Source organism: Scardinius erythrophthalmus (genome assembly GCF_964197995.2).
Source record: "Scardinius erythrophthalmus genome assembly, chromosome: 11".
Classification (NCBI taxonomy): Eukaryota; Metazoa; Chordata; class Actinopteri; order Cypriniformes; family Leuciscidae; genus Scardinius; species Scardinius erythrophthalmus.
In genome coordinates this window covers 6,338,773-6,482,951 of record NC_138231.1, presented here as the reverse complement: position 1 = coordinate 6,482,951, position 144,179 = coordinate 6,338,773, and the positions used below count along the sequence as shown (strand labels likewise).

The following is a 144,179-nucleotide window of genomic DNA, read 5'->3' as shown; positions in this document are numbered from 1 at the left end:
TTGATTGTGTACAACAGGATTTTCAGCAAAGTTTTGGTCATGTTCATAATTTAGATGCCTAGAAATGTGTGCATCAAATATACATTAGCTTTAAGGTTAAGGCTTGGACGATCCCATGGGCAAGCGCCAACTGGGGCTCAAACCCCACTCCTGGTAGGGGCAATTACTTAAAGGGGTACTTCACCTCTGGAAAGATGAATGTGTATTTAAAATAGGTCATTTATATATAAGAAATGTGAAATTATTTTTTAATTTGGAGCTTTCTAGACTGAGAAAATCCAGAAAATGTATTTTTGGCTCATGTGGATGAAAGACAACAACTCCCAGAATGCACTTGCTTCGCTGCCCTACGAGGCCACTTCCAAGCCACGCCTACCGGTAAGAGCGCGCAGTTGAAAACAACAAGGCTAGGCTACTAGTGAGACTCCGTGACGAGTTTGCCCGGGATTTCGAGATCGCCCAAAATGTCCGGGATTCGGCTTTTGCGTTCTACAGTCGCATTCATCATGTTTACTGTGGCGAGCAGGACGAGGCTGACGGCCGCGGGAGAACGGCGCGAGGCCGGTGGCGTCATTACTGAGACGCGACGGTCTCGTATCTCTCACGGAGGAGCGGGAATTTTCTTAGCAATGTTAAAACGCACATCAACCGATCACTTTTTTAGCGTTCATGTAAACACTACATTCAGATTCACCAATCGGAATGAATTCAGTTAGATTGAAACAAAAGGTGTGCATGTAAACAATGAATGGCGACTGCAGAAAGCAAAAGCCGAATCCCATTTTCGACGGCCGGACATGTCCGGGAAAAAGAGGATGGTAACCTCTACTACTCAGCTTTCTCTTACTAACGTTACTTAGCTTTCACCACAGAACAAGAGCCTGCAAGCTTAGCTTCCACAGAAAGACGGCTGACACTGTGTGTACATTCTGTGAGTGAGATCGCACCCTCTATGGGCGGGTTGAACACATGCGGGACAGCTCCTCCTACTGGCTGTAGTCTTTAGCCTCTGGCCAGAATATCCTCCGATGACGCAAAATGACGATTTTTGCGCCATTGGAGGATTTTTTCCAGACAAAAAATACATAAATCTCTCGTCTCAGGGGGATATGAGGGTGGAAAGCACGGTAATTCGAAAATACTACAGGTTTTCTACTAATACAAAGCTTAATGCTAAATCCTGAAGTATCCCTTTAAGGCATCTAAAAGAGAGACTTATTCATGTATTCATACATATTTGTTTGATTTACAAAGCTCTGGTATCGTTGTGTTTGATTGGATTACCAATGAAATTAGAGTATAGGAGGATGGCTAAGATCCAATGGACAAATGTCCTTGTGGGTTCGAACCCCATTCCTGGTGGGGCTAATCTTTAAGCATCTGATAGACTGACTTGAGAAAGTTGTAAACATTGATTAGCTTAAAGTAATTGTCTATATAAATGCAAAACAGGTTGTATCATTACAAAAAAAAAACTGGAGAAGGTTTACCTCATGAACTTTCATACAGCAAACACTGAGATGGAAACTTAAAAATTTTAAATGCATGAAGCAATAAACCCTTTATTTAGTATAGCAATATTCAACTTGAATTTTATTTATGTTATGCACAAATGATTTAGCTTTGATAATAGTCATTTATGTGCTGCATTGACCTGGAAATATATAAAAAAAGATTTTGGATTCTGGATGTCCAGAAATTGTTAAATAACAACATTAATGGCACAGTAAGTTGCTATTTTAAACATTACTGTTCAAAAGTTTGTGGTCAGTAAGCTTTTTAATGTTTTTGAATGTAGTCTCTTCTGCTTACCAAGGCTGCATTTATTTGATCAAAAATACAGCAAAAACAGTAATATTGTGAAATATTTTTACAATTTAAAATAACTGTTTTCTATTTGAATATATTTTATTGTATAATTTATTCATGTGATGCAATGCTGAATTTTCAGCATTTCAGTCTTTAGTGTCACATAAACCTTTTAGAATTCACTTGAATTTGCTAATTTGCTGTTCAAGACAAAACAGTTAATATTTTTGTGGAATCTGCAATACATTTTTTTCCCCAAGACTGTTTGAAATAGAAAGCTTTTGTAACATTAAACAAGTTTTTTTTTTTTTTTTTTACTGTCACTTTTGATCAATTTATTGCTAGATCAATTTTATTGCTAGATAAATTTTACTGACCTCAATCTTTTGAATTACTCAGTCATTTGACAGAGAAATAGTTATTGACCAACTCAAGTGCTCATGGGTTCTAACATGCCTTAAAGTAACCTTTTATTTTAATGAAACCAAAAGAGCTGTATATCAGTGGATGGACCGTACAGTATATATCAAGAATAGGGGACATTTGTTTTGTGATTTTGCTGGAATAGATATCGAGCACTTTAATCAATGTCTTAGCTTATTAAAAAGCATAAAGCAAACAAGCCATATATGTTGTGGGTTAATCTTAATTTACTCATTGTGGATTTCAGCGTACATTGACATTGAGTCACTGTTCATCCTTCTCACATGGATTTTCTGAATACATTTGAATGTAATCACTCCAGGGCTCACATCAGGTCTGATGCTGAACTGCTTACCATGCATTCTCTCTGGGAAGGAAGTCTCGTCCCACCGGAATAGCGATCAGCTACATTGCACCTGTTGTCTATGCTGAGACATCATTTAATGGCTGATTAGAGTGGTGATTACTTCCTGATAGGTTGGACCGTTGGGTTTGCTGGGGCTGGTTCTACTGCAGCTCATTAGAAGAAGGCCAGTGAAGTCTTACTAAGCAGAACTTGAAGGTTTGGCCTGCAAAGTGCAGCCAGCAGCAAAAACACAGAAGAATGAGACAGAAGAATGAATTTTTTCATATGGTGGTCTCATCATTGTACTATAATCTTTTGGATTAAGTTGTCTATTATTTATATATATTTATATAACACTTAAAGGTGCAGTATGCAAAAAAACTGTTGATATTTGAAATCAACCCAAACAAACTCACCCCTCCCTTCATTGCTCCGCCCCCAAAATGCTCGAACACGCAAGGTAGTGGATGTCTCTTTATCATAGCTTTATCATAAATAATGCTTTGCAAAATATAAAGCAAAGATTACAACCGACAAGGAAGAGCAAAGAACACAGCACACAAGAGTATATACAATCAAGAGTTGGTTGTTAGTCGCCAGCAGCACAGCAGTTCCAGACAAACAATGACACTCAAAACTTCTACAGCTAACATTACAACAACAGCATATCTTGGCAAAACCAATGTTACTCACGTATGGAGCAGAAACAACGCAACCTCTGCGTCCGTTTTCAGGCTTCTTTTTCCAATGATATTCCTCTGAGCTTTTCTCTTTTGTAATGTCTCTCAGCCATCTCTCTTTCTACAGTCTTTCTTCAAGGGTCCTATCATACACCCGGCGCAATGCAGCGCCAAGTGCGACACAAGTGTATTTTGCTAGTTTCAGCCCGACGCAGTTATCATTTTCACGTCCTGCGCCATGTTGTTTTAATAGCAAATGCATTTGCGCCTATTTGTACGCCCATGGGCGTGCTGTTCTGAAAACGACGTGTGTTCAGGCGCATTGTTGGTGCATTGCTGTTTTGAGGCAACAGAAATAGACCAACTGAAACCTGGTCTAAAGGCTTTTATTTTATTTAGTAATTTGTGCCTATAGGCGGATCACCAACGCGCGTACACTCTGCTTATTACACACACAGGGACGAAAACTAGCCAAATATTAAAAATAAAAGGATTACAATGTAAAAGATTAATATTGTGTACATAAAGATATGATGGAATCCGGCTTGTCCCGTAGATGGTCTGCTTGAGTGCTTTAACCTCGCGCACGAGCAGATCCGTATCCTCTCTGGAGAAGCGATCAGTTTTTCCGCTTGCAAATTCCATCATGTAAATAGCGAATCCACCATGGCGCTAGCACAACTGGCTTTTAAAGGGAATGGGAGATGAGACTCTGGTTGGTTTATTTCACATTACGCCCAAAACACACCCATTACTCATTAAGAGAATAGGGACAACAAATTTAGACCATGCGCCGTGCGCCGACCATTTTTCCCGCCGTTAAGCTAGCAAAAGTGGATTTGGACACGCCCTAAGTGCACTTTAGTCCATGTGCTTAGATCGTATAATAAGGCCCATAATCTCCCTCTTGCTAGTTCTCTCTCCTCCACCATCATGATTGTGATTCTGATCTGCCCCCTTCTGCTGATTTGCTACAAGTTGTGGTGCTCGGTCTGATCAACCTTTAACAGCGTCTCTCAGAAATCGCTTACTGCACCTTAAAGACCCTTTCACTGGACTCACATTCTAGTCTCGAATGTATTGTATTTAATAAAAAAAAGCATCAAACAACAGAAGCTCAAAGTTCACTTAATTTCAATTCTGACCTTCCAAAGTGCAGCTGATACCAAAGAATTTGCAACATTATGTTGGCTATTTTGAAATGAAAATTAAACAAGATGGAGGAGAGACTGATCATGATTATATATTTAGATATTTTAAGCAAACTATTAATATACAGTATATTATACAGTATACTCATGTAAAGTGATATATATATATATATATACTATATAGCAAATCAACTGCCTGATTTCTTTTTATTTAATCACAAAAGTAACTATTATCGTTCAGATTTTTATATAAAGTTCATTAGAAAAAATTGCTTGTACTTTTAAACAGAATTAATATTTTGGAAGTGAATATGGATTATTGAATTTTTAATAATGAAAATGTGTGTGTTTTAAATTGAAATATTCACAGCTTAAATATACAACCATGTTGAATTTCAGCCCATAAAAATGCAAGCCCTGAAAAATACAATACATTTAAATGCAAGTACAGTTAATGCAATGCATATTTTTTCAAGTAGTGCAATTCAACAAGCTTTTGTTGAGGGGGCTGGGAGAGCATAGAAAAGCCTATTTTACACAATATAACCTTTTTAACGAAGAAAAAAATGTTTTCTTGAGCACAAAGCAATACCAAGCAGCACATTATCCACAGTTGGAGGGCGTAAGGTGGGTGGTGTAAAAACTGTGTGTCATCCTTAAAATAGCCATAAATGAAAGCTAAGGCTGCAATCAGGGAGTCTTACTAATTAATGAAACATGAAGGCAAAAAAGGACCCCAAGCAGATTGTGACCTCAATCCTCCCCTGCCTATACGAACTCTCAGTGGAAACACCAACTATGCACAGTGTGACACTTTTCTTGGGTTTAGACTCAAGGGCATCCTTGGATAGCACATGGTGAATCACCTCCGCACCCATCCAGTGGGGTTTCTAGGGATGAGTCATCCTCATTAATGGTTGGCTATTCGGGAACATCGCGCAGCCGCAGAAGAGCGCATGCACAGTCCATCTTAGATGGGATTCCCTTCTCAGCAAGCCTAACAGAAGCCCAGCTGTCATGCAGTGCAGAGGATGGAGTCCAGCGACGTTGACGTTTCATGTAGTTTATCTGCACGATGAGTCATCGACCGTATGGGCGGCTCATTCATACACACTCAACCTTTACTGCACAGCAGAGATGAACTGTGCAATAATAAGAACGTTCAATGAAAGGTTAATGCAATGCATATTTTTTTTCCCAGATACATGCATCCATGCCACAAAGTAATCCCATCTGCAACAGTAGCAGTCATTTTTCACACATCACCAACACATATATCATCAGAGAAGTCGATAAGAGCCCTAGAGGCATTTAGATGGGCTGGTTTCGCAGAGCTATTATTCGGCTGCGGTTCCTTGACATCACTGACATTGAGTCCGTCCCGGCTAATGCTTCCCCTGCCTGTAATGATAACACGTCTGGAAGGATTGGAATTAGAAGACACATTTGTCTTTGGCATGACATATTTAATGATCCATTCAGACCAACCAATATGCCACCAAATGCTTGCAAGTTCATGGCAAGAGAATCGGATCTAAATTAACATCAACAACAAACATGATAAATGATGTCTTAGTAAACATATAACATAAAATAAATATAAAAGAGCTTTGTGAGGGTTAGGCTTAGGGTTAAGGGACATAAAATAATTAACATGTAAAACTTATACTTAAAACTACATTAGTTTTACATATAAATATATATAATTTGCATTTATTTTTTATAATATTCTTGTATATGTATGTATATATATATATATATATATATATATATATATATATATATATATATATATATATATATATATATATATATATATATATATATATATACACATGTATGTATATACACAGTACCCTCATATATATAAACTACGGTGGCCGAGAAGGGTCACAACACAAACAAACGCCACAACAACTACATATTCAGAAAACACCTCCAAATTCAGAAAACACATACAAACGCCACAACAACTACATATTCAGAAAACACATACAAACGCCACAACAACTACAATATTCAGAAAATATATACAAACGCCACAACAACTACGTATTCAGAAAACAACTTTGTCGATTTCACATCACGTACGCTGCAAATATTCACAGCATGCGCAAATAGGGAAACGAACTGCAAACTGCAAAGACACAACAGAAATGTTTCCAGGGGGGCCATAATCAGTGACGGCTACAAGAGGTAAGTGTTTCTCTTTTATTATGACAGACTTGTCGATGTGCTCTGATACCGAAATGGTTTGCAGCACAAAACGGACAGAACATTTCAATCTGAAAAATAAATAAATAGTTCAGATATCAGGACAACAATGTACAAACGCCGACCAGAAGCGAGCTAGCCAGCTAGTTTCCAGCTAACAACGTTGGCAGAACGTTTAACAATAATCTGCGTGGACTAATACGTTATGGGGACAATAACTTAATATGTTGAAAACACACAAAACCACTTCGGTATCAGAGCACATCGACAAGTCTGTCATAATAAAAGAGAAACACTTACCTCTTGTAGCAGTCACTGATTATGGCCCCCCTGGAAACATTTCTGTTGTGTCTTTGCAGTTTGCAGTTCGTTTCCCTATTTGCGCATGCTGTGAATATTTGCAGCGTACGTGATGTGAAATCGACGAAGTTGTTTTCTGAATATGTAGTTGTTGTGGCATTTGTATGTGTTTTCTGAATTTGGAGGTGTTTTCTGATTATGTAGTTGTTGTGGCGTTTGTGTGTTTTCTGAATTTGGAGGTGTTTTCTGCATATGTAGTTGTTGTTGAGACCCTTCTCGGCCACCGTAATAAACCCCCTTCTATAAAATATATTTTTAAAAAAAATTATATAAAAAAAATGAATGGAAAGGAAATGTTTTTGTCCTTACTAAATTTAAAATCATATATCAAAAATGAATTAATTCAAACAATTTAGGGAGATTTATTATGACCGCCGCTAGCGTAGCTAGCGAAAGCGGTCATATAGGGATTGTCAAAGGTTTTTTTTTTTTTTTTTTTTCGTCACCTACTGAATTTTTCGTCAACGATACCAGGGACACCGAAGCACCGGGGAACATGAAATTTGGTGGGCATGTAGCCCCACTAGACTTCTAAGGAAAAATTTCATTTGGTCCCCGGGGGCCACTCCCCCCCCGTGCTGGCCCCCCCCAAACCCAAAAAAATGCAGTTTTTCCTAAATAACTACCTGAACCGTGGCACCGAGGATGAAGAAATTTTTATGGTATGTTGGTCTACTAGACTTTTACGGAAAAATTTCGTTTGGTCCCCGGGGGCCACTTCCCCCCCCCTGCGCTGGGGCCCCCGTAAATTTTTCGTCAACGATACCAGGGACACCGAAACACCGGGGAACATGAAATTTGGTGGGCATGTAGCCCCACTACACTTCTACGGAAAAATTTCGTTTGGTCCCCGGGGGCCACTCCCCCCCCGCGCTGGGCCCCCCCAAACCCCAAAAAATGCAGTTTTTCCTAAATAACTACCTGAACCGTGGCACCGAGGATGAAGAAATTTTTATGGTATGTTGGTCTACTAGACTTTTACGGAATAATTTCGTTTGGTCCCCGGGGGCCACTTCCCCCCCCCCCCGCGCTGGGGCCCCCGTAAATTTTTCGTCAACGATACCAGGGACACCGAAACACCGGGGAACATGAAATTTGGTGGGCATGTAGCCCCACTAGACTTCTACGGAAAAATATCGTTTGGTCCCCGGGGGCCACTCCCCCCCCGCGCTGGGCCCCCCCAAACCCCAAAAAATGCAGTTTTTCCTAAATAACTACCTGAACCGTGGCACCGGGGATGAATAAATTTTTATGGTATGTTGCTCTTAAGGGCCCACATCAACCTAGCCCATAATCACTCATTTGTGATTTGCGCCCCTCCCATAAAAAATGAAAATGCAATATTATTCTGCTTTAATCGCCCCTATCTTCAGTGGAGATGTTCAGAACTGCACCATATTTCATGTGTATGATTAACTTGACATCCTCTGGGGGTATCCTCTGCTAAGTTTTGTAGAATTTCATCCATGGGGGGGTATAAAATAAATTCATTTATGTGCACATTTAGTGACTGTACACTCATCGGCCTGTAGATGGTGCTGTTGAGCGAAGGGTTGCTGGTTTAGGATGATACTGTCACACACACACATGCAGGAATACAAACAAACGCAAGCATGCACACACACTGACATCCACACGCACAGACACACACCCATACACACACATACAAATCCACATGCACAGACACACACACACAAACACACGCGCACACATGTACGCACACATACATACACGCACAGACACACACACACACACACACACACACACACACAGACACACACATACACAAACACACACACATACACACACACACACACACACACACACACACACACAGAGACAGACATGCACATACTATTACTTTTTTTAGGTATATACATAAACACGCAATACAGCCAAATTACTCCACGTCATTTATTTTTGTGGAAAGCCAGTGCAGGCCTGAGCGGCGGTCATATTTTGTACCGCGATGCGGTACATCTAGTTACAAGTGGAAATCAAAAATCCTTTCCCCACATATGTAAACTAGAAATATTGATGTAAACCCCTTTACATATAAAAGAAATGGAAAAGTAAAAGAGCATGTGAAAAAATAGCAAAGATTTAATTATTGTAATTGTATTAAATATTGCAAAAAAATGCTTCCATGACTATTTGGGTCAATGCTTGCAAAAAATCTCAAAACATATTGTGAAATGAAATTGCATGCATGTAAACTACTATACACATCAACTGGTGTTTGCTGTTTGTGTGTGTGTTGTATTCCTTTACTGTAGTCAGCATGTGTTGCATCAGAGCTTTGGCCTATTTAAAGTAGATTCATGCAGCTCGACCTGTGCTCTCACATCATCAGAGATTTAGACTTCAACCAAAACCAACCATGACAACACGCTCAAGCATCTCCACGGCAACCCGACTCATTGAGCTGCACAGAGCAAGCTCGCCTCATGACGGATACAGAGTGTTCCCTCTCCACTCGTGGTACTGTTGATTCACACCGCACCTGTTGAATTATACTCTACTGTCAGACCGACACGACTCCACACTGACTGCATCCACAGCACAAGGCCAGTCTTTTCCTTCTCACTGCATCTTTTTAATCTGGGATGGCAGGTAGACCCAGAGGTAAACTGTAGAGATTGCTCTTTCAAAGATCACGAGACTTCATGGAGGCCTGAATTACTGTAGGTTTCATGTAAGTATCAGCTTTGTCTCATGATTCTACAATTCCTACATAAAAATAGACACAAATGAGACAATAGAGCTTTTTACACTTGGCAGATGCTTTTACCCAAAGCATTTGCACTTTGCATTTAGTGTATGCATTTTATCAGTTCATGGCATGCATTCAAATAAGTCATAATTATGACACACTAATTCACAATTAAGAGACAAAAAGCCAAAATTAATTTGCTATGTCATAATTATCAAATAAAAAGTGAAATGGTGGAAAACACTTTACAAGACACTTAAGACAATAATCAGACAATTATAACAATTTATCTGTTAACATTATCAAACTACATTAGTTACCATTACCTAACAATGATACTTCTACAGCATTTATTAATCTTAGTTCATGTTATATCATCATTTAAGATAAAACAATAATATTTAATGCACTGTGTGAACTAATATTAACAATGTTTAATAAATGCTGCTCACTGTTGGTTAATGCATCAACTAATGTTAACAAATGAGACTTTCTTGTAAAGTGTTACCACATTAGGACATAAAAAGCTGAAATTAAGAGATAAAAAGTCATAAAAATATGACATAAAAACAATTATGACAAAATAATTGACAAAAAGTTGAAATTATGACACAAACAGTCAAAATTATTAATAAAAAGTTCTAAGTATGATAAAAAAGTCATCAAAAAATAGACTTGTGTCATAACAATTTAGTTTCACCTTTAATGTCATTATTCCAACTTCTCGTCTTATAATTATGACTTTTCGTCATAAAGTTAATGTCATATTTATTTATTTTCTTATGTGGTGGAAATGATCTTCCATATTCGATCCCATGAGGACTATAGGAAGCTTGTAAAATGATGTTTGTGTTCACATGAACACTTTTGATTACATATTTTGGTGCCTTCAAAGCAGATCTGAGAACAATCTGAGCCATTATCAAGAGCTTTTCTGACACTCCAAATGAGACACGTGTGAGATTAGTGTCTTCTGAAGAGAAAAAATAAGCAGAAGTCTCAGACTGGCACGTACCCATAACTTTTCTCCAAAATCATAGGGAAATGATAGCTGAATAACACTGATGTAGAAGCACCTATCCAACATGTAAGCCTAAACTAGACATAAACTGTAAACTTGTCCCTCAAATCTGGTTGGTTGACCAACAAAGATGTTGATCCAAGAACATGTTGCACCTGGTGAAATCGGATTCATCCTAAGTTTGTTCTCCATTTAATCTAATTGCCTTGGAAAACAAATTTAGATTTTTCTGTCCTAAAGCTTATGGAACTTAGCCTGGCTAACGTCAAACCTCTTCTCATTGAGACGTGGTCTGGGAACCACATGTTCATTTTCTCATATTTGAGGCGTGGTTTACGAATGCCCAAAGCCGTTTATTGGGCGCTACGAATGTCTATCAAATACGCCTGTACGTAGCTCATAGCCAATCGTTTCAATTATACCAGATGACGTATGTAGAGCGGCAGAAATTTGACGAGGAAGAATTTAACTTGAATTTAAAATAAACTTGCGTTCTAAACTACTTAGAACACTAACTAAGGCTGCATCGAAAGGTAACTTTGCGTCTGATGCCATGTTGGATCCATAGATATAAACAAACTGCTTCGGTGTGTCGCATAGACGTCGTCATCGTCTTCCTGCTCCCTCCCTGTTCTGTGATTGGTTCCCTTTTTGAGGGGAAAATCTGGTCCATGGTGTGCAGGCTGCCTAGCAGCGTGAATAAAATCGCGCTGCGCGCAAGGCGGCTTGGGGAAACCCAGGCTATATGGAACTCAGAATACAGTAAGTTCTGGTGAAAACCCAAGAGGGTTGGTGCAGATGTTGGCCGTAAACCTAACAATGAACTATACTTCTACAGCATTTATTAATCTTAGTTCATGTTATATCAGCATTTAAGTTAAATAAATAATATTTAATGTACTGTGAACTAATATTAACAATGTTTAATAAATGCTGCTCACTGTTGGTTAATGCATTAACTAATGTTAACAAATGAGACCTTCTTGTAAAGTAAAAATCTGATCGGTTGATCAACAAAGATGTTGATCCAGGAACATGTTGCACCTGGTGAAATCGGATTCTGCCTCAGTTTGTTCTCCATTTAATCTAATTGCCTTGGAAAACAATTTGTGATTTTTCTGTCCTAAAGCTTATGGAACTCAGAAAACAGTAAGTTCTGGTGAAAACCCAAGAGGGTTGGTGCAGATGTTGGCTGTAAACCTTCAAGCTTACATGAGCGAAAGTGACCTGCTGCTGTGAGAGATTGATATCTGAAGCAATCTGAGTGGTTTTCTGCCCAGCGTAAGACGTGGCATGAAGTCAAGCCTCATTGCAAGTATTAGTCAAACATTTATGCCTGCTATTTGAGAGATCAAAAACAGCCACATAAACAGTCGTGTGGGACCGACTTACTGGACATTTCACTCCTGGAAGGCATTACTGATAATTCAACACCAAAAACTATTTCGAAAATAATACAGTCCCAATGCAACAATAGCATAAATGTCTTTTTAATCTGTGCATGACTGTAATCGCGCCTGCCTCCCCCGCACGCATCGATGATGTCATCCTTGGCAGAAGGAAGGGCTTGTGATTATTTGGTTTATCACAGTACATGTTATTCGTATTCCTCTACAGTAACTGTTAGTGTGACCGGCGCATTGGCCTTTTCGTGATTAATGAAACGCCTGAATCTCTGCAAACGGTGCGACGGTTTTGACTTTGCCAGCCGAACACAATGTCAAAGTTAATGGAATGTCAAGGAAATCCTTCAAAATCTGGATAATCTTTCTACTAAAACCACCCCAGGCGGTTATGACTTGGCAGTCAAAAGAGGAAAAGGATAACAAGCAGCAAACATGTTTGGCTTTAACAGGAGAGAGAAAGAGACTGGATGGATATCACCTGCGAGACAAATGCTACTAAAGCAGAACATGCCAGCGTGAAATTACAGAGACACAAAAGAGAGCAAGACATGGAAGAGATTTAGTTGCATTGCACAGACTCTTGGCTTGGCTATTCAGAAAATTATATAATTGAATGTTTTTTGTATACAAGTACAAAACTGTCATAAGTGACGACACATCATGAATTCTGCAACAATGCAGTATAATAAAACAACGTCTGTATAACAACCATTCAGGATGATCTTTCCGTCTGGTATCTACACACACAAGCCAGGGTGTGAAAAAGTGACACTTTATGAATAAGTTAGAAGGCAAACCTCAGCTGTTGACCTTCTGATGTCTTCAGAGATGTTGCCTATTTATTTCTGCTTGAGCAAAGTTCACATTACCATAGAAGTCTTTGAAGAATTGAGGGAACTGAAGAATTTAGAGCATTTAATATAGTCACGGCAGACAGTTCCCTTTCTGATAAAACGCTTTATTTCAAGATGACATACTTACATGTTACTACTTGCTATAGTAATAACTGTAAATTATGCATAATTATAAGTAACTAACCCTAAACCAAACCCTATAACTCTATAGTTAGTACATGTAGTTCATTAATATTACTCAGTTCTTATTTGAGTCAGTACAATACATCACCTTAAACATGCATACATTTGTGAACTCCACAATGCATGTGATTCATATAGATTTGTAAGGACCGTGTCATGTAGTGCTAGAATAGTTTGCCACTCATAACACTTTATTATGAGCCGCATCTTCACTTTGAAACATGAAAACATACACAAAGCATGAAATTAGTATTTTGTTTGCCAGAAAATACACGTTTGTGCTTCCATCAGATAAGACTGTCCATTATAGAATAATTAAGACATTTTTTCCCAGTCATCTCAATGGCAAAAAGTGAATATAGTGTCCCATTTTTTTTGGAAAGAAAATTATACTTTTATTCAGTAAGGATGCATTAAATTGATCAAAAGTTACAGTAAAAACATTTATATTACAAAAGATTTCTATTTCAAATAAATGCTGTTCTTTTGAACATTCTACTCATCAAATAATCCTGAAAACAAATGTGCACAACTGTTAATCAATATTTATATTTATATTAATATATCAATATTTCTTGAGCAGCAAATCAGCATATTAATGATTTCTGTAGGATCATGTCACACTGACTGAGGACAAGAGTAATGATGCTGAAATATCTGGAATAAATTACATTTTAAATTATATTATTTTAAATTGTCATAATATTTCACAATATTACTGTTTTTTTAAATGCAGGCTTGGTAAGCACAAGATCCTACTTAAAAAAACCCAAAAACAAATCCCAAACTTTTGAATGGCAGTATATATATATGGGTGTGTGTGTGATAGATAGATATCTTATGTATATTTCTTTAACAGTTTTTATGGCACATTTAATCATTTTCTCAAAAATGCTGAACAGCTATCGTTCTACTAAACATTGAAATGTTATAGTCTGATTTACTTAAAGCATGTAAAAAGTATACAAAATGTATATTGTATTCATGTTAGGGCTGGGCGATATGGCTGAAAACTGTATCACGATATAAGTGTTTTATATCGGCCGATATCGATAATTATTGAATTTTTTTATAACATATTTAAAATAAGGACCAGTTCAGGAGACAAATATATTACATTTAAAGATTTTTTATTTTAAACTTAACCTACCTCTGATTATAATCCCATCAGTTATAAAGGCAGAAATGTCAACACGACCATGGAAAACTCAAAAGTCTAAAATCACAATGAACACTTAACAATTATCTCTTAACATTAAGGTGCAAAATTAAAGAATACGTAATAAATGCTTTATAAAGGGGTGGGCGATATGGCAAAAATATAATATTACAACTTCTTTCTATAAATTCTATAAATCTATTTCTTTCTATTTTCTATAAATTATACATTGATACTTATTAAAGCTATTAATAAAGTTATTAGTCAAGAGCAGTGAGTGATTTTCTCTTTACATTTTGTTGTTTTATTAACATTAAAGGGATAGTTCTCCTAAAAATTCTAATTTTCATAATTTACTCTCTCACGTTGTTTTAAACTCGAATAAGTTTCTTTCTTCTGTTGAAAATAAAAGTTATTTGGAAGAATGACCAACAGTTGATGTACCCCAGTGACTTCCATAGTATATTTTTCTCCTATGGAAGTCAATGGGGACCAGCTACTGTTTGGATACCCACATTCTTCAAAATATTAATATTAGAAAATATTAGAAGGCAATTAATACAGGTTTGGAACAACAGTAGAGTGCGTAAATAATGAGATAATTTTTATTTTTTGGGTGAACTATCCCTTTAGGGACAAGCGGCAATGTGTTTACTATTACTACTGTCTCTTTAAGAGCTGCGCGCGACGCGTCTATTATACACGCATTTGTCAAGCAGATTTTCTCTCAATTTTCTCAAGTTTGCTTTCACTTTAGACATATCCGACTAGTTTATGTAAACCTTGTGTGTATATAACAGTATGAGCAAAATAAGACTCGAAAGATTACTTAGTATTCAGGCGCTGGTAGACAGGCTTTTAGTGCATGTGAGCTTCACATGTACACGCTGAGAAACACACGCTAGAACAGCGCATCAGCACGCGAATAACAGAGAAACTGACGACTGTCTTGCATAATCTGCAGATGACATTGGTCTGACTACGGTCAGACTTCAAGTCAGGCGAGCTGACTTTTCCTGTTTTATCTAGTTACTAGAGAGTGAGTGCCTTTGTTCATGCAATCAAACCTGCTTGCTGGTTTCTTCCGACGAAAAAAAAAAAAAAATTATCGAACGTTTTATCGAACGCATTTTTTATTGATATTGATTACGTGTCTATCGCGATACATATCGTTATCGTTTTATCGCCCAGCCCTAATTCATGTATATGTGTATATATATTTTTTTTATATATATATATATATATATATATATATATATATATATATATATATATATATATATATATATATATATATATGTAAAAAATGATTTTCTCTTAATAGTTTGATTTCATGAAAGCTCTATTGAGACAGGGACGGGATGAGCACATCACCGTCTCACCCGAGCTCCTTACACAAGTGGACAGAATCCCAGCACATTACGCAACGTCCCGTGGAAAGGGCTAACCTGTCCATGCCACAGCACCTCATTTTAGATGTGTAAACCCTTCTCCAGGGAACACAATCAGTTCCCATGAGGCAGCAGTCGGACCCCTTCAGAGAGAGCGGTCTCTGGAGAGTGCAGAGCCCAGCATGTGTTTTATATGAAGGCATATCCAGAGCGATCAGACCTCAACCACAGGGTATTCTTGAGCTCCAGGGCAGAAGGAGGGATAAAGGAAGAGAGAGACTGTATGCTCATAATGGACAATAGCATGCTGCAGTGCTTACTGCATACTGGGTATGTAGCTGCCTACATTTTTGTGACATGCACATGTAGGCTATACATACAGTATGTAACAATAGTCATAATTATGGCATTAAAAGTTGTGTGTAAAGTTATGATTTATGTTGTAATTTTGACTTATCTCCTAATTTATAACTCATCATTTTGACCTTTTGCCATAATTTCGACTCATAATTTCGACTTTTCATGTCATAATTATTACTTTATCTCATAATTTAGATTTTTTTTCTAATCATTTTGACTATTTGTCAATTTCGAGAGTGGAATACTAGCATATTGCTTAATGTGTATGGTGCATAGTGAATGCTGTCTGCTGTAAAAATCATTTAGATTTTTGTCATAATTTGGCAAATTATGACTTTTATGAATTTTGACTTTGTCATCATTTTGACAATTTTTCCATAATTTTGAATGTTTGTCATGTTTGGCCTTTTTTGTCATAATTATGTTTTTTATGTCAAAATTTAAAATTTTAATTTTGTCCATTTCAATCTTTTGTCATAATTTAGACTTAATGACATATTTATTACTTTTTATATCATAATTTCAACTTTTTATGTAATCATTATGACTTTTTCACAATTTTGACTTTTCATAATTGTTTTTGTGTCATCATTTAGACTTTTTGTAATCATTTTGAGTGTCATAATTTCACATTTTAATGTCATAATCAAGTTTTTATGTCATTATTTTGACTTTTTTCATCATTTTGACTCATAATTTTTACTTTATATCAATAATTTAGATTTTTTAAATATAATTTTGACTATATGTCAATTTCGAGAGTGGAATACTAGCATATTGCTTAATGTGTATGGTGCATACGGAATGCTGTCTGCTGTAATTCAAAAATAGTATGTGAAACAACAAGAATTATGCCATGAAAAACTGCAAATGCTACACTGAATTATTGTCATATGCACATACTGTATACTTCAGACACACTAAAAGTAGTATGCTAGTATGCTATTCCAAAATAGCCATGGTCTAGGAGAACTGTGGGAAAGCATCTGGACAGCCTCCAGAGCCTCCCTTTGCTAACCAGGCATGAAATTCCTGCGGCAGTGAGCAAAATGAAAGAGTGTGTGTGTTTGCGTGTGTGTGTGTTTTCAGACAGATATAGAGCAAGAGAGAGAGGGTGTCCCATACACAACAAGCACGGAGGAGGGCAACATGTAATCATAATGACCAAAGCCGAGAGGACGTGGGATGATGCAACATAATGAACATAAACGCAGGAATGCAGGGAGAGAGAGAGAGAGAGAGAGAGAGAGAGAGAGAGAGAGAGAGAGAGAGAGAGAGAGAGAGAGAGAGAGAGAGAGAGAGAGAGAGAGAGAGAGAGAGAGAGAGAGAGAGAGAGAGAGAGAGAGAGAGAGAGAGAGAGAGAGAGAGAGTAAAGAGGAGGACAGGATGAAACTTAATGGCTTTTCCATTCGTCAGGAATGTGCTGATGAGCATGTTTCCTCAAATTAAAACACAAAGAGACAAAGCGGAGAACATGCACAAACACATGGCCGATAAAATCACCTGATGGCACTGAAAAACACCATCAACAAGCACGGCTGGTGTACGGCACATGTTGCATTTTTAATTCAGTGGCATTTACTCAATTAAACAGTCCATTTATTATGACTGTATATGGGAATTCAGATATTTCACATTTTTTAATAACTTTTTGTGTAGAAAATTCTTAACACTTGACAGTTTGAGTCAAAAAAGAGATGTTAAAAATCTCCCTGAAAATGGAAGGTCAGTTTTTTGAATTGCATTGTGGGATACAAGTATGTCAGACAGTGTGCTCATATATACACACACACACACACACACACACACACACACTATGTTTATTTAATCACACTAAAAAATGAAAGTTAGGTTGAACACATTGCATTGTGGGATACAGTGTGCTTTATATACTGCACATTATGGCAAATGTAGTAGTCCATATTCCGCACTACAGAAAATTTGCATTATTGTATATATTTACTGCATACTACTTTTCTTAAATGCAATTCAAAGTATATTTTCTTTAATATATAGAACATTTGCATTTCGTACACAATATATTTTTACTACATACTGCTTTTTTCTTTTTTAAATGCAATTTAAAATATTTTTTTTTTAACAGAATGTTAAAATGTTTTTTTTTTTTTTTTTAAATATATATTTATATATAAATATTATTTATCTAAATGTGTCTTAACTCCGGGCAGTCTGATGAAATAATGAATAAAAGAGATGTTAAAAGCGCAAGCATTTCTTTTATTTATCACACTAGAAATGAAAGTCAGGTTGAACGCATTGCATTGTGGGATACAGTGTGCTCTAGTTTATATACAGCACATTATGGCAAATGTAGTCTCAGTATTCCGTACTACATACAGAGAATTTGCATTTTCTGCACTGTTTGTATTCTGCATACTAATTTTTCATATTTTAAAGTATATTTGATCTAAAAATGCACATGCACTGTGGGATACAGTGCAGATATACAGTCCCTCAGTGTGATCTTTTGTTAATGCACATTTTAGCACATGTAGTAAGTCATGCAGGTATTTAAGCACACAAAAAATTACTTACAGAGTAGAAATATTAGGACTGGTATAATAATGTAATTCTGAACATGACCAATGTATTTCAGCTGTGAAGCATGTAAAACTCGTTTTGCTCTGTTAACTGCACTGACTTCATGCAATAGCATGGCATGACCTTTAATTGAAGGTTATCTGGCAGAGCGATGTGCATTAATCACTGCACTTTCGTGAAGCATCAATGGTGTGATCAGATCAGTCTTCCTGATTGGCTGAAGATCAAGCAATCAATGATAAAGCAAAAGGAAGACAAGTTATTTAAGGGCAACACATGGAAAGCTGAGCCCTCGGGTCAATCAAACAGACAATATTAGACTTGTCTGGCTAACAAGATGACAATATCCATTTCAGGAGAATGACATCATATCTAGTGCCGCAGGTTCATTGATATAACACTCGTTCCTTTCACGACTGCAGTATGACTCATGTAATGGCAAAGGTTATTTTCATATCTGTGGCCACCATCCATACTTCACTTGTGTGACTAGATTAACCATACGTTACAGATATCTGGTCTGTAATAATGTTTTCAAACGTTATTTATACATCATTCATGATGCTTTTGTACCGTAACTGTTTCAGAGTGTTCAGAGAACATTCAAAAGTAACATTCCCAAAATGTTTGAAGAATGATCAAATGGAATGTTTCCGTAATGTTCACCTAAATATAAGCTATGTTCACAGAACATTTAGAAATAACGCTTTCATAATTACACAATTACTTCTTGCTTTTATTACTTTTATCTGTCTTTGACATGTTTAGCAATTATTTTTGCTATTTTCAAAAGCTTTTTTTAAGTATTTTGCCTCTATTGCACACCCAGACGTTCAATCTTAAAATATGAAAATCAATCATAAAAAATAATTAGGCCTATTAAAACTTTAAAACTATGAAGAAAATCAAGCAATAAAGTATTAAATAAATATTTCATAAATGTCATAAGCTAAATAATACATTTGAATAATATGTGAAAATTTATATACACAACAATTTTGCAAATAAAAAAGTATTCAAAAGTTAGTGTAGGAGACAACAGTGAAATATGAGACAAGTGATGTGTGAAGAAAACAAAGACAAATCAAGGAAAATATCACTTGTCATGGAATATATTATTATGCTAATTAAGTCAAATTATGCAAAAAAATATTATCCTATTATTTAGGATACAAATATGACAGCTATGCAAATAGCCTCAGCAAGACAAAATTGTTTTGTCTAAAAAAAAAAATATTTAAATCCATTTCCAACCCAGAATGCTGCGAAACATAATACGCTGTTAGACAAGAGGTAAAAATTACATTACAAATGGAAATGTTCATGACATTTCAGGGTGGAAAAAATGAATATGACAGAATTATTCAGTGATGCACCTTCTTATTTTCCACAAGGCAGTTAAAGAAACACTCATTTATCACAATGAAAGAACATAAACTGCTAATAGACTGCATGTAGCGTGACATCCACTGCATTCATTTCATAACTCTCGGCCCAAAATGTCTTCCTAATTTCACCAATAATAGAGTGAAATCGATGACCAATCATCACCCAAACGCTCTATTCATAGCCTGCGGTTGTCCTTGAGTGCAGGTTGAGAGTGTGTTAAGAGCCGTATAGTGTTACACCCTGATGAAACACAAGGACGGTTGAAGGAGAAACTCAGGAAACAGACAGTGAGTCATGAGCTGAGTTTACAGCCGTAAATCACTCCACTATCTCTCAAAGCTGGATATCCGTGTCAATGAAACAAGTGTTCAACGGTACACGTTCATCTGAAATATCTTATATCAATAAGAGCTGTGACAGAATGGAAGGTAAAACAGTGCTGACATAATCTACATTTCTGTTTCTCAGACTATGAAAAAAAAAAAATGAAAGAGCCTTGAATACATTGAGGGCCATATTGTGTTTATGCATGACAAAAGCCAAAGATTCTGTGTTCTAAGTGTGTAATTTAATCATTGCATAAAAATGAATGGCATTTAAAGGGGTCATGAAATGAGAAATTAAATTCGCCTTGATCTTTTCACATAAGAGGCTTTTGTACCATTGAATGTCCTCCTCATTATAAACAAAGCATTTATTTAATCAAGGTCCAAAAATGGCTCATTTTGATAATGAGGGATCTGTGACGTCAGAGACATTTACATATGACTGCCAGAGCAGTCGTATACATCATCACACCATAGTGTCACCCCCCGCCCACTGCCGTTTAGTTGCTTAACGGCCGACGCTTGCCTACACTGGATCAGAGTGTCCGTCAAAAGCAAATTATAATGACTGACGCTGTCTATACTGGATACAGTCTACAGAACCCAGTTCAGTTTCTGACATACCTCACGCTCGAGTCTGCTGACAACAGGACAAGAGTGAAAGAGCGTTCGCTTTGACACGTCCAGTTTAAACAGCTGGTTTGTGTCTCTGTAGAGACTTCAGCATCAGAAACAAGTTGATGGTTTATTTTAATGGCGTCCCGGATCGTGTTGGAGGAGCATAGCATTTGACTGCAGATGCAAACGAGGCACAGCGTAATGGAGATTTCGCAAAGAAACTTTGGTTGAAATTATGGTTTTAAATCGATAAGGTTTTCAAAACACTTACTCATGTGCAATAGCGAGTGGGCTTATCCTATGCAATGACGTTAGCCAATAATAATAGAGCTTGTTTACTGACAAGCCTTAAAAGATCCCCTTAAAAGCAGATAATTTCAGACAGAGGGTTAGAATGAGGGTTAAAAATATAAATTTGCCTACATACATATGTTTTGTTTGTTGTTTGCAAAAAACTTTATTAACATTATATGTGAACATCAAGAAACATTAAAATAATACAAAAACCCATGACATGATTTCTTTAAAATGATTTCATAGTGAATTTCACCACTGCTATAGTTTGGAATATTTGTGATGCTCAATTTAATTTAAGGCTATTAAAAGGGAAAAAAGGGCACATAAGCAATGAAGCCATGACATATTGATTATCATAGGAGCTCCACACATGTTGAGGCAACGGATGCCAAGAGCTGTGCTTGTAAACATCACTCCCCTGGCCTCAAGAGGCGCGCTAGCGACTGACACTAACGGCTACGGTCATTAGCGTCCTTATTAGTGCACCCGCCGCCGACGCCGGAGACTCAGGTTTGAATCCCACCCTGACAGAGACGAGTAGGAACCGGTTACATTTGATGCCATGAACCAGATGGGAGTGAGGTTTAGGAGGGTGAGTGTAACAGACGTAGGCCAGTAAGAGCTGTGCTTGTAAACATCACTCCCCTGGCCTCAAGAGGCGCGTTAGCGACTGATGCTAGTGAACCCAATACAACAAAAATCTGCATTGACGCCTCAGTCAGCGCTACAATACATTCTTTTCCAATCGTTTTACAAAAGTACACCTTTAAGAAAAGGTTCTATATAGAATGTTAAAGGGTTCTGCAAAGCGCTTTATAGAACCTTTTAGAGGTTCCCCACTATGGGATCATTTTATGGATGTAATTTTATTTTTTATTCATTTTTTGTTTTATTTTTAATTAAATGTTATGAATTAAACAGCTTGTAAACCAAATGAAATAATCCTTTTAACATGCATGTATTATGCAATCATTTAAGACACATTTTTGGCAAGATGAAGAACCCTATAGGGGAATCCCACTGAACCTTTTTTTCTAAGAGTGTCGGCTCCAAAAACAGGATAAAAGCTTCCAAACCTCCTTCTTTGTTCAAGTGTATTGACATTAAATGCTTCATGATGGTCATGTAAATTCAAATGGAAAGAAACATGCTCAGGAAGTTAAAGAGTTTAAACCCTGTCCTCTTATACAGGACATCATTACACACTCACATTGCAGCTGCTGAGAAATTGCTGGTCATCTTACAGGCGCATATTGAGTTTCAAGCAGTATTGTCCATGATAACATTTATTTTGAATTGAGATGGAAGAAACTGCAACCACAGAGGAACATTGGCCTGGAAGTATGTTTGACTGGAAGACTATTAACAATGTGGTTGAATCTAAAACCAGGCAGAGATTCACGTGGTTATTTTGAATTAAAAGTCACTCCGGTCCAACATGCTGTTGTTTTCCAGAAAAAGGGATTGAATTCAGAGCAACGGTGGGTCAGTCAAGGACAACATTCCCGATTCCAGCAATACAGGAGGAAAGCTATGACTGCAGCTCATAACCAGAGCATTTAAACACTAACTGGTTGTTTTGGTCACTTTGGTGGCATCTACTGAAACCTCCAATATAAATACAGAAGATATTTTCAGAGTTTGGGTTTGTTTGGGTTCCTTCAGTCCACTATAAAATGTGGAAATATCTGCTGCCATTTTTGCATTTTGTTATAGCATCTGTAATATTTTAATAATTCCCCTATATATCAACCGAATGAAAACAAATTCCCAAACCCCATAATGGTTAAATATTTGCTCCTTGAGGCTAGATGTTATGTTGTCAGCTGTTTACTGCGGCAAATTTGGATTCTGACAGCCTATTTCAGTATAGAAACAAACATTAAAGTCCTGACAAAAAAAAAAGTTATACTCAAAAGTTAAACAATAACAAAAATATATCAATTAATAAGAATGGATTTTAATTGACAACTTGCCCTGAAAAAAAAAAAAAAACATACAGTGTATATATATACACACATACACATTTATATCAATAAAAATGGAAAAGGAAATATAAAAATATCAAAACTACACTGTAAAAATTATTTTCATGATTTGTTATCGCAACTTTTTCCTTTTGTCAAATCAACTTGATAATTAAAGTGGTTCAGATAACATAATATTTTGAGTTTCTGTTGATTAAACCAATTTCCTTCTTTGTATTAACTCAATTTTTTTATTTCAATGAACTCACAATTTTAAGGCAACCAGGCTACTTAATTTTTTTTAAGTTAAACCAACAATTATTTTACACAAAAAAGCCTTAAGCCTTAATTTTAAGTACAGTCAACTTGGATGCTTAATTCAGTTCAACTTGAATTACATTTAACTGACTTTAAAAAATGAGTTGAATCTTGTATAACCTATGACAAAAGTTGAAAATTAGCTTATTCTGATGAGTTAAAGCGATGTAAAAACATGTTGTCATAACTTATTGATCACATAAAAATGATGCGTTGAATTGTAAAATATTTAAACATAGTTGAAAGTACAATAATAGTTGCCTCTACATATATGATGGTAAAAATATATTAGAATTTTTGTGTTGAAGACTCAAATAGCTACTGAGAGATATAGTCCTTGTGACTAGTAGTCCCAGTCTCACTTCTAGGCAGGCCTCAAGGTGAGAGAAAACTACTCAATGCCATTATTGTGTGTGTCAGGCAAGTTACCGTTTAAAAAGTGTTTCACCACACCACTTCTTCCTGATGTCTTCCTTGTTACAAGCATTCAGGGTTTATTGGCGTTAAGTTCAGCGTGAAAGTGTGACCTTAGCATTCCTCCTCACGGTTTCCTGCTTTCCCTCCGACACTCAACAAGATTTCCAGGCCAACATGTAGGCTACCATAATGCACTGAGGCAGATGTGGCTCCATTGTTTTTAGCCGGGGGAGAGGGAGGCTTTCTGTAGCTGTCTGGATTTGAAAGCGTGCCGGGTTACAGCAGCACAGACGCCGTGGCGGAGCTCCAGAGGTAAATGGAAAACCACAGTCTCCGGTCCACACAAGTGCAGCATGAGTCACCGGAAGGAGCCGCGTTCTTGCAGAACTCATTAAGGGAAATGCAAGGCATATGGATTTCCTATGTCAATAAAGCGTGCTTTGGCAGACCACGCAAACCCCCTGGTGAATCCTGGAGGACTAACACACAGAAAATGCCTAAACTTGCATCTGATTAGCATGATAGATCATGACTCGAATGAATAAATAAAGAGTCCAGTTTTCTATCAACAGATCATTAATAACAAAGACGGGACGGGTTTTATGAAACCTCACGTTGTGCGTGAAATGGGACCGCCGTTGGGAAAACATCTTGGCAGTGGAAGCTTTGGAAATGCCTCTGTCACTTTTAGTCAGTTTAAACTTGACATGTTCTTACTAGTAAGGAGGGGTTCCACGTTACTGCACTGTATTTCCATGTCTGTGTTTAGTTTTCAGTGTCTAGGTTTTGTCCAGATCAAATTAATGCAGGGGATCAAATGTAACCGTGCAGCGCCCGGACATGCATACCAAACTCAGGTCCAGTTTTCCATTATCAAGTAAACTGTTTGCAACAGCGCCATCTGGTGGACATGAGCTAGTAGGTTTCTGCAGGTTTTATGAATGTAAATTTAAAGTCCCCATGAAATAAAAATTGAAGTTTTTTGTCTTTTAGTATGAATATATTAGCCTTACTCTTATCTGTAAGATAGTGTGCTCCAAAACAATGGCAAAATTATCATTTAGAAGATATAAGCATTTAAAACTTACAGCTCTCACTTCCGCCAATATGGATCAATGATTTTGATGACATCATAATGCACTTCAGCTTCTCATTAGATCTTCTGTCCAATCAAATACTCTCTAGAATCTGAAGCTCTGCCCCCTACACTATAAATAGACGCTGAAGTTGCAGCTGAAAAATCGGTCACTTGTTCACACATTTACTCTTTCCTACGTGGTGAATGGCACATAGTGCATTATATAGGGGATAGTAAATGATTCAGACAGTGTAAATGTGCTTTCCATTGGGGCGAATGAAGTCTGGTTTCACGTTAGTATCACGCAAACCACCGCAGCCAGTCTGCTCCGGTCCAGAGACACGATACACAGAGCGCATCATATGCACGAGTCGGCGGAGACCAGAAAACGTATCCGTTCATTTGAATTCTGCAGAGAATGCTATATTTTAAAGCAATATGGAGGAGATTAGGAGGAGAAACGGTTAGAGGAAACTGCAGCTTTACCGAGCTCAATGGCTCATTTCCATTGCACAAAATGTTATTTATACTGGAAAAAGGTTCTTTAGATTATAAAATGTTCTTCTATGGGATTCTATGTTTTTAAATTCCTTGCATTGTGAGAGTGGGATACATTATTCACACATAGTTTATACATGGCATATTGCATACATTTTATTGCAATTCCTATGCCTAGTTTCAAAGACATAGCTTAAGCCAGAAGTAGGCCTTAGTTAAATTAGGACATATCAACATGCTTTAGAAAAAGAAAAGAAAACATTACTGGTGTGCCTCTTTAGACAAAACAATGGCACTGACTGATTGTAAGATATATCAGTGCAAGTTACTTTCAGTTAAACCAGCTCAAACATGCATTTTAGTCTAGGCTAATGTTAAAATATAAAATAATAATAAATAAAAAAATTAAGTTGCTACAGGCTTTAAATAACGTCAGAAAATGTGTTTAAAACGTAGCGATATAATTTTGAATGATTCAATTCTGAGCCCATTCCTTATAGCAGAGGTTTACTGCCAGTAGCTCTGTAATAAAACCTAAAACTAAGCTTGTTAGGCTTCATCTATATTCTTATCTCTGCCCATCTGTGAACATGAGTCTTGAAGCTGTTTTGGATTGTATTTGAAGGCCACACAAATCCCTATAGACCTGCACTTGTACGGTCTGAGAAACATGGAGAAAAATAACTGCTGACTGGTCTTTATTTCCCCCCCAAAATGCATGCAGATTATAGCAAATTGCAGACCTCCTTGTATGCATGCACAGGCAAGAATAGTAACAGGGTGGTCACAGTAGTTTACCCATGAACTCGGTTGCCCTTTAGTATTTTAAGAGCAATATCTTATTTAGCAAAGGTCACAAGCCACAGGCACAGAGTGGGTGGCTGGTTGTGTTTACAGCATGAGCAATATTTTCCCACCCCTGACATGTCTTTAGAACTCTGACCAAAAAAATAAAAAAATAAAAAACCTGTAGGGCAAGTTATGTAGAAAAATCCAATCTGAAAATGTAAAACATAACCTGATTGGAGGAGTTATTCAGCTTTCAATGATGCATGAAGTAGCCAATAAAAAGCTCTGCAGTAATGATAATAATACAAAAATTCAAAATCAGACAAAATCATCTATCCATACAAAACAAAACATTAGTTAATAATAAAAATAAAATAATATTATGTATTTGCAGTTTTACATTATTATAATTTTACATTTTATTTGATTAATATTGCATTATTTACTTAAATAAAATGTTTATTATTATTATTATTATTATTATTATTATTATTATTATTATTATTATTATATGGAGTGATTTAACAGACAGAATGTGATTTTAAAATACACCATACATCCTATCACGAATCAAGAGAATCTCTAAAAGAATAACTCAATTTCCCATGATGCCTTCTGCTCTAGTGTGCGCTGAGTGCGCGTTCTACCGGAAATACTCTTGTTGTGCCTGTGGATTTGATTTGTACAGGGCTGCCGTTTTACTGGCCTTACGGTAAGAAATCTCCAGCCTGCAATGCAAACCCTCCTTTCACGGCATGTCACCGCTGGACATTAAACATCTGATCGAATCACCTGTATTTCTCTCTCAAGTTTCACTAGCTCGGTTGCTAATACCTGAAGATCAAAGCTAATGATGCTAACTGCTTTAGCGTCCCCTCTTATTTTCTCTTGACGGTTTTACTCCAAAGCAGATAAATGAACACGTAGCATAATTAGGTGAATAAAAGAAGTATAAATGAGACTAAGAGAAATTGGTTTATATATTTTGTGCCGTTACCATGACCTACTAAGTTATAGTTTTAAGCATGTAAGTTACAATAACCGACTTAACATAGCTAAAAAGGCTTTAGTACAGAAATACAAGGGTTATATTCATTTTATTAATAAAAAATTAAAAAAAGAACTCAAAGTGATTTATAAGGTGTTTAATAGTCTGTGTTTGTAAAAAGAAAATACACATTTGTGACCCTGGACCACAAAACCAGTCACATGGGTCATTTTTTTTAAAATTGAGATTTATACATCGTCAAAGCTGAATAAATAAGCTTTCTGTTGATGTAGGCTATGGTTTGTTAGGATAGGACAATATTTGTCTTAGATACAACTATTTGAAAATCTGGAAACTAAGGGTGCAAAAACATCGAGAAAATCGCCTTTAAAGTTGTCCATTTATGTTTGCGATTGTGCTGCATTCACTCACAAAAATAAATGTTTTATATATTTACGGTAAGAAATTTACAAAATATCTTCATGGAGCATGATCTTTACTTAATAGCCTAATGATTTTTGACCTAAAAGAAAAATCGATAATTTTGACCCATACAATGTATTGTTGGCTATTGCCACAAATATACCCGTGCGACTTGTGACTGGTTTTGTGATCCAGGATCACATATATAGAAATTTGTCACAGTAAATGCATATATATATATATATATATATATATATATATATATATATATATATACATACATATACACGTATGTATATTTGATAAATGTGTCTGTTACTGACTTGCCTTGTTTATGTTGTGGCAGCTGCAGAAACCAGAGAAGATGAGTGATGGATGTGTTCAACTGCAATCCAACTGTCACCACAAAAATCTGCTCAATGCCATGTGGAAGCTGAGGACCATGGGAAACCTGTGCGACATCACGGTGCAGGTGGATTTTCAAGGAGAGCTGGAGGAGTTTGAAGCCCATCAAGTGGTCCTCGCCGCATCCAGTGGTTACTTCAAATCCCATCTCTTATCTAATGACCAATTGAAAAAGATTTTCCTGTGTGACATTTCACCAAATGCGTTTGCAAAGTTCTTGGAGTATGTGTATTCTGGGAAAATGGAGGTGGAGAAAAGTTACATCAGTACCGTATTACAAATGGCAAATCTCTTGAAGTGCCCAGACTTAGTGGATGCTTGTGAGGCTGAAATTCCCAGCACCGTTTCAGCTGAATCTCTGCAGAAAGATGACGTGGATTCAAATACTACTCAAGTCAAGACGAAACAAGAATGTGTGAAAAGAGCAATAAAGAGAAAAAAGACCGTAAAAGTGCCTGAAACTGTGAAGGAGTCGGAACCGGACGTGCACGGCAGGAGAAGCAGCAGGTTAGCCGGTCGCAAAGTCTCTGTGGACTTCCCTCTGAAAAAGTCATCAAAAACATTTGATGATTCTGACACAGCAGCAGAAGAAGAACAGACGTCACATGACCCAGAAGCAGAACCATCCCAGGCCGCTTTGGGTGAAAAAGACGCTTGCGATGACATTGGGCCCGAGTCACCTCACGATGTGCCTGAGGAAGACCCTCAAGAATCAGACTACCTGCCCAATGAGGAAATGGACGAGGCCGACGAAGCCGAGAAGGAGATCAAGAAAGGAGCGTCAAAATACAGGTGTGAAAAATGCAGCCGCTCCTTCTACTACGAGAAGAGCTTCCTGAAACACTTGAAGGTCAGCCACGGGGTTCAAATGGACACCTCGTTCCGCTGCGACATCTGCGAGCAGACGTTCGCCAACCGCTGCAACCTGAAAATCCACCAGCGGCACGTGCACAACGACGAGAGGCTCTTCCCCTGCGACGTCTGCAACAAAACCTTCAAGCGCAAGAAGGACGTGACCCGCCACAGACGGCAGGTGCACGAGGGCGGCACGGACAGGCACTTCTGCCACATCTGCGGCAAATCTCTGAGCTCCAAAACGGCCCTGACTCTGCATGAGAGGACGCACTCGGGGGACAAACCCTTCAAGTGCGACGAGTGTGGATCCAGATTCTCCCAGAGTTCAGCCCTCAAGACACATCAAAGGTAGTGGGCAACATATGGGATGCACTAGTTAAAGGTGGTATCAGCGATTTCAGGCCCAAACATAAATGATCACATTCATCTAATATTTCGCTAGCTGCACGCCCCATAAGCATGCTGTCAAAAAAACGCGTCTCTCTAGGTAGCCTAGGCTCTGAGATCTGCACACAAAAACAGCTGTTTTCAGTCTGTTTGGCCAAACAATCAAAACCCAAACAAATAGTGTTCCAACCAATCACCGACAGGGGCGGGTGTTGTGAGGTTTTCGCGTGCAGCCGTGCACGAGCGCAAAACCTCACAACACCCGCCCCTGTCGATGATTGGTTGGAACACTATTTATTTTGGTTTTGAGTGATGTTGATGCCAACTGTTTTTGTGTGCAGATCTCAGAGCCTAGGCTACCTAGAGAGACGCGTTTTTTTTGACAGCATGCTTATAGGGCGTGCAGCTAGCGAAATATTAGATGAATGTGATCATTTATGTTTGGGCCTGAAATCGCTGATACCACCTTTAATCTGATACGAACCGCAAACCCTAAATATCAGGGTGCTATATACATGAATGCTACCTAAAGTTGGCTCTTTAAGTAAGCAGCCATTCTTTCACAATTTGAGCCTGATGAATCTTGACATTGTCATCCTGGAATATGGGCATGATGTGCCTTCTTATATACAGTAGTTGTTTAAGAAATGAAAGCTACACACACCATCCATTAGGGTTTGAAGAACTGTTGCCAAACATATAACATGCTCGAAACATCATAATCACTGCAGTAATGATCCAATCATAGACGCTTAAGTGTTTGCCAATTTAAATCCAAAAAAAAAAAAAAAATGGCCGGGCAGTGTATAATATAATATAAAATCTATTATAATATAAATTAATAAAATATAGCATATAATATTTAATATAATATGATGGCCAACATTTTGACAAAAAATACGGTTCACCTCTGGTGAAAAAACAACAATCAAAATACATTTTAGAATACCAGTGCAGAAAATGCAAATTGGTGCAATCATAATTGTTTAAAAAAGTACTAAATATTGCAAATACTGAAATAGTCAGAGATTCGTAATGCACCCCTGATGAACATCTTGTGTTGCGCATTTACTATTTATTTACACATTCCATCTTCTATTTTTCCAGGATCCACACTGGAGAGAAACCTTTCGCCTGTGACCTCTGTGGTGCCAGATTTACCCAGAACCACATGCTGTCCTACCACAGAAGATGTCACACAGGTGAGCCAACTGGTTCTTGTTATTGAAAGAGAAATAATATGATGGCAAAAGATAATGACTCCCTCTTCTCTAGGGGAAAAGCCGTTCATGTGTGAGAACTGTGGGAAGAGCTTTGCATCCAAAGAATACCTGAAACATCACAACAGAATCCATTCAGGATTCAGACCCTACAAATGTGAAACCTGCGAAAGAGCGTTTGCTCAGAGGAACTCCCTCCACCAGCATATGAAAATACACACAGGTATTCTAATATTGCTGTGCATTTCACTCAAGTACAGTAGTGCTCAAATGCTCTCTAATGTGACATAAAACGTATTGAATATAAAATAGTTGCAAAAGCAGTTTGATGAAAGGCACCAATGTGCAGTAAATAATTGCATTTAATTTAGTTCATTAGCATGTTCAAAGTATAGTATAGTTCAACAAGCAATGCACAACTGATGTACAGTCACAGGTGTGAGTATATTTTACTATAGGGACGATCATTAAAACCAGAACCTCCTGTTTTGGCTCTGCTTTCTTCACAGGTGAAAGGCCGTATCATTGTAAGGACTGTGATAAGCAGTTCACTCAACTCAACGCCCTGCAGAGACATCAGAGAATCCACACCGGAGAGAAGCCGTACATGTGCAGCATGTGTGGAAGAACGTTCACAGACAAATCCACCGTGCGCCGACACACTATGGTAAAAAACCTGCCATTTTACAGTACACAGCACGGTTTTATAAGTGGGTTTATAGCGCCTCTAAAAATATTCATGCCCATGGGCTTTCAGTTCATTGCATTACAACATTAAATCATGATGTATTTTACTATAAATGGTGGAAAAAGTCCGGAAAGGACTTTTATAGGTGCCAGTATGCCAACTAAACCTGTTACTGATGTTTCCTAACTTTTGAAAGATATTACTTTTATTCTGCAAGGATGCATTAAGTTGATCAGATGTGACAGTTAATACTTTTATAATGTTACAAAAGATTTCCATTTTAAAGAAATGTTGTTCTTTTGAACTTTACATTCATCAAAACTTCCTGAAAAAAACGTATCAATTTCCACAAAAATATTAAGTAGCACAACTGTTTTTTAACATTATAATATTTTTTAATATTAAAATTAGAATGATTTGTGACACGGAAGACTGGAGTAATGATGCTGAAAATTCTGCTTTGCAATCACAGGAATGAATTACATTTCAATATATATATATATATATATATAAAAATGTAAAATGTTTTATTCAGTATCTATATGCTGCCTCTCGGGCAGATCATTCAGAAGTATGGCCTAAGCTATCATTGTTACGCAGACGACACCCAGATTTATATCAGCTCTCAACCTGATTTTAATTCTTCCTCTTCGAAACTGTCTGATTGTTTGCTGGAAATCAAAGGGTGGATGAAACTCAATTTTTTAAAACTAAACTGCTCCAAAACGGAAGTCTTATTAATTGGAACTTCAGTGAATGTTGGTAAATGTAAGGATTTTAGAATCTCAGTTGACAATACCCAGCTGTCCCCTTCTGACCAGGTTCGTAATCTGGGTGTGATCTTTGATGCCCAGCTTACTTTTAATTCACATTTTAAAAATATAACGAAGGTGGCTTTTTTTCACCTGAGGAACATAGCACGTATCAGACCGTTTCTCTCTAGGCCTGATGCAGAGAGGCTTATCCATGCCTTTATCACATCGAGACTTGATTATTGTAATTCTCTTTTTGTGGGTCTACCAGCAAACTCTATTAAGAGGTTGCAATATATCCAAAACTCGGCCGCACGCGTCTTGACTCACACATCCTCACGCCATCACATTACACCAGTGCTCCAGCAATTGCATTGGCTTCCAGTTCAGTCACGTATTGATTTTAAAATTCTGATTTTAACTTATAAAGCTGTACATGGGTTGGCTCCGGATTACATCTGTGATTTGGTTACACCATCCATTCCTGCTCGTTCTCTCCGCTCTGCTGTCTCTCTCTGTCTGTTTCAGCCTCGTTTTAAATTAAAACTATGGGGGGAAGAGCCTTTTCCTGTATTGCGCCAAAGTTATGGAATACTTTACCTGCACCCATCAGAAATGCTCCTTCGGTGGATTGTTTTAAGAAACTTCTTAAGACTCATCTTTTTACTACTGCTTTTAATTTATAAATTATTATTATTATTATTATTATTATTTTTTTTTTTTATTTTTTTTTTTACACTTGTTCTGATGCAATGTTGATTGTTTGATTATTTTGCTTTGTATCCTGTAGCGCTTTGAGTTTGAGAAAGGCGCATTATAAAATAAATTTATTATTATTATTATTATTATTATTAAAAAAAAGTAAAAAAAAAAAAAAAAAAAAAATTATAATAATATTACTGTTTTAACTGCATTTTTTACTGCAAGTAAATGCAGCCTTGGTGAGCTTAAGAGACTTCTTTCAAAAACATTAAAGTTGGCATGAAATCAAAATTGACACTATTTACTTTGTTGGCGCACATTACTAGTCTCGTGGTTATCAATTCATCTGTGCAAATTCATCCACAAAAATATTTAATCAAAATCTGAAAATATACTTCCCCTCTGGAATGGCCTTCCTTAATGGAACGCCCACTTTTCTAGATCCAATCAATTCCCAGCAGAAAAAAAAAAACTAGCCACGCCTTTTATTTTTCTCATTCGATATTCAGTTTCATTCTGAAAATACTTCACAATGCTAAAGTAAATTTGGCCGCAACTTCCAGTTCATGCAGACTTTAAAAAAAAATCTTACCGACTCCAAACTTTTAAACGCTAGTGTAATTCATGCCTAAATGTGTCCATGAACACATTAGATCTTTTATTCCACTCTAGAACACAATAAATCTGTTAGCAGTTACTCAGAACACACACCAGTTACAGCTATTTATAATCATCAAACTCTCATCACATTAATTACATATCAATAAGTAGGGATTTAGTGTTGTGCATTGAATTGGGACTTAATATAATCAAACTTTTTCCATATGCAGACTCATGACAAACAAACTCCATGGAAGAACTTCCTGGTTGTTTTGGAGGGGAATGTTGAAAACAGAGCCAAGAAACCGAAGGGCTCTTCTCAGAAAAAGGACAAGGCAGCGGAATCTGTTCCCGAAGCTCAGGATCATCAGAGCAACACAGGGTTGACTGTATCCGGAGAACCCGTGACCATTTCCGGAGACTGGGCCGGACCCGGAACCATCGCGCTGGTCAGCCACAGCGCCCTGGGCGGCCTCACGGTCATCCAGACCGAAGTGCCCGCGGGAACACAACTGCAGCCGCTGGTCACCACGGACGGCACCAGCGTGATCTCCCTGGATGCTTCTGCGGTCGGGATGCCCATGACCGTTCCCTTTTCCATCCCCATTTCAGTCGCACATTCCATCAGCGTCTCGCCGGCGATATCCGGTTCTGTGCCAATCACAGTCACCAGTCACGTTTCAGACGCCATATTGGCTCCAGCAACGGCAGCCGCAGCATCAGGAGCCGATAAAACCGAGAACGTTCTGGCTTCGGCTGCGGATGAAGAATGTGTAGCGGTCCAGTCTGTTGTGCTTGAGGAGACGGACTGTGCAGACATCCAACAGGAAGATGCTTCAAACACCATAGAAGTCTCAGTGGAAGTGGATGCCGAGTAGATTATATCAACTCAAAAAAACAATCAAACATTGCTTCAAATTATCAATGTAAATACTTTTTTGCGTTATGAGTGGAGAAATTATCTATAAATGTACTTAAATCACAATGTTAAATTCTTCTCTAGTTTGTTTCTGACAACATAATATACAATTTCCCATTCCACTTCTTATCATTGAACTGTTTTTTTTTGTGTTTCCTGTAAAATCAAATACTAGCTTTTCTTTCCTCAGTAATGATTTTTACTGATATTTATTATGCTCAACACTACAAATACACATTTCAAATGATGCAGATGCTTTGTTTTTTAGTATCCTATTATGTGTATAATGATTTGCAACCATGATAACACTCCCTAAAATCATCCAATAAAGTGTCTATTGAATTCAGCCTCCTTTTTGTCTTTTAGATCAGAGATGCTCAAACCAGGCCAAAGTTGGCCCATGATGACCTTAAAAAAAAAAACATGCCATTGAAACATAATTATTAAGGTTTAAAAAAAAAAATTGTTTTAATTTTGGATTGATGTGTTGAGACAAGTGAATAATATACAAGTGAATATAAGTAAAAATTTACATTTTAATATAATAGCTTGATATGTCCTTCAGACTGAAAATATATGTTTAATATAAATACACTCACTTATATACACTACCGTTCAAAAGTTTGGGGCCAGTAAAAATCTTTTTTTTTCTGGAAAGAAATGAATACTTTTATTCAGCAAGGAAGCATTACATTGATAGTGTGAAAAAAGTGTCAGTTAATACATTTACAATGTTTTAAAAGATTTGTATTTCAATTAAATTAATATTAATAATAAGAAATGTTTCTTGAACAGAAAATCGGTGTATTAAAATTATTTCTGAAGGATCATGTGACACTGAATCATGCAATGATGCTGAAAATTCAGCTTTGATCACAAAAATAAATTAGATTCACATAGAAAACAGTTTTTTGAAATTGTAATATTTTTGTTTTTAATGTATTTTTGATCGAATAAATGAGACTTCTTTCAAAAACATTAATTAATCTTATCGACCCCAAACTAAAATATATATATATATATATGGGCCTATATAAATAAATATTCTTATATTTACTTTCCATAACTAGCCGTGTGATTTGATCATGTCCACAGCACAAGCAGCGCAGGAGTCACTCGTCAAAATGTAACACTGAGAATACGTAGTAGTGATGCTAGGCTTGGCGAACACCAGTATTTAGACAGAAACCGACAGAACTGAATCATGCACCCATTTCAGTATTGGTTTTTATTTCTGTACATTCTCACAGACATTCAGTAAAGACATCAGTTGCTCTGTGGGAAAGTACATCGTTTGGTACGTCTTCATGGCTTCTTAAAAACTCTAGAATATGGTAAAGTACAGACGTCACGACACATGAAACACAGAATGACATGCGCTGCTAAAGACCACAGGAGTGGAGAGTACATGAGCTTTGCATTCACAACACGACACACACACATAGAGCATGTTAATAAAGGTTATACAAGGATTTTACAAACGCATCAATTGCTTTGCTGATGGAGATGCTGATTTAACTTAGACGGTGTAAAAATAGATTTGAACTAATATTATTAGAGTAATAATGTTTATTTCGGACTAATTATAATATTATTACAGTAATAATACTCTGACTAATAATAATAATAATAATAATAATAATAATAATATTTCAGGTAATAATTACATTAAATAAATATATTAAAAGTAAAATTTCAAAGAGTGGATAGAAAAAGAAATCATTTCCATCAGGTATGACACGATTTTGTAAGAATTTAAATTCCAATTCAAAATGGTGGATTATGGGGAACTGAAATTCTCAGTGCTGCATGAATTAAACATGGCCGACAGCTGCATTTTGACGCCTGCATGCCAACTAGTGTGAGCAGACTACAAAAACTGCACAAATAAAAACAACATAAAGGTCAATGTCTAAATAACATTAATCAAAATACACAATCCTGCAGCACTGACTCAATAATTATATCTGTACAATTCATGCAGCTCTAGCACGTTACAATTCAGTGACTGTTGTGAAATAACTCGAGGACTATCTCAAATTCCCATTGAAATCCTCTAATATCTCATGAACTGGTTCGCTCCGTGTTTCCAGAAATACCCTCGTAACGCAACAGGGAAACCAGAGCACATCTTTCAACTGCTGTGCTAAATTTTGATATGTGCTATACTATATAACTGGATATCAATGTTAACAGTACAGGCTTATAAGTATATTCTCTAGAAATGTTGTAGCAATACATTTTGACATACTGTTTTGGGAAACCTGGACTTGGCCATTGCACAAAACTGATGTAAAATGGAAGTGGGGAAAGAGTGTGCCATGCAGTGGGTGGTCCAGATCATTTTAGGTCGCCCTCGTCGTCGCCCTGAATGGTCTTCTTGATCCGCAGAAGCATGGTGGTGTGCCACTGGTCCAGGCGTGAGATGGAGTCAAACTCCTTCACCTGAAAGATGGAGAGAAAAACTCTTATCGTCATCATATATAGAGGAACTGTGGAAGAATGAACACTACTATCATTAACTAAAACATTTCTGAAATAAAACAAATATTAGTTGAAAAACATAAATAAACTAAAATGTGAAAGGCAATAAACTGAAATAAGTTTAGGTTGAAGCACTAAAATTATCAACTAGAAACAATAAATTAAACCTAAATAGCAATGTTTAGATAAACTAAGAATATAAAAAATTAAAGCCAATTCAAAATATTAATAAAACTAAAATGAGATTTCTGTGCCATTAGTGTCGCCAAAACGAAATGACAACCTAGTAGACAGTCCCGTCCCGGACTTATGTCATTGGTTGAAATATTAAGTATTTTTACATTGCAAAAAATTCAATGAAATGTATTTTTTACGAATAAAACGAGATGTTAAGGTGGAGTCTTACCGCTTCTGTGAAAGCCTCTGCGTTTTGCTCCTCATGGGCATCTAGAAGTTTCTGGAAGGACAAAAACTCTTATGTTTAATGTTAATGTTTTTTTAAGGTTGCATTGCCTAGACTAAAAGAACATGCTGTTTCTCCACACATAAAAACATTTGTAATGTATTCCGTTAATAGACATCATTATTACAATATCAAGGGCAATAGTCGACAATAATAATAGTGCAAGCCTTAATAACCTGTTATGAGTTCCTGTTTTTTTTATTTTACAATTAGAGGCCAAAGGTGATATCTGGAGGGGATATTTGTTTTTAATGACCTTACAAGTTCGATTAAACCATCAAAATATATATATTTTTTCATATTTTAAATATGAGGAAAGATACAACACTAAACCTGGTCATGGTTGGCGCATGTTGCGTTCCCAAATTAAATTATAAGCGACTCAGTGAATTGAAACTGAAATTGAACACAGTGCTGTGCTCTGAAACATGCAGCATGTCAGACTATTTATATCATTTTATATCACAACCATTGCGATTTGATGATCGCACTAAACCATATCACATTCTCACAGCCATGCTTTATTAATTCATAAAAAAATGACCAGGCAACTGTCAAGTAACACCATTCCAGCCGCGATTCTTACTCACATTTGGTACTTTGAACACTGACTAACATGCTAATAGTGTCCCGCAGTTAGCGGTGCGATGATGGTGCATGAAATAAATGTATTAGAAAACGCAACATTTTGCAGTTTATTTAGTAATTAATCACATCAACCCCAACCATGTGTTTCTCTGATTTACGCAATTCACGTGGCTCATACTTTTCAGGTCGGAAAATATGGAAATCCGTACATAAAAAAAAAAAAAAATCCCATCCGTGAAATACTGCACTTTAATGGAAAACTTAATTGAAAGAGTCCTTCAATGTAAGCAGACTTGATTTTTTTCTGCTTTACCCACTAGTCTAATCCACCCTGATTAAAAATTACAAGTCACAAACTCTACAATCACAAACCTTCAGAAGTTTGCATTCTCTTGAATCTGAGAAGGCTGGAAACATCTCTTCATACTTTCCAATAGCGAGCTACAACAGAAGAGAAATCATACACATCATCTGTATCAGATCTCCATATCAATCTGCACATCCTCAACTGAGAACTGACCTTTGCGTTTAGCTCGTCCACGATGAAGTGACACAAAGCAGCTTTGAAGAAGTATTCTTTGGCGCTGTATTTCAGAAGTGGATTGTCCATGGTGTTGGATCCAACCTGTTCTCTCACACACACACACACACACACACACACACACACACACACACACACACACACACACACACACACACACACACACACACACACACACACACACACACACACACACACACACACACACACACACACACACACAGTGATTTAGCAACTGCTGGTGAGTGACTAAGCAATGTTGGAGGAGATGGACAGATGGCATACCTGCTCATAAATCTCTATTGCTTTGGCGTACTGTTCTAACTGAGCGCTGTATGAAGCCACCTTCAGCAGACACTTGTTTGCAGAGCTGTAAATTAAGCAAATGGACCATATCAAATCTTAAACTAATAATCAAAATGCCTTAATCATAAAACCTCTCTTTAGAAACAAATGGGGAAAACACAAGACCTCGGTTAAGAAAGCTTACCTGTTTGATTCCTCTCCTTTGTAATAGTCAGCCGCTTGTTCATAATGTGCAATCGCCTTTGGACAACCAGAAACAGAATCATCTTAACCGGTGACAAAATACTGTTCTGTTTAACATCAAGTGTTTACATCCACAACAGATAACTAGAGCAGCGCACTATTAGAAAACAACTTTATTAAAGGTTATAAAATCTGTTTTAAGAGATAGCACGCTATTTTTAAACACTTATTATGTATTATTTATTAATAATACTTTATTAAGAATAATAAATTATACATTACAATAATTTATAATCAGTCATTATTATTATTATTATTATTAATGATGGTTGGTTAATTGTCAATAATAATATATTACTTTTTATTTTTATTATTATTAAAGCAAAATTCTAGGCTTTAATAATAAATAATACATTATAATAATTGTATTATCAGCAATTATCATCACCATCATTAATAATAATAATAATGGTTGCTTAATGATTTATTATTAAACGCTTTGTTTGCATATTAAACGTTTGCGGTTTAAGAATGTGCATGTAAATGTGTTCATTTATACTTCAAAGCTTCGCGGTGGCAAGATATCGAACTGGCTAAAATGTATTTTAAGATGATGTAAACTTCAATCAACATTCAAATGCAGTTTATGAATATCTGTTAAATTAGGAATGTGTTTTATACTTAATTTAGTTTTAAGAATTCAATGTCCAACAGAATATAGAAAACCATTTTACATTCTCAGTATATGCTATTTAAATAAGACAATTTAGTGTTGGGTTACACTAAATGACATGTTTGTACCTTCTCAATGTCCACCAGCTCTGACTCGTACACCTCAGCGATTGTGATATGATGCTTGGCTGCGATGGTGAATCTTCCCTGAGGACAGAACAGAAGAGATATTACCAAATGAATATTTCATTCAGTATCCATCAAGCTTTTCTAATCTACATGCTTTGCCGATTATACATATTATAAGCCTCATCTAAGCCCCTTTCACACAGAGCGTTGATCCCAGAAAATTGCCATAGAGTTGCTAGAGTGTCTTCTGTGAGTGTGAACGCAAACACGTCCCAGGACTGATACCGGGATGGGGACCTAGTAACATTGCTGGGATCAGTCCCGGAACGCGCCCTGTGTGAACAAAAGGCAGGACCAATGGCATAAGGGGTGTGTCGTAGTGATGACGCTGAAGCTGAGATCATTCGCCAGCTTAGTGGAACGGTATGCGATGCGCTAGTTTACAATAATAGCCAAACGCAGAACCATTATTTTTCCCAGCAGTCTGAGGACAACAGCGCCAGGTCAGCAGTCTCACACCGCTGTTGGGGTGGAGCTTATAGCGTCATTAAAGGTAGGTTTAGTGGTTGGGTGGGGTTTGCATTCGTTAAAGGGTTAGTTCACCCAAAAATTAAGATTCTGTCAGTAATTCCTCTCCCTCATGTTGTTCCAACCCCGTAAGACTTTCGTTCATCTTCGGAACGCAAATGAAGATATTTATGATGAAATCTGAGAGCTGGCTCACTCCTTCATAGGCTGCAAGGTAATTTCATCTGCCGGCCCAGAAAAGTTAGTGAAGATAACTTAATTTGTGTTCCGAAGATGAACGAACGTCTTGGAACAACATGAGGGTGAGTGATTACTGACAGAATTATCATTTTTGGGTGAACTAACCCTTTAAGGTTGAGTTTATAGTTCAAGTGAAGGATAAGGTTAGTGGTTGGGGTGGGTTTCACGATCGTCAGCACCACTAACATCAGGTCTGACGCTGTTGTCCTCAGAGTGTGGTTCTGCAGATAGATATATCAATTAGAAAAAAAATGCATGAACATGGTTTCTTCTTGAGAGAGAAATCGCAGATCATAAGCAAACTTAAGACGATGCAGAGATATTACACATCACATCCTGATGTCACGTGTCTTTACGGGATGCGTGTGAATGCATGCATAGATTCCAGGAAATCACTGGCAGTGTGAAAGAACCGAAATCTGATGATCCCAGGACACATTATCAGTGTATTTTCCGGAATCTCAGTGTGAAAGGGGCTCTAGTGACTATGAAATTTCTCCTAGATTTCGGAATCCTTTACGGTCTCATTATTCTGTTCAAATGTTCTGTGGGAGTTTCTGCTGTGATAGTTGGTGGGTTGCTGGACAGCTAAAAGGTGAATTGCAGTTTAAAATGCCCCCAGATGACAACAGAACACAACCTGACTGAACATTATATGAAACTGTGATTTTTGACTGCTATAAAAACATCTTACCATGTCTGTGTAAATATCAATGGATGCGTTTAAGCACTTGATAGCCTCTAATTGCAAGCATTAAAGAGAAGGAGGAGGAAGAGTTAGACAGTCAGACTTATGATCAATGATATGGAAATAAAACAAAATGTATTGAATTCTAAGGGCAATTTTTGTCTACTTGGTGAGAGATTTTATATATATATAAAATGTATAGGCTAATTAGTCACATGTAATTAATTTGATTGACATTTTAATCAAATGACAGCCCATATTAACATAAACATTTTCTATTACATACATGGCTACACTGCTGAATTATTGTGTCTAAGGAACCATTTACATTTTCATACACTGTATTCATATGCAAATTTTCTCTGATTTGTTAGTGGTCAGTGGCGTCGTTTCTACCTACAAACTTCAGTTCCAGTGCTGTTATTGTTAACTAAAATTATTAAAAAGTAGTTTCATTAATTAAAATAAATATTAGATGATATTTTTTTTACTTAAAACTGAATAAAAAAGTAATAAAAAAAAGACAAAAGCACACAAAATGACTAAAATTTAAATACAATTTCAAAATTAAAACTAATATTAACTATTAATACATACTAGTATATAATATTTAAACAAACACCACAGAAACAATTGTTTTATAAAATCAGAATCATTTAGTTAAAAGGTACAATATGTATCTCTAGCGTTTAAAAAACTAAACTGCATGCATTTTGCGGAATAACATTTTGTTTGGTTGTGCTTCGGCTCTGTGTGTCTGTGCGGATGAATATGGTTATCCTGCTGCTCATCAAACATTCACTACTACTAGGTTTTAGATAGAAATGATGATGTATTGACTCATTATTTAAATCTTGTTCATTTTGAACAGAAACACAGTTACATAGTGTACCTTTAATGAATCCATTCAGCAAAAAATGATAGGATGAAATGATTCTTGTTTGAGATTTGCTTTAAGAACAAATTTCGGATTACTTAATGCATCTCAACAGTCAGCCCTCATCCAGTATTCTCCTCTTGAGATGCATCAACAATCATTCAGAATAAATCAGCTCTGTGATTGTCATGACACTGGGGGTTATGATCTGTGTCCTCACCATGTGGATCGGCCTTCTTGAAGGCGTTTCCCGCATCGACGTAGCTGGTGGCCGAATCGTGCTTATTCTGAAGCTGCATGTGAAGTCTGGCCGCCTGACAGAAAGCATTGCCTGCAGCTGGGTACAAACACACAAACCTCATCAGTGCGATATGAATATGAATAATACTTCCTGTAAATTACAAACAAAGCCGTTTCAATATTCAAGATTCCACTATAATAACTTGCATTGATGAGATAATAATTCAGAAATATTAGTTGGCTAGTGACCATTCAAACTATTTGAATGCGTGTTACATAATGACCTTTTAAGCATTATATAATACAATAATGATTGTTAAAGGTGAACGATGTAATTCCTGCACCACTAAAAAGCACATACCACTCCAGTTTTTGGCCATTTTGAACATGTTGGCTGCTCTGGCGTACATCTCACAAGCCTCTTCCACTTTCTGATTTCCCCTGAAAGATGTGAGAAAATTCAGTTATGGCTTTTTGTCTATTTTAATATCTTAATGCTTAAATTATAATGTTTGTCAAATAAATCTACAAGAAAGAAGTTATATGCTTTATAAATGTTGGTCAGGATTTACAAGTAAAATTTGGTTGTATACTGGATTAAGTCAGAAAAGTATAGCTGGTAATAAACAGAAAGGCCTAGATAACGTGTGTCCTGGTGGGAATATTCAATTGGGTCAGTTTTTGAAATGCCTCATTTAATATTAATCAAACCAATTTTAATTAACTCCATTTCACAACATAGTAGGTCAGAGCTTGTTTACAATAAATAACACTGAATATGTGCTTATATGATCGAGGTATCAATAAAACATCAGCTTATTCTTTTTTTTCATATACTGTATATATACTTTTATTCAATATAAGTAAAGTGTCATGACGTTCCTACTCGAATGCATTAACTAATAATGTTTTGACCATTGTGCTCGTACCGTGATACTGTGTGTCTTAGTATTATAATAGTGAAATAAAAACCAGCAAATGTATGTAAATACCGCAGCCACTGCGCCACTACTGCGCCAAACACACAACTTCACTTACTGGGACAGTCATGAACCCACATCAATTATTATTATTATTAATATTTGATATTTTATTAAGTCATTATGATCACTGCAAATAAATTCAGCTATCTTTTATAATAAACAAGCCTTTTTTCTATCGATTGATGCGCAAAGCGGCCTGTAACAGCTTGGGTCCCTTTTACAATAAAATTCATGTATATTTTTAATTTGCATGACATAAACAGTCAGTGTTCACTGGTAAACCTAAAACCAAAGCTAGACAACATTATCATACTGACTATATGCTATTTTTACGGACTAACGTTAGCAGACTGATCGGATAAACAGGGAAGGAGGCATCAAGCTTACCCAAACATTCCCCCTAAAAAAGAGCCGGAAGACTTCACTTTCTTGTCGGCGTCAGCCATAAGCTGAATTGCCTCTTTTTCTTTCCCGGAATTGTCCATTACTTCTGTGGTTAAATGAACAGATAAACGATAAAATATATTTGTCGCTTATCTGCTAGCTTCTCTCGCGCTCTGTCACTATAGCAGCGGGGATTATACTGTCACAGCGTTTCTTAAGCGTGGGCGTACGTCCTCAATCGGGGCATTATGGGATTTCGAGTTCTGCGAGCGCACGGGAACGAACTTCCTGTAAACAGAATCGAGTACAAATAAACTACAACTCCCATACACACGTATAAACACGCGTTACGTAATATTGCAATTATCGTACCTTCACTTTTATAAATTTAGGGTTATACTAACAATTTTAACTAAATATCTTAAATAATTTGTAGTCATTTTAATCAATTTACTTTTTACTTCAATTAGATTTGTGGTTTAGTGTAATTAGTGTATGTGAGGATATGTATTGTGGGCTTAATTTTGGTATGGCTTGTAGCCTTATGGGTTTACACAGCTCAAATAAAATTTGCATTTATAGAAAACATGCCTCATTGAAGGGTAATAATCAGCAAGAAGCTTCTTTACACTGCCACTGCAGAATATTATAATGAAAAATATAATGCTCGTTCCATACTGAGCACTAGATGGCATTGTAGATCAGCAGACTATTCACTACAGGGAGTCGATGGCTGAAACATTGAAAGTAGCTCATTTGGCCTATTAGTTTTCTTTTTATCACAAAATCAAAATGAACTAATACAATTTCCATCTTTACTAACTGTGAGTTTAGTATTTTATTCAACTTAGACATATTGGGACATAAATATGTGCTGCATAACAGGAATAACCACACAAATGTGAAAATCCAAGCTTTTAACAGTATAGCCTACTGGCACAGTGTGCAAACAGAGAGAGAGAAACAGGCTGAGGCAGAACTTTATAGTAGCGTATACACTGTCAAAGCTCAAATAATGTACAGAATACAGCAAAATAGCATCTGTAAAACCGCATTCTTCCATCTTAAAATTATATCTAAATTACGACAAATGCTTTCAATAAAAAATACGGAACAGTTAGTTCGTGCGTTCATGACCTCAAGGATAGATTATTGTAATGCTCTTATGGGTGGTTGCCCTGCACGCTTAATAAACAAACTACAGCTGGTCCAGAACGCAGCAGCTCGAGTTCTTACTAGAACCAGGAAGTATGACCATATTAGCCCTGTTCTGTCAACACTGCATTGGCTCCCTATTAAACATCGTATACATCTTTAAATATTGCTGATTACTTACAAAGTACTAAATGGTTTAGCTCTGCAGTACTTGAGTGAGCTCTTAACGCATTATAGTCCTTCACGTCTATTGCGATCTCAAAATTCCGGCCAGTTGATAATACCTATATCAAAATCGACTGCTGGTGGTAGATCCTTTTCCTATTAGCACCAAAACTCTGGAACAGTCTTCCTAACATTGTCCGGGAAGCAGACACACTCTGTCAGTTCAAATCTAGACAAAAAATGATTATTAGATTATTAGACCGCATAAATTAGGTCAGCCGGAACCGGAACACTTCCTATGACACCCGATGTACTCGTTACATCATAAGAAGAATGGCATCTACGCTAATGTTAGTCTTTCTGTTTATTCCGAGGTTTACTGAAGTCAGTTGGATCCGGGCTGTATCCAGATCAGATGGTGGACCTGCGCCTGGACACGACCACAACTCATCCCTGAGGTGCCAGCCTCATCCGCCCTGTGAAGGCCTCATCGACACGACAGCCATCGGCACTGATCCCCAACAAACTCGTCTCCATCCCGGCGTGATGACTCCGGCTTCCAACCAGATGGAACTGGATAAATATTCTGAATGTTCTGATCCATAATGCTGCCTGAATCATGATCATATACTGTTTGTTCATTGGCCAGAGGAGAACTGGACTGAGCTCAACTGAACTCAGACTGAGCCTGATTTCTCCCAAGGTTTATTTCTCCATTCTCTCACCTGATGGAGTTTTAGTTCCTTGCCACTGTTGCCTTGGCTTTTGGCTTGCTTAGTTGGGGACATTTAATATTCAACAATAGTATTGACCTGCCTTACTTAAGGTGGATGATGACGCAATTTTCTTCTAGAAACAAACTTTGTTGTATTATTTTCATGTTATCACTGTGAAGCTGTTTTGATACAATCTGTATTGTAAAAAGCACTATACAAATAAAGATGACTTGACTTGACAAAAGCATCACATGCACCTTTCCTCTGTTTATACAATTATGTCAGGAAAGGGCGGTTAGTTTCCATTCCTCTGATCTCTTGTTCAAAGTGACCAAAGAATGTCGGCCGCTCACTATTGTTTGAGACACAGCCTTTAGGATTGATAGGATTCTTGCTAAAAACCTTGTATTTACAGGTGTTGCTGTTTTATCTTTAATACCTACTTTTTGGTGGTTTAGTGACAACGTCAAAATCCAACATTCGCCACTGGTTGCCTCAAGATTTTCCTATGGACAGTCCCCATGAAATCAAAATGGAAGTTTTTTGGCTTTTAGTACGAATATGCTAGTCTCACTGTTATCAATAAGCTAGTGTGCTCCAAAACAATGACAACATTTGCATTTAGAAGATATAAGTGTTCAAAACTTACAGTCTCTTACTTCTGTCAGTGGTGTTCAGCTAGGAATTTATTTCAGAAATCGGGTCACCTTACTTTAACGTACAAATTCCATTCAAACGGTTTCGTTTATTTTTTTTTTTATAAAAAAAAATAGTCATTTTAAGTAATTAACTATGATTATTTATGCCATTGCGTATGAATGCATGCTGAGACAAGACCACACTGACACTCAGCAGCACATTCATCAGAGGTTTACAGAGGCACATTCATTCAATACTGAGTTACAATGAAGAGTTCATGTGAATTACACAGCTGAATAAAAATATAAACATTTCTTCTATTGAAACCATCAATGTTTCATTTATGAATTAATCTAATTAATTATGATAATTTTTGCCATTGTGAGCTGGTCCTTGAAAATTAAATCATTATTTTATTTATAATATTTAATGCATTTTTTTTTATATAGACTATCTAACTGACAGACACCATAGCAGGATGCTATTTGCATTACTAAATTATGATGGGTCTTTATTAAATTTTCACCATGTATTTGTTGTTGGTTTTGTTGTCTTGAAAAACAATAATTTATCAATGCAAAGTCCCTTTTCCCTGTATAGTGCACTATAAGAAGTGTCAGCCATTTTACAGCCTAATGTTGTAGTGTACAAACTTTATTCCTATCTTCCATAGTGCAATACTTTCTACCCATAATGCATAATCTTATCTTTAGTATACAACAAACTAACGTTTTACATTATTGGTGATATTAAGATCTTCCTGAACAAAAGACACATATTTCAATCATATTAAATATATTTATTCTGGCTCTCAGAGCATTGTTCTGGTCTACGTTGGCATGGTGGCATCCACTACAATGAGTGTGGATTCATACAGCAAGTTTAGGGAGTCCAGTGTGGAACTGAACAGCAAACATGCAAGATTTCCCTGCCCTGCCGTAAAGAGGACACAGTATGCATGCATGCTGAGATAAGACCACTCTTCCAGTCAGCAGCACATACATCAGAGAGGTTTACAGAGGCACATTCATTCCAATATATACCCAGTTACAAATTAAGAGTTTGTGTGAATTGCACAGCTGAATAAAAAGATTCCATTTTGTTCTGCTGAAACCATCAGCATTTCATTTATGAATGAATCTGTGGATGGATACAGTAGTGATAAAAAATAATATACATTTTCATGAGTGTCATTTTAAAAGACAAAAGCCCTCAGAATCAGTTTTGTTTAAGAGAGACATGCCTCACTTTTAGCTAGTAAATATTGTTAAATAATAGCTATTAAATAAAATAGCTACTTATAGCTTTTCATGAATTTGAATTCTGCTTGTTTGTGGTTCATGAAATTCCAATACTAAATTGCATAATGTTAAATACTCATTCCGCCGATAGAGAAATCAATAAATACTTGAAGAGAAAAAAAAAAAAAAAATCCAAAGGCGTCCCCAAGATCCTCTTATATAACAGAGTATTTAGAATGATAAAACAAATATTTGCATTAAGGCAAAATACACATTCTATACACCATTTTTTACACCCAAATATACAGCAAATTGGCTAAATACAGCAAACACACAGCCTTAGTGGAAGCTAGCGTTGTCCTTAATATCATTCTTTTGACATGTTTATACTCCAAAACATGTCAGACTTAAGTGAACTTTGGCTTAATGACGGAGTGCATTTGTGCGTTATTTCTGGTGCATTGTGGGAAGATTACAGACATTGAGTGAAGGCAGACTGGGTGTGTGGCTCTCAAGAGGAACTGAGTCCGGAGTCCGACTCCCCGTTGTTCTCCTGGGATTTCCCTGCGCACGGAATGGAGCAGCAGGGAATACTGTAGGAGGAGCAGGCACACGTTTGGATCACGTCCTTGAGAGCAACCTGTTCCTCTACATTGAAAATGTTTGATTGCTCAAGCTTGTCGTCGCAGATTCTGTAATTAAAAAGAAAGACCAAATCATTATTTTATCTGTAGGTCAATCTGCTAGAAGTTTCATTAAAGGATTAGTTCACCCAAAAATGAAAATGATCCCATAATTTACTCACCCTCAAGTCATCCTAAGTGTATATGACTTTCTTCTTTCAGCCAAATACAATTAGAGTTATATTAAAAAATATCCTGGCTGTTCCCAGCTTTATAATGGGAGTGAATAGAGCCCGAGATTTTGAAGCCCGAAAAAGTGAATCCGTTCATCATAAAAGTGCTAGACACGGCTCCAGGGGGTTAATAAAGGCCTTCTGAAGCCAAGCGAAGGGTTTTTGTGAGAAAACTATCCACAATTCTAGCTTTATAAACTGTAATCACTAGCTTCAGGTAACGTCCGTGCGTGCGTTCACGAGAGAGTTGAGTTCCGGCGTTTGATGTAGGAGTAGCGCAAGTTTAGGTGAAAGTAGACGACTCTCGTGGTTCAAACAAATAGAGCTGGGCAACAAACTCAAGCTCCTCCCACATTTCTCTTTAAAAATTCTCATATCAGAGCGGTGTTTTGTTTTGCTCTATCCTCTGCGCTTCCACGTTCGTCAATACGTCAACCGGAACTCGACTCGCGTAAGGCTGTTACCGGAAGCCAGTGATTATAGGTCATAAAGTTTTAAATATGGATTTTTTTTTTTTCATTAACCCACTGGAGTCGTATGGATTACTTTTATGATGGATGGATGCGCTTTTTTGGGCTTTAAAATCTAAGGCTCTACTCACTCCAATTATAACGTTTTGAAGAGCCAGGCTATTTTTTAATATAACGGCAATTATGTTCGGCTAAAAGAAGAAAGTCATAATCACCTAGGATGGCTTGAGGGTGAGTGAATAAAGGGATAATTTTGGGGGTGAACTAACACTTTAAAAAAAGAATGAGGTGAAGCGGATCATACAAAGGTTCTGACCAAAAGCAAAATAAAAAATTATGATAAGCATGTCCACATGTTTGCCACAATCATCACAACAACACCATGCCTTTAGTTTCTGCTGAAGACCTTAGAGCAGACAGAATATTTAATTAGACGCAAATGAAAACGAAGATGTGAGCGTTACAAGCACAGTCTGTGAAGTTGAATATTACAAATATGTCTTTCAAAACAATTCTGTGGAAAAAAACCTTCAGAAAACATGGACAATTATGATCTAGGACAGTGAGACATGTTAAACAGACTGTGATTGTTGACACATTTTCATCCATATTAAATTCAGGTCAACTTAATAAAATAAAATTATTTCAAATCAGAATTGATTAAGGCCAAATGGATACCTCTATATGTGTGCATTTCTTTTTCACATTGACTTTAAATGTGGTATCTGCTCTCACGAAGGTAAAAAAAAAAGGCACAAATAAAACACATTCTCTTTCAGAATAAACAGAAATAACAACAGTCAGCCTCAAAATCCAACCAATCCTGCTTGTGGGAAACAAGTTCACATTTCATAGTCCAAAATCAAGACATTCAATAAATGTTCCATCACCAACGTAAGAAACTTAGAAAACATGTTATCATTTAGGTGATTTTCATGGAAACTGGGACAACTTCTATATTTTATAAGTGAGAGGCATATATGTGTATATTTATGTTTTCTACCATGATGTTTCTACCATCATGATGTCAGCTGATATACGTGTGTTTAAGAACATTATGCATACTGGTGGGCCCATTTCCGTTGTCTCTTGGAAGACTTATGTTTATGTTTTTCTATCATGCCTTAATCAAGATACTCAGTCAAGCTTGTTTGAGAACAAAAGCCATCCATCTATTCATTCATACATTCATTCATACTTCAATGATTAAGTCATTGAGGTCCACAGAGGTCCATTCATGCACTGTGGCTAGTACTGAAAAAAATCCACAGTGAAAATAAAACAAATGCACATCTGCACTGTAATTTGGGTTCTGGGAAGAAAACTAGGTCACCCATATAAAGAGGAAGTCTCAAATGCTCAGATTGATATAACAGGCAGCTGAACCTTAACCCAGTGCTGAATAATTTGAAAAAAAGCCACTCAAAAATCACAACTCTACAGTTTTACTGCTTCACATCATTGCTGTAAAACACTACGGTTTCTCTTGGTGCTAGTCTGTGAGCATGATCTGTCAGGCAGCAGCCAATTGCCAATAGAAAACAAACACAACCGGGAAACAGAAGACATTACGGGTATCAGAGGAAGTTGAGGCATTGGGATTTGGCACCAATCATTCATGTATTCTGAAAAAAGAGGCAAATGACCATAAAATGATGTGAGAAATATTCAAAAAGGGAAAGGAAAGACATGGAAAGAGTCAATACAGCATATAAATATCTGGTTATAGATAATAATAACCAGATCATACTATAAATCATACTAAATTAAGTGTTTTGAAAATGTAAAAATGCAGAAAGTTTTGGTTAAGGGGTAGGGTTAGTGTAGGGGGATAGAATATACAGTTTGTACAGTATAAAAACCATAATGTCTATGGGACTAAGACTAAATAAATGACAAACTAAAACTAAAGAAAATAATACAGGTTTGGAATGAACAGAGGGAAGTACACAAAGAGAGAATTTAGATTTTTGGGTGAACTATTTCTTAAAAAAAGGATTCAGTTTCTCTGAGCAGCTCTTTAGGGGTTTTACTGCAGTGGAGGAGGAACAAAAATACAGAACAAATATCAGCTGAACTGTCAGAAACTGCAAAAAAAATGTCAAGTACAGCATGTTATGTAAAACCTCAACATCTGTAATTGTTCGGTGGAAGTGCGTCCTGTAAAACCTAGCTGTTTTTGAAGAATACATTTTAAAACTAAATGTTTTATTGTGTGTGTTTGTGGGTGTGGGTGTGTGTATAGATATATCATCATTCTATATAGATAGATCATCATTGATTAGTTTATTAGTTTAACCTTTACCCAGAATAAAACACAGTTGCACTTAGACATGATATGCCTGAACTATCAGGGAACAGCCATAAACCACTGTCATTTCCACAGAAATTCACATACAGGCTGACATGGGCATTAATGGTGTTGAAAGAGTAAACATGGAAACAAATGTACTATGACAACATCACCTGTTGTTGGCTGATGCATTATGCATCTAGTTGATAATTACTCTTTCAACATTGTCTCCACATTGTAGTATTTTATTATTCTCCCTATACATGGCAAGATTCCATTTACAAGCCATTTGCTTGTCCATACCTAACCAGATGTGACAAAATCAGTCAAAAATCATAGCCAATCAGAAGAGGTGGGTGGCGTGTGGGCGGAGTCTTTCTGCAAGTGCACTCCACGTGCAATGACATGGATAAGAACATAATAAAATTCATAAATATTACAGCTAGTTAGGACAAAAACTCTGGTTTACCACTTGCTGCAGCACGTCTGGTTAGGTCACAGTGCTGTTGCAGTTGCAGCAGCGACTCCAAGGCTACATATAAGTGAGCATTTCTTTACAAAGACAACTAGCCTATAAATTTGTTTTTAAAAGTTGGTCATTTATAAACTTGATGGTCTTGAAAGTTCGCTTCAGTCATACTTCCATGTTAAAACACACTAGACATGCTTATTCTGTGAACTTTTTGTGTGAATTCATAGTTATTTTATCGATCAAAAGTGTGCTTTAACTTTAATTGAGCTTGAGTAGCGCAGCAAAACTAGACTGCTTCACTGCTGATCATGCTTCCGGTGTGAATGCACTCATTGGTTAACATGCACGCCGAAAAAATACGCGCTGCTCATGCTTGCAGTGCGAAACGGCCGTTAGAATTAAACCAGCTGCTATTGCTACTGTACCTTTATGACTTTTATGTGTAAATCACCTCTGAATATCTGATTTGCTTTTCACATGTGAATGAGTAACAATATGTAATCAATATGCCATGCCACATATTTGGACAGGAGAGGGAAAAAGTTAGTGCAAGTAAACAGAGTTCATCAATATGCTCAGTCCTGCTGTTTGATTACCATGTAAGGAACCAAAGACAAATCTTGGCCCACCTGTCATATATGAGGCCATCAATTCCCTGGTCCCTCAACTTCATCCTGTTCTCATGGTCGTTGTTATAGTCGCCCCAGCAGAAGACCACTAGTCCTTTGGACTGAGCCTCTCTGATGAACTCCATGTTCCTCAAGAGCTCATCAGCGTGGGCGCTGATTCCCTGTGAGCACATTCAAAAGCTATTTCAGCAAGTTGTTTAGTCTTTGTGATGAAATTTGACACGGCACCAATTTAAAGAAAACAAAATAGCCACATTCCTCTTGCAGTTTAAACAAAACTCACAGAAGCGGAAAAACATGATTAGATCTCTTTTCACTTCAAAGTTCAATACATTTTATTACCCAGCCAAACTGGGCGCCTCACCATGCTATTTCATAACTATGTTCTGAAGTATCAACGTCTGTGCTATTGCACCATCTGGCTGTGTGCGTTCTCTCACCAGTATGTTCTCACTCTGGGCAAAGCTCATGGCGATCTTAGTGCTCTGACAGCGGATGTCCATGAGTTCAGGGTAGAGGTCTGTCACTCCTTGGGTCAGAAATAGGATGGGGTATTTGTTCTGCTTTTTCCTCACCCTGATGAAGAGAACAGAAATGATTGCAACTCAAACACAACATGTAATCAGGATTGACTATTTACTTTCTTAATAAATGTCCCTGAACTTATTGTGCACATACATTTTAAACAAGAAATACATTGTTGGTTCATTTTGTGTTTAAATTGGCTGCCCTACAGTCTTAAAAATAAAGTTTCTTTATTGGTTTCTATATGGTGCCATAACATCCATGGACCTTTTAATCGCACAAAAGATTCGTTATAGTTGAAAAGGTTTTTTTTGATTATTAAAATTATGTCTTTACACTAAGAAAAAAATGGTTCCTTTAAGAAAAGTTCACTGAAAGGTTCTTTGGAGAACCCAAAATGATTCTATGGCATCACTAAGGAAAAACATACAATAAACATACAAAACTAACAATAAGTAATAATTCTAATCTTAATTCATGTTAATCTCAGCATTTACAAAAAAAAAAAAAAAGATCAACCATGGTATCTGGTAACATTAATTAATGCAGTGTGAACTAACATGAATATGAACATTTTTATTAACTAACATTAAAAAGGTTAATAAATGCTGTAAAAATATATTTCTCCTTGTTAGTTTATATTTATCAATGCATTAATTAATGGTAACAAATGAACCTGTAAATGTTTCTGTAAAAATATATCTATTTTTCCTAATCAGTGCATCATCATCAAAATATGCACGTGAATAGGTCTCTTACATTGTGCAAACATCAGGATCAAAGCATGAGAAGACTATCCTCCTTTTGCCGGCGTTCTGCAGCACGCATGTGAGAATGATGTCCAAGAACTGATTCATGTTGAAGTAGGTGGAGAGTTTTGCATCCCAGGAGCCATCCTGTTTGGAGGAACAGATATAATGAGGGACGGTGTTTTCTTTCTCCGTTAACAAAGAGATCAAACCATCACATATTGCGTGAGGAAACACAAACCTTAAACTGACAGATCCACTTCAGCTCAATGTTGAATCCCACATGTTCTGGAACAGAATGGAATATCTGGAACATGATGTCAAATGAGAAGAGAAGTTAACCAAGCAGTGCGGGTGGGCGATATAAACAAACATTTATCACAATGTTCTAAAATCTTTTGGGCAGTAGTAAAAACAGTTGCTCAAAAAAAAAAAAAAAAAAAAAAAACATTAATAATAATAAATATAAATTATATATAAATATACCCATCACATAAAAAATAAAAAAAATAAAAATAAAATAAATAAATATATGTATATATATATATATATATATATATATATATATATATATATATATATATATATATATATATAAATAAATCTTGAGGTAATTTGATTTCATCTCGTATATATATATATATTTTTTTTTTTTTTTATATTTTATATATATATATATATATATATATATATATATATATATATATATATATATATATATATATATATATATATATAAAATCCGTAGCAACTTACTGACCATCATTTGCAATAAAAACACACATTTACATGAAAAGAAAAGATCAAGCTGTCACACCTGTGAAAGTGAAGGGAAAGGCTGGTGCTCATATATATACTCCTCTTCATCTTGCAAGTCTAGACAAAACAACACCACAAAAGCAATCATTTGTATCTATTCAACAGTTAACTGTGTATTTAGCTCAATACAGCTAAACAGAGGCCTGTGTTTGGCAAGTATTTTTAAAGCTATTAGCATTAAAAATAAAACACTTACTTACAGCAAACTAAGTATTTGAACCTTTTTCTTAAAGTACAATACTGTGTGCTTATTAATGAACTATCCTATGTATTGCAAATTATGCAATAAAATCGCTAAAAGTCTTTCACTATGGAAATTTTTAATTTGATTTTTACTTTTGGTACCTGACTGTTATATAATGATCAGTTATCGTTAAATATGATAACTGATCATATTGCACTTTTGTGACATAAATTAATGGGGCAATTGTACCTTTGTCGTCATCAACTTCCATGGCAGTTGTATGGGCCACCTGAAAAAGACAAACACATTCATATCATACTCATCAATATCAGCATGGAGATAATTGCATTTTATTGTTCAAACAAGGTAAAAGAATCTGAAATAAGTCTTACTTTTAAAAGCTGAAGTTGATCAAACGTAAGATCCTTGACGGGAACTTCGAACAACACCAATGAATTATTGTCATTTTTCTATAAAAGGACACAAAAAAATGTAAAAAGTTGAAGAAGAGATCTTTCTTTCTTATGATTTGCAATTTAAATCAGTGTTTACGACTGTTCATGTAAAAAAAATTAAGTAGGAAGTCTTCAGTCAGAGTGAAATCAAAAGCTGTACTGAAGGACACAATGGGAGATGTTCAAATTACAGAAGTAATTTCTCACTGCACCAAGTGAGTCAAATTGCCATTGTTACCTTTTTAGTAGAAATACAGCAGGTGAGGTCGTGGTACACGATAGGAACTAAATCTTTAGACAGATGAACATCAAACTCTACATAAGCTGCTCCCTGTGATGAAAACAGAACAGATATGCTTTAGCCTTTCATATTATTTAACAAAGCTTTATGCATTTTGGTACAGTTGCAGTATTTATTTACACTCACATGGTTGGCTGCACTTAGAAATGAGACAATTGTGTTTTCTCTGATCTTGTGATGCCTGAAATACAAGAGCAACATATGTACTTTTTCATGGTTTGTTTATGCAGCAAAGTCAGGTGAGCTTATAGTGGTTTCCTGACACCTCGTGGGCCTATCCATAAAGACAAACACAGGACTCTTGTAGCACAACAACCACACTTTTGCTACTCACTTGGCAGCGTGTGTGCTCCCTGCTCCTCTGTGTCCAACATGCAAAGCGCTCCTTTTCTTCCAGTATTTGGCAAAAGACTGACTCATGTCACACTGAAGGCCTGGGATAGGACGCGTCACCAGGTAATCCACTGACATTGCATCAAGAACAAAAAGCATTTACTTTACTTAATGTGTTCACTTCAGTAAAGTCAACACTTAATGGTTAAACTTTAGCACATCAATAAATGACAAGCATATAATCTAGCTACTAAGCAACAATTCAAGCAGGGCGGATCTTGCCAACATGACTATATTTGCTGTCTGTGAAATGTTTACAGAGGCAAATGTTGTGTGCAAGCAGCGAAAGAACAGGTCTCATCATGGGCAACAGGAATGTACATTAGTTTTATGGTGTAAAACAAATGAGACCAGACAAAATAACACCAGTGCAGTGTGGTACAGATCATACCTCTGACTTTTCCAATAGTCTGTCTGCCGTTTCGGCTCATGATGGGCAGGGTGACCACACCCAAATCTTTGCCGCTCTCCACAAAAGAGGAAGACAAGAGGCATGAGGTGCCCACGTAGCCTGGATGGGAATCATCCTGAACCACAGCCTCACTCATGTCCTCCTAATCCATAAAGACAGGACAGAATAGTCATGAATCACTAAGAGGATCCATGCAGAATTTATGTCAATCAATTAAAAAAGCAAAAAAAAATGCTTTCTGATATAGTTGTGGTCATAATCTTTATATGAAGCAACACCAAAGACCATCGTTCACGCACCTCAAAGAACTCAAAGGTGAGCTCTAGGTTGTCAGGGTCCATGGTGTGAATGCTGTATTCTGTCCACTTGGAAGGTACCAGGGAGTATCCACATTCTGGCTGGGAATGACGAGACTTACATTCAACATCACTGATCATACTGGTCTCCAGTGTGGTGATCATCTCATGCCATGATGAAGGGCTTTCCTCTGCTTCTTCCTCAATACCTTCCAGCATCAGCTTCAATCTAAAACAGCCATTAATTGGGTAAATTATATTTTAGCATTTTCTCGAAAAGTGAAATCATGCATCAAAACAGTATAATGTGAAGTCAAAAAGACAAATAAATGTTTAGTACTTGTTCTAGAAGTATATTGTTTGAATTGTAAAAATAAGCTCTACTAACATTAATTATCTGATATAAAAAGAAATCTATTTGAGTACAGTAAATTGTTTCTAATGTAATTCTAACAGACTTTTTAAGAACTTATAAATAAGACCTTTATAAATAAATTCGACTTTTTCCGTAATATCTGCATTTTCTTTCGATGGCAATGATGTTGCATTGGTATAGGGCTGCACAATATATCGAAATCATCGAAATAATGCAAATGTATATATCGCGATATGCATATTGCAACGGCTTGGAATAACTGGGGTCATGAACAAAAGACAAAGAGAAAATCACTCACTGCTCTTGGCTGAATAACTTTTGTAGCTTTAATAAAGAATCAGTATATCTTTAATTCATACTGTGAAAACTAAGCAGTTTTATTTTTACATTTGATTATTCAGTTTCTGTTGTTAAATAAACCTAATGTAGGATAACCTGAAACCCTGAACCTCGTGGTTTACACTTTTTTCTTATGCTACAGTAAAACACTGCTGTTCAATTTCAGAAGTTTAGGGATGTTTTCTTGTCACAAAAAGAATGTGAAACACGTATGTAGGTTATATAATTTTAAATATATTTTAAAGATAGTATAAGTTTATTTTACACACTTTAAGCATTATCGTATCGCATATCGAATATTGCATTTTTAATGAGTTATCGCATATCGCAATTTTCTTCAATATCGTGCAGCCCTACGTTGGTATAGCAAAAACAACATAGAGGAGTTTGCAATGTTGTCTTAGAAGAACATGACAATGTGTAGCAGCAGCGCTGGACTAATAATGAATCAGCGACAGAAACGGAGGCTGGCATGAGCAGTTTACTTAATTTGTAGGGTTAAATATGTGTTCTGTCTTCTGTGAAGAATGTTACCTGAAGCGTGACTTCTTAAATTTATTCTTAGTAATAGATACTGGAGGTTTCACGGAGTAATGAAGCCTGAGACGAATTTCTGTCTGGCACGTCAACCAGCCAGAGTCCACACATTCAACACCATCTGCACATAAAACAAATTTTATTTGCATGTTAAAATAAGATATAAAAATTTGGTTTGAATTTGAGTGTGGGTACATTCAAACGGTTTAAGTAATTTAAATGGTCAAACTTACTATGGACTCCAAAGTGTCCATCGTCAATCATGAGCTCTGGTTCTGCGAGACAAGAATACGAAATTTGTATGGGAGGTCAAACACTCATGCTACAAAAGATAGTCACCAGTACAGAGTAAACAGACGCAAACACACTTGCTAGTGCCGACATGAGACATTAATTTCCTGGTTTAATTCTTGAACAATCAAAATGTAAATATAAAATAAGTCTTTAGTTTGCTCTGTACTGGATGGAGCTGTACACACTTGTAGCCTATATTCTATACAAGCAAAACTGGGCATGTTAGAATTTAAGAAGAACACTGGAGATTATTAACTGGTTACATGTATCTTAATTAAATAATATAAAAAGTTAAATAATAATCATAAAAAATGCAGAATTTAACAAGTATTACCATGCAAGCAAATTGTTTTTGTGGCAACACAAGCACAAAGAAATGCTGACATCTGGAGCAAACAGTTACATGATTAAAACTATAGATCCTGTCTAGCAAAAACTAAAAAACATAAATAAAAATAGTATAGATGCCCTTAAAATGTATTGTTTTGAATAGTTTGTTAAATGCATGTGTTAAATGTGTGTTGTGCACACAAATAAAGGAACTCTAAATGTGTGTGTGTATTAAAATAGTTTTTTAATCATTTTAAGTGTAAAAACTAACTCAAAATTATTAATGCAATTGCTTAAAAAACTAAGAATAGATTAGGTGCACGCAACAAAAGCAAAAAAAAAAAAAAAAGCATTGCTAGTAAACCCAGGAATGCACCAGCAGAAACAGCTTTGCTCTGTTTGTCTAAGACGGGTAATAGCCCACTAGATATTATGGTTGCTAATAATTGATCCATTAGGTTCCCTTAAGTGGCTTTTATTAACATTACATCTGTCCATGACAAATAACACTGAAATCAACATTCAAGACAACATGAAATAAAATAAATGCATTATTTTCTTTAGAACATGCAACATGCATGATTCATGCACAACAAGACTACCCAGGAAGAAATTTTGTGTTTAAATGACATCTAATAGCCGTCCAAACACAGCCCTGACGTCTAGGCTAAAACAAGGCAAAATTTGGGCTGTCAGTGAAAATTTACCAGACGTCTAACTATAGCCCAAAAATAGACTAGTCATCAATAACATGTCAAAGAAATGAAACCAAACACCTTGTAATCACTGTTGACTTTAAGTTAAGTTATTCTGTAAAAACGACATGTAACCAAATTCAAGGTTATTTTGGCTAGAAGTGGGTTACTCCTCGCTGGACTACATCGGGTCTATAGTTAACCTAGACGGTGAAATGACGGCTATTGCTTGCTGGGCAGGGTATTAAGAGGGTTATTTACTTTCTAAATAAATGTCGCTGGTTTTATTGTGCATGATTCATTGATGCATTGTCTAAAGAAAATATTGCAGGCAGAGAAAAAATATTTTATCTAACAACAATCAGATCACTTTAAGTTCCAGAAATGTTCTGAGAGATCCAAGTCCCAAATCACATTACTTCCCACTAGATGAATTCACTTGGAAATTCATCATATTACAAATATGAAATGTGTTGGGAATATTTCTTGTTGTCTTTGAAAAGTTGAAGTCAACATGTTTTGATAATGTACGCTTACAGTTAAAGGGGACAAACTGATCTAAATGTGATAAGCATGAAGAATGGAGTCTAGGGGTTCATTAGACACGTGCACTATTCTGGGATCAGATACCTGAGGGACTCAATGAGCGTGGCATCTGATGGGTCTCCCATCTATTGACTATGACTTGACATGGACCACCATCGTTCTGTAATTCCAAATGGGGGTTAAGATTATGGACAGATTTTGGAAAAACAAAGCCCACTTTGGCCATTCAAACCAAAGTTTCACTCCTGGAAAAAGAACATGAGGCATATTCACCACTTTCTTGCCAGCCAGCCAGTTGGTTGACATCTGAAAAGTGGACCAATTAGTCAGAGGAAACAAATTGGCATTTTTCAGTGTTTAACTAGAGATATCCAGGTTATTTATACATTAAAAAATGCTTTGAAAATCCCTGTACGTATCATTTAGCTTAAAATGTTATTTAACAAGATTAGTTTTCCTCTAATAGTTTGCTGATACGCTTAACTATAAGAAAATGGTTCTAAATTCTTTAATCTTGTTCTTGTTAATTCTGCTTCTAAATTTTAAAAGAATATTTCTGGCTGTGAGATAGTTGATGTGTAAATATTATGTATGAGAGACACAGCATGTTAGGAGAAGCTCGCAGGAAATCTGGAGCCACTGTTCCAGAAACTTCATTCTCCAGAAAAAAAAAAAAAACTAAACTACCAAGAACTGAGTCAAGGTCAGCTAAAAGAGATTAACAGCTGTGATGAGAAAATCTTGGAAACCCCCCCCCCACACACACAGAAGAATGTCAAACTCTTAAAGCACCCTAAGAATTAATGATGAATAAAAGAAAGCCCTTATTCCACATGTGTAATAACTCTCTAAAGAGAATCTGCAGTCATACATGCATAGTAAAACAGTTGGATATAATCATCATGAATATCACAAAAGTTTAAACAACATCAGTAGATAGTGCATAGATTATGTTGAGTCTTTAAGAAAGATAAAAAAAGATGTTCTAAACAACATCTATAAATACATAAAGCTGAGACTGGTCTTTAAAGGTGTTGGGAAATCAATTCACCATCAGGCCTTTAAAGATTATGTATGCCTTATATCATATCGTTTGTTTACTAGTAAAAGAAGATCTCACCTTAGATTCAAAAAAGAATCCCTTGAAATAGCGATATTTGGTTTCACGCCCTCTAGGAACCTGAATGGTAGTCCTCCACAGGGTGCTGGGGTGAGACGAGACAAGCAAAACACAGAAGATAAATATGTGTGTCAAGGGTAACTGTGATTGTTCTGAAAGACAAACGTAAGATGGCATTGCATGTACCCATCCTCCTCCGCTGGCTGTAGGGGCACGGCTTTTTGATGAAACCAGCTGCCCAGGGTTTCACAACTGCCAACCACTGCTATCACCTCACCTGATACAGAAAAAAGACAAAATACTTTATTATTTCTCTCCTGTGTGGTAAGCAAGTAATGTGTCTCCAGGCGATATAATGGTATTTTCAGAGAGGCTTGCTATAGCATGCTAGCTTTGAAAGCATAAGGTCCCACCCTCCCTTTAAAGCAGAGGTCTTCAATCCTGCTCCTGGAGGGCCACTGTCCTGCAAAGTTTAGTTCCAACCCTAATCAAACACACCTGAATCAGCTCATCAAGCTCTTCAGAATCGCTTGTATATTTAAAGGCAGATGTGCTGAAGCAGGTTGGAACTAAACTCTGCAGGACAGTGGCCCTCCAGGAGCAGGATTGAAGACCTCTGCTTTAGAGCGTCTACAAATCCACCACTCCTTCAAAACACATGAACGAGTACAGCAGGGAGCAGACAAGAGTGCCAGCATGAACTCGTTGTTTTGGTTCGGGAGGACCTGTAAAGGCAGCAGCTGTTTGTGGTGCTCTGTGACTGATTTCTGTCTATCTCTTTATAGCTTGAAACGCGCTGATGACGTGTAATATCTGTGTGAGCAGGTGTGCGGAGGTATGAAAATACATTATGTTGACAGGCATGTAGGACCGAATGCAACTGGATGAACGTTTTATGGTCCTACGCCTTCCACAGACGATGTACAAGAAGAGAAGAGACTTTCAACCAGGATTAAACAAAAATATTTCTGGAACAAATCGCCTACCCTGCCTATAAGTATCATATGTCAACACTTGCAAAATTTCACAACAAAAGACAATAAAAAAATACAAATACATGTGTGGACGTGGTCAATATTAACTTAATAACAACACACTATTATTAACAAAACATTTCTGTATTACTATTATACCAAATGATTACATTATGCACTAATGTAAATGTAGTAAAAAGATTACTACTCCATTTCAAAGTTAATATTGAAGACCACTTAATATTAACTAAACATTACTTTGTTATTCTCACATATAATTGGTAATGCTTTATAATAACATTTTATTTAAAAAATAAATAAAAATAAAACATGGGCAGCTTGTTGTACTTCTCAGTTGAAAGTCATTTTGGATAAATGAAAATGAATACATACGCAGTAAATGTAAAATATTATACATTTCATTATTACCATTGACACATTATTAAATGATTTAATGCTTTACATAGTTACAACCATAAAACACTGTAAAACTAGATTGGATTAAAATCTTAAGTAAGAGACTATGTACAGGGTGGGCCATTTATATGGATACACCGTAATAACATGGTAATGGTTGGTGATATTAAAGTCCTGTTTGTGGCACATTAGTATATGTGAGGGGGCAAACTCCTCAAGATGGGTGGTGACCATGACATATACTAATGTGCCACAAACAGGACTTTAATATCACCAACCATTCCCATGTTATTACGGTGTATCCATATAAATGGCCCACCCTGTACAATGGTCTAGGGACAGCATGTCTTCCTTTGTGGAAATACTTGTGTCATCAAGTTCAAACTCAAAAATCTATGATTAAAGTATCACGTTGTAACTTATGTTTGCCTTTAATCTAAATTATCTAAAAATTACTCAAACAGCAAAACAAAACATAAAATTTGCTTTAGATGGGATATTAGACTCGTGTTCAGCAACTGAACAAACTCCAAACGATTCCAAAATCAAACGTACAGAATTTTAATTAGACCACATTGATTTTTTAGAGATTGCAGTGCAGCTTTAACTTGATCATATCATGTAAGTGGCCAAAAGGAAACCTTATTCCACAGTTGAACTTCAGATTGACAAAATAATTATTGTTACTTTTACTTTTTATTAAAAGTTGTGGTAACACTTTATTTTACAGTGTCCTTGTTACACAAGTTACACGTAGCCTAGTTACTATAGTATAAATTGTGCAGAACTACATGCAAGTAAATGTATAATTACACTGTAACAGACACCTTAAAAGAAAGTGTAACCAAAGTTGTACACTGTGTTATACTCTTTTATTGAATTATTTCTCTTACCTTGTCGTGCTGTGGTCCCTCTCACAGTCAGAGTCACACTAGTGCTGTCCATGACTGACACACAGGCAAATGGAGATGAGAATGAGGAGACCTAAAAGGGAAAGAAAAAACACATGTTTCCCAATGCAAAACAAATCTAAGCTGTGTTAACAGCATCAGTTGATCTGGATTTCCTCTGTGTTGTAATACCTGACTGCAGAACTGCAGTGCACAATCTGCTCCTGGTTCTTTAAGATCCCATTACATTATACGTTGCATCAACGGAAATATATAGAACTGCCCCTGATCACAATATTAGAAAATGAATACTATGTCAGATTCTTGAATGTAAAAAACGGTCTTAAGAGAGTTGAACAACCGGTTTAATCACACGCGATGAAACTCAACTGGTTTAGTAGAGGAAGCACGCGATGTTCACAATCACACACAAATCATGTAACGTTAGAGGAAACAGACGATCTGAACCGGCTGCAGCCGGTTACTGTCGGTGACAACAACACCCGGTCTCCGATCCGAGGGTGTTGCTCAAACACAGTAAGCTGCTTACATAGACAACATTGTTACGTTCTAACCGGTTCTAACCACGCGCCTAAAATGCTATCTAGATAGGGAGCCCAGTGAGGTTTTGAGACGCTCACTGTTTACTGCGCGAAAACGTGTAAGTTTTGCGTAAAACGAAATGTATACCGTGAATTCGGTGTCGAGTCCGGCAATTATAAAGTAATTCAGAACATAATAAAGTAACAGGTTACCTGAGTTTAAAGATAAAAATTCATCCTTTTGTACGGCTGTACCGAGAAACGTCAATCCCGCGCTGACGTGCCCATGTTATGTTTAGCGTTACATGCACGCGGATCTGAGAGCCGGGGTAATGCGACACTGTTGACTGTGTAGTAGACCATTTCTTAAAATAACTTTATCGAGGTGTCAGTGTTAAAACTATCACGTCGCTAAATTATGAGTATGTGTACTTGTTTAAACAAAAACAAAAAGATTTACAGGTTAAAATAGGGTTGAGAAGGTGACTTTGTTGTTATAGGAAATAAGAATGAGGGAGGGCTTGACGTGGACAACTGACTCCTCCTCTTTGCGTTTTCTGAACGCATATGATTGGTGGAAGAAATGACTGACGTTTGGTAGTCGAGACTTAACTCACTGACCCTTGTTGGGTGGAGCTCATCGACACAAACTGATATGTTTACGATGCATTATACAGTAAATTAATAAATTGACTTTTTCATTTTTACGCTTTAAATACATAATCTAGATCCGCGTAGAGACTGTATAGAGTCATTACTCATTACACTGTTGTGTGTTACTGTTTGTTTATATTGAGAGTAAACTCTCTACATTTTGTGCATTATCAAGTATGTTTATTTATACCTTGTTCAAAAAGTTTATTGTCTATTTTATAATTATATTGCTGTTTTGTACTACTAATGTTTCATCCAATTGGCTGCATGATCATTAAACTTGGATACTTCTATCAGTCTGAACAGAAGTCAAAGGTCTTCTGAGGAAATAATCTCCATATTGAGGCTAATAGATTAATTTCATGGCTGGTGAGCCGATAAACGAATGAAGCAGATAAACTTAACGGCCTACTCGAATAAACAAGCCAAGTGATGTTTTTAATGACAATTTAATAGTATATGCATGCTAAATTTAAAAGGTTAGAAAGGACAGATGAACCGTTGCTATAAAATGAGAATAACAGCACATTGATTTATCTCATGGCCTGTCTTTCAATGGAACTGGTTGCATAATGAGGTTCCTCAGCAAGACAGAACATGTTGCATAACAGAGGTCAGACAGGCACACGGATGTTTTAAAAAAAAAAGTTTAGGGGGAAATAGTGATAGAGAGAGTAGGAAAGTTCAGAACAGCATGACCCGGATTCATGCAATGCAGAGATAAACCATATCTTCAGTCATAAATTAATGTAGCTTAGCCCTTGATTTCTTTATGACAGATGTTTGCTGCCCCCGGTAGCTCTTCCTGTTGCCTGTATATGAGCCATTGAGAGGTAAAATACAATTGTTCTTTTGAAATGAAGGCTATTGCTCCCAGAATGGTGAATGCTGCATTTGTATTTGACAGTGCTTAGCACAACTGAATGGATGAGACTGCAGGATTATAAATATTTAATGAGTCAGTCTTTCTCTCTATTTACCCCGTATTCACCCTCCATTTGCTGTTGTCTGTGGATAAGATAATAGAGAGATCATGAATAAGGTGTGTGTCTCTAGAACTCCTTTTAGATGGTGAATAAGTACAGTGTTAATTCCACAACCCCCCTTGTACGCAATTTGTACACGTTACTATTTTTCTTGCTTGTATTTTCAAGGACGAAGAGGAAGCGAGCACAACTTCTCATTAGCTGATTTGTGTGCTCGTGGGTTTGTGTTATAATGAATGCTGAGTTTTGCACATAACATTTCAGGAATGCCCTGAAAAATGCTGGGAAATGTGATTAAGGGTTTTTCTAAATCTAAATCTACATACAAAACAAAGAAACGTTCATAAAACTTTTATTTTTGCCCTCTATTCAAATAGTCATAAAGAAATATATCTAAATATATAATTAATTCCCTCTTGAAATCTGAACTATAATATTAATATGATTATGTTTTTATTAGTTTATGTATTTATATGATTTTATCCTATTTTAAATATGCAGTGATCTGTTTCTTATTTTAGTAATTATAGGAGATTTTTCAAGGAAATAGAAATGATTTGTGTTATGTACACAGTTCAAAAGTTTGGGGTCAATAAATTGATCAACATTGACACAGTAAAGAAATCATTTATAATATTACAGGAGATTTCTATTTCACATAAATGTTTCTTTTGAACTTTCTATTCACCAAAGAAAACTGGTAAAGAAATGTTCACGCTTTCTGCAAAAATGTTAAGCAACTGTTTTCAACATTGATAATATTAAGAAAGCAGCAAATCAGAATGATTGTGACACTGAAGACTGGAGAAATGATGCTGAAAATTCAGCTTTACATCACAGGAATAAATTACAGTATAAAAAAATATATTCAAACAGAAAACAATTATTTTAAATTGTAATAATATTTGAGAATATTACTGTTTTTACTGTATTTTTAGCAAATAAATGCAGCTTTGGTGAGCAGAGGAGACTTTCAAAAACAAATCTATCTAAACTCAAAATTTTGAGAGTGTAAACCAAAGCATCTATGCATAAACATTCTTTAATCACACACATTTGATCACACAAGAGGTTGTGGTTTTTGTACAATGAAAAACTTTAAATCAGAGACATGTAAAAGATTTCAGATTAGCTTCCAAAGTGGGAAAAGCAGCTCCACTTAGTGGCACACACTTGTACTACACTGCAGTTAGCCTATACATCCATGCTAATGTTTACAAGATCTTTTTTCTTAGAGATGACCAGTGCCATGATTAAGGGTCATGGTTTGTTGCCTTTAAACAAAAGCTTGACTAATTTATTCAGCGTTCAGTGGAGTTTTATAGCAATTTGAGCTTCAGCCATCATTTGAAGCCATCCAACAAAGTAGGGGAAAACTGTTTCATCATCTACATAAGTCCTGTTAGCAGACTATTAGTTTAAAAAGTTGCTGATTCTTGACCAGGGTATGTTTGACATGCAGACTGAGTAGTACAAAACAGGAACAAAAACCATTTTGAGTCATTCTATAAAGCTTATTTGCTCTTTTGAATATAGAGAAGATCCTCTTATGAATCATCAAATTTGGATTTTCAATTCTGCAAAACTTAGAAGCTGACGCAGTTAAAAGTCTTCTGGATGTTGTGACGTTATATGTGATGTAGTCCATCTCTCCATAGATGGACCAATAAAGGATCTTGCTATAGACCTCAGGTCAGGTTAGATGCCATATCGAATTTAACGCAGATGAAACGTACTCGGTTACTAACGTAACCTCGGTTCTCTCTAGAAGAGGGAACGAGTACTGCGTTTTATCAAAACGCTACGGGAAAAGTCTCTTTTCACGAAACACTCAAGCAAAAAATTATCCTTTAATTTTCATATATGTAAAACGCGTTGCGGCAGCAGCAGACAGCTATGGCGAGACGGCTTGCTCGCTCATTGGCTGCTCTGCGGCAACTGCTTAAGCCTATCGAGCGAGGCCTGAGATGACATCAGGCCAACGAGGGCGCTTTGCGCCCTCCTCGCCACTTCCCGCCGAAACGGGCGTGGCTTACCTCTATAAAAGGAGCTCGAGAAGGCTGACTCACTTGATTTTGATCGCCGAAGCGAACCAGAGTGAACCGTACGCACGGCAGAGAACGCAGTACTCGTTCCCTCTTCTAGAGAGAACCGAGGTTACGTTAGTAACCGAGTACGTTCTCTTACGAGAGTCCTCTCGTACTGCGTTTTATCAAAACGCTACGGGAACCCCTTGCAAAACGCCGTGCGTGCTGGGATAAAAACACTGATCACCGGAAGCTATTTCAGGCATACAGTGCATAATCACCAGATTGACTCACACAGAGTCAGGGAATAAGGGTGGGAGCCTTAATTCCCTAAACTGTAGCGTCGTAGAATAGACATGTCCACAGACGCAAGTATAACATCACATAGACAGGGTAGGGAACCTGAACTAATGCGGAAAATGTGGGTCTTACACAGTTCTGCCCAAGATAGTCGGTAGCGCATTGCGCATGAGTTTCAGCGGTCTGACTAGACGGCTGAACAGATTACACCGACAAAAGCTTAGCCTGCAAGGCGGGAACCTCTAGGTTATAAAACCTGATAAATGTAGACGGCGAGGCCCAGCCTGCCGCCGTACATATATCCTGTAGGGAAATCCCGCTGGACCAAGCCCACGAAGAAGCAACGCTTCTCGTAGAGTGCGCTCTGACTCCCAACGGGCATGGAATGCCCTTGGCAGTATAAGCCAGCGCTATGGCGTCAACTATCCATCTGGATAGACTTTGTTTCGAAACAGCCATTCCTTTGGAACGTCCGCTGAACGATACAAAGAGCTGCTCTGTCTGTCTGAAGACAGCAGAGCGGGACATATAAGCTCTTAAAGCCCTAACAGGGCAAAGAAAACTCGAGTCCCCTTCCTCACTCGATGCCGGCAGGGCAGCCAGGGAAATGACCTGAGCCCGAAAAGGCGTGTTGAGGGATTTCGGCACATAGCTGTGCTTAGGTTTGAGTATGACTTTAGAGTCATTAGGACCAAACTCCAAGCACGCCGGGCTCACAGAGAGCGCGTGCAGGTCGCCTATGCGCTTCACTGAAGCGAGAGCCATCAAAAACACTGTTTTGAAAGACAAATGTTTGAGGCTAATAGACTGGATAGGCTCGAAAGGGGGACCTTTCATGGCCGCCAGGACCGTAGAAAGGTCCCACAAAGGGACTGAAGGAGGTCTGGGCGGATTCAGTCTCCTAGCTCCCCTGAGGAAGCGGATGACTAAATCATTCCTTCCCAGCGACTGACCCAGCGTTGAACCAAAGAACGCTGAAATAGCCGCCACATACACTTTGAGCGTGGAAGGGGATCTGCCCTTATCCAACAGCTCTTGTAGGAAGGAGAGAACCTCCGTTACCTCACATTCGAGGGGTGAAATGCTCCGAGCTGTACACCAGCCGGAGAAAACCGACCACTTCGAAGCATAAAGCCGCCGAGTCGACGGCGCTCTAGCCTGAGTGATGGTATTCACGACTCCCTCTGCGAGACCAACGGGTATCCGTTGAGCGCCCACACATGAAGGGACCACAGTTCCGGGTGTGGGTGCCAAATCGAGCCCCCGGCCTGCGAGAGGAGATCCCTCCTCAACGGCAGTGGCCATGGAGCGATATCTGCCAACTGCATCAGAACTGGGAACCATATCTGGTTCTCCCAGAACGGAGCTACAAGCAGGACTGGGCATTTCGTTTTCCTGACCCGTTCCAACACCTGTGGCAGGAGGGAGACGGGGGGAAAAGCGTATAACGGGCAGCGCGGCCACCTTCGGGACAACGCGCTGTCGGTCTTTGAAAAGAACGCGGGGCAGTGCGCGTTTTCGCGGGACGCGAAAAGGTCCACCTCCGCTCTGCCGAATCTCTCCCACAACAGCCGGACTGTTTGTGGGTGTAGAGACCATTCGCCCGGGGGAACATTGTTCCTGGACAGTCTGTCTGGGCCCACATTCTGAAGCCCAGGTACATGCACTGCTCTCAGCGAGCGTAAGTTGTGCTGAGCCCATAATAGGAGGCGTTTCGCCAGCCTGTACAGGGATATGGATTTCAGACCGCCCTGGCGATTTATGTAGGACACCACAGCCATGTTGTCCGAACGGACTATGACGTGTTCGTCCTTGATGTGGGGACAAAAACGCGTCATCGCGTTGTGCACTGCCAGCATTTCTAGGCAGTTTATGTGTTGGAGCCTTTCTCGTTCCGACCACTGGCCGAAGAACGGTCTGCCCTCGAGCAGAGCTCCCCATCCCGAGGTGGATGCGTCTGTCGACACCATCCTCACTCTCGAGGAAGTCCCCAGGCTTACACCTGATTGGTAACAGTCGTCCGCCGTCCAAGGTGCCAGGGCTGAAACACAGCTCTGTTCGACCTTGAGGCGTAATCGACCGGTCGCCCACGCTCTTTCAACCAGAACTGCAGCGGGCGCATGCGGAGCAAGCCCAGCCGGAGAACTGACGATGCTGAAGCCATGAGACCCAGCATCTTTTGAAACTTCCTGAGCGGGGTGACAGCGCCGCGGCGGAAAGACCTCGCCGCGCGCTGAATGATCAACACGCGCTGTGGTGACAGCCGCGCTGTCATAGACTGTGAGTCCAGAACGACGCCCAGAAACAAAATCGTTTGACTGGGGTTCAATGAACTCTTTGTCCAGTTGACTGTGATACCAAGATTCTCGAGGTGATCGAGTAAAATGGTTCTGTGCTCCACGAGCTGTGATCTTGATTGAGCTAGGATCAACCAGTCGTCCAAATAGTTTAGCACTCGCATGCCTCTGAGTCTGAGAGGAGCGAGCGCTGCGTCCATGCATTTCGTAAATGTACGAGGTGCTAGGGACAAGCCGAATGGCAGGACTGTATACTGGTATGTCTGACCCTCGAAGGCGAATCTCAAGTATCGCCTGTGGTGTGACGCTATCTGTATTTGAAAATACGCGTCCTTCAGATCTATCGACATGAACCAGTCTTCTCGGCGAACATGCGCGAGAATTTTGCTGGTTGTGAGCATTTTGAAACTGCGTTTCACTAATACTCTGTTCAGCCGTCTTAGATCCAGTATGGGTCTGATACCGCCGTCCTTTTTGGGGACTAGAAAGTATCTGCTGTATAGTCCCCCTTCGCTTAGACCTGGGGGAACGCGCTCTATCGCCCCTTTGCTTATCAGTTTTGATATTTCGGCTCGAAGTAGGTGAGCTACTTCCAACGAAACCGTAGTTTCGACGCGCGCTATGAAGCGGGGAGGGCGTCGACAAAACTGTAGCGAGAAGCCTCTCTTTATAATGCCTAGCACCCAGTCCGAAACCCCTGGGAGCGCTGCCCATGCTTCTGCATGCCTGGCTAGGGGCTGGATACGGAGCGCGCTCTGATCGCCGTGCGACAGAGGCGCTTCGGGGGATACAAACATAGGCGTTATGCCTGTGGCATTTGAGGCGGGGCGCGCGCTTAATACAGCGGGCGAAACGCTCGTCCTCGACCTTACTACAGTGCTTAGCTGAGTGAGGGAGGACTGAGAAAGTCTCATAGGACCCATGTGAGCGAGTAGATGTGGGCTGGGAGCGGGCACATTTACTGCTTTGGGCGCGGCGTCTGCCTGAGCAGAGCGCGCGCTCACAGTTCTCGTTTTTACAGAGAGCCTGTGATGTGTTAGACATAGTGTTCGTGGGCACTGGGAAGTGGGCACTCTCACTATGCTGGAAGCGCAACCGACCTGAGTCGATTTTATGTGCGCGGGCCCTAAGTGTAGGGCTGTGCTTATGTGTAGTGATGGGCACTGAGGAGTGGGCATCGAGACTACATTTATAGCACCATCGGCCGTGGCCGGGACACCAGAAAATACACTCTTTTTGAGATTTATCTGGGTAGCCGTGAGAACGGCTTTTGTGTGCAGGCAAGCGGGCAGCAGTGCGGACTTGCTCTCTGCAGAAAACGCTGGAACAGTCGCAAATCTTGGGACTGAAACAGCGGGGCGCTTGGGTGAGAGGCCGGCCGCAACGGGACTCACACACCTGCGCTTTCCTAGGCTTGCTAGGACTTCTTCTGCACTTCCGGTTTTACCACAATCCTCGATCGCGGCCCGCGCGAAGAGGGGCGCCGGGCGCTGGACCGAGAGCGGGGCCTCGAGCTGCGCTGTTGTGGCTGCTGCGAAGAGGCGGCCGAAGGCGGGGGCTGAGGCTGAGAGCTCCGCGGAGTCCGTTTGTCACGAACCGCTGCAGAACCGGAGCGCTTCGGCAGGAAGTGCTTGAAGGCTTGAGACGCTTTCTGGGCCTCGGTAAATCTCTCCACGAACTCGGAGAGAGAAGAACCAAAAAGGCCGGTGGAAGACAGCGGGGCATCGAGAAACGCAGTGCGCTCGGAATCGGCCATCTCCGTGAGCGTCAGCCATAAGTGCCTCTCAGCGACAGTGGCGGAAGCCATACACCGTCCCATGGCTTGTGCGGCGGCTTTAGTAGCTCGGAGCGTGAGATCTGAAGCGCTCCTTAAATCCGCGATGCAGATAGCGTCAGGTCCCATCTCGTCCAGCTTACGGAGGAGATCACCCTGGTAAATCTGCAGCGTAGCCATGGTGTGTAGCGATGACGCGGCCTGCCCAGCGGCGGAGAAGATTCGCGCGAGCAGCGTCGACGTCATGCGGCAGGCTTTAGAAGGCAACACCGGTTTAGTCCGCCGTCCAGCAGAGGGCGGGCAAAGGTGGGTCGCTATCGCCTGTTCCACCGGCGGAAGAGAGAGGTAGCCTCGGTCTTTGGCATTATCCAGAGAGGAAAATGCGGGTGACACAGATGAGCGCGTCCGCGCAGAGTAGGGCGCGTTCCAAGCCTTCGCAACTTCTTCATGTAACTCAGGAAGAAAAGGAGCGGGCTTAGATTCCGGAGAAGTGCGCTCACCAGGGAGGAAGCTACCATCCAGCCGGGTTCGAGAGGGGGGCTCCGGTGCAGACCACTCGAGGCCGAGGCTCGCCGCGGCCAGCGCGAGTACTCGCATGAGCTCCGTCTCGATGTTGGCTCTCGTTGAGGGCTTGCGGGCAGGAGGCGCGAGATCCTCAGAGCTCGCCCAATCCTCGCTGCCTGAAGCTAGCAGAGAGCAGGAATCCTTCTCCCCCGACGCGGCCTCTGAACCGACTTCCTCTGATGAAGCGGCGGCAGACTGCGGGCGCTGAGCATCAGGAAGTGATTCGAGAGAGGCCGGTGAAGCTGGCGGGCGAACCGGCGAGCTTGGTCGGGCTGGAGCGGGTTCCGGGACCCGCTGCGAGCGGCGCTTCTTACGGCGCGGCATCGCGGCGGTGAATGCAGGCTTGGAGAAGGATGCCAGGCGAGTCCTCAGAGTCACCATCGGCAAAAGCTCGCAGTGAGGGCAGCCTCCTTCAGCGAGCGCGAGCGCTGCATGGTCCTCACCCAGGCAGGAAACACAGATGACGTGCTTGTCTCCCTCGGTGAGTGGGGCTCGGCACGAGCCGCAGGAAGGCATCTTTAAAAAGACGCAGCTCTTTTAGGGGTGAGTGTTGCAGCGAACACACACACACACACAGAAAAGCAATAGTAGTAAAAGGATATAGGCGTCGGAAAGCGGGAAGTGGCGAGGAGGGCGCGAAGCGCCCTCATTGGCCTGATGTCATCTCAGGCCTCGCTCGATAGGCTTGAGCAGTTGCCGCAGAGCAGCCAATGAGCGAGCAAGCCGTCTCGCCATAGCTGTCTGCTGCTGCCGCAACGCGTTTTACATATATGAAAATTAAAGGATAATTTTTTGCTTCAGTGTTTCGTGAAAAGAGACTTTTCCCGTAGCGTTTTGATAAAACGCAGTACGAGAGGACTCTCGTAAGAGAACCGAGACTGCATCCGAAAATCGCATACTTCCCTTCTATACACTAGGCAAAAAACAGTATGTGACGGAAGAATTATGCCTGAATTCACAGTACTCATAAAAGAGTAGGCAAACAGTGCCGGATGACCTGAGATTCTGAAGTGTGCATGGACACTTTACTATCCCATGAGGCCACGGGTGAGGATTTGTGAATGGCAGTGATGCGACGCAACTGATGCTGGTAGGTCACATGATATTGACAACATGGTAGTACGTCTAAATTACATTCATACTACACACACTCATACCATTTAGAGCGTACTTTTTAGCCTTTGTGGAGTATTATCCAAAATAATTTACTACTTAATACTCAAAAAAGAGTCTTTACAATGGCACGCACTGTAAAGGTCCTTGATCACGTCATTTTCACAACTCACGACTTTCAAAACTGTTTTATGGAGTTTTTGTCTACTGAAAGTTTTTATCGGAAAGACATTTCGTCAGCTGAATTTTGTACATTGTTAAACAACAGTATAATCCATTGAACGCGCTGTACTTTTATCCATCGCAACCTCATTTTCATTCCTGTTAAAAATTAAATATGGCGCTACCCAGTTAGCTACTAAGGTCTATTAAAGCACTTCTCCAAGTGCACTACTCTCCAAAGAACTCATAATGAAATACCCAATGGGTCAAAGAGTTTGACTGTTTCTCTCTGTGTTTTAGGACCCTTAATCAAACTCTTAATTTGTATAGATCCAGTAGATGGGCTGCCACGAATAATGTCATCGTCAATCAAAGACAGAGGCGCTGCCAGTGTGAACAACAGCACAAGGGTTTTAATGTAGATCAGATGCCATTATAATGGATCTGACATCATTCAGAGGCCATTTGCACTTCAGGGCCGCATGCGGGTTACTTCATTTGCAAATCAGACGCTAGACATTGATGACAAGCCTTTATATGTGACCTTCACATTTCAATTATTTTGAGTGGGGCAAAGAGAGGAGGCTTCAAACAAACACGGTCCTCACATAGCCCGGAATAACAGAAACAAAAGCATGTCCACCCATGCACTTTTTGTCATTGGTGAAACGCACAAATAAACATCAGGCAAATAATGATACGCAAAAAAAGGCCTTATTAAATACAGTTCACGTTCATTTACATGAACGAGTGGTGTGTATCTAGTGTATAAACATCTATGCACCAGTCTGCGCACACGTCACACACCAGGAAGCGCTCGAGCCCTCAGATCACTTGGACGTGGCTGTGTTACAAGAGCTAAAAACGATATAGATACTGTTCGTTTTCTCACACAAACCGCTCGTTTCGTGTCTTAGGCCATCAATGTGCACTTACGATGGGGAATTGTTTAATTTGGACGATGGGGAATTGTTTTAATTTGGACTCTGTGCATGCTCTTTGAGACAGTGACCATAGACCTGCAGTGACTGACAGACAAGAACGGTTTGACCTAAAAATATCAAAATTGAAACTACTGCAGAAAAAAAGACACCTACATCTTGGATGCCCTTGAGTTAAGCTAAAACATACCAACATTTAATTTCAAAGTGAACTATCCCTTTAAGGCTCAAGAAACATTTCTGATTATTATCAATGTTGAAAACAGTTGTGCCGCCTAAACAGAGCAGAATTTTTTGAAATGGAAATCTTTTGTAACATTATAATTAAATGTCTTTACTGTCACATAAACAGTTGTTCTTTTTCAGCTAAATAATTATTGTCTTTTTCAGAGCTGCTTTGCTACAGAATTGAATTCTGTCTTTATCATTGATTCTGCTGTAAAGCTGCTTTGAAACAATCTGTATTGTATAAAGCGCTATAGAAATAAAGATGACTTGACTTTTTTTAAACTTGCAAAGTTATGACGCTTACCTGATGAAAACAATCCATCACATTGCGGTTGTCAGTCTGAATTCTTGTCCTTGTCTCTTTGAGTTGTTATGAAAAGAGCCACAGGGAGGCGTTTGGTCAACCTCCTTGACATTCATCTTTGAAAGATCTTTGCCCAGAACTGAGCGGTGCAGTCTAACATTTACCTCTCTATGGTTTAGTTTCACACCGCAATGAATGCCGCCGGTCATGCTGGAACACCAGGCTGATGTTTATACCTCCTCAGATCATATTATCCAAATGAGAGATCACGTCAGCCCTAGGCATCAGGGATCTGGTGCGCAGTGTTCAAATGTCAGATCTCAGTTAAACAGCTCTGCCACTGCGAGTTCTCATCTGGATCATCATGTGTGACGTCTGATCGATTTCAGATAGGGCACGGGGGGTGCGATCAGCTGACAAGTGTGACCTCGCAGGGTAATTGATGAATTAAAGTTGATCAGCAGGTCATCTTTGATGTGGAAACTTTTGGAAGGATTGGATTAAGCCACTAAATTGGCTGGGATTGTCTTTTAAGGCAGTCTGCGCTTATCAGCATTTGTCATTTCATCACTCTCTCATTTGATTATCTGAAAGACTGGAGGCTGAGATCATCACAACTGACGGTCTGTATGTCTGTCAGTCTGTCTGTGAAACACAGAGACAGTTTAGTTATCCATTCTCACATGCAGAATATCACTCTTCTAACTTATTATTTTATGCGAAAAATAAAAAAAAGGTTATTTATTGGCATTTATGGTTCCATTGAGGACCTTTAACATCCATGCAACTTTTCCATTTCACAAAAGGTTATCTATAGTGGAAAAGGTTCTTTAGATTTTAAAAATGTTTCTTCACACTAAGAAAAAAACTGTTTCTTTTAAGAGAGCCAAAATGGTTCTTCCATGGCATCACATGTTTTGGAGTGTAAGAAATATTTTAAATGATAATTGCATAATACTTTCATGTTTAACAGGTTATTTAAACATTTTCTAGGGATAAAGTATGTTTGCGATCTGTTCAAAATTAAGCTCATAGATCATAAGATCATAAAAAAAAGAAAAGAAATTTAAACTATTATTTGAACTAAATCCTAAAACCCATGACAGAACCCTTTAAGCTTCTATATAGAGCCTTTTATTCTTGCAACTATTTGTGCATGTTGAGTAGATATACAGTGAGACCAAATGGGTCACTTTTTTTGCGTGAATGAAAAAACTGTCCATATCGTGATGTTCCCAGTATGGAGCTGTTTGTTCCCAAGTGTCAAACCTTCTATTCAATAAACCCTCCATGCCCCATTACCGTCAGCTTGAGTGTTTCTCTCTGGGTGCTGCACTTTATGTTTGCTGTGTTGTCCTGAAACTGAACTGCTGCCTGTGTCTTGGATGAATTATAAAGCGATTTCAGTGGGTAAAGGGAGAATAACTCCTCTACTGAGCACTTCTGCTGTCTCCTTTAGTTTCAACATTATCTAGACTGTCTGAACGCTTCAGGTCTCACACATATTCCTCTCAGAGGATTTCATAATGAGAACAGGACTCAAAGCTGGAAAAGCGCAGATGTTCGCACTCTCTCTCAGCTTTGTCACTGTGTGTCTGATCGCTTTCTAACCTCAGATTTCAGAAAATTTTGTTTTAAATTAATACTATTATTCAGCAAGAACGCATTAAATTGATCAAAAGTGACATTACAGACTTCTATTTCAAATAAATGCTGTTCTTTTGAACTTTCTATTCATCAAAGAAAAAAAAATGCATCACAGTTTCCAGGAAAAATATTAAGCAACTGTTTAATTAACTGTTTTACAACATTGATAATAATAAGAAATGTTTCTTGAGCAATGTAATATCAAGATGATGAAAATTCAGCTTTGCATCACAGGAATAAATTACATTTTAAAATATATTTAAATAGAAAACAGTTATTTTAATTTGTAATAATATTTCACAATACTGTTTATATCAAATAAATGCAGTCTGTGTGAGCATTAGAGACTTTAGATGAAAACATTAAAATCTTACCAACAGAAATATCAGCATAAGTATCAGTGTAGTGACTGATTGCTGTTTGCATATGTGCTAAACAAAATATATTAGGGTTTAATTTAAATTATGGATCTGGCTGGGGATACTTATGATGAGGTCCTGATTTAAGCCAAATAGGATGCTGTATTTGTGTTTTATGGGACAAGAGAGCTGATGCAGTCCCAGGTCAACACAGGTTCGGTAGCAGTGAATGCATAAAAGAGCAGCGCGCTTTCACTGCACACCTGCAGGAGTGCTTCGACTATAATAGACCGCCCGTCTATTTTTATGGTTTTAAATATACAACCTTTCAAAAGACCTAAAGTCCCCCAAACTGTGCGGTCACTGTTTCCATTAGCTAATATCTACCTATTTTTTTCATTTATAAGATACTAGTCTGATGTAGATTGAATGCTCACAACAAGAATATGATCTAGCTATGTGTCTAATAGGCCTTTTATACAAAGCCTGAAGGTGTGTTTTCCTGTTTTGTGCCATGCTCGCATATGAAATACTCTGTTTGATATCGCAAACATCCTAAGTGGAGTTAAAAACTAAGCATGATTTAAATAATATTGTTGTGCATGTGTTCAGGGCTGTTATGGCAACTGTCCTGAGGTGTTTGTGATTTTTTAAGGTACACTAACTTTTGGCCCTCTAGCCGCTAGAGAAAAAAAAACTGAATGCATTTTGTGGAAGAACATTGTTTTGGTTGTTCTATGGCTCTGTGTGACTGTGTGGAATATTACCCCTCACAACTGTTAGAGAGACATATGGCAGTTTATCTGTCCAATAAAGTATATTACCCACCTGTTGAATAATGAAAATGCAATCTCCGCATCGCTTTTACTACATTTCACCTCAGTTCTCACCATCTCGGAAAAGCCAAATCAATGCAACAAGAGCAACTTTTCTTTGAGCCTAGACACACACAGGCGAGTGAAGCATTTACACAATTTCCCGCGAAAACTATGCCGTCAGGTTTTAAAAAATAAAATAGGCTTATAACATGCTTACAATAGTGAATCAGGGTAATTTTGAGCGAAAAAAAAAAAGTTGAATAGTGTACCTTTAAGCCAGTTTGTTTTTAATAGACTAGCTAATCTTTCATTAAAACTTACAGAAATTATCTTTCATTGAATGTTTTTTTAACACATGTGAAATTGTGTATTCCACAATCATTTAACTCGTGTCAGGAGTATTATATTGTTTCATTGACTGTGACATATCTGCTGTGCTGTGTGTATGCTGACAGCGCTTTGGGGAAGATATATTTACAATGCAACCTCCCACACCGGCAATATTGGAAACAAATTCAGAAATACATCTCGTTTTATGATGCCGTGGGTTCAAAAAAGAAGATCAAAGAAACTTCGCGCGCGCCGTTGCTGGCCTCCCTCCGTCCTCTGTTTCTGTATGCAAATACCTTTGATTAAAGCCAGACAACCCATACGAGCTCAACTTAATTAGTACATAAGCTAATATGTACAATGTACTTTGCACCCTGCATCTAATTCTCCCTGTTTATCGTGTCTCTAAAATCTTCACTTTTGACTGAATAAATTATGAACAGGGGTTTTGGTTTTAGAGTCAAGATGTCTCTATAATTCATTGCATTCGAGCTTCACAGCTGAATAGCTTCAAGCATGATAGATAGGGATGTGGAATTTTTCCTAAGCGTGCCAAAGGTCTGGATTTCCCAGGGGAGGGGGAGAGATGATAATAAACATGATGAATTCTGGGATATTACTTGGTTCGTGTTGCAGTTTGGAACATTAAACAACAGTGCATGTTTGTATATACATTATGGTGACAAATATTCAGACAGGGCTATGCAATTATCACTTATTTATTCATGAGACTCATTATGCTATATTTAATTAAAAGACATATATCAATGCTTTTCAGAGCCAGTCTGACAGTATCATATAGCTCAGTCAGATATCTCATAATATGTCAAGTGCAAAACAGGAAGTTAAAAGTGGTAAACTGAATTCAAATACAATTCAACCAGACATTCACAAAGGCCATGTTACATTCGTAACACCCACACCTTTTAATCGCAGATGTAGGCTACTGTATGTGATAAACGCAACAAACTAATTTGATTCAATACAAATCACCTTGAAACACTAGTAACGTGGGAAAATGAAAGACAGACTTTAATAGTGATGCATGTGTATGTGAACACAAAAAGAAAGGATAGTTACAAGGATAATAAAGCAGATGTTTTGTTATCAAGCCCAAACCAACAATGCAACTTTTAAAGTACAGATAAATGCCTAAACCAATGTATGATTTAAGTTATTATAGGTATACAAATTATGACTCTAAATTCAATAAGACCTGTAGCTTATTTAAAAAAAAATTAAAAAAAATGTATATATATATATATATATATAAACGGTTTTGATTTTATTTAAACAAATGTCAATCATTACTGAAACTCTATTATTTTGGCAGATATAGAGGACTGAAACGTGCATTTTTGAGTGTTACACTTCTACCTGTTGTCCGTCTCATGAAAATTTAAAGCCACATTACTGATCCCTCTCCAGCCACTGCTTCCTCTGCCTGGTTTTGACAGGCTAAAATGTTGCCCATTCCTTGTTCTGCTTGAGTGGATGATAAATCAAAGCCTCTTTTAACATTCTGCAGCTCTGAAAAAACTCCAACCGCCCCATGATGGTCCCGTTACCACAGCAACTACAGCATCCCAGGTGCAATCCTGCTGAAACTCAGAGCACCTGTACCAAACATTAGTTTGCAGTTTCACAATTCCCTCATGACACATACGATCCATGAATGAAGTGGGTTGTCTGAGAGTTGCACAACATTCTGTCTGATTTCAAGTGAAAGGATACTTTTATTCAAATATTGTATGATAATAGGCATTATTCAGATATAATTAACAATAAATGAAATGAATAATATTGCAAGATCTTGCAGGGATTTAACTAGATTTGGCATTATACTGTTTCTTGTTGCTATATTGGACTGACAGATTTCACATGACTGGAAGGCAACACACGCACACACACTGTGTTTTCATGTTTTATGGGAACTTAGACACTATGATTTTTATATTGTACAAACTGTATATTCTATCCCCTACTAACCCATCACAGAAAACATTCTGCATTTTTACATAAAAAAAAATAAATAAAAAAACATAACTTAGTATTATTTATAAGCTGTTTCCTCATGGGGACCAAAAAAAATGTCTCCACAAGGACACAGATTTCAGATATTGCCATCTTTGTGGGGACATTTTGTCTCGATAACGTATAGGGTTTACCAGTAGGGTTAATATTTATAAAGTTTATATAAAAAAGTACCTTTTATCTCTTTATTTGAATGTGTTTGAATTTAACACAAAACCCTGCTAGAGAAAACAAGCATTTGAAGTTGGACTTGACTCAAAATTTGAAAGCCCATGTGACAACTTGCCCCGATATCCTGCTTAATGTAACGCAACACATATAACTCCTGGATTGGAAAGTGATAATGACACAGAAAAAAATTATATAAATCAGTATATATATATATATATATATATAGCCTACGCACCGATATAAATGCATCTTCAATACTATACACAGGCTGGAGTGGAAGATTAGATCATTTAATTTAAGTTGGGGTGGTGGGGGTCTCATTATGGTTTCAAATTAGGCGTGACGTAAGCAACCACGAACTCACGAGCTCAGACCCTGTGTGTCCCGCGCGCTCAAAACAGACGCAGCGCGCACTCCGAGCTGCAGCACGCGGAACGGAGCTTGTCTCTGCCTCTTGAGTCTGCAAAACAAGACAAATACCTTTCCGGATAAGATTAACAGCAGACAACATCTGTGTGCATCATGAAGTTTGCGGCTTTGCTCTGCTTGGTGGTTGTCCTCGCTGCGGGTAAGTGAAATTCTCATAAAGAATCATTGCATAAATCATTTCAGCACCATGGTCAGCGACACGACAGTTATGCTGCAGAAACAAATAGTACATCACGATGGGAATTTTCGTTTTTTGCACAAGTAAAACGTATGGATAATTGGTGATATCGAGATGAATAAGCTTAAAAACATTTTGCATTACGATTTGCACAAATATGATACAAGGCTTTTACTATCCCAGATGGAGATTCCATACCAGTTGAGCAGGACAGCCGAGGAGAGGATCTGGTACGCTGTAGCTTCTGTTTATGAGAATAATAAACATTTATTTCTCTACTCGTTTTATTTATGTACACTCTTTCATTTCAGCTTACCCGGTGTTTAGTTCAGATCCTTTCAAAGGTGCTCTACAAGACTGATGATAATCCAGTGCATCCAGAATGCAAAAACATCCTTACACCAGGTACGTTGTTACTTTGCACTGTTTGTATTGTGTTGCTTCAATTTTTGAGGTAAAAGAACATTGATTTATTATTGGATTAACTCAAAGGTGACTTCTTATGAAAGGTTATTCTAGCCTTGCACTGTTTGCAGAGTGAACTTACATTCATTCGAAATATCATTTGGACATATAACATGAAAACAGTCAGACTACATTATCGTCATAAATTCTAATCTCAGTACATTGTGTTTGGTGGAGGAGACAGTTATGGGTCAGTGGTTTCATTCTAAGACTGTGGAATAATAATTGGATGTATTCATGCGATGCATAAGCAATGGAGTGGAAATGAGTTACGAGTCATTTGCATTTGTGTTTTGTGCCCCCTGAATTCAGGATCAGGTCATTCCACGGTTGTGAAAAATCAGAAAGATGTTTTACAACTGGCTCAAGAGGAGCTGAAAAAACCAAGAGGAGAGTCTAAAGTCAAGGAGGAGGAACTCATTGAGGATCTTCTCAAAGCTGACAAACGCGAAGAGCTGGATGACGAACGGAGCCAGGAAGAGTTTCCAAATTTTATGAAAAGAAGATTAAAAGACAGGCGTGAGGAAATGGATGATGAACGGAGTCAGGAAGAATTTCCGAGTTTTATTAAAAGAAAAATCAAAGAAAAACGTGAGGAACTAGATGGGGAACGGAGCCAGGAAGAGTTCCCTAGTTTTATGAAGAGAAGAATCAAAGAAAAACGTGAGGAACAGGATGATGAACGGAGCCAGGAAGAGTTCCCCAGTTTTATGAAGAGAAGAATCAAAGAAAAACGTGAGGAACAGGATGATGAACGAAGCCAGGAAGAGTTCCCCAGTTTTATGAAGAGAAGAATCAAAGAAAAACGTGAGGAACAGGATGATGAACGAAGCCAGGAAGAGTTCCCCAGTTTTATGAAGAGAAGAATCAAAGAAAAACGTGAGGAACAGGATGATGAACGGAGCCAGGAAGAGTTCCCCAGTTTCTATAAAAGAGGCTACAAGCATAAAAGAGAAGATTATGATGATGAGAGAAGCCAAGAGGAATTTCCTCAGAAAAGACATTTTTCCATCCTTTACAAGCGTGATAACCCCGATGAGGAGCGCAGCCAGGAGGAATTCCCTCCATACGAGTATAAAAGGAGTCATCTTCTGGCCAGCAGAGAAAAACGTGAAGAACCAGACTATGATAGAAGCCAAGAAGACTTTCCAAGCTACACCCACAAAAGGAACTACGGGGATGGAGAAGAAGAGGATGAGGAGAGTGAGGAAAGAGAAAAGCGGATCTGGAAGCCATCTCATAGATACCACCACAAGAAAAAGCATCACAAACGCAGTGAGAATGAGGGTTTTGAAGAACCAGACTATGACAGAAGTCAAGAAGACTTTCCAAGCTACACCCACAAAAGAAACTATGGGGATGGAGAAGAAGAGGACGAGGAGAGTGAGGAGAGAGAAAAGCGGATCTGGAAGCCATCACATAGATACCACCACAAGAAAAAGCATCACAAACGCAGTGAAAATGAGGGTTTTGAAGAACCAGACTATGACAGAAGTCAAGAAGAATTCCCAAGCTACACTAACAAAAGGAGCTATGGAAATGGCAGGCACCAAAAACAAATCGAGGATTTGCTGAACGAGCAATCTGAGGACATGAACTCTCAGGAAAAGAGGTCTGAGGAATCCGAAGAGGTAGACGAGGATATTGCAAAACGATACTGGAAACCCACTCATAGATACCACCATAAGAAGCATAACCACAAGCGTGGCGACTCCATAGAGCTCCAGAATGAAGATGAACCCATCTCAGAGAAGACTCACAGTCTCCATGAGTCAATAGACAAGGCCATCAAGCTCCGTTCACCTGAAGAGGAGGAAAAGGAAATTGTCCATGAGCTTAACGAAAATGAGCTGAAGAAAGGACACAAGAGTTTGGCAGAGGAGAAGCAGGACAGGGAGGCTGCGTTGAGGTACCTAACAAAGAAAAAGAATGAGTTAGAGGAACGTCTACTTAAAGGCGATGTCTATGAGAAACGCTCCCCATGGATTTACAGAGGATACTACCATCCAGCCTGGTATAAAAGAAGCCACAAGGTGGGTGAAAGCACTGAACACCCCAACCTCAAACTAGAAGAGGTCGCTGAGACCCTCCGGTACAAAAGGGGCCTGCCTTCTCAGGAGTCGTCACCTGGGGAGGAAAAGGATGTCTCCCAACAGAAGCTTTTCACACCAAAGGAGGTATGGTAGTTTCATCCAACAGACAGTGCATTTATTACCAGGATTGCCCACCGAGAGTTACCAAAGGTTACTTGTCTGGTCAAGGTTGATAGTTTACCCTTAACAGTACGCTCTTAGAAAAAAGGCGCATACATTTTATCTTTAGGGGTACAACAGCATGTCACTAGGGGGCAGTACCCTCAAAGGGACATCTTCATACCTTATTTATCCCAGAAAAGGTTCACAGTACACTAAAAGGAGAATAAGGGGGTTTATATGGAACCTTAAAGGATTGTGTGAAGTGCTTCATATATAGAACTTTTAGGGGTACCCATCATGGGATCATTTTATGAATTTAGTTTTAATTCATTTTTTAGATTGATTAATTTTTTTGGATTGAACAGCTGGTAAACATACTTTATCACTAGAAAATTTTAAATAACCCATTAAATATGAAAGTATTATGCAACAGACATTTCTCCTGCTATAGATACTTTTTGACATAAAGGGTTCTTCAAAACTGAGTCAAGAACCCTAGGGTTCTATATAGAAAAACATCAAACTTCTCTCTAAGAGTGTAGTACCTTAAGGATACATACTGTATTACAACTCTAATATGCACCTTTTAGGAGTAGATACAAGTAAAAAGTTGTCCCTTTATGATTACTGCCCCATTGACAAGCTGTTCTACCCCTAAAGATACATTTTTGCACATTTTTTTTCCTGACAATGGACACACTTTGGGTGTCTTCCTACTTTGATTCAACTTGTTTGTAGAGACACCAAGTCCTGGAATGGGTGTGCCAGATAAGAAAGATATCCAAAATGTGTACTGCAGGTGAACCTTTGGGAAATGGTTTGGGAAGCATAACAAATGGCCCCACTGAGCCCTAAAGCCTACACTCCAAGTACAAACGGGAATAGAAACCATGGACTGACCTGAGATGTTTATGAATAGACAGGGATGCATTGCAAGCAAACAATGACATTAATGCAATCAAACGTTGCTCCATGGAGCTCTTGGAAAACAAGGCCAGTTTTTCTGCTCGAAGTAGCTTATCTGTATCTCTGCTTGCTGGACTTGGGCAAGTTGAGTTACTAAGAGAGGACGTGGGTAGACTATAACCCAGGGATATGGAAACTTCGGCCCTGGAGGGCCACTGTCCTACAGAGTTTAGCTCCAACCCTGAAAAAAATCACCTTCCTGAAACTTTCTAGTAATCCTGAGGACCTCGATTAGCTAGTTCAGGTGTGTTTGATTAGGGTTGGAGCTAAACTCTGTAGGACATTGGCCCTCCAGGACCGAAGTTGCCCATCCCTGCTATAACCCTTTTCTCAGTTTTTATTGCATGCAATTCCAACTTCACCAAAAAGTGGTAATTACCTCCCAGCAAAAAAGTATCTCTGGTGACTACTTGTGTCAAATGTTCTCCTATTACAAGGACATTTGAGTTATCTGATATGCCTCCAAGCTATGCAGTAACATTACTTTTATTTGAGGGTGTAGAGGGATAGCTAGACTAGAGAGCATGCTAAGAGCATCATTCCTCATCATGACAGGGATATTACATAACTAAAGGTACTTTCTTTTCTACTGAGACTGTGGAAATAGGATACTTCATTGACTAGAGAAGGGGTGTCCAATCCTGCTGGAGGGCTAATGTCCTGCAGAGTTTAGCTACAACCCCATTTAAACACACCTGAACCAGTTAATCAAGGTCTTACTAGGCATACTAGAAACTTTCAGGCAGGTGTGTTGAGGCAAGTAGTAGCTATACTCTGCAGGACAGTGGCACTCCAGGACAGAGTTTGAGAACAACCCTGGACTAGAGCGAGGAATTGTCTTTCGTTCATGAAAAAAAACATAGTCTGGCTATCACCAGACCAAGCTCAATCTTTTAAGACTGAACATTGTTCTGGGGAGTCTGCTATGTATTTTCTATTGCACAAGAGGCGTGATCAACTGGCATAATTCAAATGACTCTGTACGCAATTAGATAGTCCTTCAACCAATCAGATCAATGATCTGGGTGACGTACTTTGCAGAGCAACACAAAAACTCCAGGCAGGAAATGTGAAACCAAACGTGTTGATCAGCGGTTTGCAGAAGCAGCATGGCATCGAGCGATTTTTGCAGGTTATGCAAAAAGAACAACATGAAAATGAGTGGTATTTACACCCACTCGAGCGATTTGTATGCTAAAAAGAAGCCATTGAGCATCGTCGAGAGGTTAAAAGGAATTGGACAGAGCCGCTGGAATTGGATTGGATTAAACCCACCAATAGCGTGCCAAGTGGATAAGCCAGTTTGTGATTGGATCCCGCAAATTTGTAAAGGAAGCAGCAGAGATAAATGTACAGGTTTCCAGCCTGAGCTGCAAGGCAAAATCAAATCGCCGGCAGATCAGGCTGGATTTACCCAGTCTTAAAAAAAAAAAACCTTTGCAAACACAAAACGATTGTAAACAGATTGCAAACACACACAAAAAAACGTGGGGACTGATTAAGGCAGTGGTTTTTAAGCATCACTCAAGAGTCAGAAGCATTACATTTAATTCCTGCTCTTTTCTTTCCTCAGTTAGTCGAACTTGAGAAACTGGCCTCTGTGGATCAACAGATGAAAGAAACAACTTAACCATTCCAAGAACCAGCTGAAACATCATCCTTTCTCTGCTGCCTGATTTGACTTTCCATCAGCTTTATGTGTGCTCACTTGAGCTGCTTTATATGAATGCATTATATGTTGTACCCATTTACAACTGCATAAGACTTCTGTTATTGGTGTCAGTCGGTGTATATTTAATGTGAGAGTCTGAGAAACAAGACAGTCTATAAAAAGCAAAACTAGCTCGAAAATGTCATGTGAATTATTTTTCTCTTTATTACATAATCTAAAATAACAAAGACAAATGCCCATGTACTATTGGACTGAATTTAAGAGCATGCTACGTGAAAGATGCTGTACGTGTTTAAAAATTCCTGTTGTTCTTTATGGCCTTCAATAGAACCCCTGCATTGTTTGCATTTAATAAAATGTGTAATTATGGGACCAAAGCTGATGGATGCAGTTATCATTTGTGTTTTGATGCTGGAAGCCTTTTGAACATTATCAAAAACCGATAAATATACAGTTTCCCTTAGCGATGAATGATTGACTAAGCTTTATTTTGCGAGCAAAACTTGGTTATTCGCCAAGTGCAGAGGATGGCGTCTTTTACAAAAGTAAATGCATCTTTTACATCCCCCACATCTTGCTAAAGAAATAAATAAATAACGATGAAGGGAACATTCTGAAGCTCTTAAATGCAAATCTGGGTAAAACTAAAAAAAAAGTAGACTTTGAATAATAAAGTCATGCAACCATACAGAGAATAAAGCACTGCCTGAATGTGTGAGTCAACACTTATTTGGTTTCTTCTCACATAAGCAAGTTAAACTAAACTAATTGCCTTGGCAGAGCCGTCACAAGACGAACTAATCTCATCCAGCTTCAGCCTCTTGGCGGCAGGCTCCTCTGATTTGTGCTGATTCCTAGCTTTGGCAGCGTCTGTAGCGACCGTGGTTCCAGACAGCAGATACCCTCCACCTCCACTCATGAGCAGCACTGGATGAGTCCGGTTGGGCAACACCTGGAACAATGATACGGAAGTGAAGAAGTCATCAAAGTCTTTCAAGGGGAGGGCGGTATGACCAAAATCTTATTTCACAGTCTTCTTATATAATAGTAGTTGTATAACAATGTAGCTGGAAATGCAACAACATTTTTTACATAAATCATGATAATGGCAATTTTTGGAAAATCCAGAGATTTTAATGCATCACAAATGTTGATTTTTATATATATATATATATATATATATATATATATGGAATTTGATAGATGTACACTACCATTCAAAAGTTTGGGGTTTGGAAGACTTGTTTTTGTCAAAAATACAGTAATATTGTGAAATATTGTTACAATTTAAAGTAAGTTTTTTTAATATATTTGAATATTTCATATTTGAATATATTTCAAGATGTACTTTATTCCTGTGATCAAAGCTGAATTTTCAACATCATTACTCCAGTCTTCAGTGTCACATGATTCTTCAGAAATGATTCTAAAATGGTGATTTGATGCTCAAGAAACATTTCTGATTATTATCAATTTTGAAAACAATAAGCTGTTTGATATTTTCTTTTGTGGAAACTGTAATGCATTGCATTCAGGATTAATAAGTTCAAATATTTATTTGAAATAGAAACTAAAAGTATTCATTTCTTAAAAAAAAAAAAAAAAACTGAACAAAATCAGCAACACTTGGTCTCGGTCTCATTTGTTAACATTAGTTAATGTATTAACTAACATGAACTAACAAAGAGCAACAGTATTTATTAATCTTTGTTAATGTTAGTTAATAAAAATCCAGCTGTTCATTGTTCATGTTAGTTCACAGTGCATTATCTAATGTTAACAAATTCAACATTCGATGAGATGAAGAATTACCTGGTAATGCCTGAGCCAGGAATCTGTTAATCTGAGACTGATTGCTCCTCCTTGTTCCCTGAGCTTTGTGTAGCACTCAATCAGCGGCTGTCCGGAAGAGATCAAAGAGTAAATATTACTGGAAGCAGTTATCAAAACACTCCTCTCAAACTGATTATGCAAATCTTTTTAAAGCAATGTTATACCCTGATTTACAGCGGAACTGAATCAACACTGAACTGACTTCAGCTGAAAATTAATCATTTTCCTGTTATCACTGTTAAAGCTGCTTTGAAACTATCTGTATTATATAAAGCACTATATAAAAAAGGTGACTTGACTTGATTATATGGTCTTTGGAGAGCCTGGCAATAATCTGAAATAAAAGTCGACATTTTGCTAAATAACCACTTTTGTGTTCAACACCATGACGATTAGATTCAGATTATTTTATTTAGTGCCATGTCAGCATTCAAAGCTATTTTCATGGCAAAAATTTAATTACAAAAATGCACAAATCATATAAATACAATAAAAACCAAACAAACAAAAACAGCAAATCATATTATACAAGATTTTTTAAATTAACATATGATAAAAAAAATCCAAAACCTTTACAGGCATAATCTTACTAAATAAGTCCTTAATTGAGGTCTTTTAACTTCATTAAAGAGCATTCTGCTTGTATTAAGTACAAGACAATCTACATGACGATTATAAAATCTTCATTTTTGGGTGAACTGTCAAATCAATGGTTTTACCTCTCTGTACTGGCAGTACACTACGAACGGCCGTGATGGCGCTAGGAACTTCAGCAGACCCATTAACACGGGACAGGGGTGGAACCGACAAGCAATCACCAACCTGAAACAAACATTCAAATCAGCGAATCACTGGAAGACTGCATACAAATCAATAAAAAATATGACATGACAAAACTCAGCAATATTACAATACATAATATGCACAGTCAACTACCAGGACATATAAAATGTTAGTTGGTTTTAAATGCATTTAGGGCTGGACAATAAAGTTAAACATTTTAGGTATATAACAAGCCTTTAACTGCACAAAAACACACACCCATCTGCATTTCTCCCCTCTAACAGAGCAGCAGCGGAGGCCAACTTCTTCCTCTTCTCCTCCATCTTCACCTTTTTCTCTTGAGCCTGTAGGGTTAGAACGGTGAATTCAAGTATTTGACTTATACTGAGATTTTAGGAAAACTCTTAAACGACACTTCCACCAGCCTGACTAGTTCAAATTGCCCACGAACATTGTTCAACTGGTTTTTTTTTTGGTGCTTTTTCTCCTGTTTTCTTCACACATATCATTTCACACATTTCACCTCAAGCTGCTCTTCATTTAAACTTTTGTCTCCTTGGTAACAAAGTAGACCTTTGAAAACACTTCACCGAGGGCAAAACAATACATTTTTAAGTTTGATTAGCTTTTGTTTCATTTTTATAATTATTTACATATTTTAAAATGGACTAAATTCAGCACATTTTTAAATGGTTTGTGGATATTTAGCTTTTTCTTTAAATGATCAGATATATAAGTAGATAGATAGATAGATAGATAGATAGATAGATAGATAGATAGATAGATAGATAGATAGATAGATAGATAGATAGATAGATAGATAGATAGATAGATAGATAGATAGAGAGTTTTAAAGGTAATCATTAATATTTATAATTATATAAATTATATTCATATTTTAAAATGGACAAGTTTGGTTGTGGACAAAATATAAATAGTTTTAAATAGTTTGTGTTTATTGATATTTTTGTTTAAATTACTTTTTGAACAAAATAATAATTGATATCCATAATTATTCAATACATATAATATTTAAAAATGGCAAGGTTTGGACTTTTTTGAGTTTTTAGCTTTTTGTTTAAATGATCTTCAAGTAATAATTAATTTGTATAATAATTTAAATGATATTCATAATTTAGAATTGAAAGTTTTATATTCATGTTTTCAAATTTAGAAACAATAAAATCTATACAAAAAAGCAAAAGCAGCAAAAAATAAATGAAGGCATGGAAATATGTTTCCAATTCTAAATTATGAATATCATTTAAATTATTATACAAATTAATTATTACTTGAAGATCATTTAAACAAAAAGCTAAAAACTCAAAAAAGTCCAAACCTTGCCATTTTTAAATATTATATGTATTGAATAATTATGGATATCAATTATTATTTTGTTCAAAAAGTAATTTAAACAAAAATATCAATAAACACAAACTATTTAAAACTATTTATATTTTGTCCACAACCAAACTTGTCCATTTTAAAATATGAATATAATTTATATAATTATAAATATTAATGATTACCTTTATCTATCTATCTATCTCTCTATCTATCTATCTATCTATCTATCTATCTATCTATCTATCTATCTATCTATCTATCTATCTATCTATCTATCTATCTATCTATCTATCTATCTATCTATCTATCTATCTATCTATCTATCTATCTACTTTATATATCTGATCATTTAAAGAAAAAGCTAAATATCCACAAACCATTTAAAAATGTGCTGAATTTAGTCCATTTTAAAACATAAAATCTATACAAAAAAGCAAAAGCAGCAAAAAATAAATGAAGGCATGGAAATATGTTTCCAATTCAATTAATGTTAACAATATATGTTTTTCTAAATCAACCCCTTGGACATAATAGTAGTTGCAGAAACACCCAAACACGAAGCGACATATGAATGTTAAACTCTCTTACCCTCTGTTCTCGCAGTCTTTCTCTCTCCGCTCTTCTCACTTCTTCTTGCGGGTCGACGCTGACCTCCATACTCTTCTTAGGTTCTGATTTCTTCTCCTCAGACACACCTGAGGTTTCCCGAGAAGAGTCAGATCCACCGATCCTGCTGCCGTTGGCCTGAGAATCTGCGTCCTTCTCCGTCAAATCCAGGGTTCCCGCCAGCAGAGCGTTGACTTTGCATAAAGGGAAGTCGTGCAGCGTCTCGTGGAAGTGTGACGGGAAGCCGAAGCTCTCCATGCCGGCTCTCGTTGGCCCTCCACCGGGATACATCTGAATCACTGAGCCAAAACCTGAGGAAGAAAACATTTCGATCATCATGCTCAGCTGATATAGGTTTTTCAATAGATCTATTGTATGAAGATAAAACAGAGAAAAGTAAAGTGTGATTACCTCCCATTCTCTCCATCACTGAGCCCAACACAAGACCAGCACAGGTCTCAAACACGATGATTTTACTGCCAGCGTGGATGTTACCCAGAGTCAATATCTGAGCCAATGTGTCGTACCGCAGGTGACTAAAAGAGTGGAAAAAATACTATAAATGCTTATGAAACATTCAAATCCTGATATGTAGTGCAGGGTTTCTCAAACTGGGGTTCAAGCTATTAATTAAATCATAAAAATGTAAAATAAGCAATCAAAATAAAACACTCAGTAAAAAATGACATATTTTACCCGTTTACTTGAAATGAAACGAGGCATTTATACACAAACAAACTTATGCAATTAATCACAATTAATCAATTTGACAGCACTAAAAAAATGAATTCAAATGAAAAAAGCACATAATAAAATTAAAACAAAAACTGAAAATAAAGAATAAAAGCCAATCCAAAATATGAATACATACTATTAAAGGGTTAGTTCACCCAAAAATGAAAATGATGTCATTAATGACTCACCCTCATGTCGTTCCAAGCCCGTAAGACCTCCGTTCATCTTCGGAACACAGTTTAAGATATTTTAGATTTAGTCCGAGAGCTTTCTGTCCCTCCATTGAAAATGTATGTACGGTATACTGTCTATGTCCAGAAAGCTAATACAGACATCATCAAAGTAGTCCAAGTGACATCAGTGGCTCAATCTGAAGTTTATAAAGCGACGAGAATACTTTTTGTGCGCAAAAAAACAACAAAAATAACGACTCTATTCCACTATTCATTTCCTTCTCTCTGGGCCTCGAGTTAGTTCACGTAGTAGCGTGTCTGGGTTGTACGTCACACGCATCACACACACATGACCAGCGTCGGCCAATAGTGAGCCTACGTGTGACGTACAACACAGATGTGCTACGCTGAAACACTACGTGAAAAAACTTGAGGCCCAGAGAGAAGGAAATGAATAGTGGAATAAAGTCGTTATTTTTGTTGTTTTTTGCGCACAAAAAGTATTCTCGTCGCTTTATAAACTTCAGATTGAGCCACTGATGTCACTTGGACTACTTTGATGATGTCTGTATTAGCTTTCTGGACATGGACAGTAAACCGTACATACATTTTCATTGGAGGGACAGCAAGCTCTCGGACTAAATCTAAAATATCTTAAACTGTGTTCCGAAGATGAACATGAGGGTGAGTCATTAATGACATAATTTTCATTTTTGGGTGAACTAACCCTTTAATACATTATAGTATACAAATAACAATAAAATAACACTGAGAACTGTGACCATGTGGATATGTTATTAAAGAAGTAAAATATTAAGCTAAAATCTTCAAGCAAATGTTTTTAGGTTTGGATAACACAACGTATTCTAGTATATACATATCAAGTATACCTGAAGGTATACCAATTTAAAATAATAAATTGGACATGCCCCGATGATCTACTTTATAGGTAGGTCTATTTGTGCTGTACAGAAAATTATAAGTTATAAAATTATAAGACAATAATTGAAGTAAGGATCAACATTTTCATATTCATTTTGCTGCTGTCTATCTGCAGTTGATAATACAAAATAGTGATTCAACACCACACACAGTACATAAAAGCTTTTTGCTTTTTCTATTGTAAACACCTGCGGTATGGTGGATGTGTCTCTGACAAACGTCCAGTGCAACAAGTGATTTGTGACATTTTCAGGTTCAGCGGTTAGTTGGAAAAAAAGTTTGTTTAACAGTGGAAATTGAGTCTCACATTATTTCAATTTTATTACACACATAATGTTAATGGTGAACATTTTTGACTTCTCTTTGACTTTTGATTCTCTCAAGTCTTTGCGACCGGCCCCTATTAAACAATAAAGAAAGTAAGACATCTTTTCATTTACGTAGTTAGGTAGCCTACTATACTTTTTGGCAGAATTTATCATTATAATCAACTTATTTATTTCCTTGATTTTGTATCACGATAGTCCCTAAATGTATTTAAATGCAGGATATGGGATTCAAATAAAAAATAAAATAAAATAAAAAAAAACATTTCCCCCCATTTTGTGTGTCCCCCCACTTCTCAAACCAAAGTTACACCGAAAAAGTGTGAGTAAATGATGACTGTTTGCATTTTTGAGTGAACTAGTCTTCCTAGATCCCATACCATATTTTTCCTGGTTCTCTGCCGTGATACATCATGGCGAGGAGTCGAGCGGAGGGTTTCAGGACTGTTATGTCACTCTCGTACCTGTGTGCAGAAAGGCAAAGTACATGTTAATAGTTATATTTTTCGAGTGATTGATACAATAGGAATTAAAAGTGTTTATCAACTGTTTGAACTCACTTTTTCTTTTTCTTCTTGATGTATTTCGCTTGAGCAAATTCAGTTTTGTCCTTGAATGTTGTACTGTTGTCTATGAGCTGCTGAACAATCTCCTTAATTGCACATGAAAGGACATGTGAGAAAAATGTCTTTGTAACCAAATATGAAAACCTAAATACCTTTTATACAGGTATGAATAACACCATTCTGCATTCACACTGCAAACATCCATGACAGCTTTTATCTTATCCATGCTAGCAAATAATCAAGGCCACCCAACGTAAATTAGAAAATAATTTTAGTACAGCCATTTAAAACCCGAGGGTCAACCACAGTAAAGCAATCACCAGCAGAATCATTTTGGCAAGGGATTCATGTAAGCACAGATATCAGATACCAGTCGTGTCTAATGTGAATGTAAACAGGTGGAGGGAAAATAAATTGGATAAGTGATAAGACTTTTCAGTTTTATTGACGTTGCCATCTTGGATATTATATTAGTCACTGTCGCTATGATTACTGGTAAGAGAATAAAGGGTTGATTCCCTATACAGATAGTATTTAAGACGTTACTATAAGTTGCTGTTTGAATGGAACATTTCAAGACTCACACCGAAGTAAATGCGGTTGTAAAAGTAGCCTTTCCTCGGGTACATACCTGCCCCTTTAACCCCTGCTCTTTCAGTGTTTCAATATCATCCCTGGTCAGTTTTTGAGATCTGCCATCATCCACTATATGTCTGTTATCCTGGCCTGCTTCTTTAGAATCTATGACAGCGGAAAAGAGAAACAAATTCACCTCATCCAGGAGAAAATAAACAAATACACAAATAAAAACACAAATCTGTAATATCATTACCTAAAGAGTCTCCTGCGCGTTTTATTGCCTTGGGTTTGAGTGTACCGCCGGCTTCGATTTCAAACATGGTCCCGTACAGCTGCCCAACCACATTGTCCAAGAAGAACCACTGCTTCTCAAAGATCACTTTCCTAAAACACACAATACACAGAATGTCAAATCACAGCAAGTGAGGCGAGCAACAAGCCCTTAAAGACAGGGTAGGCGATTTGTTCCAGAAACATTTTTGTTGTTATGCTGGTTGAAAGTCTCTTCTCATCTTGATAGCGATCACTAAGTTAAGTGGTCTAAATGTATATAGTCTGTGGAAGGCGTAGGACCATAAAATACAACCTGCCTGTCAACGTGTGTTTTTTTTCATTCTTTCACGCAACTGTTAGCGCAGACATCAGCGCGCTTCATGCTATGCAGACGTCAGTCACAGAGAACATAAACAGAGACCTTTTACAGTCCCTCCTGAACCAAACAACAAGTGTATGCTGCGTTCACGCTATAACTATTGTAATTTGGAAGATATGGAAACCCGTGACATTATATTTGGAAGTGCTTCGTGACTCTAAATTATGCTTTTCAATGGCAACACTATCATCAACGCCGAAATGAATCTGCAGCAGTCAGGTGATACAGGTCAGAGCTCTTTAAGTTAATGTTATGTGCTTTGAAACATGAGGTAGTTTAGTTTGCTCCCTGATGTATGCGTTTGTATGTGTTTTGAAGGAGGCATGACTTTGTAGATGCTCTGAGGGGACGGTGGGATCTCATGGTTTCAAAGCTAGCATGCTATTGCTAGCCGCTCCGGAAATTGCCTACCCTACCTTTAAAATCAACATGAGACGGAAGTTGTGATAGTATTTCCTTCCTTATTGTGACGACTCGAGTGAAAGCTTTCCTGGACAAGAAAAAATGTAGGGAAGGACTTGAGGTTTGCTATTTGAGGATCTCATGTGAGTGACAGGGTGCCATAATATTCCATAAAAAAAAAACAATTAGTCAATTTTGATTTCATGGTGTGTTAAATGCGAATATTATACTTTGTACTATCAATTGTCAGATTTACAACAGATAAGATTATTAGCTAATTTTTTTATTAAGCAGTGGTCTTCACAAGTCTAAGACCACTAATGAAAAACGCAACAACAACCAAATCTTTTACAATAATTTAAGTGTAAAGACGAATTTAAAAACTGACATGAAGTCTAAGTTTATGTCATGTTTAACTTTTGCAGATTATTACACCGAAATAGCGCAGAAAGCAATACATGTCTGATAATTGTAATATTTTAACTTTTCTTTGATGTGCAGGTTTAATTCGTTTTTTAATCCCATCGATTTTCAAGGTGGTGTACACAAAACCTAAACCATTGAACCTGCAAGACTTATAACTTATAAGAAAGATGCCATTTAATAAAAAGTTGTTAAACTCACTTTTTATTTTCGACCTGCACTGATTTGAAGACATCTCCTCTTTTCAGCACTACATAATCTCCGTAATTTATAGAGCTCTCAGCATCACTGTCATCGACACACTCCGCCATTTACTGTGATCAGCGTGGAGATCGCCCGAAGAATGTTTAAAAACTAGTTTACACTTCAACAAACCCGACGCAAAAGTGTCAGTTTCTATCTGAAAACAACCGTAGGTAATTACACACAAGCTTTGCTCCCTAGTTTCCCCACGTGTGTTGTGTTCTGTCACTTCCTGTTCCGAGAGGCCAGTTAATCGAGTGCTGATTTCGAGAGCCGCAGTCTGTCAGGAACACTACTAAGTCACAGATCAAAACGATTTTAGTCACTTAAAAATAAACGTGTACATGAAATATATATGCTAATTTTTAAGTGACCAAACCTCACATTATGTGTATACTAATAAAATATATATATAAAAAATATTTCTGTCTATTATCTTAAGTGTGTATATAAAGGATTTGTGTTTAAGATGTTTTGTACAGCACTTTGCTCAGACTTGTGGCTGTTTTTAAATGTGCTTTATAAATTAATTAATCCTGAAACTTGAATTAAACTTGCAAAACTACTAAACATAAGCTACCATGGTTGTCTGACACGTACAATGACTATATCATGGAATTATCTCTGTACTATGGTACCGCGATTGTCCTTTATAAGTTTGTTTTATGCCCTATTATGGTTATCATTACTAAAATACCAATATTTCTAACATAATAGTGCATGTATTGCAAGTACTGTATATGTAAAGTAGCCTATAATGTACAGCTAGATCACATTTGGTTCTATTATTAAAAACTAAAGGCTAATTTTACATCTAATTTATAAAAATACCTCATATTCAGCATGTTAGTTTTTACAAACATTCGTGAAATAGCAGTTAAATACATTCCATTTCAAGTATGATCAATTATCAGTACTTGATTATGAAATTCAGACAACATGGGATCTCATAATGGAAGTGAATATTTAATTAGACTATTTTAAGATTTTCCAGCCAACATAATGAAAACAAAATAACTTTTTTTCAGAAAACAAGCCAAAAGCATTGGGGGTAACTCATTACAAGTAACTTGAGTAATGTAATCAGATTACTTTTTTCAAGTAATTAGTAAAGTAACGCATTACTTTTTCAATTTACAACAAAATATCTAAGTTACTTTTTCACATTTATTGACTGACAAAATATAAGTGAGGTGTTGTGTGCGCTGTGTAAACATGATGGTTATTGTAGTTCTAGACTAAATCTCACTTGCACGAAAGCATTCAGTATTCCTCAAAATAAATAAAAAACTTTTATAATGAACTGTATTAAATTACACAAATATACTTATATAAAATATACAAATATACACAAGTATACTATGTATTTAATCACACTTCATTAACCAATGTATTTGCTGCTGCAATGTCTAATTCAAACATACTAATAAGCAAAAATGACTTTAGATTAGGTTTAGAAATAAGAGTGTTGAACTTCCTTCTGTATACTATTGTCCTTTAATCCAGAAAGGTTTGTTGCATGAGATATGCATTTCCTTACTGTATCACGTCTATAACACAAATTCACGTATGGAAATGTGCATAGTAAATGATGTATATTGTTCAGATGCAAAAACAACAAAAATAAAAACGTCAAGAGTCAGCAAATGTATTTAATGGATTAAAAATATGGATTAAATAATCCAATTTATTTTCTCTTTTGAGCACAAGGCTTGTGTGTCTTAATACAAATATAAAACGACTTTGGCAGATAAAAAAACAAAAAAAAACCACTATACAAATTGCTTTCCTGCAACACTAAGGACCATGTCAGAGTCCCGACGTGTTGATGTGAGGTCAGTCTTGTCCTCCCGTGAGTTTGTGGAAGAGTTCTTCATCTAATGTTTCATTCTGGTCTTTTGAGCGCGTTGAAAGGAAAATGTATCCTCCGATATACTCGTGAACCACTTTGCAGTCGCAGCTCTGGCAGGAGAACGCAATGGACACGCTCTGGTCAAACTCAATGGCCACCTGTAACACAAATAAACACACTCAAAAAAAGTCATCTTTGCACCAGCCACACGGGTTAATAAGGTTATTTTATTCACCTATTTTATAACCCCATTATATGAAGGTTATTCACCTGTTTAATCTCCCAGTTGACGTTCCATTGTTTCATGTTGGAGAACCTCCAGGTGGTCACAGGCAAACCGGTCGACATGTCGATGCGGATCAGCCTGTTGTAGGAAATCCCCAGGAGCTCATCTTTCTTGCTCCCTCGGAATCTGTGGCACACAAAAGACAAAGTGAAATGATTTTGATCTTATTTCATGGTTGAAGGGCTCAAAAACCATATTCAGACTTGAGTAATGCCAGGCACACATCAATCTGTAGTTCAGCAAAATTACCTTACGATACTATTATGTCTAATTTATGAAACAAATCATATTCAGCATGCGTTTGAATGATTCATTGACTATTAGTTTGTTCAAACAGACTTTCACAGCTACATGTGAAGTATCTGTATATTGCATTTCAAGCACCAAAAATGATCAGTGCTTGAATATGAAATTGACAAAAAGTTGAACCTTATAATGAAAGTTGACATTTCATCTCAATGCAATCGAACTATTAAATCCCAATTAAATTCTTTGTTTTTGTTAGAAAAATAGCCAAACACACTTGTACATTTTGATGATGTGTTAATGTAAACTCATTTATCATTTGAAAAATTGAACTGAAAAAAGCACTTAGTTAGGAGTACACAATGTCAAAGAAACTTAAAATTTTAATCATATTTCATTGTTTAAAGGTTCAAAAACCCTAGAAATGTCCCTGAGAAATAACAGCCACAAATCAACCTGTTGTTCAGCAAAAGTACTTGACACTGGAAATTGTATGTCTAATTTTTGTTGCATGTGTATGTGTTTGTGTTTGAATGATTCCATGACTATATAATTTGTACAAACCGCTGTGAAGTATCTGTATATTTGAATAATGAAATGAACAGAAAGTCAAAAGTGGACTATACTAAATGAATAATTGAATAGTCCTATGCATTTAGTATTATTGAAAAAAAAAAAAAACACATCTTAAAATATTTAACCTTGAAATTGAAAGACAACTCTCATTAAATGACCATTTTAATTTTACAGAAAACAAGACTAGACATTTCGATGTAAACTCATTTAACTTTCGAAAAACTGAACTCTAAAAAGCACTTATAGTCCACAACTTCAAAGACAACTACAATCTTAATCATAATTCATGGTTGAAGGGTTCAAAACCAAACTCAGCCTTAGTATGTCCCTAAAAATGCATTGCACAAATCAATCTGTTGTTCAGCAAAATTACCTGACGATATAGTACTTGATGCCAAATTCGGGCAGGGACTGCCAAGCTTGGATAAAACGCATTTTAGCCTCCATGAGGGAAAGCTGGGATATATTGTGATGGGCCTCCAAGATTCGTGTGGTCAGCTAAAATAAGAATACAAAAAAATGTTGCTATTATTGTAACAGATCTCAGATAGCCAATGATGTTATGTCATAGTGAAAATGAGCCATATCCTGCCATTCTGTGTGTCTCACCTGTTTGGTCTTGTACTTCTTTGCATATCGGGGAGAAACGAAGCACTCGGCATTCATCTCCATGGACTCTACGTCAGGCGCTGCCTGGCCAGGAGGGGGCGCTAGACTCTTCATCTGCAGGAACGACTGGATGTTCTTCACCTCGGTGCGGTACGAGCTGTAAGCCATCGTCTTTCCTTTAGAGGCCAAAATACAGGCAGCTTTCCACTTGGCGTACTGCGTTTCCTGTTTTCATTTAGTTTTAGCAGAAGAAACAAATAAATGCAAACGCTCATAAAGCTTCTGATTGTAATTTAACCCTGTAAAATGGCATAATAGTCAGAAAAATCTAGTAGTTTATTGAACCTTTTTATGCATACATATTATGAAATATTATTACAATATAAAAAAACTGTTTTCTATTTTAATACATTTTAAAATGTAATTTATTCCTGTGATGTCAAAGCTGAATTTTCAGCATCATTACTCCAGTCTTCAGTGTCACATGGTCTTTCAGAAATCATTCTAATATGACGATTTGCTGTTCAGAAACATGTATTATTATTATCAATGCTAATATTTTTGAGGAAGGTGTGATTTATTTTTTTATTTTTCAGGATTCTTTGATAAATAGAAAGTTTTAAAAAACAGCATTTATTTGATATCAAAACCTTTTGTACCTTAAATGTCTTTACTGTTTCCCTTTTGACCAATGTAATGCATTATATTTAAACAAATTATAATAATAAAAAAAATAAGTTAACATGTTTTATGTTTTGTATATCTGATACTTTTATAGTGAGAATATGTAGCTCACATTTGAGGAGGAATTTTTTTCCCCTCAGAGACCCAAACTGAACAGAAATATGCAATTTGGTGTTATTGTTATTTTTATGGCCAAAATGTAACATCAGTATAACAGACTACTAACAAAAAATGCATTTAAAATTCAGTCGTCGCTTTCAGTTTCCCCCCATAATACGTCTTAATATGAAGCTTAGTTTTATGATAAAAGTAAAAAAAAGCAAAACATATGATGATATCAAATTACAATGATGATTGAGAAATTAACCAATAAACGTTCTTTGAAAGCCTAATGTGTTATATTTGACAATTTAACATGATTTTTCTAAAAAAAAAAAAAATAATCAAGTAACGTACGTTTCTTCAGTTCAGTAAATGTTTATTGTGAAATATTAATAACACTACGTTTCTTATGTTCATTTTATAAAAAAAATCAAAAGGATGTGTGCAAAAATCTACATATAAAACACAAAAATAAAACTCACATTGTCACAGCGAATATAAACCTCGTTCATTCCGTCAGCTGCTGGCAGTAACAGCTTAAGGCCGAACTTCCTCTCGGTGACGTTGACATCAGGAATGACCTCACATCCTGTATGATTAATGATATGCATTATCACAATGATGCATTGGCTATATTAAAATGAATGATCTTCTCTCTGATTGGCCGCTCACCTCGTAGATGGAGTTGCTCAATGGGCTCCTTATTGGCAGACTCTTTGTTTTTGAAATAAGAAATGGTGGTGTCCCTAAAAACAAACCAGTACTCCTTATACGGCTTTAACGTCAATCGTTTGGGCCTGTAGAGCAAACAAATGAACAGGTAAGTAAATATGCACTGTATAGTTATTGCAGATTATTGCAGTTCTAGACACAAAAAAATGTTTTACTGACAAAAAGTACTGTTTTATACATGGAACCATGGTATATGAATAGGCTATCATTCAGTACCATGATACGCATCTAATTAACAATTATCGTCTGTATCATTTATCGTCTGTTTACCTCAAATAAACTATTTTTCAAAGATTATTTGTTAATAATTTGCTTTGCTTTCAAAGAGAAATCTGTAACAACCTAGACTTTTATACTGAAATAGTAAGTTGATTTATTTTTCACTAGCAATTTTGATAACCTTAAACTCACCTAAACAGTTTAAGTGTATCTTCCAGCTTTGGAATATCAGTGATATCTTCCTGGAAAAAAAAGCACACGTTAATATTCATAAGATGGTAAGATTTGTAATGTTTTTTTGGAAGATGTCTTGAAAAAAGGCTGCATTTATTTGATCAAAAACAGTTACAGTATATTATAAAATATTAATACTATTTTCTATTTGAATATATTTTATGTTGATTCAAAGCTGAATTTTCAGCATCATTACTCCAGTCTTCAGTGTCACATGATCCTTCAGAAATCATTCTAATATGCTGATTTGCAGCTCAAGAAACATTTCTTATTATTATCAATGCTAATATTTTTTTTGGAAGGTGATACATTTTTCAGAAAGTCTTGAAAACCAGCATTTATTTGATATTACTTTTGCACCATAAATGTCTTTACTGTCACTTTTGATCAATTTAATGCATCCTTGCTGAATAAAAGTTGTACTGACCCCAAGATTATGAACAGAAATGTATATAAACAACTTAAATATCAGCCAGATTCATTTCAGATATAATAAACTGGCTATTATACCAGGCAACCTAATATCAGTCATAAAGCTAACATCCTTATGAAGAAAATCTAATCATAATGTCATGAAAATCACAGATACCAGGATCTTATCAGCGTTCCGTCCTTCCAGGGTAGATTCTAAGTTTGAGAGCGCAGCCTCGACTTCATCAATCTCTGGTTCGTTGGAATTAGTCAGTGGCTCCGTTGACAAGGTCAGTTTACAGATGTGATACTAGAAAAGATTCAAGTATTATACATTTGAAACGCCAATTAAGATGAATTGCAAAAACTAGCACCCAAAACTCATTTTGGTCAGTCAATAACGGAGTTCAAGACTAAGAAGACACTGACAAAATTATACATTTCACCTATGAATGAATATAAATAGAGTTTTAATGGCGAGTTCTCAGTAAATAACTAATGAAGTAGATTACAAACTTTACTACATGCTAACATTACAGAAAAAAACTTGTAGTTTCAATGCACATAATTTTAGCAGCAAATAATGTGCTAAAAAGGGAGGAAAAGGTGGGAGAATGCTTGTCTGTGCAAGCATTATTCTGTCATCTAATATTCTGTCTTTTTTTGTTGTTCAGGCATGTCTGCCATCATCCTGCATTCAAAACAGATTTTCCTGCCCCAATTACCACCTGACCTGAGCCCACAGTGACACAGTTAGCCAGATTTCCCATCTCACACTGATCATAGATATAGATTACCAGCACAAAACTGCGTAACTGAATGCTATTTTGTGTCGTGGAATGTCACATCCTTTGTCCTCAAAGTAAGTTATCTCATAGCTTCAGGCGAGAAAGGACGACACTAAAGAATTCACCGTAACTCAAAACCATTTAAGATATGTCATGACACTAAATACTATATGTTAGAGCATACTTGTCAGATGATGTTTTACTATAGTTAACAAAAACTAAAGCCATAAAAAACTATAAAATAAAATAAAAAAAAACAATCTTTTTTTTCCCGAACATTTCTTATTTTCCTTTAGCTTAACTTTTACTAAAATATATATTTTTTTTTTTTAAACTTCAGAGACATTAAAGGAGAACTCCGGTCAATTTTAACATTGAGCTCATTTTTTTGTACATTTGGAGTGCTGTCAATACAGAGAACAATGACAAAAATCGGTGTTGCCTACACCGAGTTATTCTATTTTTAAAATTTGCACCCTGTTGACTTCAATAGGGCAAGTACTAAACCTGCTTTTAGCCTCTTAACATCCTTGTGTCATTACAAGTGCACAGAAAATGTGAGTGATTCCTTCTGAGTGAACAAGAGTGGATCTGACTGCAGTAGATGTGAAAGAAATGTATAAAAATGATGTTATTTAAGCCAGCGCAAATACCTGTGTTTACATCCTGTTTTCGGGTGAAGTCCAAAGTAGTCGATTGCCGAGTTCACACGCATAGGTTTAGTACCTATGATCACGTGCGTGAACTCGGCAATCGTAATGACACATCAAGGATGTTAAGAGGCTAAAAGCAGGTTTAGTACTTGCCCCATTGAAGTCAACAGGGTGCAAATTTTAAAAATAGAATAACACGGTGTAGGCAACACCGATTTTTGTCGTTGTTCTCTGTATTGACAGCACTCCAAATGTACAAAAAAATGAGCTCAATGTTAAAATTGACCGGAGTTCTCCTTTAAAATAAAAATGTCAAAAAACAACAAAATTACTAAAACGAACTAATATTAAAATGAAAACAGAAATTATAAACAAAAGCTAATACAAAATATTAATAAAAACTATAATAGTATCTCAATGATACTAAAATAATACTGGAGCCAACGAATGTCTAAATAACTTTTCTTGCTTTCTGGAACTGGAATAAATATTCTGGAATAAATTTGAAATAAAATAATGAACAGAAACAAAAAAAAAATATGTTCTAAGAACATTTTGCTAACATCCTCATTTAGTTATGGAAACGTCATATCTGATTTTTTCTCTCTCAAACATTAAGGGAACATACCATTTTATCATTTTGCAAACATTATGTAACGTATTAACGTTACTTTTGAATGTTCTCTTAAACATTCAGTAGTAACTAGTGAAACAGTAGTTAAACAGTAGTAACTAAAAACTTTAAAAGTAGCAACTTTTAAAAAATGTAAGACGAACATCCAACTAAAACAGTTTAGAAAAAAAGTCCCATGAATGATCTATAATACTGTTTTTGTGCTAAGATTTTGAGAACATTTTTAAAGACCAGATAACTGAATGAATATTCTATTAAAGTTTGCTCATAACTTTGAGAGAACTTTTCCAGAACGTTAGCCAAAGTTCTGAGAATGTTCCCTGTTAGCTGGGGAACTGAGAACAGTCGTCCTGTACCTGCAGGGATGCAAACATGAGCATCTCTTCTTCAGTGCAGTCGATCTCCTCCAACAGTATCGCCCAGCGGGCCTGTTCATACAACTGTGTGATTCTCACAGCATCATACTACGAGAAGAAAAAGCTCATTTAGACATATCGGGCCATCTAACATTGTCATCCATAAACATTTGAGTCACATCTCAAAGATGCCATATTATGCCTTTTACAAAGTCTTGATTTTGTTTGTGGAGTCTACTGGAATAGGTTGTTATGCTTGAATTTTCAAAAACATTATTTTTCACATATTTAACATTGTTGCAGCTCCTCTCGTCCCAGTCTGTCAGTAACGCTCTGTTTTAGTTCCAGTCTACATGAAGCCCCTCCTTTTGAATAGTGAGATGTGCTCTGACTGGCTGCTGGACCAGTGTGTTGTGATTGGTCAACTGCTTTGAGTGGTTGACCAATCGCAAAGCTCCTTACCATAACCTTGAGTTTCAACACACTACTGACTCAACTCAACCAGGCCTTCCCCTTTTTTTGCATATGCTTTGGGCGGGTTATTATTTAAAGGAACACACCAACTTTTTGGGACTTTAGCTTATTCACCGTATCCCCCAGAGTTAGATAAGTCCATACATACCCTTCTCATCTCCGTGCGTGCCGTAACTCTGTCTGACGCACCCACCGCTAGCCTAGCTTAGCACAAAGACTGGAGGCAAACGGCTAGGAAAATGTTGGCGTTATTTTGTCACTTATTGAGAGCAGTATGCTAGCTGGAGCCGTTTGCCTCCAGTCTTTGTGCTAAGCTAGGCTAGCGGTGGGTGCGTCAGACAGAGTTACGGCACGCACGGAGATGAGAAGGCTATGTATGGACTTATCTAACTCTGGGGGATACGGTGAATAAGCTAAAGTCCCAAAAAGTCGGTGTGTAAATGAGGAATATTGTGACGTGTTTGTTCCCAGAAGAAAACTCAAGACTACAATGGAGGCGTTTCAGGGAGTTCAGAAACAGTGCTCACTGATATAGAGAATAACTCCCTTTGGAGTGACTTTGTGTTTTGTAACTTTGCAGAACTTTTTCATGCTCAAACAGCAACATTACACACTAAAGAAAGTTGAACATGTAAAAAAGCATAATAGGTCCTCTTTAATATAATGTGGTATAATTTAAAGGAATAGTTGGTCTCTCACCTTTGGGTTGAGGTCAAAGAAGCAGTGGTACTTGAATCGCAGCAAGAGTCTGTCATTTTCCTGAATTCCCTGTTCCATCAGCGAGCGAGAGGAATCCAGCCACCTGCAGATCAACGTCTCAGTTAGAATACACAAATTCACAAAAACTGATCAATACATACAGCAATATATTAGTCAACATGACAATTCTAATTTTTTTTATGTTGCCCAAGGGTTTTAATAATAGTGCACATTATTTTAAATGCATGTGCATCGTAAACAGAATAGCTTCCCATCCCTCTTGCAGCAACATCTCTTCTCTTCTCTGATGATGTGTTTACTGGCGTGAGGGCGGGGCAACCTGTCACTCACATGAGATCCACCAATAGCAAACCACAACCATCCAACAATCCAATCAATTCCCAATAGACAAAAGCAAGTCCAGTCCTTCATTTCTGCTTGGATAAACGTCACAACGACTATCACAACTTTAAGGCAATTCATTATTCAAAGCGTGTGCTACTGTGATTTTACCATAGTAAATGATTGTTTTTTTGGGAATGAGGTGAAATATATCTTGAATTAAACAGTAAAAACAGCAATATGCTAAAATAAATGTTGAATAAAAAAAAAAAAAAAGATGTATACATAGAGTAATAGTTATAACTATTAAATCACAGGTGTGTGGCTATTGTAATGGCACTGAACGCTTTGGAATGAATGTCCAATCAGATTTTAGAAACAAAACTACCTGTGTTATGAACTGAAGCATGAAGATCTATTAATAAAGATATTGAATGAATCTCTATTCTTGGAGACATAGGATCAGGGGTCAAACACTATCATTCAAACATTTAATTCAGTAATTTAATGCATCCTTGCTAAATTTAATCAAAAGTGACAGTAAAGACATTTAAAATGTTACAAAAGATTTTTATGTCAAATAAATGCTGTTCTTTTGAACCTTCTATTCATCGAAGATTTCTGAAAAAAATTTATGCGGTATCGGTTTCGGCAAAATATTAAGCAGCACAACAGTTTCAAACATTGAAAATAATCAAAATGTATCTTGAGCAGTAAATCATCATATTAGAATGATTTCTGAAGGATCATGTGACACTGAAGACAGGAGTAATGATGCTGAAAATTCAGCTTTGACATCAAAGGAATACATTTTAAATTGTAATAATATTTCACAATATTACTGTTTACTGTATTTTTGATCAAATAAACCCAGCCTTTGTGAATGTAAGAGACCTCTTTTGAATGGTAATGTAAGTGTGCCTGTCTGTGTCTCTCTCTTACCCAGCATTAATGGCTGCTTTATCATCCACAGTGAGAGGCTTGTAGAGTTTGGCCAGTTCCTCCGGTGGAAGGTTGGGCTGGCTGGCCGTCAGGGGACTCTCTCCGAACCACAGACTGGTGGAAGACGCAGGAGAGCCGCTCTCAGGGTCATAGGTCGGAGTCATCGTTTTACTGTACAGACCAAGAGCTCCTGTAGAAAGTATAAAGGTAAACTTGTAAATTATTATTTGTTTAAGACTTACATGTTTATGCAAACTGTTGATAACTATCCAGAAGCAATCCACAGTATTTTCTAGAATTAAAAAAATGCATATTAAAGCGTTTAAAACTTGTACAAAAGGAAATAAGATTATAATAAGATTTTTATCTGGAAGCCTAAATGCATAATGCTTACTTAATCACTGTACATTTAATTAAAATGAACTTTATTTACCTAGTTTTTTTTTTGTATTTATTTATTTATTTATTTTTGAAGAAAAAATTATGTATGGTTAACAGTAGGGGTGTAAGAAAAAATCGATACACTTGAGTATCGCGATATTTTATTTTGCAATACTGTATCGATTTTCAAAAACGCAATATCGATTTTTTTTTTTTTTTTTTTTTTTTTTTTTACGTCCAAAAATATTCATGGTAAGACCGTAAGACAGTGGTTCACGTTTATGTTGTTTAAATCCCTACCACTAGATAGCTATGCTGAGACGCACCACTAGTGTCCTCGCCAGGCTCGCCTATAACGGTGCGTGTCCACTGGACATTTTAGGATTGACAGCGGACCGGAGAAAGCTTTGAGAGCGACCGAGAGCGTCAAAAAGTTGGGCAGTTCCTTTATACAAATATCAAGCGAAAAACGCAGTCGGCAGCCAATTGCTGTGAGGTTCGGGATGTGACGTCTGTCTTGAGAGTTTAAACATATGCAAATTGTGCCGGAGTTTATGCTGGATTTAGTGCGTAAATCATTTTGTTTACAAATTAGACGTTGTGCAGTTGTTATATATATGTTGAATATTTCATTTTGGATGTGTTTATTGTGATTATATTGGCTGGTTTTATAAAAGTTTATACAATTGAAAGCTTGGTGCATTTGGAAACAAAGTTTGTCTATTTCTAAATGTAATCGCGTGCATCGTTCACACCAAACGCGCGAATAGAGCATCTGGCGCGAGTGATTTCAATGTTAAGTCAATGCAAAGACACGTTTACGCGCGTCTGGAGGTCCGGTACGAGGCGTTTAGCGCGGCGCGGTTCGCCTCATTCGCGCGTCCAGTTCTTTTAAAATCTTTTATCACATAAAACTTGATTTCAATATATGACACATTCATTTTGTTCACTTTCATCCACTTTCATTCATTTTCGTCCAGTTCACGTTGTTGTTTTGTATTGTGACAGGGGCTATGTACCCATTTTCTTTGATTAATGCCTACTTGAGCATATAAAAATTTGCTCACTAAGAACCTGTGAACCACAATCCCAAACTGGCAGTTTGATTTTCTGTGTACTGAATTGTTTACCTAAAGTAAACTTCTTTGACTTTTATGCACATCATGTCTTTTTTTTTAAATATTTTTAATATATTTTACTTTAAAAAAATCCCAATATATCGCCTTATGCACAGTATCGAAATATATTGCAATATATTGAATCGTGACCCATGTATCGTGATACGTATCGTATCGCCAGATTCTTGCCAATACACAGCCCTAGTTAACAGTCTAAGAATGTATATTTATTTGAATGAATGTTTTATTGTTTTGTATATTTGTATGTTATTGGTTATGATTAAGTGGTTCTTTTTTTTTTTTTTTTGGTTTGTTGATGCTTGTTTTTCATTGTAATCCACAAAAAGCTAAATCCTCATGGCCATGTTCAGCAAATAAATACCTCCTGCCATTCCGCTGGCGATGTCCATGTTCAATATCTCATCAATGGCTGATTCTGCACCCTTGTCTTTTTTCTTTTTCTTCTTTGGTTCATCTATTGGTTTCAGAAGAGAAAGTTCTTCAGATCTTCTAATGTCTGAGAACAAAGAATGAAAACATACACAGTTTAGTAAAGAATCAACTAATGTAGAGAAAGAAATAATGGAAAAATAAATTACTCAGCATTTTTTTCATGTAAAAAAGGTATTGCTTTTTTAAGCATTTTTTTAGTTTTAAATGTATTAAGTGTCTATTTTTAAAAGTTTCGAATTTAGTTGTATAGAGGCATCTTCATTCAGCTGAGTTTCTCGAAATGCTGTGTAAAGACGCAAAGCTGCATTAAAGTCAGACTAAAGTATGCCTGCTCTGACCCACCTCGGCCCCTAGTATAACAATATGCAATTAAAATGGTTGTGTAAATGCATTTATGCCACCTCTGAGCAGCATTAAACAGTTGCGTAAAGACACCTTATTGCCACTTCAGAAGTGCTTCTGTGCCACATTTGCAGTTAAATTTCCAGTTCTAGTATCAGGTTCACTCAAAAGCGTTAATCATAAATGTTTGTTTTTAATGATTGTCCATATGATATAAAGTGGTATCTAAATGACACAAACCTGAATTAGTATTACAACACATTCCTACATTTTACACAATATTTTAAAATAGGTGAATTAGGGTAAATGTGGACCCTTTTGTCATGGAAATGACTGTAAAATAAAATCCCAATTATCCCAAATTAACCCGATTTCTTTTTCATGTAAGCATTTTTAAGCAATTGCAATGTAATATTATATTAATAATATTTTCTAATATAACAAATACATTATTTTCCTTTGCACTTGTTCTTACTGAGTGCTTTGCAGATCTCAGCCACGGCTCTGAAGACCACACCAGAGAAGGTAACCGGGAGCTTGATGGTCTTCATGTTGGGCAGCTGGATAAACAGGGGTTTGTGTTGTGGAGTGTATCGCAGGTCAGCGTCCGACTGGACTCCATATTTATCCAGAGTCCAGTGTGTTTTCAGCAGCCAGCAGCTCTTCTGCTCCCACCAGATGGCATGATCGGACCAGTCCTGAGGAGCCTCTGACAGAGAACGTCATACTGTGAGAACATGAGCCTGAGACAATGCTCTGATGCCATTTATCTCCACACACACACATATAGAGCACAACAGTAGGGCTCCAAAAGTAAAACCCCCCACAAGCAATTCAATAGTGAAACAGATTTTGGTAATAACTTTTAAGACCTAGTACACGGAGGCAAAGTCCCTTTAAGGCATTAAAGTCATTTCACTGGCAGCGCCTCTCTGGCATCTATTTCAGTCATGAAAGTACAGCTCCTTTCTCTTTGAATGTGGAAACATCAAATTCTCCAAAGCTATTTACCAAGTTTACGATGACATTTCATATTTGAAATCACCAATGAAATCTGACAACAACTGTCTCATAAATGTAGTTTCTAAACACTCAAATCATGACCAGCCAATGGACATGTGTAGTCATAAGAAGTACAGTCATAATCTGTTTATGTTATCACAAAAATCTCAGAATTCATGACTGTTTCTATAGCTGTTTCTAGGCGGGACTTATTTAGCCATATTGTGCATTGCACATTCTCCCATTCATACGCTGTGTCTCAATTCAAAGGCTGCATCCTTCAAAGCCCACAGTCTCTGAATTAGGACACAACTATAGTAATATGATATTTTGATGGAGCAGACAGTCACTGTCGCAAAACATATCTTTTTACTTTATCACAGCATCTATACAAAACATCTTTGCTGTTATTACAACAGTAAGAACATGTAACAAGTTACACGTTACAAGTAGTAACAATAGTAATAACTGTAAATTATGCATAATTACACACAACTAACTCTAAACCAAACCCTAAACCTAATCCTATGGTAAGTATATGTAGTTAATTATTATTAATCAGTACTTAAGTGTATAATTACACTGTAACAAGGACACCTTAAAATAAAGTGTAACCAAATAAAGTGTGCCCGGAAAACATTAGATTAATGAGTACTTATTGGGTTTATGTGGAAAAGTTGATGTAAAGCCCTAAAACACCTACAGGTTAGGATATATAATCGTTTAATTGTGAGTAATGTTATTGCTAACTAAAACTATTCAAAATCATTGACAAAGTTGAAATAAAAAAAATAAAAATATAAGATGAATTTTTTTTACCTTAACAAATTTAATTAAGTTGAAAAATAAATTAAAGCTATAAATAATTTAAAAAGAAATTAACAAACGGTACACAACAAAATTATTAAAACTTAAATTAAAATGAAAACTGAAAAAAAAGAATATTTACAAAATATTATGACACAGTACAATAATAGTATATAAATAATACTAAAATAATACTGTTATTTGCTTTTTTATTTTTTATTTTACTTTGCACACGTTAGTATAGGACTTTGAGGAAAATATTATTAAAGAGCTGAACTGGAAAAGATGTATGTGGAATGGTTTAATGTGTAGTTAATCTACAACCATGACATAAACCAAACCAGTTGCCACAGAGCAATACAAACATGAGGCAATGTTTGATGACACGACAAATTCATTTAAACCTTGATGATTCTTCTTTTACTCACATTTCCTTCATCCTCCACACTGATCATCATCTGACTCACACCCCGTAATAACCTACTAGAAAAATTCTGGGGTGCCTAATATACCTATTACGTTGACTATAAACAGATTGAGTTCATATGGCTTCAAGAATGACCATTTACAATTAAAGAGCTACATGGCAAAGCATAGTAATTAGCAACTGGGTCGTCTGATGAGTCTGTAGAGGAAATCAGGATGTTTTGCAAACGTCTCTCTGGCTAACACAGTTACACAGTGAACTTCAGACCCTGCGTCAGCAAACAACGCCAGAGTCAAAGAACAATAGCTCTGAGCATGAGGCTATACAAAGATACGTAAGGCAAACATGGGCGTGCCTGCGCATTTCAACCAGTGTTTAGGACTATAGAACTGCACTTGAATGGGATCCAGAATACTTAGTTTTTCGTTACTTCGTTTCTTTTTTAACAGGGGTTGAGAGCTTTGACGTGTTCTTAAAAAGCTTTTCAGAATTAAAGTATTAAAGTAGCAAACAGAGGCTGAAACAAAACTGCAGTTAAAATGGAATGAAATTTAAAGACATTAAGTGTAGTATTATTAATACATTACGTTTTTAGTATGAATTACACATAAAATATGTTATCATACACACAACATATGAAGTATTTCCAGAAGCATTACTTCCCGGCCAAAAAAGTTGCTGTTTGGATTTAAATAGGCAAATGTTTAAAGGCCCCCTTAAATAAAAATGTAATTTTTTTAGCTTTTAGCACGAATATGTTAGCCTTAAGGTTTTGAATAAGCTGGTGTGTTCCAAAACAATGACAAAATTCACATTTAGGAGATATAAGCATTCAAAACTTATAGTCTCTCACTTCTGCTAAAATGGATCACAGATTTTTATGACATCACCAAATATGTCATTTTATGACATCACCTGAGGTAAACTAAAAGCTATTGGCTATTTGAAAAGGGGGAGGGGCCATTCAATATGTCCCACCTTAGCTTCCTGTTTCAGTGTAAATTACGTCAACGCATCATACAAAGCTGCACATTCCAAGGCACCTCAGTGGGCCTTTAAGAGTCTATGATTGGATCATTATTGCAGTGATTATTATGTTTCTAGCATGTTATATGTTTGGCAACAATTCTTCTAACCCTAAGTGGTGGAGTGTGTAGCCTTTCATTTCTTAAGCAACCATATAGGAAGACACATCATGGCCATATTCCAGGATGACAATGTCAAGATTCATCAGGCTCAAATTGTGAAAGAATGGTTGGGAGGGAGAATGAAGAATCATTTTCACACATGAATTGGCATCTCTGAGTCCAGACCTTAAATTCATTGAAAGTCTTTGGGATGTGCTGGAGGAGACTTTACAGAGTGCTGGACTCTTGCATTGTCAATACAAGATCTTTCATTGATGCACCTCTTGATGGAAATAAATGTTGTGATGTTATTTCAATCAAGGGGTGTATCAATTTTTGGTCAAGTTCTTGTATTGACAATGCAAGAGTCCAGCACTCTGTAAAGTCTCCTCCAGCACATCCCAAAGACTTTCAATTAATTTAAGGTGTGAAGATGATTCTTCATGCTCCCTCCCAACCATTCTTTCACAATTTGAGCCTGATGAATCTTCACATTGTCATCCTGGAATATGGCCATGATGTGTCTTCCTACATGGTTGTTTAAGAAATGAAAAGCTACACCAATTCGTGTTCATACTCATATGCTGGTTCTCCAACAGAGAAGTCTGTAAATTACTCACTGATCTTCTCTACAAGTTTGAGCATGAGACCCCCGACGTGGAGATCCCCCTTGACCCGCAATTTAAACTTCATGCCCTCATCTCCCTCGCGCTGGTCCACCTGGATGGTGAGCTCCCAGGAGTTGGCTACGGTAGTGGCCATGATTCTGCCTGCAATCAAATCACAGACAAACACAGTTACGAACAACCACATGCACATGATATAGTCAGATCCAGAAGACTATTCATGTGATTCAGTGTCACAATACTTTTTTCTTCATTCCAAACAGCATATGGATTATTTTATGATTTGAAAACAAACCTTTTTTATGTTTTGCTTGAAATGTGTTTTTTATACTTTATTGGTGACACTTTACAATAAGGTCTCATTTGTTAACATTAGAAAACTACATTAGTTAACATGAACTATAAATGAATAATACTTCTAAAGCATTTAAAAATCATAGTTAATTTCAGCATTTACTGATCTATTATTTAAATCAAAAGCTGTATCTGTTAATATTATTTAATGAAGCACAGCTAACATGAACGAACAATGAACAGTTCTATTTTTATAAAAAATTGTTAACAAAGACTAATAAATACTGTAACAAATGTATTGCTCATTGTTAGTTATTATTTTGGCATTAATTAACATTAACTAATGGGACCTTATTGCAAAGTGTTACCATAACTAACATTAACAAAGATTAATAAATGCTTTAAAAAAAACATAACGCTCGTTGCATTGTCAGTTCATGTTTGCTAATGTATTAACTACAAATCAGACCTTATTGTAAAGTTTTACCACTATTTTTTATTATTGATTTGTTAGGTTAAATGTTTTATATAGCATTACAGACATAAAGAATACATAAAACAAGGGGTAAACATTCTGTTTTTGATGTAAGTACAGGTTTACATAGGCTACACAAAATCAGAGGGAGTGACAGACAGAGAACTAGGGTGGAGGAGGGATGTGTGATTACAGAACAGGGGAGACTTCAGCTTAAAATTCCTGACAAGCTGAGACAAGACCACAGTCAGAAACAACAGAACGACTCACACAGAGCCGTCATCCTGCTGTCTTGTTGGGTTGTACATCAATAAACAACAAAGCCCGGGTCTTACACACAAAAACACAGAGTCAAGATCTGCTGTGTAAACTACACAATCCAAGACTTTAAGGATCTTTTTGTGTGACTTAAGATGGGAAAGCATTAATGTTTTTACAAGTTGCATTTGAGTTCTCAATATTGCTATTTAACCAGGTCTGTCCATGTTCACTAAGGAGGGTGGGGGAGGGAGAGATGTTTGGCTAGATTAGAGATAAAACACACTCTCTGAACTAAGACAACTATTTATCTAGCCCAAGGGCCAAGCTGGTAAGCGAGCAGGTTAACATGTCCGCAGGCTAAGAAAGAAAACTACTATTCCCTATGTAACAGATCCTTGAATCCAGATATAAACAAGTAGGACATTTAATTCATTATACAAGATAAATTCATTAGCTCATGTTTGCATTTGAAGATTATGCAAAAATGAAATGAGGGCTGTAAATAAAAGCAGCTGTACAGTTCAGGGGGATTCACTTTTCCTCTGCTACAACATGCTGATCTGAAGGATCCATACTGTGACATCAACAACTCTTTTAATCTAAAAAGACCCATAATGTAACTGAATAACCCTATATACAAGATATGATGTAACTAAGGTGCTGCAAATGTCAATTAAAACCATATATGTAAGAATATAGTATTACGAAAAAAAAAAAATTGTTTTACTCATTATCTCGAAATACAGTGATAGATAGAAATGAATGAATGTAGCATGTGTATTTACCTCAGAACAGACCAAAATTTCTTACTTTTCCCAAAGGAAAGAGTACAGAATGTATTGTAATGCATAGGCCTACGATCCGACGTTTTTCACAAAAAGCATGATATAAAACATTTCTTAAATAGGTATCTCATATCAACTTGTAGCCTATATAAAACTCTTAGCATCGTTAAAACTCATTTTAAGCGATTTTCTCCAATAAAATAGCGCAGAGCAAACGAAACAGAAACCCGTTAGGCTATATAATAATCTAAATTGAGTAAAATATATATATTTTTCCCCTCACCTGAACGTGTTCCCGAGGATTTACCCTTTGGAAAGTGAAACACAGATCTCCTGTCCAGGTGGGCAAGCTGGAGAAAACCCCGCCCAGAATTCTACTACGTCAAAGGCCGACCTCATGAATATTAATTAAGTCGTGCCGCACGTCTCTCAAACTCTCCAATAAACTCGCGTACGTTAATTGCTTGTCGGTGACGTTACGGTGTTCGATTTCAGCAGCCAAGCTTGATTTATGAACATTGTTAGTCACTGGCTTATAAAGATTAGGAACACAGTTTTCACCATAGTAGCATAATAGCGGTGTTCCATAGAAATACAGGAAGGGCCCGTAACGGAAGTGACTAAACAAGCCACAACGCAAATACCTGAGCACTAACTAGGTTGTAATTGTTGCCCAAACTATGACGACATAATGACTAACTCGTGCGCTGTGTCTGTGAGATTTTTAAACCAGTTCCAGCCAACAAAACTAAAGATTTAAACCGGATTATACAACCGTATAGCTACGGTTAAAATGGTTAGTCACACCTTTTAATTAAATTTTGAACAGAATATTTTATAATTTACAAGCTGTCAACCCTGTTTTTTGTTTTTGTTTTTTTGTGAAATGGTTTGCTTGAAAAGTTTATATAGGTTACACTTTTAATATTTTGTTATTTAATGCGGAATACAAGACACTGATTTAGTTAGCGTTGTTAAAAATAGCCAACATAATAAACATTACATTTCGCACAAGCCACATGTTATTTGGTCCCAATGTTGTATTTGACCATTTTAATTTATTATTTCACAAACGTAGGCTAAATATAACTGATGCTTAAAATGCTGATAAAGTATAAAATAATGAGAACAATTAACTGAATTTAAATGAATAATTTGTAATTTCAATATAGAAATGTTATATAGCCGAATAAAAATAAATCTTACAATAAAAATAGATTTTTATATCCTAATTTTCTTCTTTGCTTTCTTATTTGAAGTTGATTTGTCTTCATTCAGTTCATCTGTCCAGCAGAGGTCAGACTTTGCATACTAATATGCTATGATGGATTTGCCCTGATTTTTTTTTTTTTTGTCATTCACCATAGCATTCTTTAAAGTACATTGGAGTCCCATGCAAATACCATGGTATATGAATATGGTAATCATGCAATACCATACACTGATGAGAGAGAGACATTAAATGGCACATATTGTGGTCATAAAGTGAGAGAAGATTATTAGTTTCTGAGAAACAGACAGACTGTTTACAAGATTCACAGATAAAAAAAACTTAACAAACTTAACCATGTGACATTTTAAACTACAGAAATGCCCTAAAATGTTTCCCAACTGCGTTTCTCCAGCACAACACCAGGTGTTGCTGTACAGCTGGTGCGCAGCCAGAGTTTAGCCACAATTTCGGCTAAAGACTCACATAGTTTCTGTCTCCCTATGGACATTATTTTATGGTTTGGTAAACCTTACAGGGAATGTGGACTTGACCAAAATATCAAATGTCAAGGCTCAGCCTAAAGACCCTAAATATGCGCCGTTACTCCCATGGGAGAAGTGTCCTCTTGCATTTATGCTAATTCAAACCATGTCCAACGCTTATGATCTTTTGTTTTCTAGTTGAAAAGCACAACGTTAACACTTGTGTTCAAATTCCTACAGGAACACCAGCAGGAATATTTCATCATAAAGAAGGGGGCAGTATATCAAACAGACGACCTTTTCTCTGGACTCGACCAATTACTCAGTTTATTATAGTTTGATCAGGCACTCAGCGGCATCAGCGTGTCAAATAGAGAATCTATTGTGCAGATGATTAGATCCTTCCCTAGCCAGTGTTAAAACTCAGGTCGGGTCCGATTGCGATCTAAAACCTAAATCCCTGCTAGGAATCCACACACGGAGGCCAGTGGGATCAAGCTACGCTCGCGGTGCGCTCTTTCCCTAAGTGGATCAGTCCATTAAGAAAAAAGAAAAGAAAACATTGTTGTTTACATCCTCCGTATGACCTCATTTGACCTCTCTGCTCCAGCATTCCTGCCATAGTTTTGACATTTAAGCGCAAGTACACGAGGCGGACAGGGAAAACAAGGCTTAATCACACCCAAAGGGCGAGCGGGAGATAACAAAACAACTTCTTAACCTGAGAGTTCAGAGGGGTGATGGATGCCACTCCATCTGCACATCAGCCTTTTAATTTTCTCTTCTCGCCTTTAAAGACGCTCTTCCTGCGAACCCAGCAGATGATTCTTTGAAAATGTTATTTTAATAATTACGAACGCCAGGAGGGCCTCTCTGCGAGGTCATTCCATATGAACTTGAGTTTTGATGCCCAAGTAAGTTTCCACAGCAGGATGAAGCGTGAGCGCAGGGGTTACAACTTTTTAACAACTTCATGTTCCTTTAATTCAAAGAACTTTTGCCTAAAAACAAAGAAATTAACTTTCGGTTACACTTTATTTTACATAGTTACATTGTACTTCCTCAAGTACTGAGTATTATTAATTAACTACATGCACTATAGATTTATAGGGTTTGGTTTAAGTGGAGTTATTTGTAATTATGCATAATTTACAGTTATTACTATAGTAAGTACATGTAGTAACATGTAACTACTTCACCTTAAATAAAGTATAACCCAACTTTCATTTCAATATCTTTTTGAAAAAAGGTCACCCCGAAATCAAAAAATAGTTTTTGGCATTTGGAACTTTATATTTACTATGCATATACGTTTTTTAAGTCAGTTTAATGTAATTTAAGTTGAAATGACTTAAACGTCCAAGTTGATTGTACTTAAAAATTTAAGGCAGCAACCTTTTTTTTCCAGTGTTGGTATTTCCACTATTCGCTCCATTCTTCCTTTGATTTCTGAATCCAAGAAACTGGTAGCGTCCAATAATTTGCATTTGGAGTGGCATTCTGCACTTTTCTTCAAGTGAAGATTCTTCTAAAGACACACTTCCTCTTCTTCTATGTGATTGCTTAAATCTCACTAGATTATTGGATCAGATAGCCTTGTTCTTCTAGTATCACTTACCTTGTGTGACATTATGGGCTACTGAAACAAATATTAAAAAGTATCAAGTTGAGTTGTTTGCTCATAAAGCTCCCTCTCTGCCCCTCTCTCCTATATATATGCGTATACCAAGATTTGGATTGTTAGAAAAACAGTTCTAGAAAATTCCAGAAAGTTCTCAACAGAACTAGAAAGTTCCAGAAAGTTCTAAACAGTTCTAAAGTGTTTTAGGAAGTGCTATTTATAAGCAGTAACGTTTGTTATTATGGTTGTTGCAATTTTTTATCTGGGCTGACTTTTTTTAAACTTAGAGGAATTAGGGACTTTTTCATTGTTTTTAAGCTAAAGTTCATCGATTTATGATGCAGGAAATCTTTTATCTGAAAAACAGTCAAAACGTTATAACCCTCGTACAGAGTCACAGGAGACAGAGAGAGTAAATAGACAAGCCAAAAAGTGCACTTAACCTGTTGGTTTCCAGAATTCTCATTTAGTGCCGTATGGCGACCAGTTTAAATGAGTCTAATTAATTACTTTAAGCTAAAACACATTTACTGTGTAAAGAAGGCATTGTGCAAATGTAGTGCGCAGAGGGCTGATGTTGAGAATTACGGGTTACATACTCTAAGCAGTGCAGTCCTTTCTAGTTAAAACTGATTTATGCCATCCCGACATTCCCACACTCATTATTTGTGTCTCACTTGAGTTTTACAATGTGCCTCTGCTCTCGATTAGCGATGAACCCCTCTAGATTTCTTATTTACAGCCACAGATTTAATTCAAGTCAAACATGTCAACATGGCTTAGGAAACAGTTGAGATCACTTGTGTGCATGGATCAGGCTTGGCTAAGTAAATATTACTGGCCTGTAGTGAAAATAAAGCCCGGCTCAGGTTACGATAGAATTAAGCGAGCAAATGTTTGCTGTAGTGACGTTGGCATGTGCGCACACCGTACAATTATTCCACAGACCTCACCGAGTGAGCTAACTGTCTCTATCTCGCACACACAAGCACAAATTACATAGTACAACCACGCGTATGATGATACATGCTCGGTCACTAGACTGAATTTCAGCTAGATGAGTTTAATATTTAGATTACAAAACCCATGAAGCAATCGTTCAACGCAAAAGGAAAACTTTCTTTCATCTGTGGAATATAAACAAAGATATTTTGCAGCTACTCTTTTTTATATCACAAAAGCGAATGGGGATTCAGGCTGCAAGCAAGGAAAGCACCATAAAAGTAGTCAATGCCACTATATTTCTATACATTCTGTCTAGAATATCTGTCTAAGATTGGGGTCGGTAAGATTTTCATTTTTTTATTTTTTTTTTAAGAATTCTCTTTTGCTCACCAAGGCCGCATTTATTTAAACCGTATGAATTGAATGCCGTAATATTGTGAAATATTATTTTTAATATATTTTAAAATGCAATTTAATCTTATGATCAAAGCTGAATTTTCAGCATCATTTCTCCAGTCTTCAGTGTCACATGATGCTTCAGAAATCATTCTAATATGATGATTTGCTGCTCAAGAAACATTTATTATTATCAAAATTGAAAACAGCTGTGCTGCTTAATATTTATGTGGAAAATGATAAAAATTCTGCAAGTTTTTTTGATGAATAGAAATTCATAAATAGTGTTTATTTAAAACAGAAATCTTTTGTACTATTATAAATGTATTTGCTGACACTTTTGTTTGATTTAATGCATCCTTGACGAGTAAAATTCTTTATCAATTTAAATAAAATTCTTTATCATTTTCTTTAAAAGAATAATACCGATCCCCAAATTTTGGATGGTAGTATACTAGCCTATATATATATGTATGTTATACACAACTTATTATTCACTAATAAACCTTTCCCTTCACTGCAGCTTGTCTCATCAATGACGAAAAGTTATTGTCAATGGCGGGGAAAAAGTTAAAATCTCAAGACAATCTCATGCCGATTTCACACTGCACGATTTTCAAAGTAGTCGAGTCACTGTTCATTTCACACTGCATGACTATCTGGGGTAACATTCAGTTGCTGGTGTGTTCACACTGCACGATGGATCAGCGACTTTCACGCATGACTTAACAAAAGAAAGAATCGCCGACAACTTCTGTCTGGTTCGCAAACTACATTTTACAACCAAACACGCGAGACTGAAATTGTTATTAAAAATGATTGCCTGCAGAAGATTGCGATCCAAATAGTCTGTGCGCTGATTTGCAGCGAAAATGAGAAAAATAAATGTTCATCAGTGTTCCATCAGTGAATGTTTTCTTACCTATGCTTTCAAAAATAAATAATTTCGTTAAATGAAATTGCCAACACCACATCTGCAAGAGAAAAAACAATGAGATGACAGATTATTGCAATATGGCTTCATATGCGAAACAAAGTCACATAAGAACTTTTACCCCCAGTTTCACAGACAAGGCTTAAGTCTAGTCCCAGACTAAAATGCATGTTTAAGCTGTTTTGACTGAAAGCAACTTGCACTGACATATCTTAAAATTTGTTAGTGCTACTGTTTTGTCTTAAGATGCAGTGATGTTTTTTTCCTAAGACACGTTTGTAAAAGCTACTTAAATGTCTTAATTGACTCTTCGCAGGGAGTTTGATTGACAGGCGATCTGACCAATCATAATCCGCCATCTGCCATTTTTGTCTGACAAAGCAGTCAGGAGAGTTAGTAGATTAACATCGGTGGACTTGAACTTTAGAAACGGAGTGTACTGACGTCTTTCCGCGGTTAAAACAATATTCCTTCTTATGTTCATTCATGTTTATTTGATGCTATAAATTAACTAGAAGGAAGAGATGATCGGTTCACGAGGAGCTTTAACTGAGGCTCTACAGTGATCTGTCAGACACATCAAAGAGCCACAAAACGGTATTTATTGTTTAAATTTCTTTAAAAAATGACCAAATTTGGAAGTTGAGACTGTTTCATATCAAAAGTAACCTGGTCTGTCCTGTTTGTCAGCGTGTTGTCAGTGTCCTCTTTGCTCTGCGATGTATTTTTCACTGTGTGAGAACATGGTGTGTGGCGAGAGCATAGCAACAGTAACTAAAGGGGGCGGGTCTTTGCGAACGGTCAATTGAACTAAGGACTAATCCTGGCTTAATCTAAGCCCTGTCTGTGAAACCGGGCCATAAGTACACAACTTTCCACACATTCTAATTGTACTGTAGTTAAAAGTTTTAGTTACTAATGCTTTTTTTTTAAACATTCCTACCAACTAAAAGTTTGGCAGACACAACTGTGATAACGTACACACTATCAGTGGGTTATACTTCGATCTATTCGAATAGAAAAACAGGAACTTTTCTCTCCATATCTGCATGCTAGTCTCTAAATGCTTAATGCAATGAAAGCCTGTACGTGTGACGGTCTAATTTAGGAAATGGTCTACCCACAATGGATCCAGTGCTATACGGGGCTAAAACATTCAATAGTAAAACAATTCTTCACTGCCTCTCTGCAGACCTCTGCCATGTTTCTGAAACCTTACGAAATGAAAGCCAACAGGGGGTAGTGTGCAATCATTCTCCTCCATCTGGCCTGTCCACTTAAATTAGCCGGGCCTTGCATCCAACGGCATCTGTTTCCAATATGGTGCAAGGACGGAAGGGTGGGTGCTTGGCTTTGCAGCGGAAAATACAGCCTACTGTACTTTTAAATAGCCCACGGGAGAAGCGGGACGGATGTGGTTCGTATATCGCCTTATCCCCAGATTCCTTGTTGCTGGATTGCCACTTCTTCGGCTTTGAAAGATGTCAAATGTACAATTAGGAAGGAATTCGTGTAATGCCGTCTGTGCACGTGAGCGCAGCTCTGGTGGCACATGTTTCCCATACTCCATGTTGCACTGCATGTCGGATAGAAACATGCTTTGCTTTAAACGCTTGCAAATAATAACGCTTCCATTGATTTAAAAGTGCTGCTGCTTCCCCGTAATTAAAATCTTTTTTTCTTTCGCCAATTACGTGTTTTACACCAAACTCTTGGTGCAGCAGTGAAACTGTGTTGGAAAAAAAAGACCAGACCAGTGATGTTATCTTGACATGGCTACAGTTGTGAACGAACAAAGCCTTTATATAGCAGTCACACATCACTTCACGGCTATACGCGAACATAAATATTCCTGTTGTTACACATGTGCACATTCTTACGGTGCTAAATCATAAATCCAGAGCCTTTTTAACTTGTTCCTGAAGTGAGGAAAGGCAGTGAAGACAGTTCATACTTCTGGACTGCTTAGCCCAGCAGGTTCGAACCCTCATCCAGTGATGCTCAGACATTTCCTGTCCCAGAACAGTCTGGCTCAAACCGCAGCTTTAGCAGAGCTCTGTGGTGACTGCAGCAAACGGTTCAGACTTTACACGGAGACAAAACGTACAAGAGCCACTTGCAAACATTATATCTGGGCACAAACTTGTGTGATACAAAAAGATGAAGGTTTAGTTTTATTTAAAGAGAATTCTGCCATCATTTACTCACCCTCGTGTTGTTCTGAACCCGTATGATGTTAGTCTGTGGAACACAAAAGGAGATCTTTTGAAGAATGGTCATGCAATTACAAAACTGTCCCAATGAATGAGGACTAAAGTTTCTTCAAGTATTCCTGAAGCTCAAATAGTAGAGCATGGAGATAGCAATGCCAAGGGCATTGGTTTTGATTCGCAAGGAATACATGAACTAATATAATGTATTCTTTCAATGCTTTGGATAAAAATATCTGCCAAATGCATACATGTAAATTTGGCAAAAATTCTTAAGTAATATGGAAGAGGAACAGACTGAATTTGACAATCTTTCCCTCCAGTGGTTTGTTAACTTGAGAACCATTGCGAATGGATCAATAAATCAGTGAACTGAACTGGAGAACCAGATTCATTCGTGATGATAATAATAATAATCAACTGATTCACTGAAGATCTGATTCAAAATAAAAACACAAAGTCATATACATAAACTACTTTCAGGATAATTTTATGGGGGTTTTGTATTCGTGTAGAAGTTTGCAAACCAATTTAATAAAAAAAAAAGCAAACAGTACATTCCACGGAAGAAAGAAGGGATTTGGAACGACAAACAAACAAACAAACCAAAAATGACATAATGCTAATTTTGTGGTTAACTTCTCATAGTGACAGTAAAGAAGCCAACAGATTTGTTTAAACACCATGACAAATGAGTTAATGTTCAGATGGTTTGTAATTGTTTGTTGTAGTTCGCATATATCTCAGTAGCAAGTAAACAAAAGATCGTTGTGAAAAATGATTTGTTATTGTACACGTCTCAAGGGACACCACGCACACAGTGCCACACTGAGTCGCGATCTTAGACACAGGGCTGAAACGGCAAGGCGAGGTGTTGTGTGAAACCATCTGGAAGAGATCTGGCATTTTTCAAAATCCATTTCTGTTTATCCAGAGTCAAAGACACACAGAAGCGAAGCGGCCATACAGTTTCCAATGTTGAATGAATGAATTCCATTTTTCCATTCACACTCAGGAAGGAGATGCACTGCAAAATCTGATAAGGCTGATGACAAATCAGAAGAATTGCTGACAAGCTCCGGACATTTTTTTGGCATGGCTTTCCAGAGCCCTCCGTGCATGCTGAAATATAGATCACTTTGGAGGGCTCCTCTCAGCACTGAGATAGATCCTCAAGAAATGTGGTAAATAGTTTTTTTTTTTTTTGGTAGAATATCCTGTAGGGCTGCAACATCAACAGTTTAAAAAACTGCTAACACTTTACAATAAGTTTTAATTTATTAACATTAGTTAATGAACTTTGAACTAACATGAACATGAACATTTTATTAACTAACATTATCAAAGGTAATAAATGCTGTAAAAACCTAATCTTTTTTTGTCTGATAAAAAAAAACCTGATTTTCAGAATAGCTATTAAATGCCCCCTTAATATCCTGCTCCAAATGATTTTTGTTCGCATTGCTTAGTAGTTGGTAACACTTTATTTTGATGGTCCACTTTAGACATTCCAACTATAAAATACTCTGTAACTACATGTCAACTAAGTCTCCTTAGAGTATTAGTAGACCGTCTGCTTAATATCTGCTATCGCTTTATTGTGATGCTCCCCAAAAGTTCTACTGACTATAAGTAACTTTGCAACTACATGTTAACTTATTCTACTAACCCCAACCCTAACCTAAAGGCCCGTTCACACCAAGAACGATAACTATAAAGATAACAATATTAGCGTTCACACCAGTGGATGACATCGTGTGCTTGTCTGCTGCTTTAAATGCTCGATATCGTTTCTCTGTGCCGTTATCTTTATAGCTGTGGTGAGAACTCTGTTATTCATTAATACTGAGAAATATATCTTTATCATTATCTTTATAGTTAGCATCCTTGGTGTAAACGGGCCTTAACTGTCTACTACAATATACTAATATTTTAATGACTTGTAGTTGACATGTAGTTGCAAAGTTACTTATAGTTAGTAGAATGTCTAAAGTGTAATCGAAATAAAGTGTAACCGAAAATATTATTGCTTTTACTTTGACGTGCAAAACCTGCAGTCACTTGCTTGCCTTGGCAAATGCCACTATTTACGTTTTATTTTGGAGGTTCAATTGGGAAGGTGAATAGCTTACTGTTAATTTGTTCTTGATGCTAGAGTTTTGACATTTAGAAACCAACAGTAAACTGTTTAAGTTAGATGCAATGCTTGAGGCAAGAAGTGACAGGAAACAAGATTTATGGATTGCAATTTACGCTTCTATGGTAAATTTGTTTCCGAGCTAGGAATAAAAGTAAATATTTGAATGTTTCGCACACTTTATCGAGTGTCAGTTGAATGTCCGCCATGCCCGTGTAAGTTTAGATGTTTCTAGTGCTTTTGTAGTTAGTTCCTTCCTGTTCCTATAGCCATGGTTACAGCCTACTAATCCACAGACATTTGCGTTGAGAGTTTTCAACTGCAGGTTGCGGAGGGCAGATTTCTCACACATGGAGAAGGAATTCAGACCATTGAAAGATCCACATCCCACACTGTTTTCTGATTAAATACTCTGATATATATATTCAAGTGTTCTCCACATGCTTCAGGCCGCCCTATAGCAAGACTCCCCACATTTTTCTGTTGGATGGCATGCCGAACTCATCTGCGGTCATCTTCAAAAGAGCTGAACGCCTCCGGCAACACCTCCTTTGTGTTTACGTGCTGCCTGAAACATGTTAAAAGGTTTCATTTCTCATTAAAGGCAAGCATCGTTAACATAAGCTGTTTGTAAAATATTCACTCCACCTTATATTTGGCAGTCGAAGGTCAAGAGGATCCATCAGCAACAACATGAGGATTATCCCGTTGACATTCCAATTTGGGAGTCTTTTCTCTCTGACTCATGGGAGAAAGGTCCTGCTCTGTGCTGGCAAGCCAGGCATCAAGGAGCAATTACTGTCGCATTAGGGATCATCATGACATGCTGCTCAAATACACAGAGAAGCTACTGTTTTCATCTGTTCCTTGAATGCACGTCCATCAGGTAGACACATTTAGCCTGCCTAAAGCCCGCCTGGAGAACTTTGAAGTGCGCTCGCGAGGAACAAAACTCACAGGTGTCCTCTAGTTGAACCTCGCACAAACGATTTAGCACCTCTTGGCGCAATTTCACTTTATTATTCACGTACCCTTCTGCTGTCCTTTTAAGAAGAAATATGAATACGGTATATTCCGTTGATGTGATGTTATCTTTGGCAGGCGGAGAGGAAATGATTTTATCTTCCCGATTCTGAAATATTCACTACAAAGCATTTGCTAATGATTACTTCTCTATTACAATCGAAGGCAGTTTGTCAGAAACGTTTACAGACACTTGCAGATACTGCCACTGGAATCGCAAATGCAAGATTGATCAGCTTTTCACTTCAAATATGTTGAAATAATCACTACAAATCATTTAATAATGATTTCTTATCAATTCCACTGAATTATTATGTTGCATTTTGGAGTTGCAGATTTTTATTATCAGCTTTTCCATTCAAATATATGTTGAATTACTCATTGAAAAGCAAATTATTGTTTCTCAATAACCCTAAGTTATGGCTTTCACACATGCATTTCATCAGAAACCTATGTAAAAGCTGCACTTACTGCAAATGAAATATAAAAACAGGCATAATATTTTATGCATAATTTTTACTAAAGTAAAACCATTTGCTTTATTGCTTCTCAGTTATAGTGACTTGCTGTATTACACGTTAGAGTTCCTGACAGTTGAAATTATTTCTTCTCAATTGCACTGAATTATCACATCGCATTTGACTTGCATGAAGTTTGCAGATATTTGAGGTTTCCACAACTGGAAGCGCAGAAATTAGGAATTAGTAGCTTTTTCATTCAAATATATTCTGAAATTCTTATTGAAAAGCATCTCAATAATCCTAAATTCTGGCATTGATTATCAAAAAGTACATTATAGTAGAATTATTAGCTTTATACATTTGCTAATGATTGCTTCTCAATTATGGTGACTTACCAAATTGCATCATAGTTTTTGTCAGAAATGTTTGTAGATGTTTATAGGTCCTGACAGTGAACATTAGAAATAAAAATAAATTATCAGGTTTTTTTACTTGAAACATTATGAAGTATGTCAGAAACATTTGTAGACAATCTCAGTTACAGCCACAGGAATATAATAATTATAATAGAATATATAACAAATGCTTTTTATTTGAAATGTGTGGAAATATTCACTACAAAGCATTGCTTTGACCTGACATATCACGTCACTTAATGGAGGTCAACAGAAACGCCTGCAGACATATTCAGTTCCCGCCAGTGGAATTGCAAATAAAACTTAGACAACAATGGACTTATCAGCTTTTCCTTTTTTCTTCAAGTGAAAGAGCATCGGAATTCTTGACATTCCTGTCAGAGCCGGCTCTGGTAATGGATCTCAAGATGGCAGGCCTGTATTGTAGCAGCTCATCTGAGATGCTCTGGGATTGCTCTCGGCTTACAGGAACCTCCCTGAAAATGGCCTCAGGTGCAGGGATTACCGCTCTTCTGTGTTCTGAACAAAACCCAGGCTGAATTTCCCCTCTCAGTCCAAATCCCACAATGGGAGTTTACATCATAACCACAAGGAAGAAATGATGTCTCACCAAACAATGCGCGACAAAGCGTGTTTATCTGACCCTGGACCTTGCGGGATCGCGCACAAAGTGACTTCTTAGACTTTCATTAGTTGTGGATGCAACAAGAGAGGATTGAGCGATTAGATGATCATCCTAGGGGAGTCAGATGCGTTTTTGTTCTGCCATTTTTTTTTGTTGCATTACCAAATGAAGAAAGCAAAATGAATTGCAGACCTTTTCACAGCATAGCTAATGTTTAAAGTTAAAGTTAACAATTAAACACATCGATCCAAAATTTCACAGATGCTTTTTTCTTCTGCCACATTCAGCCTGGATGGGTAATGTTACACAGAAACCGGAACCTGATGAAATATTTGCGTAATGGCACTGGAATGGGCTTTTAACCTATACAGCGCTCACCGTTTAGTCAGTGGTCAGTGATTTTACCACAGCAGGCCTTGAAACCATTTCCGCAAACACATGGCATCAAGGCTGTCTATGGTAACAATTAAGCCTTTAAAGATGCCTGGACACCCTGAAAAGACAAATTAAAGCCCATCCTTCCTATACACCAACCAGCCCACAATGTCTGGAGCTGGCGACCCCAACCCAGAGCTTTCATCCCGATCGCTCATCTAGCAGAAATTGATTAAAGGCCCTCTAGATTACTTCCTTTTCACAAAGCTATTATTTTCCAATAACAGGAGTCCAGATTGAAGACTGTTTAACCGTTGTGTCCCTCCACTTATTCTTATTTGTGTTTTTGTTAGAGGTAAATGAAGCGGCCTCGCTGTTTTTCTCGCTCGTCATCAGGCCCTAATACCGGAGCTGCTCGGGTAACATTAGACGCTTAAACGTCTCTGAGCACCAGACCTGTCACGGCTCTGAGTGAAACCAGTCACCCTCCAGACCTCGGCACAAAGGGCCCGGGTCACAAAAGGTTCTCTGAGAGAGTCTACTGTTGTATTTAAATGCTTTTGAAGTCACAAACAACTGAGTTCATCTGGATAATAGTGGTCCCTCATGACTTTGACCTCTCGGGGATGAGATTCCCCCATGACTGTAAGGCTCCTTTTCTTCCTACCGCTCCACTCATCACCTAAGAGTCATGCTATCCCTTCCGGGGGTCATCGGCAGGGTTAGTGGGGTTAAAGGATCAATGCAATTTCTGCTGCCTTTAACAATGGAAGCAGACTTGCCGTTCGGGGATTAAAAATGTGGAAGTGAAACAGACTAACTAGACTATTAGCACTAGATTAGTCCGGCAACAAAGGGAAAAGTTGGCCACGTAAGAAAGGAAATAAAGAGGATTACGATGGTGAAGCAACATCTCAAGTTGTTGTTATGGTTTTTCAAAACAGGCATGTTAGGAATACGTCATGCTTTCCGCTTAAAGGGATAGTTGGCCATGATTTGTTTCAAACGTGTATTACTTTTTTCTTCCGTGGAATACGAAAGATCAGTTTTTGAAGGATATCCTTGTATCTTTTTTCAGTACATTAGAAGTGAATGAAAAATGCACCATAAAAGTGGTCATTATGACTTTTGTACTATATTCATACGATAGTAATCTATTTAAAAATCTATTTTTGGCATGATTGTTTACATGCAATTTTACCATAGCATCACTGCACTTAAAAAGAGAAGGGAAAAAAATATAATAACAACAAAATTATCTTTACATTTGGCGAGTTCATGATGTAGTCCAGAATTTAGTCAATGGATTGTGACAGAATTAAGGCCCCGTTTACACGATGGGAAAACGCAGATATTTCCCTGCGTTTTGGCCTGTCATTTACACGAAAACGACGTTTTTATCCCAGAAAACGATTATTTCTAAAAACTCCGGCCAAAGTGGAGATTTCTGAAAACGCCGGTTATGTGTTGCCGTGTCAACTGGGAGAAACGGGGTTTTAGGTTCTCAAACGTCACATTATGCGCCAGAAAATGCTTACGTCATGTGAGCTCCCTATGTTTAGAGTTTGTTTGGCTACTATTTTATCATGGATGCTGTTAAAGTGGTACTCATTTTTACTTTTGTGCAAACGCTTTTGGCCTGTTTGCATTTGCTTCGCTGTCTGTCCACACGAACGAACCTCGCGCCATGTCTGTTGTTTTGAAAGGAACAGGAAGTCGCTCGTGCTATTCGTTGTTGTCGATTTTGAGGATTCTGATTGGCTTGCATGGCTTTATCCTTCTCCCTACACTGCCGCCCATTGTATTTATGCGGGTTGATGTAAACGACACAACTTTTTTTGAAAACGATGTTGTGTGCACGATGTTATTTTTGAAAACGGAGCGGGAGAAATATTCGTTTCTCTAAATACCCGGCTATGTGTAAATGTGGCCTAAGTCAGTGAGGTGGAGAATCAAATCCGATTCATGAATAAATCATTCGTTGGAGTCAGATCTTCTCAATGAATTGTTGTCACTGTTCACAGTGATTAATGACCCCATGGAGGTCAAGATTATGAGTGAGTAATGACTCAATTTTGATCTGTTCGTCACACAAAGGCATTGTATGGCTGCAGGAGACTTGGAAAACAGTGCACAAGTCACTTACAGATTACTTTTACAATTCTTCTATGGTGCTTTTGGATTGTTGAATTTCAAATACACCAGTTCCCATTCACTATAATTGCATGGAAAAGTGACCAGCATATTATTAATAACTTGTCCTTTTTACGATACACAGACGAAAGAAGTGAATGAACGCAAAATGTTAATTTTTGGATGAACTAATCTTTAAGAATGGAGTTGAAAAGGTAGAAAAACAGCTGGCTGACATAAAAGATGAAGATAAAGAGGAATGAAACACTTTGATTTTTGAGAGGAACACCAGAAGAACGTTTGGCCTTTCAGAAAGTGCTTGGCAAACAGGATGTTCCACTGCTTTAAATACAACAGTTATCCAAAACACCTGAAACACCTGCTTTTATCTGGGCTCGGTATCGGAACAGGAACATATTTTCCATTCTTGTTCACTTGTGTATGGCAACTTCAACCCATTCACGTCTCACTTTGGCAACATGAGACATCTGAAAGAACGACTGCGCATGAAACAACCACCTCAAAAGAGGGGGAAGTCCGCTTGAGGGAAAAAAACAATATGCTTACAAATGGTTTTGCCAAGAAAGCATTACAGTACATACGCACATGCAGGTGGTCCCAGACACGCTACACAAACAGACGCGTTTGATCGGACAGCATCTTCTCTGGTAGCTTTAGTGATTAATCTGATGGTGACTGACTTTTATCTGGAGACACCTCACGTTTGGAGACAAGTAAGAGCAGGTGCTGTTATGTCTCATGTCGTAGGCCTCTATTCTCAGCTCAAGAGCATTGTGGAAAATCGTGAGGGTCAATGAAGATGCTCTGAAAAATAAAATGCAAAAGAATGAGTAAACACTGCAATAGCACAATTTTGCGCTTGAGCGTTTTTAACACTGCTAATAATCAGAATAATGTTTCTTGAGCAGCAAATCAGCATATTATTTCTGAAGGATCATGTGACGCTGAAGACTGAAAATTCAGCATTGCATCACCAGAAAAAAATACATTTTTAAACTTTACTCAAATGGAAAACAGATATTTGTAAATTGTAATATTTCTTCATAATATTGCTGTTTTTACTGTATTTTTGATCAAATAAATGCAGCCTTGGTAAGCTTCTTTCAAAAATTCTTAACGACCCCAAACTTTTGTTTTAAAGCAATAAAATGTACACTGTTAGAAAAATCTGTAGAAATTACAGTATTACTGGCAGCTACTTGCCAGTAACTTACTGTAGATTTAAATTGATGTTATTTACTGGCAACAATTTGTTCAAAATGAAATGAACATTAAACATTAACAAGTCTTTATCTTTACAGAATAAAACTAAAATAACATCCTCATGCAAAGCATTCTGGGAACCAAAATCTGAAGGAAAAAAACAGAAAAAGGTTGATGAAGATTTCTGGTTCCCAGAATGCTTTGCATGAGGATGTTATTTTAGTTTTATTCTGTAAAGATAAAGACTTGTTAATGTTTAATGTTCATTTAATTTTGAACAAATTGTTGCCAGTAAATAACATCAATTTAAATCTACAGTAAGTTACTGGCAAGTAGCTGCAAGTAGCTTGCATTAGATTGTTATTTTATAATTTTATTCTTTAAAGACAAAGACTTGTTAATGTTTAATGTTCATTTAACTTTGAACAAACTGTTGCCAGTAAATAACATAAATTTAAATCTACAGTAAGTTACTGGCAAACAGCTGCAAAACTACAGCAATTTTTTTACAGTGTAGATAAAGTAATGCAATAAAAATGTCTCTGGTTTGAACTTTTAAGGAATATTTTGGGTTATTTACAACTTAATGTACATCGGCGTACTAATAATTTTATTGTAATTGCACCATATTAGTCTTTACACAAGGTGTTCGACATTTCAATTGTACAAATATTTCAAACTTACTTCAAAGCAAATTTCACTCACATATCTTTTGTTCATAAACTTTTCGTCCCATACTGGTGGCCAACACAGCAAGCTTTCTGGAGCAGATGATATGACTTGCGTCTCCTGAGCAGACCTTTCACCATCAATTTGAGCGTCAAAAGAACAAGCACGTTTTAACGAGGAACCACAGCGTACTTTTTGACGGAGGGAAACAAAGCTAGCTTTTGTGCGCCTGTTCTGGGAGGCCAGTAGCTCTTGTCATGTACATGTGAAATTAATTATGAGGAAATACTAAAACACTTGGGTGGAAATTGCTTTTCACCAGATGTTCCGCATGTGAGGATCAATTTAGTATTCTTAGCAAAGCGAAATGACTCCATAAGTTCGATTCTGGCCCCTTTGATGAAAGCCAATCTGTCACTCAAGGCACGTAAAAAGGGAGCTGAACTTCTATGCTACTGTTTGTTCCACTTTATGGAGCCTGAGGTAATATGATTACTTAACCAGGTTAGGAAAATAGAATGTTTCGTTCTTAGGTAGAATTTGACATAATGACAAGGGGGGGCCCAGTCTTTCTCAATGAACCATACACAAACCAAGTGAGAGAGCCTTTTTCTCATTCTCAGCGACAGGAACCGAAAAAGCCAAATGAATCAAAGATGAATTACAGTCTCTATATGAGATAACTGTGTGATCTGAGAATGAATTATATGTCTACTTTTAAATAGGACCTCTGTCTCCTCTCATTGAGTTTATCTTCCATCTTTAAAAACGCTGCATGGCTCACATCCACGTTAGCAGGTCTTCAGGCAATACAGAATATTAGAAAAAGGTTTGGAACGCTGACTTTGAGCCAGATTTAGAGTTTGGTAGAGCTTGGTCTGTTATGCTTCATGGGATTTCTGTTTGATTAATAGTGTTGTGTCACGATGCAGAGAAATGAGGCGCAGATTATGCACTCCATCTTTTAAAATCATGCATGTACTGAGCTCACTCTCAATTGTTTATCCTACACAGGACTTTCACTTAAAAAATCTCCTCTAGAGTTTCAGAAGATGACTCAATGTTTCAAACTCAAGATAAACTCAAATATTTCTCAGCAAATTCATCCAATATCAAATTATCTGTGCTGAGAACTTCAATTTAACAAAAAAAAAAACATATATTCAAAGATGATGAATTAAATTGATCAAAAGCGTCAGTAACGACTTTTATAATGTAAAAAAAATTCTATTCATCTAAGAATTCTGAAGAAAAAAGTATCACGGTTTCCACAAAAATATGAAGCAGCACTGTTTTCAACATTGTTAATAATCAGAAATGTTTCTTGAGCAGCAAATCTGCATATTAGAATGATTTCTTAAGGATCATGTGACACTGAAGACTGGAGTAATGATGCTGAAATAAATTACATTTAGAAAATATATTAAAATAGATAACAGTTATTTTAAACTATATTAATATTTCACAGTATTACTGTTTTTACAGTATTTTGATCAAATAAATGCAGCCTTGGTGAGCAAAAGAGACTCCTTTCTAAAACATTTTTAAAAATCTTTCTAACCCCAAACTTTTGAAAGGTATGTATCTCTAAGCAATACAATGTTTTTCTGGTTTTAGCTTTTAAGAAATATTGTGGGTTATTTACAACATTACTTCTATGGGCAGCATTCGAGACATGCTGACGATTACCACAGACAAAAACAGTAAAACAGCAGGCAAGAGGGCAGCACCGTGAATAAACATTTCAAGTATGCGACTATCACAGTGTTTTTAAAGTATAACCATAACACGTGTTTGCTTGAGACCAGTGTAACGGAATCATTTCCCAACCTTGTCTGTGCAAAGATATAAACAATCTTTGTTTTAACCCATGTCATGATCAGCTAAAAACAATAAACCTGGGTTCTTGCACTTGGTATCCGGTCAAGGATATCAGGAAGGAACATAAAAGGAGCGTGATGTAGTTTGGAATAACATAGTATGCAGAAAGTCCAATACATATCCAATAGAAATGCTCATCAATCTTACATGTCACATTTTTATGCATAGGGTGAGCATAAGTATCATCTAAATCTCAAACACCAATAAAAATAGCACACAGTATACATATTGCATAGCGTGCAATATGCCATACTAGTATTTATTCAGAAAATAACCAATATTTGCTTTACGTGAAGCAAACTCCAGGCACAGGGATTAAGTCAGTAATGCAAATCCAGACATGAGAGGTGGAGGGTTTCTGACAGCTTACAGCATACACATAAACAAATAATTTAAAAGTAAAGCAGGAGGCTCATTGGCTGCAGAAATCCAATCAGCTTGAGCCATGTTAGATGATGTCATTGTTTGCAGATTTAATTAAGAACCTATCAGCCTGCATAATCTAGAGTTTCATGACTGAACTATGAATGCGGCATGCGGGACTAGTCCACTGATTTTTTTCTTATTATAATTGATTGCATGCCACAAATGATAACCTATATATATATATATATTTAAATAGCATATTATATGTTTAGCAGTAGTTTTTCTAACCCTAATTGATGGAGTGTATAGCTTTTCATTTCTTAAACAATCATATAGGAATGGCCATATGGCCATCATGGCCATATTCCATTGTGAAAGACATGAAGTATCAACCTCTTGATGGAAATAACATCACAACATTTATTTCCATCAAGAGGTGCATCAATAAAATATACTGTATTGACAATGCAAGAGTCCAGCACTCTGTAAAGTCTCCTCCAGCACATCCCAAAGACTTTCAATGAATTTAAGGTCTGGACTCAATTCATGTGTGAAAATGATTCTTCATTCTCCCTCCCAACCATTCTTTCACAATTTGAGCCTGATGAATCTTGAGATACTAATTCACTGACTATTTTTAAATAGTGTACATTTTATACTGCACAGAATTCAGTTCAGAGTAGGTTACTTACTGAAGTATGTTCTGAGTATGAGCTCTTCCTGTTTCCTCTGTAAGGTGGTCTCTGAACATCAGGTGGAAGGGGTACCAGCAGATTCAGGGAGGTCTTCGAACCTGGATCAAAGAGGTGTATTCTTGAGCATCTGGGGTTTGTTTACGACAATGTTAGTGGCACATCACTGTAATGGAGTGTGTGACGAGAGAGAGAGAGAGAGAGAGAGAGAGAGAGAGAGAGAGAGAGAGAGAGAGAGAGAGAGAGAGAGAGAGAGAGAGAGAGAGAGAGAGAGAGAGAGAGAGAGAGAGAGAGAGAGAGAGAGATAGAGAGAGAGAGAGAGAGAGAGAAAAGGCGAATTACAGGCACAGTGTTTACCCACGCGGATGAATAGACATCAGCCACTATTTGATTCTCTGCTGTAATTTAAGGCAGTGTTTGATCCAGCTGATTATTCTCTACACTTTGTGAACCCAGAGCAGTTTTTCACAGAGATAAATAGAGCAAACAGGCAATTAAGTCACATGAGCCATGAGGGTTGGTTTTTGCTGCATACTGATTCTTGCTTACTTGCACCAAATGTCTTCATTTGCTGTTTTCTCCTGTGAAAATTCAGAATAATGTCCTGGACGTAATATAAATAAATTGAAATAAAAACTTACTTTATTATTTTAATAGAAGTAATTTATTCCTGTGATGTCAAATCTGAATTTTCAGCATCATTACTCCAGTCTTTGGTGTCACATAATCTTTCAGAAATCATTCTAATATGCTAATTTGCTTCTCAAGAAACAATTTATTGATACCAATGTTGAAAACATTTGTGCTGCTTAAAGTCCCCATGAAATCAAAATTAAAGTTTTTTGTCTTTTAGTATGAATATGTTAGTCTTACTGTTATAAGCTAGTGTGCTCCAAAACAATGACAAATTTGCATTTAGAAGATAAGCATTCAAAACGTACAGCCTCTCACAGTCCGCCAATATGGATCAATGATTTTGATGACATCACTCTGCACTTCAGTTTCTCTTCAGATTTTCCAATCAAATGCTCTCTAGAATCTGAAGTGTCCTGCTCCGCCCCCTACATTATAAATAACTGCGGCTGAAATCGGTCACTTGTTCACACATTTACACTTTTCTACATGGTGAATGGTACAAAGTGCACTATTAGGGAATAGGGAACGATTCAGACAGTGTAAATATGCTTTCCATTGGGGCGAATGAAGTCCAGTTTCACGTTAGTGTCACGTGAACCACCGCAGCCAGTCTGCTCCGGTCCAGAGCCACGATACACAGAGCGCAAGTCGGCTTGGACCAGAAAACATATCGGACCCATTTGAATTCTGAACAGAATGCTCTATTTTAAAGCGATATGGAGGAGTTTGGGAGGAGAAATGGTTCGAAATTAGGCGGAAACTGCGGCTTTACCGAGCTCAACGGCTCTGGTTGAGTTGGGATATAAACTAAACGCTATTGGCTATTTTAAAAAAGGGGAGGAGCTGTTCGATATGTCTCGCCCTATCTTCCTGTTTCAGTGGAAATTACGTCAACACATTGAATAATGCTGGGTGTTTCAAGGCACTTAATGTGTTTCTTGGGCCTTAATGTTTGTTTTTTTCAAGATACTTTGATGAATAGAAATTTTAAAAGAGTATTTATTAAAATAGAAATCTTTTGTAATATTATAAAAGTCTTTAGTGTCACTTTTGCATCATTACAAAAAATATATATATATATATATTTAAAAAAAAAAAATCTGTATGGCTTCAAGTCTAGTTGCCAGGTTAAAGAGATGTGTTTTTAGTTCTCTTTAGTTCTACTTCTCGGACAATGTTAGGAAGACTGTTCCAGAGTTTTGGTGCTAAATAGGAAAAGGATCTACCGCCAGCAGTCGATTTTTATATTCTTGGTATTATCAACTGGCCGGAATTTTGAGATCGCAATAGACGTGAAGGACTATAATGCGTTAAGAGCTCACTCAAGTACTGCAGAGCTAAACCATTTAGTACTTTGTAAGTAATCAGCAATATTTAAAGATGTATACGATGTTTAATAGGGAGCCAATGCAGTGTTGACAGAACCGGGCTAATATGGCCATACTTCCTGGTTCTGGTAAGAACTCGAGCTGCTGCGTTCTGGACCAGCTGTAGTTTATTTATTATGCGTGCAGGGCAACCACCCATAAGAGCATTACAATAATCTAGCCTTGAGGTCATGAACGCATGAACTAACTCTTCCGTATTTTTCATTGAAAGCATATGTCGTAATTTAGATATATTTTTAAGCTGGAAGAATGCGGTTTTACAGATGCTAGAAACGTGGCTTTCAAATGAAAGATTGGTATAAAAAAGCACACCCAGGTTCCTAACCGACGACGAAGACTTGACAGAGCAGCCATCAATTGTTAGACAGTATTCTAGGTTACGTGCGGAGGTTTTTGTTCCAATAATTAGAAACTCTGTTTTTTTCAAAATTAAGTAGTAGGAAATTACTAGTCATCGAAAAAAAAATTATATCAGCTATGCATTCCGTTAATTTCTTGAATTGGCAGATTCGTCGGGGCGCGAAGAGATATATAGCTGAGTATTATCGGCATAACAGTGAAAACTAATCCCATGCTTCCTAATGATATCTCCCAAGGGTAGCATGTACAGAGTGAACAGCAACGGTCCTAGTACTGAGCCTTGTGGTACTCCATACTGAACTTGAGATCAATAAGAAATTTCTTCATTTACTGCTACAAAACTGATAACGAAGACTTCAGAAGACTCATTTTTAGTCCCATATATTTTTAATGGTAGGCCATTGATGTTGTTCTACTACATAACATTAGTATGTCTATTATTATACACAATAATATTAGTGTGTGTATTAGTATACACACAGTTTCATAAGTCAGATTAAATGCAAGTGTTAAATTCCTACAGATGGTCGCAATGAAAACATCACTGCCAGGGTTATGTCAATATCAGCTAAGATGCAGAAAAGACAAGCGCAGGCATTTAGATAAGTGTTGATAAGTGCACAATCGCATCTAGCAAAATACACAGTTAAACATGAGGATCCCGTACCGTGCCACAAGAGGCGTGCTCAGTTAAATGTTTACACAGCTGCTCTCAAGATTATTATTATTGTGAAACCACACACTTTTAATGTTGCTGTGTGGATGCCAAGACGTGTCTGCTCTTTACCTCCCTTCTGAGCACTTCCAACTTCTCTCCATACTGAATAGAGCTCAAAGTGACAGATTCATGGGAGATTCGGTGAACGTTCGGCCATTATATCGCACATGTCTCCGGCTGTGTTTTACAAAGATAAATAAAGAAGTTGTTGCTGATTTTACGGAAGAAAAAAGCCTGTCGTCTGCACCTTACTGGGCCCTCTCTTTATTTAACCTTTCTACAAATACTTGGCATGCTCTATCTGTACAGAGACACTTGAATAGTGTCTCTGTACAGATACGCTATTCAATAGTAAAAATAGTAAACATTTTTACTATTGAAGTAAAATAGCTTGAATAGGAAAAATTTGTTTGACTCCAAACAAGAATCTTTGAAGAATGTGAATGAATGTGGATTGGTACTATAGGGACTGTCAAGTTCAACAACAAATAAAAAGCAGTTAATTGGACAAAATGACAAAAATATTTTTTGTGTAATAAAATTTTCAGTGTAAGCTGAAAAATACATTTTTTTCATGTAAAACTAATTTGAAACAATGTAAAATGTGTGAAGTTCAACATAAATAAAACTGACTTGACTTAATAGGACTTATTTGTGTGTTATTTACTGTAAAACTTGCCTTGAAAACCATTCACTTTCATTGAAAAGAACAGCTTGGACGTCTTGAAGAAAGAATATCACAGATGGGGTGAGTAAGATACTGACGGAACTGTTTGATTTTTGGAGGAACTATCCATTTAAGATCTCAGAAGAGAATGCCACTCGCTTGATATTTGTGTTTAAGTTATCTAACCCAAAAGCGCTGACATGTTTTTGTACCATAAAGGGTGACTGGAAGGGCAGAAATAGATATGGACAAAACGAAGACTTCTAAACTCAGAAATACTTGACAATCATCCCTTTAACAAGTCCATCTGAGGTATGGGACGTACTTGTAAAGGTTCTATGTAAATTGTGTATCTTTCCATGAAATAACACAAGCCTCTCACATGAACTCTCCCCATTTTGTTTGACGTGTACCCAAATGCAGTGTTTAGGTTTGTCTATCTTTGGTATGTGCACTTAAGGTTGCCTCTCAAGTGTAAACCTGCAGGCCAGGAGACACAACCCACCATCAGATGCCTCCAAATATCCCTCTTTGCAGACGTGGTGTCAGTCAGGCGAGCTCAAGTGCCTGTTGAAGACTTTGTCAAAGTTGAGAGGAAAGATTAATGTCTTGTTTTCTCTACTTGTCAGATGATATATGTGGAATAGGTACGAAGTATGCTGCCCATTTCAAGGTCACGTCTAACCGTAAGCAGAAAATTATATTTGTGAGGGTGCACCAGCCACATCCTCTACTGCGCAGACTCCGTCGCGTTTCCTTTCAACTGCCACTTTTTGACGTATGTCGAACTTCACTGATCGGTAGCTGCGTTTTCCGTAATTGAAATTTAATTTGCCACTGCATCCATTAACTCAAACGAGCCCCCTCAGGATAGGAGTTTTTAAAAGGTTTCTGCTTCTATGTATAGCTGGAGCTTCTTATGTCTGTGGAGGAGTCTATAAACAGCTGCATGTGCTTAAGCGGAGAAATGTAAATCTTGACACGGGATGTTTATGCAGCCCAAGCTTCTAATCATGCGAACGTATAATTCAGTGACATGTGGTGTCTTTACGAGACCAGTTTGATTCAAAGGGCAGATCCCTGTATTTACCAGTCTCTCTCTGAACCCCGAGCACGTTATATCTCTCATCTCAACTCTTCAGATCTAGGCCTACAGAAGTTTTCTGTAGTGGTAGAATTTTTTCAAAGCAAGCTGTCTTGGAATAGATCACCAAAGACGTAAATACATTATTAATTCAATAAAAAAATTATTTACTCATGTTGTTGTTGCCACGTTGATCTCACACACACACACACACACACACACACACACACACACACACACACACACACACACACCATAAACTATCCACGACATGTGCGCCATATTCCAAGTCCTCTGAATTTATATTATGAGAAAAGACTGAAAGTAGTTATTCACGGAAAACAACACATTTATTGATGTCCAACCTGAATCATAGGCACAGTATTTGAAAGCGACGACAGAGGGGAAGCTTTTAATTAAGAAACGGCTTTACTTTTGGTCTACTCCTCACACAAAGCTACCATATGACTTCAAAAGACTTGAAATGTATCACGTGAGTCATATGGACCACTTTTATTATACTTTTATAGTGCTTTTTTTGGCCTTGACAGATTAAGATGAAATAATGACAGAATTACTTTAAAGCTTTCAAAGAGCACCGCCTCACACTGTTCAAGCGTGAAGAGAGCTACAAAACCTCTTTTACTCCAATTATGAAATTGCCTTCTCTATAAAACATTGAAACATGCTACATTTTCTAGGAAGTGAGTAAAACTGTGATGAAAGCCTGTGTCTAACATGCACCTGTTTAATAATTTGCTTGAACTTTACTACAACCTGTCTTTTGTCCTTTGACAGACAGTCACTATGCATTTTAATGTTTCTATTATTGCTGTCTTGTCCTAAAAGGATTTCCAGTACTAAATATAGCGCTATATAGACCAATAAACCCATCAATATAACTCTGCAAAGTACAGAGAATGTATCTAAGTCAAAGAGTTTAGAGAACTTCAACCTGAAAAATATAGGACATATTTCAACATCCTTTTTATATCAGAGCAAAATTATAAAACAGTCATTGCTACTATATATATATATATAATATCAGCACATTATTTAGAATTTTCACAGAAGAAATCAGTAAATGCAGTCAGAATTCACAGAATTTGAATCAGTATAAAAATATTTCATAGTAATTTTGTTTGAAAGACTGTTCAAAAGAACAGAAAATGCAGAAAAAAAGTTGGGGGTCCATAGGATTTTGAAAAAAATAAATTAATTAATACTTGCATAAAGATGCATAAAGATTATCAAAAGTGACAGCAAAGATTTATATTTTAATTGAATTATGTTCTTTTGAAAGTATCATAGTTAATAATTATCAGAAATGAGAAAGCATCAGAAAGCAAATCAGCATATTAAAATGATTTCTGAGGACTGATTGAGTAATGATGCTGAAAATTCAGCTTTGACATCACAGAAATTAATTACATTTGAAAACAAATTAAAATGAAAAAATTGTGTAATAATGTTTCACAAAATGACTGTTTTTACTGTATTTTTGTTCAAATACATGATTAAATTGTGGAAAAAATGACTATATGACTGGAGGGATTGGTGATTCCATAGGCAGGATTACAAAGACAAGCATTAATTTTCTATAGAATAATGTGCATTGATGAACCATTCACAAAATACTGAGAAAGAATATGTATTATTAAAGTACACAGAGTCAATTTTGATAAGCTTGAAGCACTAAAAGATGAAAGCAACAATGGCACATTATTACATTTACTTGAAATGCTTAGTGGGGTTCTAAGCATCATTGCAAAGACTCAGGGGGGTGGTCCGGGACAGGGTGTAAGAGAACCCAACTCAAGCACGTCCGATGACCAGTGGAATGTGTAGTGTAGCATTCTGCCAAACAACTGTTAGCACAATGTAAGGGTCTCAATCTGCAGAGTCATCTTCATGCCTTTTCCCAGACAGACCCATGGAATGCAGGTGATGACAGAAGCTCCACTCAGCTCTGTTGGAGGACACAGGAGAGACGCTCTGGCACTTTGATGCTCCTTAATGACGGCTGCTCTTCATCGGTTAGCCGGAGCGCTCAATAACATGCTGCTTGATTCATCCATGCAGACAGATGACTGACAAAACCCCATGTTCTACACTCATGGAGGTTTGGGATGGAGTCAAGAGGATTTGCGGGCAGAATTCTCATATTTCGTTCTGCATGCAGCTTTGTGCATATTGAAATAGCTGTGATGGTTAGGAAACCAAAATTCTTTGACTGTTTTCAGGGTTTGGGGTTGCCAAGCTTAAGTTGTCTGGGCTTTCTTTAGGGTCAGAACTATGGTGACCAGCAGCCAGTAAATGATGTTCCATAATGCTAAATAAACCCATACCCACGGTTTCACAGGCAAGGCTTAACCTAGACTGAAATGCACGTTTGAGCTGTTTTAACTGAAAGCACCTTGCACTAAATATGCCAGTGCCATTGTTTTGCCTCAAGATGCACACAGTAATGTTTTTGTTCTAAGGCATGTTCATAAAAACGACTTAAATGTCCTAACTGAACTAATCCTGGCTTAATCTAAGCCCTGTCTGTGAAACCAAGGCATAGAGTTTAAGTTGATGGTGCATTTTTAATTTAAAATACCTCTAGCATTTATAGGCTGATTGGCTCAACCAATGGTGTGAACATGGGGCGGGGCTATAAGTTTTCCGACTAATGGAAGACAAAGGATGTTAGGGAAACCTGTTTGGAAACCATAATTTGCTGAACCATAAGTGGCTTAAAATACAAATATCATCTTTAAATGTAGCATTAAATCAATTAAAAACAGTCAATTCAGTAAAGAAACAGTTCTATTATTGTTTAAATACTAATTACTAAGAATATGTAAGAAGTGCACAAATGGTCTAATATTATAGCCATTCTTACTTTTCATCAAATACAGCTTTATGGTGGCTTTCAAGGCTGCTTCAACATCAATATGATGAATTGAACTGAACAATTCCTTGTCTGAACAATGAATGGCTGGTTCTTTGATGAATTGCTTTTGTTGTTCTTTTATAAGTCCCTTTAGCTAAATGCATGAATGTAAATGTCAATAAATTGACTTACAATTTTCAGCACAAAGCTCCAAACATAGGAATGATCTTTAAAGGTTGTTGCAAGAAAAGTCAGAAGTCGTTGCCCTTCCATACGGATCAAAGATTCCGCGAGTGGAATAAAGCCCCTGAAAGCAGAATATGTCATACAGGTCAATTCTTCATTTGCCATTTAAATGAGCGCCTCCATGACGTATTTCCAGGAAAAGCAAGCATCCGACCGGAATTTTTACCCACAGGCTGCAGCGATCCACCATTTGAGGAACTAAACAGATAACTTTGAGCAAATAATGAGATGGAATTTAAAAGATAACATTTCATCCAATCAGAGAATAATTAGATCAGCCATCAATTCATTAGATAATGACTTTAGGTTTTTTAATGGGGCATTGGGGTAAAATTGAAGCACACAAACACCAGCAGACCTTGTGGACAATCTGCTCGCCCTCACTGGTAGACAATAAGGCAAAGATAAACGTTCTTTTCACTCTCCGCGGTCCTCTTGTTTTGAGTAATTAAGGCTACTTAACATGCATTGTGAAGTGTTATCCCTGAATCTAAAGCACCTTTGGCCAATGGAGAGCTTAGAGCACTATGTTCATGGCCAACTGTTTTGCAAACAAGGTGAATGTTAGGGGAGCGGCAAATGGGAATGAAAGCGCGTAAAGGATTTTTATTATAACTTTAACAGGCTACATATTCCTTATTAAACGAGCGCTCCCGAAGCTATCTGTAATCTTTTAAGTGATCATCTGATTTGTGCACCAAACTCACTTTTACTGGCCGGGACTGGTAGAGACCAGTATCACCTAAGGAATGGAATGCATCAGTGTATTTTAATTGCTAAGTGGATGATCCAGGGATTATCCCTCATAAGATGTTATTGTCTTGGAAGCACACAAAGATATCTTTTGATCTCAATGGGGTTTAATCTACTGCTGTCTCTCCCATCTCAATGGCCCAGTTGCTTTTGTCAAAACAAACTTGCCATCAACACATAATTGAAATGAATACCTGTAACCAATGAGGGGTTTTCATATGCGGATTTCTTCGACATACGTGCTGTTGACTAAGCAGACGTCCACGGATTTGTCTAATAGTAATGGTTTCAGTCTGACTTTCCTCAGTGTGACATCTGACCTCCATGGCAAGTTAATGCCCCTCAATACAGTCAACTGTCCTTCACTATAGAGCACAAAACAATATTTAACTAGCCAGTTAAGGTATATAAACATATCATAAATAAAATCTAGATTAAAAATAAAAATGTTTTGGCTGCTACTCTTCCCATTTTCTTAATAAATGTCTATTAGGATTCAGGAGAGGAGTGCCAGGCCAGGTCACTTTTAAACCCCCTGGTCTGAAAGAGCAAAGGGCATTGCATTTGCAAACTCTCGTTAATGAGTATAATCCAGTTGTAAAACAAGATTTAATCCAGCCATTAACACTTCTTGATCAATGGTAACCGGGGATTTACCTTACTTGAGAATGGTCAAAGGAATCTTCTTGGTGCAGCTGAGGGTTAATGTCATGTCATGCTTCAAAAAGCATTAAGCTTTTTTATAATATAGTATGGTACCTGTGGATTAAAAAGGAAAAGTACACATTCTTTATGCAAAACAAACACACTGTTGCGTTATAGAAACCTCTTAACCCTCACCAATCGATACACAGAGATCATTGTTATTTAAATAGAGAAGAAACACTTCTCCAGAACCTTGTCTGCTCAGGATCTAACTGTAATTCCCACCTTGGTGTGAATGGTTTGTGACTTAAGAAGTTTTGTTTTGTGTGTGTGTATACCGGTCAAAAGTTTAAAAACATTACTATTTTTAATGTTTTTGAAACAAGTACTTACCAAGCCTGCATTTATTTGATCAAAAAATACAGAAAAAAAAACA

The 144,179-nt window shown here is 37.3% G+C and overlaps 6 protein-coding genes across 13 annotated transcripts; 2 read left to right on the top strand and 4 right to left on the bottom strand.

The window, feature by feature from the left end:
• The first annotated feature begins 26,965 nt into the window (after nt 1-26,965).
• gzf1 (GDNF-inducible zinc finger protein 1) lies at nt 26,966-34,613 on the top strand. Of its 2 annotated transcripts, none has more exons than XM_081378945.1 (6): nt 26,966-27,041; nt 28,087-29,348; nt 30,495-30,589; nt 30,663-30,830; nt 31,117-31,274; nt 33,580-34,613. In XM_081378945.1, exons 2-6 carry the CDS (start codon nt 28,105-28,107, stop codon nt 34,225-34,227), a joined length of 2,313 nt encoding a protein of 770 aa, XP_081235071.1. In that variant the 5' UTR covers nt 26,966-27,041; nt 28,087-28,104; the 3' UTR covers nt 34,228-34,613. The 2 variants fall into 2 exon arrangements, with proteins under 2 accessions (XP_081235071.1, XP_081235072.1); XM_081378946.1 differs by having other exon boundaries at nt 27,030-27,265.
• An 871-nt stretch (nt 34,614-35,484) lies between these two features.
• napbb (N-ethylmaleimide-sensitive factor attachment protein, beta b) lies at nt 35,485-43,794 on the bottom strand. Its single transcript, XM_081379638.1, has 11 exons — nt 43,578-43,794; nt 42,569-42,648; nt 42,188-42,304; nt 41,097-41,143; nt 39,635-39,712; nt 38,835-38,890; nt 38,630-38,714; nt 38,324-38,428; nt 38,176-38,244; nt 37,159-37,209; nt 35,485-36,713 (listed from the first exon to the last, which is right to left on the bottom strand). The coding sequence occupies exons 1-11, from the start codon at nt 43,673-43,675 to the stop codon at nt 36,609-36,611; spliced, it is 891 nt and encodes a 296-aa protein (XP_081235764.1). The 5' UTR covers nt 43,676-43,794; the 3' UTR covers nt 35,485-36,608.
• Nucleotides 43,795-46,888: 3,094 nt separating this feature from the next.
• On the bottom strand, nt 46,889-63,918 carry gpcpd1 (glycerophosphocholine phosphodiesterase 1). 5 transcript variants are annotated; one of them, XM_081378729.1, is made up of 21 exons: nt 63,253-63,915; nt 63,055-63,147; nt 62,866-62,956; nt 60,768-60,858; nt 60,582-60,666; nt 59,546-59,621; nt 57,830-57,871; nt 57,594-57,717; nt 56,348-56,573; nt 56,028-56,190; nt 55,578-55,707; nt 55,370-55,424; nt 55,181-55,273; nt 54,880-54,957; nt 54,737-54,776; nt 54,302-54,360; nt 53,726-53,791; nt 53,495-53,631; nt 52,651-52,786; nt 52,211-52,371; nt 46,889-48,182 (listed from the first exon to the last, which is right to left on the bottom strand). In XM_081378729.1, exons 3-21 carry the CDS (start codon nt 62,915-62,917, stop codon nt 48,002-48,004), a joined length of 1,995 nt encoding a protein of 664 aa, XP_081234855.1. In that variant the 5' UTR covers nt 62,918-62,956; nt 63,055-63,147; nt 63,253-63,915; the 3' UTR covers nt 46,889-48,001. The 5 variants fall into 5 exon arrangements, with proteins under 5 accessions (XP_081234855.1, XP_081234857.1, XP_081234856.1 ...); XM_081378731.1 differs by having other exon boundaries at nt 63,618-63,915; XM_081378732.1 differs by adding an exon at nt 50,389-50,441 and having other exon boundaries at nt 48,041-48,182; nt 63,055-63,302.
• Nucleotides 63,288-86,392, top strand: chgb (chromogranin B). Of its 3 annotated transcripts, none has more exons than XM_081378725.1 (6): nt 63,288-63,399; nt 80,515-80,681; nt 80,904-80,950; nt 81,032-81,125; nt 81,498-83,362; nt 85,920-86,392. In XM_081378725.1, exons 2-6 carry the CDS (start codon nt 80,636-80,638, stop codon nt 85,974-85,976), a joined length of 2,109 nt encoding a protein of 702 aa, XP_081234851.1. In that variant the 5' UTR covers nt 63,288-63,399; nt 80,515-80,635; the 3' UTR covers nt 85,977-86,392. The 3 variants fall into 3 exon arrangements, with proteins under 3 accessions (XP_081234851.1, XP_081234850.1, XP_081234852.1); XM_081378724.1 differs by having other exon boundaries at nt 80,451-80,681; XM_081378726.1 differs by lacking the exon at nt 80,515-80,681.
• Nucleotides 85,839-95,900, bottom strand: trmt6 (tRNA methyltransferase 6 non-catalytic subunit). Its single transcript, XM_081378733.1, has 11 exons — nt 95,587-95,900; nt 94,162-94,292; nt 93,961-94,070; nt 93,324-93,415; nt 93,144-93,227; nt 90,999-91,123; nt 90,570-90,898; nt 88,893-88,978; nt 88,571-88,673; nt 87,831-87,917; nt 85,839-86,970 (listed from the first exon to the last, which is right to left on the bottom strand). Exons 1-11 carry the CDS (start codon nt 95,694-95,696, stop codon nt 86,773-86,775), a joined length of 1,455 nt encoding a protein of 484 aa, XP_081234859.1. The 5' UTR covers nt 95,697-95,900; the 3' UTR covers nt 85,839-86,772.
• Nucleotides 95,901-97,261: 1,361 nt separating this feature from the next.
• On the bottom strand, nt 97,262-114,894 carry fermt1 (FERM domain containing kindlin 1). The gene is made up of 15 exons (XM_081377900.1): nt 114,849-114,894; nt 112,745-112,894; nt 109,237-109,470; nt 108,349-108,483; nt 106,468-106,657; nt 105,184-105,286; nt 104,011-104,118; nt 101,758-101,889; nt 101,127-101,176; nt 100,656-100,780; nt 100,466-100,572; nt 99,198-99,422; nt 98,962-99,086; nt 97,751-97,892; nt 97,262-97,638 (listed from the first exon to the last, which is right to left on the bottom strand). The coding sequence occupies exons 2-15, from the start codon at nt 112,884-112,886 to the stop codon at nt 97,465-97,467; spliced, it is 1,992 nt and encodes a 663-aa protein (XP_081234026.1). The 5' UTR covers nt 112,887-112,894; nt 114,849-114,894; the 3' UTR covers nt 97,262-97,464.
• Nucleotides 114,895-144,179: the final 29,285 nt, after the last annotated feature.

Bases quoted from the DNA above. Each gene is read 5' to 3' on its own strand.
- gzf1 (XM_081378945.1), top strand. From the start codon at position 28,105: ATGAGTGATGGATGTGTTCAACTGCAATCCAACTGTCACCACAAAAAT. The intron at 29,349-30,494 runs GTAGTGGGCAAC...CTATTTTTCCAG, and splicing joins GCCCTCAAGACACATCAAAG to GATCCACACTGGAGAGAAAC. The intron at 30,831-31,116 runs GTATTCTAATAT...CTTTCTTCACAG, and splicing joins GCATATGAAAATACACACAG to GTGAAAGGCCGTATCATTGT.
- napbb (XM_081379638.1), bottom strand. From the start codon at position 43,675: ATGGACAATTCCGGGAAAGAAAAAGAGGCAATTCAGCTTATGGCTGAC. The intron at 41,144-42,187 runs GTGAGGACACAG...GCTTGCAATTAG, and splicing joins CAAGAAGGCCGATCCACATG to AGGCTATCAAGTGCTTAAAC. The intron at 38,891-39,634 runs GTACAAACATGT...GGTTGTCCAAAG, and splicing joins AGCTGGTGGACATTGAGAAG to GCGATTGCACATTATGAACA.
- gpcpd1 (XM_081378730.1), bottom strand. From the start codon at position 62,917: ATGGACAGCACTAGTGTGACTCTGACTGTGAGAGGGACCACAGCACGA. The intron at 60,667-60,767 runs GTACATGCAATG...GTCTCACCCCAG, and splicing joins CAGCCAGCGGAGGAGGATGG to CACCCTGTGGAGGACTACCA. The intron at 56,574-57,593 runs GTAACATTCTTC...TGGCTGTTTTAG, and splicing joins TTTAAGAAGTCACGCTTCAG to ATTGAAGCTGATGCTGGAAG.
- chgb (XM_081378725.1), top strand. From the start codon at position 80,636: ATGAAGTTTGCGGCTTTGCTCTGCTTGGTGGTTGTCCTCGCTGCGG. The intron at 80,682-80,903 runs GTAAGTGAAATT...TTACTATCCCAG, and splicing joins GGTGGTTGTCCTCGCTGCGG to ATGGAGATTCCATACCAGTT. The intron at 83,363-85,919 runs GTATGGTAGTTT...TTCTTTCCTCAG, and splicing joins AGCTTTTCACACCAAAGGAG to TTAGTCGAACTTGAGAAACT.
- trmt6 (XM_081378733.1), bottom strand. From the start codon at position 95,696: ATGGCGGAGTGTGTCGATGACAGTGATGCTGAGAGCTCTATAAATTAC. The intron at 93,416-93,960 runs GTATGTACCCGA...TGTGCAATTAAG, and splicing joins AGCAGGGGTTAAAGGGGCAG to GAGATTGTTCAGCAGCTCAT. The intron at 88,979-90,569 runs GTAAGAGAGTTT...CTAACCCTACAG, and splicing joins AAAGACTGCGAGAACAGAGG to GCTCAAGAGAAAAAGGTGAA.
- fermt1 (XM_081377900.1), bottom strand. From the start codon at position 112,886: ATGGCCACTACCGTAGCCAACTCCTGGGAGCTCACCATCCAGGTGGAC. The intron at 100,781-101,126 runs GTGAGTTTAAGG...TTTGCTCTACAG, and splicing joins GATACACTTAAACTGTTTAG to GCCCAAACGATTGACGTTAA. The intron at 99,087-99,197 runs GTGAGACACACA...TTCTTATTTTAG, and splicing joins AGAAGTACAAGACCAAACAG to CTGACCACACGAATCTTGGA.